At 38.9% G+C, this 121,896-nt stretch overlaps 1 protein-coding gene and 1 long non-coding RNA gene across 4 annotated transcripts; one reads left to right on the top strand and one right to left on the bottom strand.

The window, feature by feature from the left end:
* Positions 1–458: 458 nt before the first annotated feature.
* IRAK1BP1 (interleukin 1 receptor associated kinase 1 binding protein 1) lies at positions 459–49,074 on the bottom strand. 2 transcript variants are annotated; one of them, XR_007518676.1, is made up of 6 exons: positions 48,756–49,074; positions 24,466–24,531; positions 7,194–7,324; positions 6,791–7,083; positions 2,182–2,608; positions 460–2,085 (listed from the first exon to the last, which is right to left on the bottom strand). XR_007518676.1 is itself a non-coding variant. In XM_049896007.1 (5 exons), exons 1-4 carry the CDS (start codon positions 49,068–49,070, stop codon positions 6,813–6,815), a joined length of 783 nt encoding a protein of 260 aa, XP_049751964.1. In that variant the 5' UTR covers positions 49,071–49,074; the 3' UTR covers positions 459–2,608; positions 6,791–6,812. The 2 variants fall into 2 exon arrangements, 1 of the variants encoding a protein (XP_049751964.1); XM_049896007.1 differs by having other exon boundaries at positions 459–2,608.
* A 1-nt stretch (position 49,075) lies between these two features.
* Positions 49,076–79,293, top strand: LOC126082897 (uncharacterized). 2 transcript variants are annotated; one of them, XR_007518677.1, is made up of 6 exons: positions 49,110–49,192; positions 59,038–59,164; positions 59,685–59,736; positions 59,956–60,046; positions 74,285–74,390; positions 75,785–79,293. It is a non-coding gene; the product is annotated as an uncharacterized LOC126082897 (long non-coding RNA). The 2 variants fall into 2 exon arrangements; XR_007518679.1 differs by lacking the exon at positions 59,685–59,736 and having other exon boundaries at positions 49,076–49,192.
* Positions 79,294–121,896: the final 42,603 nt, after the last annotated feature.

The raw sequence follows: 121,896 nt of genomic DNA, 5'->3' as shown, positions 1-121,896 counted from the left end.
AGATCATCAATTCTCTTTCTTAATTTAAATTAAGTATTAAACAACAAAATATTTAAAATGAATGTAATGTTTAAGAGTATTGATATTTTGCGAGTCTGTGAATTCTCAACATTCCTACAGAATGAAACCAATAGTCATTCTTCAATACATGCTGATCTTTGTGGTTTGTAAATAAACTTCCTTAAAGTTTAAGCTGAATGTTAATATTGGTTTCTTTGCAGACCACATGAATCTGTATGACTGCATCTTTGTATCATTTTAGGAATGGGTACAATGAAGATGAAGAGATATATGCTTACTTTGTAGGTATTAAGCTAGTGAGACATTTGATACACTAAAAATAAATTTGTATTTTATTTGATTGGCATTCAATTTTGAATTAATTACATTTCACCCCCTACTCCAAAAGAGAATATATAATACCTTGAACTTTTCATGATTCATTTAACGAAAAATATTTCGCTTTTGTTGCTATTTACTTACTTGGGCTAGAGTTGGTTTATCTGAATCATTACACTAATTCCTTTTAACTGGAATTACAATAAATATGACTGATTTAACACAACGGAAAAGCATAAAAACTTTTTTTTTATATGAGCTGCAAATCTCTTATTGCTATCAAGTACAAACATGATTTTCTAAAATAGGCGTTGGAAGTAAAATTAGTACCAACGGGAAAAATTCAATTTAAGTATCTGTTCTGTGGTTAAGTGTTTGGCCGCTAGCTTAAAAGGTCAGCAGTTTGAATCCACCAGCGGCTCCTTGGAAACCATATGGAGCAGTTCTACTCTGTCCTAAAGGATTGCTATGAGTAAGAATAGACTGGACAGCATTTTTTTTTTTTTTTTAATATAAGTTAACTGCATTTACTAGATGCAGTTTTATGGTGAATGCTGTCAGAATTTCAAAACCAACTTTCCCTGGGCAGTATGTTATGGCCTCTTGGTTGAGGAATGTTTGGCACGGGCAGAAGTGACACTGGGTGGTGACAGAACGTGAATTGGCTCTGAAACAATTTAAGAGGCTAGTTTATGAAATACTATATATTACCACATAACCTAAAACTCCTTTTCTGAGAAATCTAAGCCTAGGAGAAACAAAAGCATGCCTATTGGAGATAAAATATACAAATATAGTTTGAAAATACATTTTGGAATCAATGGCCTGTTTTCCCCTTCCCTGCAATGTACCAGTGTTCAGGAACTTAAACAGCATCCCACTAACTTGGGAATAAAGCATAATATCTAATAGCCAGCTTTTCCTCCCATTAGCCTTTTGTTAGCCAGACAATGGAAAAAAATCATCTTTAAGACAAAACCCTACTCTTGAGCTCATAGTCTGGTGGAGAGAGAGAGAAAAAATAATTAGAATGTAATTAATGTTATCAGTGTAAAATTGATGTATGTATAATATATTGGAACTATTTACCTGTTTTTTTTTTCAACCAAAAATTGTGAAAGTGAAGGAGCAGAAAAATAGGATTTCTATTTTTGAAAGACACTTCCGTTTGAAAAAGAGACACCCCACTACCCCAACTCCCCACATATACCAGTAACATGGTATTTGGAGGACTTTTTTAAATTCAGGGATCAGTAACTTGTTTCAGGATCGTTTAGATCAGAACACTTTCCTGCCACCTAGGCTTTTCATCTCTCGGTGTGGAAACGAATTTTTTTATTCACTGTCTCTGGGGCCCCGGTGGTGTGGTGGTTAAGCATTCAGCTGCTCACCAAAAGGTCTGCAGGTGGAATCCACCAGCCGCTCCTTGGAAACCCTGTGGGGCAGTTTTACTCTGCCCTAAAGGGTTGCTATAAGTCAGAATCAACGGCAACAGGTTTTTGAATATTGTCTCGTTAATTATACTGAACATATGAAACCCTGATAAATCTTAAACTCTATGTAGTAGTAAATCAGTTATGTTTTTGCTTAGCCTTTATTTTTCTGTTATGATAGAACCAACTTACATTTGAAGCCAAAGCCAGCATTTGTTCATTTTCTGTGGAACGGGTGATCATCCACAAGCAGCATGGCTGTCTGGGAGTAACTGTTGATTGAGATATTGAAGCCAGAGCTCCAGAAGATTGGCTGAAACAGAAATAGCCTCCAGATAAACAGGTTATAAAATGGTTTCATTCTTGTAATAAAACAGCACCCATAATCTTCTTGAAGGATTTCTATTACCTCTGCCTGAAAGCAGCTGCTGTGGAGGCAATTCTGGCTCATGACGACCCCATGTGTGTTGAATAGAACTCTGCGCCATAAGGTTTTCAGTGGCTGACTTTTTGGAAGTAGAGTGTGAGGCCTTTCTTCTGAGGAGCCTCTGGGTGGACCTGAATCTCTAGCCTTTTGGTTAGCAGTAGAGCGCATTCACCATTGGACCACTTAGGGAATCCTTGACTCAGATTAAAAACCAAACACCTGTTGCTGTTGAGTTGATTCTGACTCATAGTGACTGTACAGGACAGAGCAGAACTGCCCCGTAGAGTTTCGAAGGCTGTAATATTTACAGGAGCAGCCTGCCACATCTTTCTCTTGCAGAGCAGCTGGTGGGTTCAAACTGCCAACCTTTTGAGTGCTTAACCACTGTACCACTGGGGCTCCTTTGACTCTGATTAAAAAAAAAAAAAAAAAAAAACTTATCAACTATGAATTCCAGTGTTATATACTTGAACGTTTTTAATATAGGCCACATTATGTTTGATTACAAGCTGTCTGGCTGCAAGTATAATATGTGTTAGATATTTATGTGTTATTTTACGTAAACAAATTATATAGTTTTTTCCTGGAATGAATAATAAAGCATATGATTTTGTAACACACATATTAACTCCCACTTTTGACCTTATAATTCATGTTATTTATTTATTTATTTATTTTTTAGGCTATAAGAAGGCTGAAAATAAGTATGAGAGAATTAGGATATCCTCAACCTACACCCCTGAGGACACAGCAATTATTATGGGATTTGAGGTACTGCATCTTAAGTTACAAATTACTTTTCTAGATCTTATTTACGTCTAGGTCAAATAAACAAACAGGAATACAGATAAAAGTAAGGTAAATAGTTACTGTAGAAAATGTAATCTTTAGCATTTTTTTAAATGAATGGAATCCTAAATTTTATCAGTACCATAGAGAAAGCTTATTTTCATACAATTTCCTTATAAAAAGGAGCTTGGGGATATAATAGGTCTGGGGCAAATATCCTATTTAGAATTTTTTTTTTTTGGAACTGGCAAATGTAATTTGCTGAATTCTGCAAAGATTTTCTTTAAAAAAGAGAAGACTCAGAAAAAAGAAGTGCTGTCAGGATTAAGTTTAGGATACATTTATTCTGGCAGGAACTGTGGCACCAACGTTAAGCCCGTTGTCGTCAAGTCAATTCCGACTCAGGGACCCTATAGGACAGAGTAGAAGTGCCCCATAGAGCTAACTGTGGTACAGCTCCCCTGAATAATTTATCGTGAGGCTCCATTATATGCCTTGAGTCAAAAATAAAATTGCCACAAACTCAAAGCTGACATTTTTAATCTTAAATAAACAGGATGTTATAAATAAAAATAATGTTATACATAAACCAGTCAAATTATTGAAGGATTTCTTCCCTTAGCTGCTCAATAAAAGTACAGAACTGCAGATTTAAAAATTTTTTTGAAGCAGTATCTTTTAAAAACCCTGTAAATTCTTAAAAGCATTTGCTAACTTGAAAAATTTTGTTTCCAGGTATTTCATGCTAAGTTGAAAGCCTACTTACCAAATATGATAGAACCAAGTGTATTACACAAAGCCATGGCTAAGAAAAATCTACCCACATAATTAAATAATTGTTGAATTTTTTTTTTTCTTTATAAACTGCTCCAACTCTCTTTTTCTACCCAACTGGATAAAAGAAAGCTAAGACTTGGTGGTATAGTGGTTAAATGCTCGGCTGCTAATCGAAACGGTGGTGGTTTGAACCCACCAGCCTTGGAAACCCTATGGGGGAGTTCTGCTCTGTCCTCTAAAGTCACTATGAGTCAGAATCGACTCAGTGGCAATGGGTTTGGTTTTGATATAATTTATTTTGCTTTTTTTTTTGGGGGGGGGAGCTAAAATTCAACATATTTTACACTTGGTTTCTTAAAATTTTATTTTTAACATAACTTTTAATGGGGGATTTAGAAAAACCACCTTTTACTTAGGTTGAGAATAATCAAAGGATGTAGGTGATATAATGGCTACCATTTACTGAGTGACTACTATGTGTTGAGTGTTCTCATGGCCTTATATTTCTCAACTTCAATCCTTATTGTAACACTGCAAGGTAATTATTAGCCTCATTTTATCAGTGAGAAAACAGAAACTTAAAGCAATTAAGTGCGCAGTTTACACAACTGGTAAATTTGCTCAGCAAATATTCTGAGAGCCTACTATGTGTTGGCTCTGACACTATGCGGGGAGTGCTGCTGTGAATAAAAAAAACAAGATCCTTATTTTCAAGGAGCTTTTACTTTAGAGGCAAAGTCAGAATTTGAACCTAGAAATGTTATATTCCAACACTTTTCTTCCATACACGCTTTCCTCAATGGCACTCCAATAGAGAGAGAAAATTGTTTCAATTCTGATTGGGAGAGTGGATGGGGATGAAAACTACATGGGAGAGCATGTTGTAGCAAAGAAATGTTAGTATGTGAGTATCAACATACAGCACAGAGAAAAACCTTGGGAACAAACTGTATGGTAAAGAACAGAAAGCTTATGCTAAGTAACAGACTTGGCTTATGATCACCTATACAAAGCCAAAACCCAAACCCAGTGCCATCAAGTCGATTCCGACTCGTAGCGACCCTATAGAGAGTATATAATGCAATAGCAGTAACAGGTACTTGCTGTTAAATCTCCAGTAGCCTTAAAGATCAGTATTATCTCAGTGTAAACCCTGGCTGGCCAACAGGGTAGTCACTAGCCACTTACGGCTACTAGTACTTTAAATGGAGTTAGTGCAATGGAGGAACTGAATTTTAAATTTTATTTAATTTAAATTTAAAAACTGACACTTGATCCAGTTACTGGAAATCTTTTAAGCATGTCTGAAACAATTTGAGTATGTGAATCTATGTTTTAAACTGTATAATTTAGGAAATTTAAATACAGACCAAGTATTTCCAATTAAATTTTACATCTGAATTGAGATATGCTGTAAGCTATACATTAGCTTTTGAAGATTTGGTACAAAAAAAAATGTAGAAGATCTCATTACTGATTTTTAAAATATTGATACATGCTGAAATAATAACATCTTGGACATCCTGGGTTAAACTGTTATTAAAATTAATTTCCCATTTCTTTAAAAATTCTTTTTAAGCTCTTTAAATATATGTCAGAAAATTAAAAATTACATGTGTAGCTTGTATTATATTTGTATTGGACAGTGCTAGTATAACCTGAGGAGCCCTGGTGAAGATAATCCAGCCCATATATTATGTCTTTTATTTCTGGCATATAAGTCTTTTCCAGGGATTGCTCTTTTACAAAGTTATTACAGATGAGGTAGTTGGTCTGCACATTAATGGTCTTTGGAGCTAGTAAGAGAAGTGCTCGATGAGTTGGGACAGATAGTCCACTGTGAGTCTTTTGCCCTCCTACATGTCTTGCTAGGTGTGCCTAGAATGCAAGGCTCTGAGATTTTCTTTAGGTCATTTCTGAGGACTGTGTTTGCAGTAAGTAAGCATCCTTGAGGGCTGACATAATGTCTCCCTCTAGAACAAAAAACAGTTCGCTTCTGCTTGTGATAAAAGCAATGAATCCCCCAAGCTCAGTAATCCTAAGCTGTGATGCAAACCCACTGCATGTGTAGCTATAGCTGTAGTCTTATCACGTTGCCTCCACAGGACTTGGGGACAAGGGGAACTGATGCAAATATGCTGATGCTCATGGGGCTTACTGTGCCACGAGTAAGAAAGGTCTTTGTTTCTGACCCAGGAGTCTCATGTTCCTTGCCAAAGCAAAACAAAACAAAACAAAACAAAACAAAAAAACCATTGCCGGTGAGTTGATTCTGACTTAAAAGGACCACAGGAGTTGGATGGTGTTCTCTGCCAGCATCCATGGAACAGGTAACAGGCTAACTGATTAGCTTATAAACCCAAAACCCATTGCTGTAGAGTCAATTCCTACTTATAGTGACCCTATAGGACAGAGCAGAACTGTACCACAGGGTTTCCAAGGAGTGGCTGGTGGATTCAAACTGCCTACACCTTTTGGTAAGCAGCCAAGTTCTTAAACAGTGTGCCACCAGGGCTCTGGTTAGCTTGTAAGTAAGGTAAAATCAAATCTCTTACCAGACAGGATGCACTTAAAATCCTGTATCTATAATCACTGAGGGTTATATAAAATGATTTAAGTTTGATGGGGCATAAGAATTTCCTTTCATATGTTAAAAAAAAAAAAAAACTTGCATTTTTAAAAATGTAACGAATTTGTTAAAGCCTAGTTTTTATTCTTTAAATAATTTTTTAATGAAAAATTTACAATTTTTAATTATAAAAACATGGCTGAGAAAATTTAGCTTAATCTTTGTTAAGAATCATGTTACTTACACATGCACTTGTATGAGTTTCAGTATATACATGTACAAATTATACATTTATTTCCAAAATTAAAAAAGTTCCCAGAGAAGGTTTTGAAAAATAGAAACAAAGTGAACATAAATATTATATTTTTGGAAAAAAACATTTTACATACTATACAACATGTATGTTCAGGACAAAAGCAAACATTACAAAAAGTATAAAACAAATAAGATACAAACACAATGTATTTTGGTTGGCATTTCAGAGATGCTTTTTTTTCTTCTCCTTCCCCTTTACCTCAAAAGTTATAAATACTTTTGAAGCAGCATGTATTGTAGCACTTTTGATTTTTTGTTGTACAGTTAATGAACTTGAGAGTCTTGATGACTGGTGATCATCTATTTGGCCTTCCCATTCTCTTGTTTCTTCTTCTTTGATTAGTAAAGGTTTTCCTATGGTTTGGCCGACAAGGTTACAGACTTCTTGAGCTTTACGCCATGCATTCTCAACAGCAACAAGACAAGCTTTCCGTCTTAGGAATTAAATGCAGAGATTATTAATATGGCAGTTATGAGGCACAGCACTGAATAAATAGTTTTGTTTAAGGAACTGATAATTTAGTTAAAGATGTGCTTAACTTACCGAAGAGTCTCAACAGAGCCTGGTGTATGATAGAACTGGGGTGGACTGATGACAACAGAACTATCTAGCTTTTCAACAAGAAAATTACAAATATTTTGCATTTTTCCAAATTCAGTAAATGTAATGCAGACCTGTAAATGAAATGACACAAAATTATTTTCACGTCTGATGCACTGTTTAAAAATTTCCTCTAAATGTGATTAAAAAATAATAAAGCCAAATTTTATAGTGTGTAATAGATAAAAGCCTACTGACACTTGTAACTAAAATGAAATAAAAATTATTTTTGTTATTAAATTTAGGAATTTTCATTATGAATTTTGAAAGTTATCTGATATGGATCGGAATACTTAAAAATGTCTCTTAAACCAATCAGGTACTTTTCATGAAAGAGAATTGAAGGACTTCCCTTCACTTTATTATTTGGCAAAATTCTAACCCTAATCTCTATGCCATTAGCTTTCTGATAAGCAGTAATAATGTCATATTATACTTCACTGCTGTCTTCGGGGTATGTCTTCCTTTTTTCCAGTAGCTGTTTTCAGACCAATTTACTGAAGCACATTTATTTTACTCATCTTCTCACTCTTCAATATCGCTAAGGATCAAAACTATCTCCTCTTTAAATATGCTGAAGAAGTCCTTGTATTCAGCAATACTTTAAAACTGTAGTCTTCAAACTTTTTGTGGAAGCAGACTAAACACTTTCTTCAAAGTAAATCTTATACCAAAAGTCCAAAACGTAAAGCCCAAAAGACAGGTACTTGAAAGAAAGTGGGGTTGGGAAAAGAAAGAGAGGGGCAAAGTGACCTTCTGAGTCCTCGTCTACAATGCAGAACACTTTGCAAAACACTGTTTTTAACCTAAGCGTTATCCAGTTTCAGACTAGCGTTGTATCTATCTGGTTTCAATACTGAGTAACAATCAAAGCAACAGGGAGAAGAGCAAGAATTCATCACTTCCAATTGCAAAAGACTGGGATAGCCTAAAGCATGTTATTTTCTCTTTTAGCTGAACCATCCTCTTTTTATATTATTCCATTAGTCTTCTTTCAAGAACTAATTTCTTTAAGAGCAGTCCATTCTGCTTCCATTTCATTACTATTAACTTCCTTCCTTAATCTCATATTTGCTTTTGTATTTAACATTCCAAGGAGGTTTGTGATGTTATCAATGATTTCCTTATGCTGTCTCAACTTCCTAATACTTGATCTTTAATACTGCCAACACTTAATTTAAATCTACCCACCCACTCACCACCCTCTTGCCAAATTCCTGCCCTTTTGCTCTCAAGACACTTTTTCATGGTATTTCTTTAGCCAGTTTTTTCTGTTTTCTATAGGCTCCGCTCTTCATCCTCCTGTCCTTTAACCACTGGCATGCAATATTTAGATTTCGATGATCCTTTCTGGAACTCTTCTACAATCATAGTTTATTTTTTAACTTATGGAAAATTTTAAACATATGCAAAAGTTGAATTAATAGTATAAAGAACTCCTAGATGCTATTGCCTAGCTTTAACAATGATCATGGCAATTTTTGTTTTTACTTTATGTACACTACACATACTTTACCTTCTTTTTGGTACAGTGTAGAGTTCTATGAGTTCTGAGAATTGCACAGAGTTAGATAATGACTATAACAAATGTATAGAACTATTCCATCACCCCCAAAATTCCCTCAAGAAGCTCTTTATAGTCATTTCCTCCATCCACTCCCAAACCTTGGCAACCACTGACCTGTTCTCCATGCCATGGATCTGCCTTTTCCAGAATGTCACATAAATGGAATCATATAGTAAGTAGCTTTTTGAGTCTGGTTTATTCAATCAGATTGCTACGAGTCAGAGTTGACTCGACGGCAGTGGGTTAGTATAATACAGAGATTTGTGTCCATGTTGTTGCGTATCTGTTCCTTTATATTGCTGAGTAGTATTCCATTATATACCACAGTTGGAAAAATACTGAGGTGGCTTCCAATTTGGGGCTATTATGCTGCTTTTTCCAAGTTCTTTTTTTTGGCTGTTCAAGGTCTTTTGCATTTTTATATGAATTTTGTAGTCAATTTGTCAAATTCTACAGAAAAAGCGGGCTGGGATTTTGATTGGAATTGCACTGAATCTATAGCTTAGAGGGAACTGACATGTTAATGACATTCTTTCTGAACCATGAACAAGGTATGGGTTGTCCATTTATTTAGGTCTTCTTTAATTTCTTTCAGCAATGTTTTGTAGCTTTCAGCATACAGTCTTTCACATTTTTTATCAGATTTATTCCTAGGCATTTAATATTTTTGGTGCTACTGTAAATGAAATTGTTCTTCTAATTCCAATGTCTAATTTTTCATTGATGGTATATTAGTTGATTTTGGAATGTTTATCTTGTATCTTGCCACCTTGTTAAATTCACTTTATTAATTTTTTTTCACTTCATTAGTTTTAATAGCCTTTTTGTAGGTTCCACTGGATTTTCTACATAGATGGTCTATGAATAAAGACAGTTTTACTTCTTCCTTTCCAATCTGGATGCCTATTGTTTCTTTTTCTTGCCTGTATAGTCTGTTGTTGGAGGAAGCTTTCTCTAAATGTCAGTCAGGTCAAACTGGTTGCTAGTGTTGTTCACGTTTTATAGATTCTTACCGATTTTGTCTACTTGTTTTATTAATTATTGAAAAAGGAGTACTGAAATCAAATAAAACTGTATAGCCACTGCTGTCAAGTCGGTTTCGACTCATAGCGACCCTATACAACAGAGTAGAACTGCCTCATAGAGTTTCCAAGGAGCACCTGGTGGATTTGAACTGCTGACCTTCTGGTTAGTAGCCATAGCACTTAGCCACTATGCCACCAGGGTTTCCATTTTAAACTAAAGCTGTAGACTTATCCATTTCTCCTTGTAGTTTCTCAATTTTTGCTTCGACTATCTTGGAACTCTTTTATTAGGTGTTTTATTAGGTGTTCATGGTTCTTATGTCCTCTTGTAACTAGCCTCATTATCATTATGAACTGATCTTCTTTATCTGCTGTAATATTTTTTGCTCTGAAATCTACTTTATCTGATATTATTATAACCACTCTAGCTTTCTTTTGATTAATGTTGGCATGGTCTATCTTTTTCCATTCTTTTAATCAATTTGTGTCTATAAAGTGTGTTTCTTTCAGGCAGCAAATATTTTTATACAGTTATTTTAATCAAGTATTTAGACCATTTATATTTAATGTGATTATTAATATGGCCAAGTTTAAATCTATTATCTTGCTTTTTATTTTCTATTTGTTTCATCTCTTATTTGTTGACTTTTTCCTCATTTTCTGCCTTCTTTAGGATTGAGGTTTATTATTATTATTATTCCATCTTAGATCTTTCATTGCTTTATTAGTTGTAACTTCTTTTGTTGCTATTTTAGGATTAGCTTTAGAGTTTATAGTACACATTTTTAACTTATCAGTCTACCTTTAAGAGATGTTACACCATTTCACATATACATAAGAACTTTATATTTCTATTTGTACCTTCCTGATCTGCTTGCTATTGCTGTCACATGTTTTACTTTTACATATGCTATAATCCCTACCAGTACATAACTACTTTTTATTTTGACAGCCAATTATCTTTTAAAGAGATTTGTATAATAAGAAAATATTTATATATTTATCCACGTAGTTATTATTTTTGGTGCTCTTCATTTCTTTGTGTTGTTTCACATTTTCCTCTGGTATCATTTTCCTTCTGCCTAGACAACTGTCTTTAATGTTTCTTGCAGTGCAGGTCTATAGGGGATGAATTCTTTCAGCTTTTGTATCTCTAAAAATGTCTTTATTTGGCCTTGTTTTTGAAAGATATTTTTCATGGACATAGAGTTCTAGGTTGATGGTATTTTCTTTTAGTACTTTAAACATGCAGTTCCATAGTTTCCGTGCATGCTTTCTGATGAGTACACTGTTGTCATCCTTATCTTTTTTTCTTCTGTACGTAACATATCTTTTTACACTGGTTCTTTGCAGAGTTATCACTGGCTTTGAGCAATGATTATGATGTGCTTTTGGTATAGTTTTCATATTTCTTGTACTAAGGGTTAGTTAAATTTCTTGGATCAGTGGGTTTATAGTTTGCATCAAGTTTGGAAATTTTTGGACATTATTTCTTAAAATATTTTTCTTTCCTCCTCCTCTCCTCTTTTTTTTGGAGACTCCAACTATATGTATATTAGGCCACTTGAAGTAGTCCCACAGCTTACTGATCCACTTTTAAGTCTTTTCTATGGTTTCATTTTTGGTAACCCTATCACTATGTCTTCATATTCACTAATTGTTTTTTGAATAATGTCTAATTTGTTGTTAATGCTATTCAGTGTACTTTCTTACAGTAAAAATACAAAGAGCACAACATTTGTCAATATTTTTCACATGCACAATTCAATAAAACAGAAGGGCAGTTCAATTTAGGTCTCTTTTATATCTTCCATCTCTCTACTTACTTTTGAACATATGCAATACAGTTATAACTTTTTTTTTTTATCATTTTTATTGTGCTTTAAGTGATAGATTAAATCAAGTCAGTCTCTCACACAAAAACTCATATACACCTTGCTATACCCTCCCAATTACTCTCCCCCTAATGAGACAGCCTGCTCTCTCCCTCCATTCTCTCTTTTCGTGTCCATTTTGCCAGCTTCTAACCCCCTCCACCCTCTCATCTCCCCTCCAGGCAGGAGATGCCAACATAGTCTCAAGTGTCCACCTGATCCAAGAAGCTCACTCCTCACCAGCATCCCTCTCCAACCCATTGTCCAGTCCAATCCATGTCTGAAGAGTGGGCTTCTGGAATGGTTCCTGTCCTGGGCCATGACCACTGGGGTCCTTCTAGTCTCAGTCAGACCATTAAGTCTGGTCTTTTTAGGAGAATTTGGGGTCTGCATTCCACTGCTCTCCTGCTCCCTCAGGGGTTCTCTGTTGTGTTCCCTGTCAGGGCAGTCATCGGTTGTAGCCAGGCACCATCTAGTTCTTCTGGTCTCAGGATGATGTAGTCTCTGGTTCATGTGGCCCTTTCTGTCTCTCGGGCTTGTAATCGCCTTGTCCTTGGTGTTCTTCATTCTCCTTTGATCCAGATGGGTTGAGACCAATTGATGCATCTTAGATGGCTGCTTGCTAGCGTTTAAGACCCCAGACGCCACTCTCCAAAGTGGGATGCAGAATGTTTTCTTAATAGATTATGCCAATTGACTTAGATATCCCCTGAAACCATGGTCCCCAGGCCCCTGCACCTGCTATGCTGGCCTTCGAAGCATTTTTATTCAGGAAACTTGTTTGCTTTTGGTTTAGTCTAGTTGTGCTGACCTCTCCTGTATTGTGTGCTGTCTTTCCCTTCACCTAAAGTAGTTCTTATCCACTATCTAATTAGTGAATGTCCCTCGCCCACCCACCCTCCCTCCCCACCTCGTAACCACAAAAGAATGTTTTCTTCTCAGTTTAAACTATTTCTCAAGTTTTCATAATAGTGGTCTTATACAATATTTGTCCTTTTGCAACTGACTAATTTCACTCAGCATAATGCCTTCCAGGTTCCTCCATGTTATGAAATGTTTCACAGATTCCTCATTGTTCTTTATCGATGCATAGTATTCCATTGTGTGAATACACCATAATTTATCCATTCATCTGTTGATGGGCACCTTGGTTGCTTCCATCTTTTTGGTATTGTAAACAGTGCTGCAATAAACATGGGTGTGCATATATGTGTTCGTGTAAAGTCTCTAATTTCTCTAGGATATATTCCAAGGAGTGAGATTGCTGGATCGTATGGTAGTTCTATTTCTAGCTTTTCAAAAAAAAAAAAAGAAGCGCCAAATCGATTTCCAAAGGGGTTGTACCATTTGACATTCCCAGCAGCACTGTATAAGTGTTCCAATCTCTCCACAGCCTCACCAACATTTATTATTTTGTGTTTTTTGGATGAATGCCAGCCTTGTTGGAGTGAGATGAAATCTCATTGTAGTTTTGATCTGCATTTCTCTACTGGCTAATGATCGTGAACATTTCCTCATATATCTGTTAGCTACCTGAATGTCTTCTTTAGTGAAGTATCTATTCATATCTTTTGCCCATTTTTTACTTGGGTTATTTGTTTTTTTGCAGTTCAGTTTTTGCAGTATCATGTAGATTTTAGAGATCAGGCGCTGATCAGCAATGTCATAGCTAAAAACTTTTTCCCAGGCTGTAGGTAGTCTTTTTACTCTTTTGGTGAAGTCTTTGGATGAGCATAGGTGTTTGATTTTTAGGAGCTCCCAGTTATCTAGTTTTTATTCTACATTCTTTATAATGTTTTGCATACTGTTTATGCCATGTATTAGGGCTCCTAATGTCCCTATTTTTTTCTTCCATGATCTTTATCGTTTTAGATTTTATGTATAGGTCTTTGGTCCATTTTGAGTTAGCTTTTGTGCATGGAGTGAGGTATGGGTTTTGTTTCATTTTTTTGCAGATGGTTATCCAGTCATGCCAGCACCATTTGTTAAAGAGACTGTCTTTTCCCCATTTAACTGTTTTGGGGCCTTTGTCAAATATCAACTGCTCATATGTGGATGGATTTATGTCTGGATTCTCAATTCTGTTCCATTGGTCCATGTGTCTGTTGTTGTACCAGTACCAGGCTGTTTTGACTACTGTGGCAGTATAATAGGTTCTAAAATTGGGTAAAGTAAGGCCTCCCACTTCGTTCTTCTTTTTCAGTAATGCCTTATTTATCCGTGGCCTCTTTCCCTTCCATATGAAGTTGGTGATTTGTTTCTCCATCTCGTTAAAGAATGTCGTTGGGATTTGGATCGCAATTGCATTAAATGTATAGATCGCTTTTGATAGAATAGACATTTTATGAAGTTAAGTCTTCCTATCCATGAGCAAGGTATGTTCCTCCACTTATGTAAGGCTCTTTTGGTTTCTTGCAGAAGTGTAGTGTAGTTTTCTTTGTATAAGTCTTTTACATCTCTGATAAGATTTATTCCTAAGTATTTTATCTTCTTGGGGGCTACTGTAAATGGCATTGATTTGGCGATTTCCTCTTTGATGTTCTTTTTGTTGGTGTAGAAGAATCCAACTGATTTTTGTTTGTTTATCTTGTATCCCTATACTCTGCTGAACTCTTCTATTAGTTTCAGTAGTTTTCTGGAGGATTCCTTAGGGTTTTCTGTGTATAAGATCATGTCATCTGCAAATAGAGATACTTTTACTTCTCCCTTGCCTATCTGGATGCCCTTTATTTTTTTTATCTAGCCTAATTGCTCTGGCTAGGACTTGCAGCACAACGTTGAATAAGAGTGGTGATAAAGGGCATCCTTGTCTGGTTCCTGATCTCAGTGGGAATGTTTTCAGGCTGTCTCCATTTAGGGTGATGTTAGCTGTTGGCTTGTATAAATGCCCTTTATTATGTTGAGGAATTTTCCTTCTATTCCTATTTTGCTGAGAGTTTTTATCATGAATGAGTGTTGAACTTTGTCAAATGCCTTTTCTGCATCGATGGATAAAATCACGTGATTCTTGTCTTTTGTTTTATTTATGTGGTGGATTACATTAATTGTTTTTCTAATGTTGAACCATCCCTGCATACCTAGTATGAATCCCACTTGGTCATGGTGAATTACTTTTTTGATATGTTGTTGAATTCTATTGGCTAGAATTTTGTTGAGGATTTTTGCATCTACATTCACGAGGGTTATAGGTCTATAATTTTCTTTTCTTGTGGTGTCTTTACCTGGTTTTGGTATCAGGGATATGGTGGCTTCATAGAATGAGTTTGGTAGTACTCCGTCCTTTTCTATGCTCTGAAATACCTTTAGTATTAGTGGTGTTAACTGTTCTCTGAAAGTTTGGTAGAACTTTGCAGTGAAGCTGTCCGGACCAGGGCTTTTTTTTTTGTTGGGAGTTTTTTGATTACCTTGTCAATCTCTTCTTTTGTTATAGGTCTGTTTAGTTGTTCTACCTCTGTTTGTGTTAGTTTAGATAGGTCGTGTGTTTCTAGGAATTCATCCATTTCTTCTAGGTTTTCAAATTTGAGTACAGTTTTTCATAGTAATCTGATATAATTCTTTTAATTTCAGTTGGGTCTGTTGTAATATTGCCCATCTCATTTCTTATTCGGGTTATTTGCTTCCTCTCCTGTTTTTCTTTTGTCAGTTTGGCCAGTTATTTATCAATTTTGCTGAGTTTTTAAAAAAACCAGCTTTTGGTCTTGTTAATTCTTTCAATTTTTTTTCTGTTTTCTATTTCATTTAGTTCAGCTCTAATTTTTGTTATTTGTTTTCTTCTGGTGCCTGTGGTGGGTTTCTTTTGTTGCTCTCTTTCTATTTGTTCAAGTTGTAGGGATAATTCTTTGATTTTGGCCCTTTCTTCTTTTTGGATGTGTGTATTTATTGATATAAATTGGCCTCTAAGCACTGCTTTTGCTATGTCCCAAAGGTTCTCATAGGCAGTGTTTTCGTTCTCACTGAATTCTCTGAATTTCTTCATTCCATCCTTAATGTCTTCTATAATCCAGTGTTTTTTGAGCAGGGTATTGTTCAGTTTCCCAGTATTTGATTTCTTTTCCCAGCTTTTCCTGTTATTGATTTCCACTTTTATGGCCTTATGGTCAGAGAAGATGCTTTGTAATATTTCAATGTTTTGGATTCTGCTAAGGCTTGCTTTATGACCTAATATATCATCTATTCTAGAGAATGTTCCATGTGCGCTAGAAAAGAAAGTATACTTGGCTGCTGTTGGGTGGAGTGTTCTGTATATGTCTACGAGGTCAAGTTGGTTGATTGTGGCATTTAGATCTTCCGTATCTTTATTGAGCTTCTTTCTGGATGTCCTGTCCTTCACCGAAAGTGGTGTGTTGAAGTCTCCTACTATTATTGTGGAGCTGTCTATCTCACTTCTCAATGCTGATAGGGTTTGTTTTATGTATCTTGCCACCCTGTCACTGGGTGCATAAATATTTCATATGGTTACATCTTCTTGATGTATTGTCCCCTGAATCATTATATAGTGTCCTTCCTTATCCTTTCTGATGGATTTAACGTTAAAGTCTATTTTGTCAGAAATTAATATTGCCACTCCTGCTCTGTTTTGATTGTTGTTTGCTTGATATATTTTTTTCTACCCTTTGAGTTTTAGTTTGTTTGTGTCTAAGGTGTGTCTCCTGTAGGCAGCATATAGACAGATCTTGTTTTTTAATCCATTCTGCCACTCTCTGTCTCTTTACTGATGCATTTAGTCTATTACATTCATGGTGGTAATTATGGATAGGTGTGAATTTAGTGCTATCATTTTGATGTCTTTTTTTGTGTATTGTTGACAGTTTCTTTTTCCCACTTGATTTTATGTGCTGAGTAGATTTTCTTTATATATTGTCCTTTCCTCATATTTGTTGTTGTTGATTTTGTTCCTGCTGAATCTCTATTTTTCCCTTGTATTTTATTTTGATGTGTAGGATTGTTGGTCTCCTTTGTGGTTACCTTATTATTTACCCCTATTTTTCTAAATTTAAAACTTTAATTTTTTTGTATCACCCTATTTTCCTCTCCACATGGAAGGTGTATGATTACATTTCTTAGTCCCTCTTTATTATTTTAATGTTGTCTTCTTTTATATAATAACATTGCTGTTACTCTGTTTTGGGCTTTTTTTTTCTTTTTTATAATCTTGCTTTGTTTTTTTAGATTTCCCTGTCTGGGTTGACTTCTGGTTGCTCTGCCCAGTGTTCTAGTCTTGGGTTGATACCTGATATTATTGATTTTCTAACCAAAGAACACCCTTTAGTATTTCTTGTAGTTTTGGTTTGGTTTTTACGAATTCCCTCAACTTGTGTTTATCTGGAAATGTCTTAATGTCACCTTCATATTTAAGAGACAGTTTTGCTGGATATATGATTCTTGGCAGGCAATTTTTTTCCTTCAATTTTTAAAATATGTCATCCCATTGTCTTCTTGCCTTCATGGTTTCTGCCGAGTAGTCCAAGCTTATTCTTATTGGCTCTCCTTTGTAGGTGACTTTTCATTTATCCCTCGCTGCTCTTATAATTCTCTTTATCTTTGATTTTGGCAAGCTTGATTATAATATGTCTTGGTGACTTTCTTTTAACATCTACCTTATGTGGAGTTCGATGAGCATCTTGCATAGGTATCTTCTCATCTTTCACAATATCAGGGAAGTTTTCTGCCAACAAATCTTCAACAATTTTCTCTGTATTTTCTGTTATCCCTCCCTGTTCTGGTACTCCAGTCACTCATAGGTTATTTCTCTTGATAAAGTCCCAGATGATTCTTAAGCTTTTTTCATTTTTTAAAATTCTTTATCCGATTTTTCTTCAAATATATCAGTGCCAAGTGATTTTACTTTGAGTTCAGAAATTCTAGCTTCTACTTGCTCAGTTCTGCTCCTCTGACTTTCTACTGGGTTATCTAATTCTGTAGTTTTATTGTTAATCTTCTGAATTTCTGATTGCTGTCTATGGATTTTTCCAGCTTATTAAACTTTTCATTATGTTCCTGAATAATCTTTCTAATTTCTTCAGTTGCTTTATCTGTGTGTTCCTTGGCTTGTTCTGCATCTTGCCTCATTTCCTTCCTGATGTCTTAAAGGGTTCTGTATATTAAACTTTTGTATTCTGCATCTGGTAATTCCAGGAATGCACTTTCATCTAGAAGATCCCTGGGTTCTTTGTTCTGAGAGCCTGTTGAGGTGATCACGGTCTGTTTCTTTATGTGACTTGATACTGACTGTTGTCTCCGAGCCATCTATAAGTTATTGTATTTAGTTTATGCTTGCTTACTGTGTCATAGTTGCTTGCTTTGTTTTGTTTTCGTATACCCCTATGGGTTGCTTGAGTGAGCTAGCTTGATTATTTTCACCTTTGGAGCTCTGGTGTCCTGTCCCTAGCTGGCTAGAGCGGTTATCAGGTATATCAGTCTAGGAGTCTGTTCAGTTTTCTTGTATGAATTCAGCTCAGGTTTCCAGGTAGCTGATCCTCAAGTGTGTGGTACAGGCTCTGCCCTACAGTCTTAGGGGGCAGGGGTGATTGGCGTATATACCGGTATCTGATTGCAGTAGTGGGTCATACTCTGAACAAGGCAGGGGGCTGAGAACCGACCCCCAAGTGTCTCTGAAGAAAACGTGTCTCTGTTCCTTAGAGCGTGCTGGTGGGTGGGTCCTGCAGAGGGACCATGGGCACCCAAAGTTTTTGGTTGTAAGGACTGGGAGGTACCAGTTATCTTTAGACCCCTGTCGCAGGTGGCTGGGAGACCTGAGTGGAGCTACCAGTCCTTAGGTCCCTGATGTGGGCAGGTGAGGACCTTGTTTAATGGGCAAAGCAACGTCAAACATCAGACACCCACCTTTCTACCGCACAGCTGAAATGGTTGGAGTTTGTCAATAAGGGCCTGTTCTCCTGAAATAGGCCCACACAGGTCCATGCAGAAGGGAAACGTGCTCAAGGTCCATAGACGGTTTATGCCTGGACAGGACCCGCTTCTGTCCTGAGCTCCACGGTTAATGGAGCTAGCAAATTATCTTTTCCCCTCAACTGCAAATTTTTTTTTCTTCCCCAAGGCCAGGAGGATGGCTCTAGGTGCTCACCAGGGTCTATCTCAGGCCCAGGGATTCAGCCACTGAAGCCGGCTTGGGGGTGGGGGTGCCGTGGTAAAATATATGCAAGTATGTAGCTTTTGCCGAGAGTGCCATTCTCCTTAGGTTCTGGAGGTGTGAGTGGGCTGTATGGCTGGCTGCTTCTCCCTGAAGAAACTGCAGCCGAACGCTAGTACCAGCGCACCGCCGCCGCTCCGGAAATGGTGCCTGAGGGCTCCCTGCGATTCAGGTCCAGTAACTCCTCTCCACTTCTGAACGGCCTCTTCCTCCCCTTGCCCCTCAGTTTGTTGTCTAAGCTTGCCTTTGATGCTCAGGGCTCCCAGCTTGTAACAAGTATACTCATTTCACTTGTTTTTTTTCGGGTCTTTGTTGTAAAGAGGGTTTGACGGAAGCATCTGTCTATTCTGCCATCTTGGCTTCGCCCCCAGTTATAACTCTTTTGATGTAATTGCTAATTCTAACATCTGTGTCAGTTCTGAGTTTAGATTGATTTTTGTCCTTATTATGGGTTGTATTTTCCTGTTACTTTGAATTCCTGGAAATCTTTGGTTAGCTGCTAGGCACTGTAAGTTTTATCTTGTTGGGTATTTTTGTGTTCTTATAAATATTCTTTAGCTTTGTTTAAGAGATAGTTAAGTTACTTGGAAATTGATCTTTTTGGGTTTGCTTTTAAGATTGGATAGCTGGGACCACAGCAGTGCTAAGTCAAGGGATAATTTCTCTTCATTAATAAGGCAAAACACTTCAGTGATCTCTACCTCATGCCCTGTGAGGTGTGAGATTTTTTAATCTAGCTGTCAAGAATAGGCACCGCTTTTGGCCCTGTACAAGCCCTGGGCGCCGTTCCCTCTAATCTTTTTGGGTGGTTCTTTTTCTAATATTAGGTCATTTCCTCATAATTTTGCTGATCCACATTCAGCTGAGTACTTGAGGAGAACCTTCTGTAGTTTCCTGAAGATCTTTCTCTGGGGTAGCTCTCTCTTCTCTAGCTCTCTTGGTCTCCCAGAACTCAGCTCTATTTCCTCAAGGAGTCAGCTATGCTCTGTCTGGGTTCCCCATCTCTGTCACTACCTGGAAAATCTCTCAACACAGCGAGTTAGGATAACTCTAGGACTTGATTAATTTGTTTCCTGTCTTTTGGGGATCAATGTGCTTTATTGCCTGATGTCCATTGTCTCGAAAACCACTGTTTCATATATTTTGTCCATTTTTTGGTTGTTTCAGGTAGGATGGTAAATCTGGTCCCTGTTACTCTATCTTGGCCAGTACAGAAACCTCGTCTATCTTTTTAAGAGGAGTCTAATAGCATTTTTTTTCTTTATTTTTAAAAACACTGTATGGGCTAAATATGTCTATTGGTCAAAATCAACCTCTTCCTCATCCCCACCCTCCATCGCCTCAAAATGACTATAGGCTTCATGGAGTAAGAAATATAGACAATTCTGAAACTCACCGACTTTCCATACTTTTATTTGCAAACCTTAAACACGGAAGAAATTCTCTTTCGCTGCTACATTTAATCTATTAACAACACCTGAAATGCACTCAGTCAAAAAGAGGAGTCAGAAATACGGAGACTTCTCCTTATGAATCCATTTGGTTTCTGTGCTTAGGACACTTCATCCCTCCTCACCTCCCACTCACAACCTCGCATGCAATGATTGACAGTGTCTCAAAACAATACGTGGAAGTAGGAAGTGGACTTAATTTCAGAGTTCAAAGGGTTTCTCTGCATACAGATTAAAGCGATTGACCAAAATAGCTTCTAAGTGTTAAAAAAAGCAAATTCTTACTATACTATATAAAATCCTTAGTATACTATACAAAAACCAAAACCTGTTGCCGTTAATTCCAATTCATAGCAACCCTACCGGACAGAGTAGAACTACCCCAAGTGGTTTCCAAGGAATGGTTAGTGGATTCGAACTGCTGACCTCTTGGTTAGCAGCCGAGCTCTTAACCACTGCACCACCAGGGCACCTCTATACTGTATCAGTGCACTTGAAAGCATTTTATTTTTAAAAATTAATACAATATCTGTACTAACAGATATTTAAAACAATAGCTTCCACTAGTAAGCTATAATAAACTGTTCACATTCTATTTTTTATCGAATTGACTGCAATAATGGAAAAACTGAATGTTCATAAGAAAAAAATAGGCTGCACGGTGGCTATTTCTTAACAATAATAGAGTAAAACTTTTACTTAAATTTGGGCTAAAGATAACAAGAATCTTCTCAAAACATTCTAATATTTACACAGGTTATCTTTTTTTTTTCTTTAGTACCACTGACCCCCCCCCAAAAAACAAAACAACACACACCAAACCCACTGCTGTCAAGTTGATTGCAATTCACAGTGACCCTAAAGGGCAGAGAATTGCCCAATATGGTTTCCAAGGGAGCAGACTGCCACATCTTTCTCCCAGGGAGTGGCTGGTGGGTTTGAACTGCTGACCTTTCTGTTAGCAGCCAAGCATTTAACCACTGTGCCCCCAGGGATAGGCTTCCAACCTCTTGTAGCTAGGGAATACTCACTGATGTAAAGATATATAAAATATTATTAAATGTAAATATAACTGCATATGGTCAGTGGAGTCCTTGGTGTTGGAAACAGTTAAGTGCTTGGCTACTAGCCAAAAGGTTGGAGGTTCAAACCTTTGAAGAAATGCCTGGTGATCTATTTCCTAAAGGTTAAAACCATGAAAATCCTATGAAGTATAGTTCTACTCTGCAACACACAGGGTAACCATGAGTAGGAACTGACTCAACAGCAACTGGTTTGGCTTAGTTTTGGTTATATGGCCAGCAGCCCTATGATTCAGTGTGTTGTGGTACCAATAAAACCAAGATTCCAGGTGCAATCTCTTAATGGTTTGGTTTGGGAGACAATACAGTTGAGGCACCAATATTGATTTTGCCCTTTTCTCTTTAATGACAGAGCTAACAAGTTTTAGGTGGGTATTGGCACTTCATTTCTGAGTCTCCCTTGCAGCTAAGTGTGGCCAGGAAACTGAGTTCTGGCTAAAGAAATGTAAGCAATAATGGATCAAGTCCTTAAAAAGAATGGCTCTCAGTTCCCCTTGGCTCTTCTCCTTTCGTACTGGTTGAGATGCCAATATGATATGATGGTGGGAGGTGGAGTAGCCACCTAGGATACAGAGATGGAAGCTGTGGTTAAGGATGTACAGCTTATTCTCACGGTTAAAAGACAGACACATTCCTTTATCTTGCTTAAGACACTGTGTTTTTAAGTCTTTTTATTATAGTAGTTTACATTGTTCCCTAATACAGGTGGTTATTGTTACTATATATTAATAGCTATATATTTCAGGTATAATCTGTTAAAATGGGATCCTCCCTGCTATTATTTCAGCTAATCAGCAGTAGCAGTACTATGCAAAAATGTTTCATCTTGGCCCTCACTTGCTGCAGTTTTAAAGTCTACTTTCATACTAGGCGTATAAAAGTCAATTGGAAGCAATTTTTTAAATCCTCAAAAACCATTCTTTTTTTGTAATACAATATTTCTTTTTCCTAAACATTGCCATTACTGCAGATCCCCAACTCAGATATTCTCTTCAAAAGCCAGGCTTATAAAATCCCTCTGAAACTGAGACTGCATGACATCAAAACAGCATGATGAAGTGGAAAGAGTACTGACACAGAAATCACAAAGCCAAGGTTTAATCCAATACCATTCACCCTATACAAAACCATTAATCTATTCTTAAACGAATCACTTAATTCTCAACCTTTAATATTCTTACCTTGAAAACAAGGGGAAGCAGCCGGGTAGGTGGCAGGTGAAAGGATCTCTAAAGTATCTTTCAGGATGAAAATCTCAGGTATTATGTAAAAGGCAATGTTCTACCATCTAATCTTATTCCATACATTTAACTGTCCATGAGGACACTGGAATATGTTAGACATAAAGTTTGACTGCTTGTTACAACTATAGCTACAAATCCATACACCATTCTTTATGTACAGATTGACATACTTTGTACCTTCTGATCCATCAGCCCTCCTGGGCTCCACTGACTGTTGGTGTTGACCTAAAGACAATTATCTATTAGATTGTGTGATTCAAGGGTTGTGCTATTAGGAAGTCCTATACAAAATATAATCAGATCTGCTGTTAAGATATATGAATGAAAAATATATTTAAAAAAATCAAGTAAAGCAGAAGGAAGAGAAGCAGACTTCAGCAAGTCTTTAATTATGTGTCCTAGCAAAACAAGCAGCTTTAATACGTTCTTTCTCTACTGGAAAGATCAGTCCCTAAGAACAACATTCCAATTTTCCATGATGCCTGGCTATGTGGTTGCCAAGACTGTTTCCTTTTCCTCCTAAACCCAAAGTCCTCAAAGGTAATAATAACTACTGGAGAAATGCTATAACGTACTCCCAGCTTCTAATCTCTACAATTTGGATCCTTATAGACTGCTCTTCATCCTGTTTTAGAAGATATTTTTCTGTTCCCATTGCGACAAAATAACTTTTTCCAAATGGATCCCTGAATTTATCATGTGTAATTTAAAAATTCCTTGGGGTAGTTAAATTTTAAGTGGAAAAGTCACAAAACTATAAAAAATAATGGGGCAACAGAGTATAGTGGAAATTACTATCTCAAGAGGTAAGAAGTCATTTTTCTTTCTAATTCTTGTTATGTGGTCTTCCAAAAGTCTGAGACTGAGCAACCTGAGTCTAAGTTCATACCCTTAAAATTAAGAAAAATAATGTATTATCTGCCTGAAGGTAATACAGATAAGCAAATACAGTTAAGTAAAATAAAACCAGGCGACTTCTTGAGGTATTTTACAGCTCTAAAGATAAAGATTTTTCTGACTAGATAAACAAGATTCCACTCAGACCCCACTCTAATTCCTATGACACGAAGGCATCATGGTCTAGGAACATACCCCAATATGTTCGAAATCAGAAACTGGTAACAGTCCTGTAACCTAATCATAACTAGAACATACTCTGGTTTATAAAATTCTGATTCACAAAAGCTTTAAAGTAAGTAAAAAAATACAGCAGTTGTGGGAACTAAATGTTATCACTAATTGAGTGTACTGAAAAGTTTTATTCCTGCAAAGGTTGAATAGGTTTATTTTTAAATGATCCTTAACTTACCACAAAACAATAAAATTGCATTGTGAAACAAAGGATTATTGAAGTGTTTCAATCCTTTATGTTATGACTTTATTAATTTGCTTTTTATCTGAAAAGAAGAAATTTCTATCTTGTAATGTTTCTTGCTCACTAGGATATAATATTGCTCAAATTTTATTCAGGTGGTAATTAAGTGTTGCATCTCCCCTGCTTTTTTTTTTTTTATTATTGTAGTAAAAATTTATATAACAAAAAATTAGCCAATTCAGCATTTTTTACATGTACAATTCGGTGACACTGATTATGTTCTTCGTGTTGTCTCCTACTTTTATTTCACTCCAAAACAATTTCTTAAATAAATCTCAAATTTCTTTGAAAAAGCTTACAGTTATGCAACACTAAAAATAACTTGGGATAGATAATCTTTTATCAATACCATGAAAAGCATTCCTCTTACACATTTCAAGAATAAAAACAGATGACAAATTGTCCCCACAATGTCATGGGGTTTTCAATTATTTGTTAACTACATACCTCTGCTTCCATATGATAAGCATTTTCTACTCTTCTAAAATCCTTTGTCACTGTTATATTTTCTGCCTGAAACAAAGTATAAGAGTATGATTACTTAAAGTTTGCTTACTAAATGCAACTGCTCCGAAACATAAATTAGAAACCTAGCAAAAGTATGCAGAAAGAACTGTTTTGCCTGATGTTTTAAAACTTTAAAAGTGACATCAAATAAATTCAGAAGAAACCTAAAAACATTTTTTGAACTTTCGTAACTGTTACTCCATTCGCAGTAATTTTTATAGTAACTTGTACAGAAAGTATGAACTTAGGATGGTATATGGATATACTCTATGTAGAATGTATGAGGAATTATTTGTACATAATTTCGAATACTACAGCAGTATTAGATTTTTAAAGATATGTTTAACTTATGAATAATGTAACACAAATTTACTGAATATCTATTATCTGTAACTTTGGGCAAGCTGTTCAACTTCTGTTGAGCTTTAGTTTCCACATTTTAATACTCAGATTAATACCATGTACACCACATAAATTGTTTTGTGGATTTAATGAGAAATTGTACATAAAGTACCTGGCCAGATAAGCACTCAGAAAAAGTAGATGCTAGCAAATAAGATATAAATGTTTCCTTTAATACTGGACCCAGGCCAGTTTGTTTTCAGAAAAGTACCACTGATGCTTTTTTGATTTTCTGTGTAAATACAGAGTACATTTTGATTAAAATGTTGAATTTCTTATTTACTTTTCAAAAGGATTTTTTAAAAAATTTACAGAAATGAACTCTTCATCTACACTCATCCTTGGGGTCAGGCAGAACTTATATTGTGCAAGTCTTTATATCTTTCAAAATATATGCTAAAAAAAAATAATGACTAACTATCCCCAGTAATGATTTAATTATAAGTTATTCTGTAGTGGATACAGCTACATCTGTATTTTAAGATATTGACTAATTTATAGAAGTTTGTTATCAAGAAAAATTCCAAAAGCTTTTATTTTCACGGGGATTTTGACTCAAGTTCCAATTTTAGCTCTGATAATATGTCTATCATACTCCAGTGAAAATATGAATTTTGTTTTAAACCATAAAGGCAATACCTGCTCATTGTAGAAAATTTAGAATACAGATAAAATAGAACTGCATATAATGCTTGCAGTTTTTTTCATTTGATCTTCATGAAACTTCTCTGTCATTCAATATTCTTTTATGACATTTAAGCTTATCTTTCATTTCTGGATGTCTCTTTTTGGTTTGTTTTATTCCTACTTTATTTTATAAATACATATAAAACTTCTGATTGAAAATTATTAGAGAAATAGTTTCAGGAAAGATACATGAAAAGTATCTTATTGTTACTTTTCTTTTTTTTTTTTTTAACAGTGTTACTGTTCTTATAAAAAAGATGACAGCTGCCGTTGAGTCAACTCCAACTCACGGCAACCTTATGTAAAACAGAATGAGACGCTAACTGGTCTTGCATCATTCCTCACTGGCCGTCTGCTTCACCAAGCAGTGATTGATTCCTCCTGAGAAGATATCCAAAGCAAGTGAATCAGACAAGGTTCTGTTGTGATCATATGGTTTTCATTCGCTAATTTTTGGAAGCAGATCACTAGGCCTCTCTTCCTAGTCTGTCTCAGTATGGAAGCTCCGCTGAAACGTGTCTACCATGCTGATATCTGAAATACCAGTGATATAGGTTCCTGCATCACAGCAACATGCAGGCTACCACATTATGACAGACAGATGGTGGTTTATAAAAATAAATATGCTAAATAAAATCTAATATTGGAGAAAAAAGTAAAAATGTCCCCAAGATCCATTACTGTTAATATTTCTAGTAAACATTTTAGTAATCATCTTTCAATGCCTATATCTAAATCTGTAGACATTTTTATACATAAATAAAATTATACTTTTCACATACTGTTCTGTAACCTACTCTGTTTTTGAACATCCTTTTTATTTTGGGATAATTTTAGATTAATGCAAAAGTTGCCAAGATTTCCCATACGCCCAAGTTTGAGATTCCTTTAATGTTATCATCTTATATTGTTACTACAGAATGTTTGTCAAAACTAAGAAACCAACATAGGTATATTAACATTGATGAAACTCCAGGCCTTATTTGAGTTTCACCAGTTTCTCATTAATGTCTTTTTTCTATTCTAGGATCCAAGCCATGATACCACATTGCATTAATCTGTCATATCTCCTTAGTCTCCCCTAGTCTGTGAGAGTTGCCTGGTTTCTGATGACCTTGAGGAGCCCTGGTGGTGCACTAGTTAACAGCTTGGCTGCTAACCAAAAGGTCAGCAGTTTGAATCCACCAGTCAGTCCTTGGAAACTCTATGAGGCAGTTCTACTTTGTTCTATAGGGTTGCTATGAGTCAGAATCGACTCAAAAGCAATGGGTTTGGCTTGGTTTGTGGTCATGACCTTGAAAGTTTTGAGGTGTATTGGTCAGGTATTTTGCAGAATATGCTTCAAGGGTCTGTCTGATGTTTTGCACGATTAGACTAGGATTATGGGTTTGAGAGGAGTCCCTTGATGGTGCAAACAGTTAAGCACTTGACTACTAGCCAAAACGTTGGCAGTTTAAACCCACCCAGAGGAGACTTGTAAGACAGGCCTGGTGCTCTGCTTCTAAAAGTTGACAGCCTCGAAAACCCTTTGAAGCAGTTCTACTACACACATGGGGTTGCAGTGAGTTAAAAATAGACAGCAACTTATGGCAACAACATCATGAGTCAGAATCAACTCAACAGCAACTGGTAGTTTTGATTTTGGTATGGATTTGAGAAAGAATACCATAGAGGTTGAAATGTGCTTATCATATCAGGGGGACATGATATTCCCATGCTATTAACACTTGATCATTTGATTAGGATAATGTTTACCAGGTTTCTTCACTGCAAAGTTACTATTTTTCCCCTTCCATACTCTATTCATTGGAGGCAAGTCACTAAGTTCAGTCCAAACCCACTCAATAAATACTATGTTCTTTTTTTGTTGTTGCTCAAATTGTAGCTTTGGCCATTGGGATTTCTTTCAGGTTGGCCTGTGTATCCCTTTGACGTATCCTCATCCTTTTATTTGTTGAGCATTTCCTTACTATTTGGTACTATGAGATATTCTAGGCTCATCTTGTATTTTTCCTGCCCCTGCCCCAGAATCATCCATTTTTCCATGAAGCCCAAGTTCCTTTTATTGGAGAATGGTATTTAAAACCAAGATCTAGGTATTGAGTGCTTGTTGCTATTTAGGTGTCATTTCTTCTAGGCCTTCTTAGTGGACAGAGCTATGTAATATGTGTATATATAATAACTCATATATATATATCTATAATTGTTTCTATTGATCCATACAGTAATCTAAACATGAGTTCATGCTAATGCTTCTCATTCTAATTCAGAACCTGAGAGTCCATTCTACACTTCCCTTATTGCTTATCTGTAACCTCCCTCTTCAATAGTAAAAAACCCAGCTTCCACCATCCACCATCCATTGACTTAGTATACACATAAAGTATACTAGCACGGGCAGTTCCCGTTCTTAAATCTGTCTTTAAGTCAAACTGGTACTTAAGTCGGGACAGTAAAGTATGATTCATGTCTAACATTAGTCAATGTTTATTTTAGTGTATAGTATATAGTGTACCTATCTATGGATAAACAGTTCCAGATACACTAAAACACCTTTAACATAAAACTGTAATAATAATAATGTTTTGATGCGTGTTGCAAAGTAGCACCTGTTCTTATGAAAAATTGTTGCTGTTGTTGTTAGGTGCCATCAAGTTGGTTCCAACTCATAGTGACCCTCTGTACCACAGAACGAAACACTGCCCAGTCCTGCGCCATCCTCACAATCTTTATGCTTGAGCCCATTGTTGCAGCCACTGTGTCAATCCATCTTGTTGAGGGTCTTCCTCTTTTCCACTGACCCTGTACTTTACACCAAGCATGATGTCCTTCTCCAGGAACTGATCCCTCCTGACAATATGTCCAAAGTACATAAGACGCAGTCGCACCATCCTTGTTTCTAAGGAGCATTCTGGTTATATTTCTTCCAAGACAGACTTGTTAGTTCCTTTGGCAGTCCATGGTGTATTTAATATTCTTCACCAGCACCACAATTCAAAGACGTCAATTCTTCTTCGGCCTTCGTTTTTCACTGTCCATCTTTCACATGCATACGATATGACTGAAAATACCATAGCTTGGGTCAGGCGCACCTTAGTCTTTGGTGACATCTTTGCTTTTCAGCACTTTAAAGAAGTCCTTTGGAGATTTGAGGTGTAATCCATACTGAAGGCTGTGGTCTTTGATCTTCATCAGTAAGTGCTTCAAGTCTTCTTCTGTTTCAACAAGCAAGGTTGTGTCATCTGCATAACGCAAGCTGTTAGTGAGTCTTCCTCTAATCCTGATGCCCCATTCTTCTTCATATAGTCCAGCTTCTTTCCTGACTTTAAACCACTCAGCATCCCTTTGTTCTGTCTGAGCAACTGCCTCTTGATCTATGTACAGGTTCCTCATGAGCAAAATTAAGTGTTCTGGAATTCTCACTCTCTGCAATGTCATCCATAATTTGTTATGATTCACACAGTCGAATGCCTTTGCATAGTCAATAAAACACAGGTAAACATCCTTCTGGTATTCTCTGCTTTCAGCCAGGACCCATCTGACATCAGCAATGATATCCCTGGTTCCACATCCTCTTCTGAATCTGGCCCGAATTTCTGGCAGTTCCCTGTCTATATACTGCTGCAGCTATTTTTGAATGACTGTCAGCAAAATTTTGCTTGTGTGTGATATTAATGATATTGTTTGATAATTTCTGCATTCGGCTGGATCACTTTTCTTGGGAATAGGCATAAACATGAGCACTTCCAGTGCTGCATCCGTTTCTTGAAACAGCACAAGTGATATTCCATCAACTCCTAGAGCCTTGTTTTTTGCCAATGCCTTCAGTGCAGCTTGGACTTCATCCTTCAGTACCATCGGTTCCTGAACCATTATATGTACCTCAAAAATCAATAGGCTTTACAGGGTTCATAACTATGGGTTATACGAAAGTTACGCATTTCTAAGCATGGGACTGCCTGTATACATACAAAGTATACTGGTATAAAGTATACAACCGTAGTATACATATAGTCTCAGAACTGCTAACCTGTACCCCATGAGAAACAAATTTACTAACTATAGTAGAGTGTTCATGTACATTTCCTTTAGTTTTTAACCTTAGAGCTTCCAGTCAAAGTGGCATTTTCCAGAGTTACTTATATCACTCGTTTTCTCCTACCTCCTTCAGTGTAGTTATGACAAACATTTGTAATACAGTTAGATTCAATTACCACAATCTAAATTCTATCCTGGGATCCTCTGATACCTTTGAGATGCCCCCACCTCCCCTTTTTTTTAGTTATAGTAAAGTATATTCTGTGAATTACACTTCTACAGGCTTTGATAAATGCAGTCATATATCCACCACCTCAGTACCATACAGAATAGTTCCATCACCTTTGAAGTTCTCCTGTGCATCCCGGTCATAGTCAACCACTCCCTGCTACAACAAGTAATTTTGCTGTCCCTAGAGTTATGCCTTTTCCAGGATGTCACATGAATGGAATCATAAAATATATTGTCTTTTGGGCCTGGCTTCTTTCTTTTTCATCCATGTTGTTATGTGAATCAGTAGCTTGTACGTTTTTATCGCTAAATAATATTCCATCATATAGATGTGCCACAGTTTGCTTATCCATCCTCCTGTTGAAAGACATTGTAGTTGCTTCCAGTTTTCATTACTACATTCCCACACAGGTCACCGTCCGAATGTAAATTTTTAATTCATTTAAGTGCAAGGGTGGGTTCTATGGTAAGTCTTTTTAAGGGTCACAATGAGTCACATTCAACTCAATAGCAGTGGGTTTGGTTTGGTTTATGGTAAGTCAATGTTTAACTTTTTTTTTTTTTTAATAACTTTTATTAAGCTTCAAGTGAACGTTTACAAATCCAATCAGTCTGTCACATATAAGTTTACATACATCTCACTCCCTACTCCCACTTGCTCTCCCCCTCTTGAGTCAGCCCTTTCAGTCTCTCCTTTCTTGACAATTTTGCCGGCTTCCCTCTCTCTCTATCCTCCCATCCCCTCTCCAGACAAGAGTTGCCAACACAATCTCAAGTGTCCACCTGATATAATTAGCTCACTCTTCATCAGCGTCTCTCTCCCACCCGCTGACCAGTCCCTTTCATGTCTGATGAGTTGTCTTCAGGGATGGTTCCTGTCCTGTGCCAACAGAAGGTCTGGGGACCATGGCCGCCGGGATTCCTCAAGTCTCAGTCAGACCATTAAGTTTGGTCTTTTTATGAGAATTTGGGGTCTGTATCCCACTGATCTCCTGCTCCGTCAGGGGTCCTCTGCTGTGCTCCCTGTCAGGGCAGTCATCGATTGTGGCCGGGCAACAACTAGTTCTTCTGGTCTCAGGATGATGTAGGTCTCTGGTTCATGTGGCCCTTTCTGTCTCTTGGGCTCTTAGTTGTCTTGTGGCCTTGGTGTTCTTCATTTTCCTTTGCTCCAGGTGGGTTGAGACCAATTGATGCATCTTAGGTGGCCGCTTATTAGCATTTAAGACCCCAGACGCCACATTTCAAAGTGGGATGCAGAATGATTTCATAATAGAATTATTTTGCCAATTGACTTAGAAGTCCCCGCAAACCATGTTCCCCAGACCCCCGCGCTTGCTCCGCTGACCTTTGAAGCATTCATTTTATCCCGGAAACTTCTTTGCTTTTGGTCCAGTCCAATTGAGCTGACCTTCCATGTACTGAGTGTTGTCTTTCCCTTCACCTAAAGCAGTTCTTATCTACTGATTAATCAATTAAAAAACCCTCTCCCACCCTCCCCCCTTCGTAACCACAAAAGTATGTGTTCTTCTCAGGTTTACTATTTCTCAAGATCTTATAATAGTGGTCTTATACAATATTTGTCCTTTTGCCTCTGACTGATTTCGCTCAGCATAATGCCTTCCAGGTTCCTCCATGTTATGAAATGTTTCAGAGATTCGTCACTGTTCTTTATCGATGCGTAGTATTCCATTGTGTGAATATACCACAATTTATTTACCCATTCATCCGTTGATGGACACCTTGGTTGCTTCCAACTTTTTGTTATTGTAAACAGAGCTGCAAGAAACATGGGTGTGCATATATCTGTTTGTATGAAGACTCTTGTATCTCTAGGGTATATTCCCAGGAGTGGGATTTCTGGGTTGTATGGTAGTTCTATTTCTAACTGTTTAAGATAACACCAGATAGATTTCCAAAGTGGTTGTACCATTTTACATTCCCACCAGCAGTGTATGAGAGTTCCAATCTCTCCGCAGCCTCTCCAACATTTATTATTTTGTGTTTTTTGGATTAATGCCAGCCTTGCTGGTGTGAGATGGAATCTTATCGTAGTTTTAATTTGCATTTCTCTAATGGCTAATGATCGAGAGCATTTTCTCATGTATCTGTTGGCTGCCTGAATATCTTCTTTAGTGAAATGTGTGTTCATGTCCTTTGCCCACTTCTTGATTGGGTTGTTTGTCTTTTTGTGGTTGAGTTTTGATAGAATCATGTAGATTTTAGAGATCAGGCGCTGGTCGGAGATGTCATAGCTGAAAATTCTTTCCCAATCTGTAGGTGGTCTTTTTACTCTTTTGGAGAAGTCTTTAGATGAGCATAGGTGTTTGATTTTTAGGAGTTCCCAGTTATCGGGTTTCTCTTCATCATTTTTGGTAATGTTTTGTATTCTGTTTATACCTTGTATTAGGGCTCCTAGGGTTGTCCCAATTTTTTCTTCCATGATCTTTATCGTTTTAGTCTTTATGTTTAGGTCTTTGATCCACTTGGAGTTAGTTTTTGTGCATGGTGTGAGGTATGGGTCCTGTTTCATTTTTTTGCAAATGGGTATGCAGTTATGCCAGCACCATTTGTTAAAAAGGCTATCTTTTCCCCAATTAATTGACACTGGTCCTTTGTCAAATATCAGCTGCTCATACGTGGATGGATCTATGTCTGGGTTCTCAATTCTGTTCCATTGGTCTATGTGCCTGTTGTTGTACCAGTACCAGGCTGTTTTGACTACTGTGGCTGTATAATAGGTTCTGAAGTCAGGTAAAGTGAGGCCTCCCACTTTCTTCTTCTTTTTCAGTAGTGCTTTGCTTATCCGGGGCTTTTTTGCCTTCCATATGAAATTGGTGATTTGTTTCTCTATCCCCTTAAAATATGACATTGGAATTTGGATCGGAAGTGCGTTAAATGTATAGATGGCTTTTGGTAGAATAGACATTTTTACTATGTTAAGTCTTCCTATCCATGAGCAAGGTATATTTTTCCACTTAAGTATGTCCTTTTGAATTTCTTGTAGTAGAGCTTTGTAGTTTTCTTTGTATAGGTCTTTTACATCCTTGGTAAGATTTATTCCTAAGTATCTTATCTTCTTGGGGGCTACTGTGAATGGTATTGATTTGGTTATTTCCTCTTCGATGTTCTTTTTGTTGATGTAGAGGAATTCAAGTGATTTTTGTATGTTTATTTTATAACCTGAGACTCTGGCCAAACTCTTCTATTAGTTTCAGTAGTTTTCTGGAGGATTCCTTAGGGTTTTCTGTGTATATAATCGTGTCATCTGCAAATAGTGATACCTTTACTTCTTCCTTGCCAATCCGGATACCTTTTATTTCTTTGTCTAGCCTAATTGCCCTGGCTAGGACTTCTAGCACAATGTTGAATAAAAGCGGTGATAAAGGGCATCCTTGTCTGGTTCCCGTTCTCAAGGGAAATGCTTTCAGGTTCTCTCCATTTAGAGTGATATTGGCTGTTGGCTTTGCATAGATGCCCTTTATTATGTTGAGGAATTTTCCTTCAATTCCTATTTTGGCAAGAGTTTTTATCATAAATGGGTGTTGGACTTTGTCAAATGCCTTTTCTGCATCAATTGATAAGATCATGTGGTTTTTGTCTTTTGTTTTATTTATGTGATGGATTACATTAATGGTTTTTCTGATATTAAACCAGCCTTGCATACCTGGTATAAATCCCACTTGATCAGGGTGAATTATTTTTTGGATGTCTTGTTGGATTCTATTGGCTAGAATTTTGTGGAGGATTTTTGCATCTATGTTCATGAGGGATATAGGTCTATAATTTTCTTTTTTTGTAATGTCTTTACCTGGTTTTGGTATCAGGGAGATGGTGGCTTCATAGAATGAGTTGGGTAGTATTCCGTCATTTTCTATGCTTTGGAATACCTTCAGAAGTAGTGATGTTAACTCTTCTCTGAAAGTTTGGTAGAACTCTGCAGTGAAGCTGTCCGGGCCAGGGCTTTTTTTTGTTGGGAGTTTTTTGATTACCGTTTCAATCTCTTTTTTTGTTATGGGTCTATTTAGTTGTTCTACTTCTGAATGTGTTAGTTTAGGTAGGTAGTGTTTTTCCAGGAATTCATCCATTTCTTCTAGGTTTTCAAATTTGTTAGAGTACAATTTTTCATAATAATCTGAAATGATTCTTTTAATTTCATTTGGTTCTGTTGTGATGTGGTCCTTCTCGTTTCTTATTCGGGTTATTTGTTTCCTTTCCTGTATTTCTTTAGTCAGTCTAGCCAATGGTTTATCAATTTTGTTAATTTTTTCAAAGAACCAGCTTTTGGCTTTGTTAATTCTTTCAATTGTTTTTCTGTTCTCTAATTCATTTAGTTCAGCTCTAATTTTTATTATTTGTTTTCTTCTGGTGCCTGATGGATTCTTTTGTTGCTTACTTTCTATTTGTTCAAGTTGTAGGGACAGTTCTCTGATTTTGGCTCTTCTTTTTGTATGTGTGCATTTATTGATATAAATTGGCCTCTGAGCACTGCTTTTGCTGTGTCCCAGAGGTTTTGATAGGAAGTATTTTCATTCTCGTTGCTTTCTATGAATTTCCTTATTCCCTCCTTGATGTCTTCTATAACCCAGTCTTTTTTCAGGAGGCTATTGTGTATTTTCCAAGTATTTGGTTTCTTTTCCCTAGTTTTTCTGTTATTGATCTCTAGTTTTATTGCCTTGTGGTCTGAGAAGATGCTTTGTAATATTTCGATGTTTTGGACTCTGCAAAGGTTTGTTTTCTGACCTAATATGTGGTCTATTCTAGAGAATGTTCCATGTGCGCTAGAAAAAAAAGTATATTTTGCAGCAGTTGGGTGGAGAGTTCTGTATAAGTCAATGAGGTCAAGTTGGTTGATTGTTGTAATTAGATCTTCCGTGTCTCTATTGAGCTTCTTACTGGATGTCCTGTCCTTCTCCGAAAGTGGTGTGTTGAAGTCTCCTACTATATATGTGGAGGTATCTGTCTCACTTTTCAATTCTGTTAAAATTTGATTTATGTATCTTGCAGCCCTGTCATTGGGTGCATAAATATTTAATATGGTTATGTCTTCCTGATCAATTGTCCCTTTTATCATTATATAGTGTCCTTCTTTATGCTTTGTGGTGGATTTAAGTCTAAAGTCTATTTTGTCAGAAATTAATATTGCTACTCCTCTTCTTTTTTGCTTATTGTTTGCTTGATATACTTTTTTCCATCCTTTGAGTTTTAGTTTGTTTGTGTCTCTAAGTCTAAGGTGTGTCTCTTGTAGGCAGCATATAGATGGATCGTGTTTCTTTATCCAGTCTGTGACTCTCTGTCTCTTTATTGGTGCATTTAGTCCATTTACATTCAGGGTAATTATAGATAAATAAGTTTTTAGTGCTGTCATCTTGATGCCTTTTTATGTGTGTTGTTGACAATTTCATTTTTCCTCATACTTTTTTGTGCTGAGGCGTTTTTCCTAGTAAATTGTGAGATCCTCATTTTCATAGTGTTTGACTTTATGTTAGTTGAGTCGTTACGTTTTTCTTGGCTTTTACCTTGAGTTATAGAGTTGTTATACCTTTTTGTGGTTACCTTATTATTTACCCCTATTTTTCTAAGTAAAAACCTAACTTGTATTGTTCTATATCGCCTTGTATCACTCTCCATATGGCAGTTCAATGCCTCCTGTATTTAGTCCCTCTTTTTGATTATTTTGAACTTTTACCTATTGACTTCCATGATTCCCTGTTATGTGTATTTTTTTTTTTATTTAATCTTAATTTGTTTTTGTGATTTCCCTATTTGAGTTGATATCATGACGTTCTGTTTTGTGACCTTGTGTTGTGCTGATATCTGATATTATTGGTTCTCTGACCAAACAATATCCTTTAGTATTTCTTGTAGCTTTGGTTTGGTTTTTGCAAATTCTCTAAACTTGTGTTTGTCTGTAAATATCTTAATTTCGCCTTCATATTTCAGAGAGAGTTTTGCTGGATATATGATCCTTGGCTGGCAGTTTTTCTCCTTCAGTGTTCTGTATATGTCGTCCCATTCCCTTCTTGCCTGCATGGTTTCTGTTCAGTAGTCTGAACTTATTCTTATTGATTCTCCCTTGAAGGAAACCTTTCTTTTCTCTCTGGCTGCTTTTAAAATTTTCTGTTTATCTTTGGTTTTGGCGAGTTTGATGATAACATGTCTTGGTGTTTTTCTTTTTGGATCAATCTTAAATGGGGTTCGATGAGCGTCTTGGATAGATATCCTTTCGTCTTTCATGATGTCAGGGAAGTTTTCTGTCAGGAGTTCTTCAACTATTTTCTCTGTGTTTTCTGTCCCCCCTCCCTGTTCTGGGACTCCAACCACCCGCAGGTTATCCTTCTTGATAGAGTCCCACATAATTCTTAGGGTTTCTTCATTTTTTTTAATTCTTTTATCTGATTTTTTTTCAGCTATGTTGGTGTTGATTCCCTGGTCCTCCAGATGTCCCAGTCTGCATTCTAATTGCTCGAGTCTGCTCCTCTGACTTCCTATTGCATTGTCTAATTCTGTAATTTTATTGTCAATCTTTTGGATTTCTACATGTTGTCTCTCTATGGATTCTTGCAACTTATTAATTTTTCCACTATGTTCTTGAATAATCTTTTTGAGTTCTTCAACAGTTTTATCGGTGTGTTCCTTGGCTTTTTCTGCAGTTATCCTAATTTCACTTGTGATATCTTTAAGCATTCTGTAAATTAGTTTTTTATATTCTGTATCTGATAATTCCAGGATTGTATCTTCATTTGGGAAAGATTTTGATTTTGTTTGGGGGGTTGGAGAAGCTGTCATGGTCTGCTTCTTTAAGTGGTTTGATATGGATTGTTGTCTCCGAGCCATCACTGGGAAACTAGTTTTTCCAGAAAATCCGCTAAAAAAAATGCAGTCAGACCCCTATCAGAGTTCTCACTCTGGCTCAGGCTATTCGGATGTTAATGAAGCCGCCTGGGGAGGGTGGGGGAGGGAACAGAGAGATAGGAGAGTAGCACCTCAGAATATAGCCAGAGTTGCTTGTCTTGCTTGGAATGACTATTATATCTGAGATTCCCGTGGGCGCGTCGCCTATGTGTGCTGGCTGTGTGGAGATTGCCCCCGGCGGTCTGTCCCGCTGCAGTCACGGTCAGATCCTCCGCTTCCAGCCCCACGCCCAACGTCAAGGCTCCCCTACTGGGACAGTGCACTCTCGACTCCAAAATCAGTCGCTGCCTCCCGGGGACTTCTCGTCCCTCCAGCCGCGTGCCCGTGCCGCCCCCGCGAACCAGGTAGGCCCCCTCCCGGGGTTAGTTCAGATGGGTGGAGCAGCTCCCCGTGCTTGTGCCGTGACCGAGTGTCCCGGCTGGGACGCTGTTCTCCCCGCTCCAATACCAGTCGCTGCCTCCCGGGGACTTCTCCTACCGGCTGCGTCCCATGCCGCCCGCGCGACCCGGCTGGGCCCCTTCCCGGGGTTAGTTCAGGGGGGTGGAGCAGCTCTCCGTGTTCATGCCGTACCTGCGTCCAGTCCAAATCCCGGCGAGACGGTTCCCCAGCTGGGACGCTGCTCTTCCTGCTCCAAGACCAGTCACTGCCTCCCGGGGACTTCTCCTACCGGCTGCGTCCCACGCCGCCCGCGGAACCGGCTGGTCTCCCTCCCGGGGTTAGTTCAGGGGGGTGAAGCAGCTCTCTGTGCTCGTCCCGTACCTGACTGGTACGCTGGCTCCAGGCTCTGGAAACAATCGCTGCTTCCCCGTATTAGTTCGTTCTCCATCTCTAAATCTGTGTTTGTTGTTCAGGGTTTGTAGATTGTTATGTATGTGACCAATTCACTTGTTTTTCCGTGTCTTTGTTGTAAGAGGGATCCGAGGTAGCATCTGCCTAGTCCACCATCTTGGCTCCCAATGTTTAACTTTTTAAGAGACTGCAAAACTGTTTCCCAAAGTGGCTGTAGTATTTTTCAGTCTTGTTTTGCAATGAATGAGAATTTGTTGTTCTTCATCCTCACCAGCATTTGCACTGTCAGTTTTTTGTTTTTCAAATTTTAGCCATTCCAAAACGTGCATAAACAGCCCTGGTGGGGAAATGGTTAAGCAATTTGCTCTCATAAAGATTACAGTCTAGAAAACTCTATGGGGCAGTTCCACTCCCATGGGGTCACTATGAGATGAAAATCAACATGATGGTACCTAATAACAAGAACAGGAGCGTGTGGTTGTTATTAGGTGCTGTTCAGTCAGCTCTGACTCATACCAACCCTATGTACAACAGAATGAAACACCGTCCAGTCCTGCCCCATCTTCACAATCTTTGTTATGCTTGAGCCCACTGTTGCAGCCACTGCATTAATCCATCTTATTGAGGGTCTTCCTCTTTTTCACTGACAGTCTATTTTACCAAGCATGATGTCCTTCTCCATGGACTCATCCTCCTGATAACATGTCCAAAGTATGTGAGACGAAGTCCTGCCAACCTTGCTTCTAAGGAGCATTCTGGCTGTACTTCTTCCCAGACACATTTGATCAGGTTATAGTATATTCAATAATCTTCACCAGCACCATAATTCAAAGAAATCAATTCTTCGGTTTTCTTTATTCATTGTCCAGCTTTTGTATGTGTAGGAGGCAGTCAAAAATACTGTGGCTTGGGTCAGGCATACCTTAGTCCTTCAAGTAACATCTTTGCTTTTTAACACTTTGAAGAGGTTTTTTGCAGATTTGCCCAATGCAATGCATCATTTGATTTCTTGACTGCTGTTTCTGTGGGTGCCGATTGTGGATCCAAGTAAAATGAAATCCTTTACAACTTCAGTATTTTCTCTGTTTATCATGATGTGGCTTATTGGTCCAGTTGTGAGGATTTTTGTTTTATGTTGAGGTGTAATCCATACTGAAAACTGTAGTCTTTGATCTTCATCAGTAAGTGCTTCAAGTCATCTTCACATTCAGCAAGCAAGGTTGTGTCATCTGCATATCGCAGGCTGTTAATGAGTCTTCCTCCAATTCTGAGGCCCTGTTCTTCTTCATATCTTCCAGCTTCTCAGATTATCTGCTCAGCATACAGACTGAATAGGTATGGTGAAAGAATACAACCTTGATGCATACTTTTCCAGATTTTACACCATGAAGTATCCCATTTTTCTGTTAGAATAACTGCCTCTTAGTCTGTGTACAGGTTCCTCATGAGCACAATTAAGTATTCTGGAATTCCCGTTCATTGCAATGTTGCCCATAATTTGTTATGATCTACACAGTCAAACCTTCCAACCTGGGGGGCTCATCTTCCAGCACTATATCAGACAATGTTCCGCTGCTATTCATAAGGTTTTCACTGGCTAATGCTTTTGAAAAGTAGACTGCTGGGTCCTTCTTCCCAGTCTGTCTTAGTCTGGAAGCTCAGCTGAAACCTGTCCTCCATGGGTGACCCTGCTGGTATGTGAATACCGGTGGCATGGCTGCCAGCATCACAGCAACAAGCAAGCTCCCACAGTACGACAAACTGACAGACACGTTGAATCTAGGAAATTTGGAAATCATCAAAAATGAAATGGAATGCATAAACATTGATATCCTAGGCATTAGTGAGCTGAAATGCACTGGTATTGGCCATTTTTGAATCGGACAATCATATAGTCTGCTATGCTGGGAATGACAACTTGAAGAGGAATGGTGTTACATTCATCGTCAAAAAGAATGTCTCAAGATCTATCCTGAAGTACAATCCTGTCAGTGATAGGATAATATCCATACGCGTACAAGGAAGACCAGTTAATACAACTATTATTCAAATCTATGCATCAACCACTAGGGCCAAAGATGAAGAAACAGAAGATTTTTATCAGCTGCTGCAGTCTGAAATCGATTGAACATGCAATCAAGATGCATTGATAATTACTGGTGATTGGAATGCTAAAGTTGGAAACAAAGAAGAAGGATCAGTAGTTGGAAAATATGGCCTTGGTGACAGAAACAAAGCCAAAGATCAAATGATAGAATTTTGCAAGACCAGTGACTTCTTCATTGCAAATACCTTCTTTCACCAACATAAACAGCGACTATACACATGGGCCTCGCCAGATGGAACACACAGAAATCAAATTGACTATATCTGTGGAAAGAGACGATGGAAAAGCTCAATATCATCAGTTAGAACAAGGCCAAGGGCCGACTGGGGAATAGACCATCAAATGCTTATATGCAAGTTCAAGCTGAAACTGAAGAAAATCAGAGCAAGTCCACGAGAGCCAAAATACGACCTTGAGTATATCCCACTTGAATTTAGAGACCATCTCAAGAATAGATTTGATGCATTGAACACTAGAGACCGAAGACCAGACGAGTTGTGGAATGACATCAAGGACATCAACCATGAAGAAAGCAAGAGGGCACTGAAAAGACAGGAAAGAAAGAAAAGACCAAGATGGATGTCAGAGGAGACTCTGAAACTTGCTCTTGAGCGTCGAGCAGCTAAAGCAAAAGGAAGAATTGGTGAAGTAAAAGAACTGAACAGAAGATTTCAAAGGACATCTCGAGAAGACAAAATATTATAATGACATGTGCAAAGAGCTGGAGATGGAAAACCGAAAGGGAAGAACACGCTCGGTGTTTCTCAAGCTGAAAGAACTGAAGAAAAAATTCAAGTCTCGAGTTCCACTAGTGAAGGATTCCATGGGGAAAATATTAAATGATGCAGGAAGCATCAAAAGAAGATGGAAGGAATACACAGAGTCATTATACCTAAAGAATTAGTTGATGTTCAACCATTTCAAGAGGTGGCATATCATCAGAAGCCGATGGTACTGAAGGAAGAAGTTCATGCTGCTCTGAAGGCATTGGCGAAAAACAAGGCCCCAGGAATTGATGGAATATCAATCGAGAGGTTTCAACAAACAGATGCATCATTGGAGGTGCTCACTCATCTATGCCAAGAAATATGGAAGACAGCTTCCTGGCAAACTGACTGGAAGATATCCATATTTATGCCTATTCCCAAGAAAGGTGATCCAACCGGATGTGGAAATTATCAAACAATATGATTAATATCACATGCAAGTAAAATTTTGCTGAAGATCATTCAAAAATGGCTGCAGCAGTATATCGATAGGGAATTGACAGAAATTCAGGCCAGTTTCAGAAGAGGATGTGGAACTAGGGATATCACTGCTGATGTCAGATGGATCCTGGCTGCAAGCAGAGAATACCAGAAGGATGTTTACCTGTGTTTTATTGGCTACGCAAAGGCATTCGACTGTGTGGATCATAACAACCTATGGATAACACTGCGAAGAATGGGAATTCCAGAACACTTAATTGTGCTCATGAGGAACCTTTACCTGGATCAAGAGGCAGTTGTTCAGACAGAACAAGGGGATACCGATTGGTTTAAAGTCAGGAAAGGCGTGCGTCAGGGTTGTATTCTTTCACCATACCTATTTATCTGTATGCTGAACAAATAATACGAGAAGCTGGACTATATGAAGAACAGGGCATCAGGATTGGAGGAAGACTCATTAACAACCTGCGTTATGCAGATGACACAACCTTGCTTGCTGAAAGTGAAGAGGACTTGAAGCACTTACTAATGAAGATCAAAGACCACAGCCTTCAGTATGGATTACACCTCAACATAAAGAAAACAAAAATCCTCACAACTGGACCAATGAGCAACATCATGATAAACGGAGAAAAGATTGAAGTTGTCAAGGATTTCATTTTACTTGGATCCACGAGCAACAGCCACAGAAGCAGCAGTCAAGAAATCAAAAGATGCATTGCATTGGGCAAATCTGCTGCAAAGGACCTCTTCAAAGTGTTGAAGAGCAAAGATGTCACCCTGAAGACTAAGGTGTGCCTGACCCAAGCCATGGTATTTTCAATCGCATCATATGCATGTGAAAGCTGGACAATGAATAAGGAAGACCGAAGAAGAGTTGATACCTTTGAATTGTGGTGTTGGGGAAGAATATTGAATATACCATGGACTGCCAAAAGAACAAACAAATCTGTCTTGGAAGAAGTACAGCCAGAATGCTCCTTAGAAGCAAGGATGGCGAGACTGCGACTTACATACTTTGGACATGTTGTCAGGAGGGATCAGTCCCTGGAGAAGGACATCATAGTTGGCAGAGTACAGGGTCAGCAGAAAAGAGGAAGTCCCTCGACGAGGTGGATTGACACAGTGGCTACAACAATGAGCTCAAGCATAACAACGATTGTAAGGATGGTGCAGGACTGGGCAGTGTTCCGTTCTGTTGTGCATAGGGTCCCTATGGTCGGAACCGACTCGACAGGACCTAACAACAACATCAGGAATTAATGCCGAAAAACATTAAGAACATGTATAAAGATCTAGCTACAAGGATATTCATTTTGTCATTATTTTAAATAATGAAAAACTGTAACCAACTGAATATAACTGTGTTTCTGTCATTCCCTATCTCAGTTTGAGTCCCTCCAGAAGCAGACTCCCAAAAAAAGATTTGAGTATACACAGTAGCTAATTTTGCAGGTGATCTAAGAAACACCAGTAGAGGAGTGGGAAAGGAAACAAAGCCATTTAAGGGTGTATTATCAAGTAGTTACCACAGTAGGCAAATGGAGCTTAATCCAGCTGAGTAATGTTGAAAACTAGTGTGGAACACATGCCTCAGAGTTGTATCTCCCAAACGGTGAGGAAGCTGGGATCTTTTTTCTACCTTACTCTCCTCAATCATTAGTTGAAGACTGCTTGGGTCAGGCAAGGCTGTGTTAATTCCCCAGCACTACTAGCTGGTCCACTGGCAGGCAAAGTAGACTTGCAGGCAGCTAAAACTTTCAGGCAAGGAATTCATAAATGATGACAGATGGAAGCTGGGTTTGCATGCACAGAAATGTAATGTGCCAGGAGGATTTGAGAGGACTGTCAAAAGCATCTCCACCATGCGTCTGTCAGTTTGTCGTACCATGGTGGCTTATGTGTTGCTGTGATACCGGAAGCTTTGCACTGGTTTTTCAAATACCAGCAGGGTCACCCTTGGGGAACTGGTTTCAATGGAGCGTCCAGACTAAGACGTAGGACCTGGCAGTCTACTTCTGAAAAAATTGACCAGTGAAAACCTTATGAATAACTGCAGAGTATTGTCTGATACAGTGTTGGAAGATTAGCTCCTCAGGTTGGAAGACACTCAAAATATGACTGGGGAAGAGCTGCCTCCTCAAAGTAGAGTCGACCTTAATGATGTGGATGGAATCAAGCTTTCGGGACCTTCATCTGCTGATGTGGCACTACTCAAAATGACAAGAAACAGCTGCAAACACCATTAATAATCAGGATATGGAATGTACGAAGTATGAATCTAGGAAAATTGAAAATTGTCAAAAATGAAATGGAACACATAAAGATCGATACCTAGGCATTAGTGAGCTGAAATGGACTGGTACTGGCCATTTTGAATCAGACAATCATATGGTCTACTATACAAGGAATGACAAAGTGAAGAGGAATGGTGTCGTGTTCATCATCAAAAAAAACATTTTAAGATCTATTCTGAAGTACAACACTGTCAGTGATAGGATAATGTCCATACTCCCACAAAGACCAGTTAATATGACTTTATTATTCAAATTTACACACCAACCACTAATGTCAAAGATGAGGGAAGTGAAGATATTTACCAACTTCTGCAACCTGAAATTGATCAAACATGCAATTTCAGGTGACTGGAATGCCAGAATTGGAAACAAAAAAGGATCTATGGTTGGAAAATATGGCCTCGGTGATAGAAATGACACTGCAGATTGCGTGATGGAATTTTGCAAGACCAAAGACTTCTTCATTGCAAATATCTTTTTTCAACAACATAAACGGCAACTATACACGTGAACATCACCAGATGAGAAACACAGAAATCAAACCAACTATATGTGTGGAAAAAGACAATGGAAGTGCTCAAGTTCCATCAGACAGAACAAAGCCAGGGGCCGACTATGGAAAAGACCATCAATTGCTCATATGCAAGTTCAAGCTGAAGCTGAAAAAGATTAGAACAAGTCCGTGAGAGCCAAAGTACGACCCTGAGTATATCCCATCTGAATTTGGAGACCATCTCAAGAATAGATTTGGTGTGTCGAACACTAATGACCAAAGACCAGAGGAGTTGTGAGAAGATATCAAAGACACCATATATGTAGAAAGCAAAATATCATTAAAAAGACAGGAAAGAAAGAAAAGACCCAAATGGATATCAGAACAGACTTTGGAAGTTGCTCTTAAATGTACAGTGACCAAAGTGAAGGGATGAAATGATGAAGTAAAAGAGCTGAACAGATGATTTCAAAGGGCTGCTCAAGAAGACAAAAGTAAAATATTATAATGAAATGTACAAAGACCTGGAGTTAGAAAAACAAAAGGGAAGAACACATTTGGCATTTCTCAAGTTGAAAGAACTGAAGAAAAATTCAAGCCTTGAGTTGTAATTTTGAAGAATTCTACAAGGAAAATGTTGAATGATGAGGGAAGCATCAAAAGCAGATGGAAGGAATACACAGAGTCACAGTACCAAAAAGAACTGGTCAACGTTCAGGAGGTAGCATATGACCAAGAACTGACAGTACTGAAGGAAGAAGTCCAAGCTGCACTGAAGGTGATGGCAAAAGTAAAACAATAATCCAGGAACTGGCAGAATACCAACTGAGATGTTTCAACAAACGAATGAAGCACTGGAGGTGCTCACTCATCTATGCCAAGAAATGTGGAAGACAGCTACCTGGCCAATTGACTGGAAGAGATCCATATCTGTGCCCATTCCAAAGACAGATGATCAAAAAGAATGTGAAATTTTGCTGAAGATCATCCAAAAGTGGTTGTAGCAGTGTATCAACAGGTAACTGCCAGATATTCAAGCTGCATTCAGAAGAGGATGTGGAATGAGGGATATCATTGCTGATGTCAGATGGATCTTGGCTGAGAGCAGACAATACCGGAAAGATGTTTACCTGTGTCTTATGGACTATGCAAAAGCATTCCACTGTGTGAATCATAACAAATTATGAATAACACTGCGAAGAATGGGAATTACAGAACACTTAATTGTGCTTGTGAGGAGCCTATACACAGACGAAGAGGCAGTCGCCTAAACAGTGCAAGAGGATACTGTGCAGTTTAAAATCAAGAAAGGTGTGCGTCAGGATTGTATTCTTTCACCAAACTTATTCGGTCTGTATGCTGAGCAAATAATCTGAGAAGCTCGACCACGTGAAGAAGAATGTGGGATCAGGATTGGTGGAAGACTCATTAACAACCTGCAATACGCGGATGATACAACCTTGCTTGCTGAAAATGAAGAGGACTTGGCACCCTTACTGATGAAGACCAAAGACTACAGTCTTGAATATGGATTACACCTCAACATAAAGAAAACAAAAATCCTCACAACTGTACTAATAAGCAACATCACGATATACAGAGAAAAGACTGAAGCTGTCAAGGATTTCATTTTACTTGGATCCACAATCAACGCCAATGAGAAAAGCAGTCAGGAAATCAAACGACATATTGCATTGGGCAAATCTGCTGCAAAAGACATCTTTAAAGTGTTAAAAACCAAAGATGTCACTTTGAGGACTAAGGTGTGCCTGACTGAAGGCATGATATTTCCAGTGGTCTCCTACACATGCAAAAGCTGGACACTGAATGAGGAAAACCAAAGAATTGATGCCTCTGAATTATGGCATTGGCAAAGAACAGTGAATACGTCATGGACTTCCAGAAGAATGAACCAATCTGTCTTGGAAGAAATATAGCCAGAGTGCTCCTTAGAAGCAAGGATGGTGAGATTCATCTCGTATACTTGGAACATGTTATCAGGAGGGACCAGACCCTGGAGAAGGACATCATACTTGGTTAAATGGAGGGTCAACCAAAAAAGGAAGACCCTCGACGAGATGGACTGATGCAGTGGCTGCAACAATGGGCTCAAACACAGCAATGGTTGTGAGAATGCGGCAGGATCGGGCAGTGTTTTGTTCTGTTGTATACAGGGTCACTATGAGCTGGAACTGACTTGATGCACCAAACGACAATAATATCAGCAGCATCTGCAACATCCCTCTACCTAAAATCTCAATCACCCACTGCCAAGAAAATAAAGGATCAACATACTGCAGTTAGTTGTTAAGCACATGGGTTTTGAGGTCAAAGATCTTGATTGGGGTCTAAAACTCTGCCACTTCCTACCTGTGTAGGGGAAAAACTATCTGCCAGTAATCACTCTTGTCCTGAAAATTCTCATCTGTAAAATGGCAATTAAAGCTTCTATCTCATACGGTAGGAATAGTATTAAATGAGGTAACATTTGTCAAAGGCTTAGCAATAGTACGCAGTTTTTATCGGGGGGAAAAAATGATGAACAGGCAAATATTGGCACTTACAGTCTAAGGGGGAGCACACAAATCAGAAAACAAAATAATTAGATCTGCTGAGTGCTATTTAAAAATGAACAGAGTGATGTGATAGGAAATGATTAATAAACATTTATTGGTTGAGTGAGTGAAACTGAGTCTTAGAGAAATACTGCTTAAAATGTTAAAACATGTTTTCCATGAAAACAGCATTAAGAATGGCTATATGCTCACACAAGCTCATAAAACCATAAGATCTATAATATAGCTGAACCAATAGTTCATTTAGTGCTTCATTCATTTTTTCCCTTTTATACATTCGAGAACCATTTTCTGAGTACACATTGAGACGTGTATGATACGTAACTTATGAATGCAAACAAAAGACAAATCTCTGCTCTGGAAAGATTTAGAATAAGGAGGAACAAGTAAATCAATAATTATAATACAAGGTAATAAGTATTGCTGAAAGCGGAGAGTTGAGTGTGGTATGGAGTTATGTTAGGAAAGGATTCCCAAGGAGGCAAGCTTGGGCTGGCTCTTAAAGGAAAAAAATAAGATGGGAGAGAGATGACAGGAAATGAGGAACTGAGGATGGAGAGTTAGGCTCAACTTATTAAGCAGAGGAGTTTAGACCTTAGCCTAAAGGCTTTGAGGAGCCTTCGAGGAGGGGAATGATGGAATAAACCTTACAAGTCAAGATTCCAAAGTTTAAAAGATAATAAGGACTTTGTGGAAACCCCTTATAATTTATCCTGAAAGGTAATATAAATAATATTTTGCATTACCTACTGAACAAAGTATCTATATGACTGCTTTCCTCCATTAGCACAGATAATTAAGACATTACTTTCTTTCCTATGTCCTGCCTTGAATACTGAATTTGGATGCAATTACAGAAGGCTGGAGTTAGTAATCCATCTTGCTTTACATATCTGAAGTTAGAGCCGTGTGAGCTCAGTATACATTTTATGTAAATAATTTAAGAACTAGTTATATTACCCAAACAGGACCGAAACAGCGGCAGTTTTCTAAGGAAATATTTTGCTGCATATTTTATTCAAATCATTTACAGTTAGCACTTGCATTCTCCTAAACTGTGAAATCTAGAAAAATCCTTTCCAAAATGATTTTTTAATAACTTATATTTGTAAATGCAGTACAAATATATTTGCTCCTTAAAATAAAAATTTGCTTTTTTGGGTTGTAGCATTTCTAGCAATAAACCACAAGTAAGAATATCTGCACTTTTTATGAACTCACTGTTATCCGGGTTAAATGACAACCTGTGGCCTATAGGGTCCTACTCCGTAAAATGAGGAAACTGAGATGGTTGACCTCTATAGTTCCTAATTTTCTTTTACTGTAATTATCTGGAGCCTAGCATGGTGGTGTAGTGGTTAAGTGCTACAGCTGCTAACCAAAGGGTCGGCAGTTCGAATCCGACAGGCGCTCCTTGGAAACTCTATGGGGGCAGTTCTGCTCTGTCCTATAGGATCGCTATGAGTCGGAATCGACTCAACAGCACTGGGTTTTTTTTTTTTAGCATAGCAGGAAGCAACCTAGATTTTGGTCTCAGGAATACATGAGCTCAGACCATTACTTCTTCAAGTCGGAGAAATGGAGATATTAAAACTTGCCTAATAAAAAACAAAATAAATAAAAGCTTTATGTAAAATAAATAAGGTTAGTTCACTTTTTTCCTTCTTTCCTTAGATAAAGTCTTAATATTTATTTAGTGACTTGTGTCATGGACATCCCTGGTAAGCAAGTACAGGTACTTCATACATGTGGCATCTTGGCGCGCGCGCGCGCACACACACACACACAAAGTCAAAACTAAAAAAGTTGGAGAATTTTTTTTGAAATCTTTGTAAAACGAAACCAGATATTATTTTTCCCCACTAACATGGGCTTTGGAAAACAAAACAAACACACTGAAGAACCAACCATGGAAGGCAAAGCTTTACATGGCCGACCTTTCTCTTCACTTTTCAATTCCTGGTACAGAATAAGAACAAAAAACGCTTACTGTTTAGCACGTTACCAAGGCAAACATTTTCATCTAAAGTTTCAAGTTCAACATTTTATGGTTAAAAACAAAGCTTTACGTGGCCGACCTTTCTCTTCACTTTCCAATTCCTGGTACAGAATAAAAACAAAAAACGCTTACTGTTTAGCACGTGACCAAGGCAAGCATTTTCATCCAACGTTTCAAGTTCAACATTTTATGGTTAAAAACAAAACCACTCGCAGAAAATATCTCCAAAGAAAAACTCATCCAAATTTGCAATCTTTTATTTTACCAGTTCCCTGCGGCCCATAATTTCTCCCATTTTTTTTTGTTAGAAGAGACACTGGTCAAAAGTTCACTCTGCCAGGTCGTGGGGCTCTGAAATATCGATGCCAAAATGCGTCTCCGACACTAAGACCACCTTACGCTCACCCCAGATCCAGGGGCCCGTCGGGACTACCCTCGGCCTCGCCCTTTGTGCGGCCCGGTTCGAAGTTCCTTCCTGGCGACGCTCTTACCTGCAGGCCGTGCTGCTGGAGGCTCTGCGTGATGTAGTCCAGGCGACGATTAACGCTCTTCTTGGCCTCGGCCACTGCCTCCTTGGTGCTGCTCACCTGTACAACTACCTGCGCCCGATCAGGGCCCGCAGACACCTCCGCGGTGCCGCTTACGTGCACCTCGCGGGTCGTAGTTTGGGACTGTGGTGAGGGAAGGGGACGGGGGAGGCTAGGCAGCGTCCCTCTGTCCGAGACCAGGCTGTTCTCTTGGCCCCGGTCAGCCCAGGGAACCAGTTCCACGAACACCCGCGACGGAGGGGCCTGCTGCAGTGACATAGCGAGGGCAGCCGAGTTTCCATAGCTACCCCAGGCCGACGGCGGCCGAGGGGGCCAATTATGCCCGGCGCTAAGGATGCCGGGATGGGCTTTGAGACCCGGCAGCTTCTACAGGGACCGAGGTACGGGTGTGGGGCAGTTTTGCGGCTTCTCCCGTACAGGTGTTGGCCGAGCGAGTTTTTAATACGTCTACCTCACCGCCCTCAAAAATCTAAGCGGGCTGTCTCTGCAGCCTCCCTGTTAGTGAGCTCCGCCCCTAAACGCACACGCCTCCTAAGAAGTTTGGGGAGGGGAGCTGGGGTAGGATCGCGGTGGGATTGCGTCCTTATTTCTTTGTTGCAGGTCTGTAATTACTCTCAGCCTTGTCTTCTCTGCACGAGTCTTGGTGGCGTAGTGGTTAAAGAGTTCGATGGTTAAAACGCTGGGCTGCTAACCCAAAGCTTGGGGGTTCGAACCTACCGGCAGCTCACGGGAGAAACAAGTGGCGGTCTGCTTCTGTAAAGATTTGCAACCCTGTGGGCAGGTTTTACTCTGCCCGTACAGGGTTGTTATGAGTCCGAATCTACTCAAGCAACGTATTTTTTTTTTTTTTTTGGCCACGGTGGCTATGAGTTGGAATCCACAGCAGGGCAGCGAGGTAGGTTTGGGTTTGTCATCTCAGATTTTACCAATCCCGTCTGAAGGATTACTGCAGGCACTAAAACCAAATATCTTTTTGAGGCCCCACAGCGCCAGTGATTTAGTTAAGCTACATTTTATGTTTCTCGAGAGGGTTCTGTTGTGATGAACTACTTTTTGCCACTTTGGTATTGGGCAGTTCATGATTACCCTGAATCTCTGTTTCTTCCTCTAGAAAGCAATGCTGATAATACCAACTTTCACATTTGCTATGTGTTTGTAAGGTGCCCCTTACATGTACAGTGCTTGGCATACGGAGGCCACAGTAGAAAATAATAAAAAAATTATTAGTAATAATTGTTAGAGATAATAGTTAAAACTTTGGCGGGATTTTCAGTTTTCTCTGAAATCCCTGGGAATGGTCTCGGTCTTGAACTTAGACAAGACAAACTCAAATGGTGTCAAAGCACATTCAACATGGATATTGCTGAACCTGTGCAACTTACATGTTTTCTATACCCTTTTCTTGAGAGAACCTCCATAATACAAATCTCAAGTTCCCCTCTTCCACCCACCTCCTCAAATTAAGTGGGTTTTCTCCATAACACTAAGTAGTGATTTTCATATAAATAGCTCTCCCATTCTATCTCCGATTGCAACCAGAATTTTATCAAGAGAATTGAGCAAAAAAGTGAAAATTTTTAAATAAATGAATTGTTACGGACTGAATTGTGTCCTCCAAAAATATGTGCTGGAAATTCTAACCCACATACCTGTGTTTGGAGCCTTGGTGGTACGGTGGTTAAGTGCTCAGGCTGGTAACCAGAAGGTCATGGTCTAAATCTACCAGGTGCTTTGTGGAAACCCTATGGGGGCAGTTCTACTCTCTTCCAATGGGTCAATGTGAGTTGGAATCAGCTTGAAGGCAATGGGTTTTTGGTGTACATCTGTGGTTATAATCCCATTTGGGAGTGAGTTTTCTTTGTTATATTAATGAGGCAATGTTAGGGTAGGGTGTGTCTTGAATCTATTTTGAGGTATAAAAGGAGCAAGTTGAGTAAGCAAGCAAGCAGAAATGGTAGATGGCACACCATATGAGATCTCAAAGGAACCAAGAAACAGAAGCTGAAAAGAGACAAGGAACTTCCCTCAGAGTCAACAGAGATAGAAAGCCTTCCACTAGAGCCAGTGACCTGAATTCAGACTTCTAGCCTCCTAAACAGTGAAAAAATCAATTTCTGTTTGTTAAAGCCACCCACTTGTGGTATTTTTGATAGTACTAGATAACTAAGCAGTACTAGATAACTAAGACACAGAAAACAGTAAGAACTACTTTCTTGGAAAGGAGATTGGCAATCCTCATATAATTTCTTCACTATAGTTTTTCTTTTTGATAAGTAAGATAATTGAATTAAATCAGGTCTCCCCCACTCTTTCATTTGCCTCTACTTTGTTTCCCTTGAGTGGATTCCGACTCATAGCGACCCTATAGGACAGAGTAGAACTGCCCCATGGGGTGTCCAAGGAGCAGCTGGTGGATTTGAACTGCCATCCTTTTGGTTCACAGCTAAGCTCTTAACCACTGCACCACCAGGGTTTCTCATTTGGCTCATAGCTGCTTTAAAGTCATCAATTATTATTAGCTAAAAACATTTATATGATGGTATTTAATTTAAAAACTAACATTAAAAACTTTTCTCCATAATTTCTATAAGTCAAGACCCTCAAAAGAATGTTTCTCAGACTTGATGGAAAATTCTTTTTCCTTAGTGGCAGATGTGGAATAATATATCCTACAAAATGAATGACTGAATTCATTTAAGGTAAAATACAACTGGAATTTTAAGTGCATAGTAGTATTTACAATATGATAAAAGATTTCAGATTAGTGGGAAAGTGAATAAATGGTACAGGGATAATTGGCTAACTAACTGGAAAAAAATTGATCTGTAGCTTACATCATACACTGGAAATAAATTTCAGACAAGACCAAGGCAGGTGGGGGGGGGGGCGGGGCAGGGGGAAGAAATGGAAGAAAATATAAGTGAATATAAATATCACTTTGGGGGTGATAAGGCATTTCTAGGCATAATTTCAAATGCAATAACTATAAAGGCAAGATTTGAAAAAGTTGACTACATTAAAAATTTTCAGTGTATAAAACAAAACTAAAAAAAAGGTGGAAGGCAAATAAGTTGGGAAAAATATCTGTGATATATATTATGTATGGTGACACAAGTGGCTAAGCTCTGGTCTATTAACTGAAAGGTTAGTGATTCCTATCCACCCAGAGGTACCTTGGAAGTGAGGCCTGGTGACCTGCTTCCAAAAGATCACAGCCATGAAATTCCTGTGGTACAGTTCTACACACATGGGGTTGCCATGGGTCAGGATCAACTCAACTGCAACCAGCAACAACAACAACATGTATAAAAGGCTAACAGCCATAGATTTAGAGATCTCTTACCATAAGAAGGGAGCCCTGGTGGTGCTGTGTGGTTAACAGCTTGGCTGCTAACCAAAAGGTTGGCAGTTCGAATCCAGAAGCCAGTCCTTGGAAACACCGTCCTGTAGGGTCGCTATGAGTCGGAATCAACTTGACAGCAACAGGCAACCATATGAAAACAAACATCTGAAAAGATAAACGAATAATGAATACAAAGAGGTAGACCAATGAAGCAGATACTAATGGTCTATAGACAAAAAAAAAAGTTTATCCTCACTGATGGTTAAAAGAAATTCCAATTTAAAACACTGAAATATCCATTTTTAACTATAAATTTGGTTCATGATAAAGGCAGTGGGAATGGAGAAGGAGTAGATAAGAGTAATTTTGAAAGAAGAATGAAATAGATGTTGGCGACACTATATAAAAAAAGAGCAGGATAGTCCGTACCTGACTTAGGAGGTTTTTTAGCCTGGAAAACTGGGAATGATGAATGAGCATAATAGAGTACATCTATGTGTTCAGCTCACAATGACCCACTTTGCTGACCCACAGTCAAGGCTGAGCTCCTAGAAACTGTTTTGAATAAGTCAACTCTGTACACAATTTAACAAAAAAAATTTTATTGTGCTTTAAGTGAAAGTTTACAAATCGTCAGTCTCACAGAAAAACTTATACGTACCTTGCTATATACTCCTATTGCTCTCCCGGAGACAGCACACTCCTTCCCTCCACTCTATCTTTTTGTGTCCATTCTGCCACTTTTTGATCCCCTCTGCCCTCTCATCTCCCCTCCGATTAGGAGATGCCAACACAGTCTCGTCTGTCTACTTGATCCAAGAAGCTCATTCTTCACCAGTATCATTTTATATCCCATTGTCCAGTCCAATCCCTGTCTGAAGAGTTGGCCTTGGGAATGGTTCTTGTCTTGGGCTAACAGAAGGTTTGGGGGAAACAATGACCACCAGGGTCCTCCTAGTCTCAGTGAGACCATTAAGTCTTTTCTATGAGAATTTGGGGTCTGCATCCCGTTGCTCTCCTGCTCCCTCAGGGGTTCTCTGTTGTGGTCCCTGTCAGGGCAGACATCTGTTGTAGCCAGGCACCATCTAGTTCTTCTGGTCTCAGGCTGGTGTAGTCTCTGGTTTATGTAGCCCTTTCTGTCTCTTAGGCTCATAATTACCTAGTGTCTTCGGTGTTCTTCACTCTCCTTTGCTCCAGGTGGGTTGAGACATGTGCACTAGAAAAGAAAGTATACTTGACTGCTGTTGGGTGGAGTGTTCTATGAGGTCAAGTTGGTTGATCGTGACATTTAGATCTTCTGTGTCTTTATTGAGCTTCTCTCTGGATGTCCTGTCCTTCACTGAAAGTAGTGTGTTGAAGTCTCCTACTATTATTGAAGTCTCCACCGCACAGCTGAAACAGTTGTAGTCTCCCAACAATTTCCTATTCTCCTGAAATTGGCCCACACATGTCCATGCAGAGGGGAAAGGTATTCAAAGTACATGGACCATTTATGCCTGGACAGGAGCTGCTTCTGTCCTGAGCTCCCCAGGTTAGTGGAGCTGGCAAATTATCTTTTCCCCCAATTGCGAATTTATTACTTCTCCAAGGCCAGGAAGATGGCTCCAGGTGCTTAACAGTGCCTAAGCCTCTGAAGCCGGCTAGGGGGCAAGGGGCACAGTAAAATATACACAAATATTTAGTTTTTGCCAAGAGTGCCGTTTTCTCTGGTTCCAGTGGTGTGAGTAGGCTGTGTGGCTGGCTGCTTCTCCCTGTGGAAACTGTGGCCGAATGCTACTACTGGCCCACCACAGCCACTCCCAGGAATGGTGCCTGAGGGCTTCCACTGTTTCAGGGCTGGCAGCTCTTCTCCATTTCTGAACTGTCTCTTCTTCCCCCGCCACTCAAGTCTGTTTTCTAACTTTGCCTTTGATGTTCAGGGCTCCTAGTTTGTCATAAATATAATTGTTTCACTTGTTTTTTTGAGTCTTTGTTGTAAGAGGGTTCGCAGAAAGCATCTGGCTATTCCAGCATCTTGGCCCTGCCTCCCCGTACACAATTTGATTGGACCTATAATATGCACGTGATTCAAACTAGGCCAGTTAGAGTTTTAAAAAATTCAGTCTCTCTGGCATCCGAACTATGATGTGTGTGTGTGTATACACCCATATACAGTAAAACCTGTGAAACCCAAACATGTGTAAGAAGCAAACCTGTAGGGAAGGAAAACTAAAATATTTTCTACCAGAGAGCGATAGAAAAGTGGCAAGACTGCACCCTGCCAAAGGTGAAAAATTTGCAAAACTCAGAAAAACAAGGCAGTCTTTTCAAGTTCCGGCTCTCACAGATTTCACTGTATATATTTCCTTGGGAGGTATAGATTAGCCATTTTCCACATAACAGTTCTACTGGAGAAGCAGAAAAAAATCAGTGCTTAGAGAAAAGGAGCGAGTATGAGGCAGAGACAGAGCTAGAGCGAGAGAATGAGAGACATATGAAGCCATATACTGAGAGAGGAACAGAGATGAGATGAATTAAGTGTCCAAATGCCTTTCCATTCTGTTTCTAGAACTTTTCTTAGGCCTAGTTTCATTCCTGCCCTGGGGTTCTACAGAACATTCCTGTATCCTTATCATTCCGTACCATACCAATTGCTGTTGAGTTGATTCTAACTCATGGCAACCCTATGTATGTCAGAGTAGGACTGTGCTCCATAGTTTTTTTTTTTTAATTAAATTGTGCTTTATTGAGATATAATTTACATACCATAAAATCCCCCATTTTAAAGTGTACAATTTCGTGTTTTTTTTGTGCATTAACAAAGTTGTGCAACCATCACCAATATGTGATTACAGAACATTATCTCAAAAAGAAACTCCATATCCATTAGCACTCACTCCCCGTTTCTCCCTATTCCTGGTTCCTGTCAACCACTAATCTACTTTCTATTTTTATGAATTTACCTATTCTGGAAATTTCATATAAAAGTTGTTGTCGTTAGGTGCTGTTGAGTCAGTTCCAACTCATAGCGACCCCATGTACAATAGAAGAAAACACTATCTGGTCCTGCGCCATCCTCACAATCATTGCGGTGTTTGAGCTTATTGTTGCAGCCACTCTGTCAATCCATTTCCTTGAGGATCTTTCTCTTTTTCATTGATCCTCTACTTTACCAAGCATAATGTCCTTTTCCAGGGACTGGTCCCTCCTGATAACATGTCCAAAGTATGTGAGATGTAATCTCACCATCCTTGCTGATCCTGATCATGCTTGGTTTTTTACATATACCATTTACATTTTTTGATGGATTTCTGCTGGGCTGCCTATCTGACTTGGAGTGTCTGAGAGAACCCCAGTTATGATGTGCAATTCTGAACTTAACAAACAAACATAAAAGGTACCAGAAGAGAATGGAGTACTATATTCCAAATGCAGAAGGAAAAATAAATCAACCAAGAAGTGTGTATTTAGTTAAACTGTCCCTCAAGAATGAGGGGAATATGGAGATATTTTTAGACAAAGATGTAACAAAGTTTACTACCTGTAGATACTTACTAAAATGTTATCATAGGACATAACTCTGGAATATTAGTAAACCCCAAAGGAAAGCATGGCATAGAAAAAAAAAAAGTACTAATCACTGAAATTTAATTTAATTCCTTATTGAAAAGTGATTTCTTGCTTGTGTGTGTGTGTGTGTTTTCAAATGGAACTAAAAAATTCTAAACAATTATAACAAAACAGAGACATCCATCCGTTGCATTCAGTTCAAGCCTGTTAAGGTCCTTGTCTTGTTCAAAAAGAAGCTAAAGATATTAGATTACTTTAGACTTTTTTTTATGATACTTTATAGTTAATTACCTGTGGTAAACATAATGTTGTTGTTAGGTGCCATCGAGTCACTTCCGACTCACAGCGAACATCTGTACAACAGAACGAAAACCTGCCTGGTCCTGCTCCATACCCACAATTGTTATGCTTGAGCCCATTGTTGCAGCCACTGTATCAATCCATCTCGTAGAGGGTCTTCCTCTTTTTCGTTGACTCTGTACTGTACCAAGCATGATGTCCTCCAGGGACTGATCTCTCCCGACAGCATATCCAAAGTATGTAAGACACTATCTTGCCATGCTTGCTTCTAAGGAGCATTCTACTTGTACTTCTTCCAAGATGGATTTGTTCGTTCTTTTGGCAGTCCATGACATATTCAATATTCTCCGCCAACATCACAATTCAAAGGCGTCAATTCTTCTTCTGTCTTCCTTATTCATTTTTTAGCTTTCTCATGCCTATGATGCTATTGAAAATACCATCACTTGGGTCCAGCACATATTAGTCTTCAAGGTGACATCTTTGCTTTTCAGCACTTTAAAGAGGTCTTTTGTAGCAGATTTGCCCAAAGCAATGCATTTTTTGATTTGTTGACTACTGCTTCCATGGGTGTTGATTGTGAATCCAAGTGAAATGAAATCCTTGACAACTTCAGTCTTTTCTCCATTTATCAAGATGTTGCTTATTGGTCCAGTTGTGAGGATTTTTGTTTTAAGTTGAGGTGCAATCCATACTGAAGGCTGTGGTCTTTGATCTTCATCAGTAAGTGCTTCAAATCCTCTTCACGTTCAGCAAGCAAAGTTGTGTCATCTGCATAACACAGGTTAACGAGTCTTCCACCAATCCTGATGCCACATTCTTCTTCATATTGTCCAGCTTCTCAGAGTATTTGCTCAGCAAACAGATTGAATAAGTATGGTGAAAGGATACAACCCTGACACACACCTTTCCTGATCTTAAACCCCTCAGCATCCCCTTCTTCTGTCCAAACAACTGCCTCTTGATCTATATACAGGCTCTTTTTGAGCACAATTAAGTGTTCTGTAATTCCCATTCTTTGCAATGTTACCCATAATTTGTTATGATCTACACAGTTGAATGCCTTTGCAAACACAGGTAAACATCTTTCTGGTGTTCTCTGCTTTCAGCCAAGATCCATCTGACATCAGCAATGATAATCTCTGGTTCCATGTCCTCTTCTGAATCTGGCCTGAACTTCTGGCAGTTCCCTTTTGATATACTGCTACAGCCACTTTTGAATGATCTTCAGCAAAATTTTGCCTACGTGTGATATTAATGGTATTGCTCTATCATTTCTGCTTTCAGTTGGATCACCTTTCTTGGGAATAGGCATAAATATGGGCCTCTTCTAGTCGGTTGGCCAGGTACTGTCTTCCACATTTCTTGGCATAGATGCGTGAGCACTTCCAGTGCTGCCTCAGTTTGTTGAAACATCTCAATTGATATTCCATCAATTCCGGGAGCCTCGTTTTTCACCAATGCCTTCGGGGCAGCTTGGACTTCTTCCTTCGGTACCATTGGTTCCTGATCATATTCTACCTCTTGACATGGTTGAACATCGATCAATTCTTTTTGGTATCATGACTCTGTATTCTTTCCATCTTCTTTTGATGCTTCCTGTGTTGTTTAATATTTTCCCCATGGAGTCCCTTACTATGCAACTTGAGGCTTGAATTTTTTTTTCAGTTCATTCAGCCTTAGAAATGCCAAGCCTGTTCTTCCCTTTTGGTTTTCTATCTCCAGGTCTTTGCATATGTCATTATAATACCTTACTTTGTCTTCTCTAGCCATGCTTTGCATTCTTCAGTTCTTTTACTTCATCATTTCTTCCTTTTACTTTAGCTACTCGATGTTCGAGAGCAAGTTTCACAGTTTCTTCTGACATCCATTTTGGTATTTTTTTTCTTTCCTGTCTTTTTAATGACCTCTTGCTTTCTTCATGCATGATGTCCTTGATGTTATTCCACAACTCATTTGGTCTTTGGTCATTAGTGTTTGATACACCAAATCTATTCCTGAGATGGTCTCTAAATTCAGGTGGTATATACTCAATGTCATACTTTGGCTCTCATGGACTTGTTCTAGTTTCCTTTAGTTTCAGCTTGAACTTGCATATGAGTAATTGATGTCCTGTTCCGCAGTTGGCCTCTGGCCTTGTTCTGACTGATGATATTGAGCTTTTCCATTGTCTCTTTCCACAGATATAGTTGATTTGATTCCTGTGTATTCCATCTGGCGAGGTACATGTGTACTCACCGTTTATGTTGTTACGAAAAGGTATTTGCAATGAAGAAGTTGTTGGGCTTGCAAAATTCTAGAATGCGATCTTGGGGATGGTTTCTATCACCAAGGCCGTATTTTCCAACTATCAGTCCTTCTTTGTTTCTAAGTTTTGTACTGCAATCACTGGTAATTATCAGTGCATCCTGATTGCATGTTCCATCAATTTCAGACTGCAGAAGGTGGTAAAAATCTTCAATTTCTTCATCTTTGGCCTCAGTGGTTTGTGTGTAAATTTGAATAATAGTCATATTAACTGGCTTTCCTTGTAGGTCTATGGATATTATCCTATCACTGACAGCATTGTACTTCAGGGTAGATCTGGAAATGTCCTTTTTGGTGATGAATGCAATGCCATTCCTCTTCAAGTTGTCATTTCCAGCATAGTAGACCATGTGATTGCCCAATTCAAAATGGCCAATACCAGTCCATTTCAGCTCACTAATGCCTAGGATATCGATGTTTATGTATTCCATTTCATTTTTGATGATTTCCAGTTTTCCTAGATTCATACTTCATACATTCCATGTTCTGATTATTCCTGGATGTTTGCAGCTGTTTCTTCTCATTTTGAGTCGTGCCAGATCAGCAAATGAAAGCCCCCAAAACTTGACTCCATCCATGTCATTGAGGTCGACTCTACTTTGAGGAGGCGGCTCTTCCCCAGTCGTCTTTTGAGGGCCTTCTGACCTGGGGAGCTCATCTTCTGGCCCTATATCAGACAGTGTTCCACTGCTATTCATAAGGTTTTCAATGGCTAATTGTTTTCAGAAGTAGACCACCGGATCTTTCTTCCGAGTCTGTCTTAGCCTGGAAGCTCAGCTGAGACCTGTCTGCCATGGGTGATCCTGCTGGTATCTGAACACGGGTGACATAGCTTCCAGCATCACAGCAACAGGTAAGCCCCCACCGTATGATAAACTGACAGACGTGTGGGGTAAACATAATAGTAAATAAAAAAAATCAAAAGAGGCAAAAAAGAAAGCTGAAAGAGGCAGAAGGAAGATTAAGATAGCATGACATTGTGGAGCTGAAAGATGTGAAATTTTCAAAATGGGAAGGGTGATCAGTAATGTCACATGACATAGATCAAGAAATTTGAAGATGGAGATATGCCTATTGAGTATGGTATTTAGAAAATTATTAGTGACTTTTGCAAGAATTGCTTCACTGTGCACTGGATGATGAAGGGTTAAGGCATGAGTGAGTGACTGGGAGGAGGGGAAAGATAAGCATTTGTTAATACTAATGTCTGAAGTGAGTTTTTTTTTTTAAAGAAAAAATAATTGAATTCAGGCCTTTCAAAAATGAAGTGATTTACTATCCTACCTTATCTCACAAACACCCCAGACACTGGAAATAGCTCTCTTTTTTGTTTTTTCTCATTATTTCCAGGACTATTTTTTGCTTTCTTTCAGGCTGCCAGATGTTTATCTTCTGGTACCTTCAAAGACACAGGTCGAACAGGAAGTGAGTATAAAGCATGCTGTGTGGACTATGGGGACTTCTCCCAGTCAGGTTTATTTACTTGTCTCCCCTGTCCAATTTACACAGAGTTTCAGAGTCTAATGATTATATCATCACCTCGAAAATTACAAATTAGTCCAGAGAAAGTACTATCAAGTATATCTCTGCTGTCTGAGGGAAAATAAATGTGTCTGCCTACCCGTTATATCATCTTGCCACTAGGCTGGGGTGTCCTATATTTTGCTGCCGGATTTGATATCACCTGACTCTATGTGCATGCTTGACTGACCTCTTGGACACATCAATATTTCAGGTAAGCTTTTTGTTTAAATCTTTTCTTGCTTAACTCATTTTCTTCCCAATCCTTTTTACAAATTTCTTTTTTTTTTTTTTAGTAGTATCTGGTTTATTATTCTTGATTTTCAAGTGTTTAGCTACATAATGAAACTACTTAACATTTTAATTACTTATGCAAAGCCCTGAATGCCTCATTTAATTAGAGGCAAAGTAATATTTTATAAATGAAACTACCATAGTAATAGTAACAGTTATTAATTGTAATTATACCTTAGCTGATTACACTGTTTATATCCAAGAGAATAAGAAATGTGTGATAGCTTGTTTGTGAGTTTAAGCTGGGAAACTCTCATTTGAGTAAAGACGGCTTCTTGATATTAGCTCTTTTTGAAAGCAGTGGCTTAGAGGTAGCTTTGCCCAGAGATATTTTAACCTCCAAATTATTTAGTTCCACATTCTAGTAGGCCCAAGCTAGTAGTACGTTTGTAACTGAACGCCACTCGGGTTCTTGTCCTGTCTTATTAGTCGATTGAAATAAGACTAACACTGATTGCAATGGAAACATGAAGTGGCAAGTTTACTGTCTGCGCATACAAGGAGTGCATGGGGTCTAGTGACCTTAAGGCCACATACTCACTGACTAAGGGGGCTGGGGAGCTTTTTGTTTCCAATGGCGTCAGGGGGTTGGGTTTGGTACCCGGAATTTTCTGGCTTTAGCCCTCCCAGGCCTATATTTGGGGTCGGGAGGGGGGGTCAGCTGAAGGATGTGATTTCAATCTGTGCATGCTTCAAGGTGTAACTAGGGCTAGTCAGTAGAGGAAGCCACTACCTACTGCGACTTCCTGCTCAAAACCAGCTAGTGGTTAGGAAGACAAAGAGCGGGGAAGGGGTGTTGATTGGGGTTTTCAATATGGCTGAGCAGCCTGTTTCATATTTAAGGTACATAAATGATTTGGCAAGGAAATCGTATCTCATTTCTTGAGTTTATAAAGCAATAATGGTAAAGTTTGTACTGTAACATCCTGGTGAAATTTTAGCAGATAAGAGAGAGCTGACTACATAAACTGTTTCTTTGCTCCCAAATATCATACTTGTTGTTGTTAGGTGCCGTCGAGTCGGTTCCGACTCATAGCGATCCTATGCACAACAGAAAGAAACACTGTCCGGTCTTGCTCCATCCTTACAATCGTTGTTATGCTTGAGCTCATTGTTGCAGCCACTGTGTCAATCCACCTCGTTGAGGGTCTTCCTCTTTTCCGCTGACCCTGTACTCTGCCAAGCATGATGTCCTTCTCCAGGGACTCATCCCTTCTGACAACATGTCCAAAGTATGTAAGACGCAGTTTCGCCATCCTTGCCTCTAAGGAGCATTCTGGCCGCACTTCTTCCAAGACAGATTTGTTCATTCTTTTGGCAGTCCATGGTATATTCAATATTCTTTGCCAATACCACAATTCAAAAGTGTCAACTCTTCTTCGGTCTTCCTTATTCATTGTCCAGCTTTCACATGCATGTGATTGAAAATACCATGGCTTGGGCTAGGTGCACCTTAGTCTTCAGGGTGACATCTTTGCTCTTTGACACTTTGAAGAGGTCCTTTGCAGCAGATTTGGCCAGTGCAGTGCGTCTTTTGATTTCTTGACTGCTGCTTCCATGGGTGTTGATTGTGGATCCAAGTAAAATGAAATCCTTGACAACTTCAATCTTTTCTCCATTTATCATGATGTTGCTCATTGGTCCAGTTGTGAGGATTTTTGTTTTCTTTATGTTGAGGTGTAATCCATACTGAAGGCTGTGGTCTTTGATCTTCATTAGTAAGTGCTTCAAGTCCTCTTCACTTTCAGCAAGCAAGGTTGTGTCATCTGCATAACGCAGGTTGTTAATGAGTCTTCCTCCAATCCTGATGCCCTGTTCTTCTTCATATAGTCCAGCTTCTCATATTATTTGCTTAGCATACAGATTAAATAGGTATGGTGAAAGAATACAACCCTGACGCATGCCTTTCCTAACTTTAAACCAATCAGTATCCCCTTGTTCTGTCTGAACAACTGCCTCTTGATCCATGTAAAGGTTCCTCATGAGCATAATTAAGTGTTCTGGAATTCCCATTTTTTGCAGTGTTATCCATAGTTAGTTATGATCCGCACAGTCGAATGCCTTTGCATAGCCAATAAAACACAGGTAAACATCCTTCTGGTATTCTCTGCTTTCAGCCAGGATCCATCTGACATCAGCAATGATATCCCTGGTTCTACGTCCTCTTCTGAAACCAGCCTGAATTTCTGGCAGTTCCCTGTCGATATTCTGCTCCAGCCACTTTTGAATGATCTTCAGCAGAATTTTGCTTGTGTGTGATATTAATGATATTGTTCTATAATTTCCACATTCGGTTGGATCAGCTTTCTTGGGAATAGGCATAAATATGGATCTCTTCCAGTCAGTTGGCCAGGAAGCTGTCTTCCATATTTCTTGGCATAGACGAGTGAGCACCTCCAGCGCTGCATCTGTTTGTTGAAACATCTCAATTTATACTCTATCAATTCCTGGAGCCTTGTTTTTCTCCAGTGCCTTCAGAGCAGCTTGGACTTCTTCCTTCAGTACCATTGGTTCCTGATCATATGCCACCTCTTGAAATGGTTGAATATTGACTAATTCTTTTCAGTATAATGACTCTGTATATTCCTTCCATCTTCTTTTGATGCTTCCTTTGTCATTTAATATTTCCCCCATGGAATCCTTCACTAGTGGAACTCGAGACTTGAATTTTTTCTTCAGTTCTTTCAGCTTGAGAAACACCGAGCGTGTTCTTCCCTTTTGGTTTTCCATCTCCAGCTCTTTGCACATGTCATTATAAGACTTTTTTTTGTCTTCTCGAGAGGCCCTTTGAAATCTTCTGTTCAGTTCTTTTACTTCGCCAGTTCTTCCTTTTGCTTTAGCTGCTGAACACTCAAGAGCAAGTTTCAGAGTCTCCTCTGACATCCATCTTGGTCTTTTCTTTCTTTCCTGTCTTTTCAGTGCCCTCTTGCTTTCTTCATGGATGATGTCCTTGATGTCATTCCACAACTCGTCTGGTCTTCGGTCTCTAGTGTTCAATGCGTCAAATCTGTTCTTCAGACGGTCTCTAAATTCAGGTGGGATATACTCAAGGTCATATTTTGGCTCTCGTGGACTTGCTCTGATTTCCTTCAGTTTCAGCTTGAACTTGCATATGAGCAATTGATGGTCTGTTCCACAGTCGGCCCCTGGCCTTGTTCTGACTGATGATATTGAGCTTTTCCATCGTCTCTTTCCACAGATATAGTCAATTTGATTTCTGTGTGTTCCATCTGGCATGGTCCATGTGTATAGTTGCTGTTTATGTTGGTGAAAGAAGGTATTTGCAAAGAAGAAGTCGTTGGTCTTGCAAAATTCTATCATTCGATCTCTGGCATTGTTCCTATCACCAAGGCCATATTTGCCAACTACTGATCCTTCTTCTTCATTTCCAACTTTCTCATTCCAATCACCAGTAAATTATCAATGCATCTTGATTGCATGTTTGATCAATTTCAGACTGTAGCATCTGATAAAAATCTTCTATTTCTTCATCTTTGGCCCGAATAATAGTTGTATTAACTGGTCTTCCTTGTAGGCATATGGATATTATCCTATCACTGACAGCGTTGTACTTCAGGATAGATTTTGAAACATTCTTTTTGACAGTGAATGCAACACCATTTCTCTTTGAGTTGTCATTCCCAACATAGTAGACTATATGATTGTCTGATTCAAAATGGCCAATACCAGTCCATTTCACCTCACTAATGCCTAGGATATCGATGTTTATGTGTTCCATTTTATTTTTGATGGTTTCCAATTTTCCTAGATTCATACTTCGTACATTCCAGGTTCCGATTATTAATGGATGTTTGCAGCTGTTTCTTCTCATTTTGAATTGCGCCACATCAGCAAACGAAGGTCCGGAAAGCTTTACTCCATCCACGTCATTAAGGTCGACTCTACTTTGAGGAGGCAGCTCTTCCCCAGTCATCTTTTGAGTGCCTTCCAACCTGCGAGGCTCATCTTCCAGCACTATATCAGACAATGTTCCGCCACTATTCATAAGGTTTTCACTGGCGAATGCTTTTCAGAAGTAGACTGCCGGGTCCTTCTTCCTAGTCTGTCTTAGCCTGGAAGCTCAGCTGAAACCTGTCCTCCATGGGTGACCCTGCTGGTACGTGAATACCGGTGGCGTAGCTTCCAGCATCACAGCAACACACAAGCTCCCACAGTACGACAAACTGACAGACACGTGGGGGAAATATTATACTAGACATTTTAAAAGAATTACTGTAACTATAATTCTCTGAGCAGGTAGGAAGAAATGAAATCCTGGCTAAATTGTCAATAATTGGATATCTAACAGGGCAAGCAAGGTAGATATTGAGCAAATTATGAGAGAAAAAAGAGTGATACGTAAAAAATTCAGAAAGTAAAAGAAAACAAAATTTGGAAGGTAGAAGAAGCACAGTTTTATTTTTATTTTATAGTCAAACAACCTAGAATCCAGAAAGTTTTCTAAGTCATGTGCACAGGTTACAGAGTGAGGCAGTGGACTGCTTCTTCTTCTGTGCCATACTGCCTCCCAGTGATCAATGATTATTTGCATGACATACAGGGCCTGACAACACTCTTTCTCAAAACAAATGAAGAAACATAAAATCTACTTCACCTCTAATGAACTCAAACCCACTGCTCTCGAGTTGATTCCAACTCAGAGTGACCCTATAGGACAGAGTAGAACTGCCCCATAGGGTTTCCAAGGAATGCCTGCTGGATTCTAACCACTGACCTTTATGGTTAGCTGCTGAACTCTAAACTCTAGCCTCCCTTAATTTCTATAGCACTCAGTTTTTCTCGTTCTTCCTTCTCTCTGGTCACTTTTTTTTTTTTTAATTTTATTTATTTTGTTGTTGTTGTTGAGAATATCCACAACAAAAGCACCAATTCAACGATTTCTACATATACAATTCAGTGACATTGCTTACGTTCTTTGAGTTGGTCAACCATTCTCACCTTCCTTTTCTGAGTTGTTCCTCCCCCCATTAACAGCACTCTCTGCCCCTTAAGGTTCATATCAATCTTTTGAATTGCTGTTTTCAGTTTGATCCCATATAGATAGTTCTTAAAAGAGCACAGTGCTCAAGGCAGGCAGTTTTTACTAGTTAAGCTGAACTATGTTTGGTTTAAGAATATTTCAGGGGATATTTTTGGTTTAAGGTTTGAATATTATCTCAGGGCAATAGTTTCAGGGGTTCACCCAGCTTCCATGGCTCCAGAAGGTCTGGAGTCCATGGGAATTTGAAATTTTGTTCTGCATATTCCCCCTTTTGGTCAGAATTCTTCTATAGCATTTGATCAAAATGTTTGGTAATGGTAGCGAGGCACTATTTAGTTCTTCTGGTCTCATGGCAAAGGAAGCAGTTTTTCACAGAGGCGATTAGACACACATTCCATTTCCTTTTCCTATTCCTGACTCATTCCTCTGTTATTCTAGGCAAATGGAGACCAATTATTGTGCCTTGGATGGCCGCCTGCAAGCTTTTAAGACCTCCTACTGTATGTTTCGGAAACCCTGGTGGCGTAGTGGTTAAGTGCAATGGCTGCTAACCAAAGAGGTTGGCAGTTCGAATCCACCAGGTGCTCCTTGGAAACTCTATGGGGCAGTTCTACTCTGTCCTACAGGGTCGCTATGAGTCGAAATCGACTCCACAGCAGTGGGTTGGTTGGTTGGTTGATACTGTATGTTTCATTGACTTCTTTTTCTCCTTTCCTCTGTCCTTAGCATACTTTTCCACCTACATTTATAGCTATTTTCATGGATTCAGTTTTTACCCTTACTGACTCAGTTTTCTTAATTGTAAAGTAAGACAATTAGAATAACTTCTTTTAAATTCTAAAGACTGAGTAAAAAATAATACAGAATGATGGATGTTATACAAATCTTTTAAAAAAATATCTAGCATTGTATTGGAAACCCTGGTGGCATAGTAGCTATGGCTGCTAACCAAAAGGTAGAAAACCCAAAAGGTAGGCAGTTCAAATCCACCAGGCACTCCTTGGAAACTCAGTGGGGCAGTTCTACTCTGTCCTATAGAGTTGCTATGAGTCAGAACCAACTCCACCGCAACGGGGTTTTGGTTTAGCATTGTGCTGTAAAAAGACAAAGGAATTTAGAGTAAAATGACCTGTATAGTCAAAATATATGAACTGGAATTTATTTATTTATTTTTTTAAGGCTCAGTTGCATCATTTTAAAAATGGAGAATATATATACAGTCATGAGCTGCATAGTATCTGTTAGGGCAACCTCCGGCCGCATATGTTTGTGGTCTCCTAAGGTTTTTTTTTTTTAAGGGAAAGCAGCTCTACTTTTATTATTTCCTCCCATTTTAAAGACCCCAAGCCCCCAGAGTGAAGGAGCAGCGGGGCTCCAGGACGCATCCCAATCTCAGCAGGGCATCCTCCTCCCCCTCCTCCTTCTTCTTCCCCTTCTGGCTTCAACCACCCACCCAGCGGCCTTGCAGCCATTCACTTCCGGCACAGGACAGCCTGTGCAGCTCCTCCATTCCCGTCGCTGGCTCTGACAGGAGCACCAGCCCGCTTGGGGTGCTCACAGGCTCCTGGGTTCAGGCAGCGGAGGCTGCACAGGATCAGCAAGTGCCCCCAAGAATAGGGCGGGGGCAGCCAGGGCCGCCACTGCCAGCCATGCTCCCAGCACCTGCACACCCCCTCCCCACCCATTCCCGGGCCACCTTTCCTGTGTCCCCATGTGGTTCCTGCCCTGAGCCCAGACATGCACAAAGTCCCAGTCCAGCTGCCTGGCGCAGTCCCCGCCTGGCCCACAGTCTCACACCCTGCAAGGCAGGCCTCCTGTATCCAGTGGATCCACCTCTCAGGCTTTGTGGGAAGCTGTGGTGCTGGCCGGGGCTGCGGATTGGGCTGCTCCCATTCCTCAGGCGGGCAGACAATGGGTGGGGCTGAGCGCATAAACTGGGGACTGGCTGTACCTAATACGGTGTTCACACAACTTCCAAATCACTTAATGGCCTATTTCGCGGAATGTATCATGAACGTTAAGTGACACATGGCTGTGTGTATATTTTTTTTATACATAAATGCATAAACGCACAGTAATGCTTGTCAAAGCCAGAGCCTTTGTAAGGCGGAAACCTGTCAGAGAAGGAAAACACAAATATTTTCCACTAAATAGAGAGCAATGGGAAACTGGTGACTGTACCATCAGAGGTGGAAAACTTGCCAGACTGGGAAAAACAAGGCAGTCCCTTCAAGTTCTGGCTCTCACAGGCCTCACTATGTATGTGCAACCAGTTGCCACTGAATCAATTCCAGCTCTGTTTATTGGAGTAGAATTATGTTTTATGGAGTTTTCAATGGCTGATTTTTCGGAAGTAGAATGCCAGGCATTTTTCTGAGGTGCCTCTGGGTAGACTCGAACCTCCAACCTTTAGGTTAGAAGTCGAGCTCGTTAACTGTTTGCAACACCCAGGGACTTTTTCTCTCTCACACTGTTAATGATATTAACTAGAGTTCTACTTATTGAGCTGTTGCCATTAGGAAAATGCCCTGATGACTTGGGAGTTTAGAAGATGAGTACTTGAGGGCCTGACCTAGAATGAGACTGTAATCTGAAGAGAGAGCCAAATAGTCTGCACAAAGAAATGAACAGAAATGTGAGAGGAGGAAGATCAGGAAGAGGGACAAGGGAGGATGGTTTTAGAGAAAAGGCCATGTAATATAGATCTGTATCCTGTGGAGAGATATAGAAAAAATACCTGATGGCATATTGGACAAGAAGTTTAAAGACCATAAAACCAAAAAACCAAACTTGCTGCCATCGAGTCAATTCCACTCACAGCAACCCTATAGGACAGAGTAGAACTGTCCCATAGGGTTTTCAAGGAGTGGCTGGTGGACTTGAACTGCCGACCTTTTGGTTAGCAGGTAAGCTCTTAACCACTGTGCCACCAGGGGTCCTTAAAGACCATAGGTATCAACTTTATAATATTTAGTCGTTGGTATTTTGGCAGTATAACAACCTGCCTCATTGCACTGTCTGCATTGCTTATGGGGAAGTCAACGAAAGGAGCTCAGTATAGAACAAAGAGAAGTAAGCAGCTGCAAGAGGTGAGACATGAGCGAGATCAAGAGTTCAGCAGAAGTAGGAGCCCAAGTTGACCACGAGAATGCTGCTATTGTTGTTAAGTCCCGCTGAGTCACTTCTGACTCAAAGTGACATTGTGAACAACAGAAAGAAACACTGCCTAGTCCTGTGCCATCCTTAAAATTGTTGCTATGTTTGAGCCCGTTATTGCAGCCACTGTGTCAATCTATCTCGTCAAGGGTCTTTCTCTTTTTCGCTGACCTTCTACTAAGCATGATGTCCTTCTGCAGGGACTGGTCCCTCCTGTTCACATGCCCAAGGAGCACTCTGGCTGTATTTCTTCCAAGACAGGACTTGTTCATTCTTTGGCAGTCCATGGTATATTCAGTATTCTTTGCCAACCCCATAGTTCAAAGCCATCAATTCTTCTTTCTTCTTTATTTATTGTCCGGCTTTTGCATGCATATGAGGCGACTGAAAACACCATGGCTTGGGTCAGGCACATGTTAGTCCTTAAAGAGACACCTTTGCTTTTCAACACTTTAAAAAGGTATTTTGCAGCAGATTTGCCCAATGCAATATGTCCTTTGATTTCTTGACTGCTGCTTCCATGGACGTTGATTGTGGATCCAAGTAAAATGAAATCCTTGACAATGTCAGCCTTTTCTCCATTTATCATGATGTTGCTTATTGGTTCAGTTGAGAGGATTTTTGTTTCCTTTGTGTTGTGGTGTAATCCATATCGAAGGCTGTAGTCTCTGATTTTCATGATTAAGTGCTTCAAGTCTTCTTCCGTTTAGCAAGCAAGATTGTGTCCTTTGCATATCACAGGTTGTTAATGAGTCTTTGACCAATGCTGATGTCACATTCTTCTCCATATAGTCCAGTTTCTCGGATTATTTGCTCAGCATACAGATTAAATAAGTACGGTGAAAGGATGCAATCTGACACACACCTTTCCTGATTTTAAACCCTGTGGTATCCCCTTGCACTGCTCGAACGATTGTCTCTTGGTCAGTACAGGTTCCTCATGAGCACAATTAAAGTGTTCTGAAATTCCCATTCTTCTCAGTGTTATCAATAATTTGTTATGATCCACATGGTTGAATGCTTTTGCTTGGTCAATAAAACATAGACAAACATCTTTCTGGTATTCTCTGCTTTCAGCCAAGATCCATCTGACATCAGCAATGACATCTGTTGTTCCATGTCCTCTTCTGAATCTAGCTTGAATTTCTGGTTGTTCCCTGTTGATGTACTGCCACAACTGCTTTTGAATGATCTTCAGCGAAATTTTACTTGTGTGTGATATTAATGATATTGTTCAATAATTTCTGCATTCTGTGGGATCACTCTTCTTTGGAATGGGCACAAATATGGATCTCTTCCAGTCAATTGGTCAGGTAGCTGTCTACCAAATTTCTTGGCACAGACAGGGGAGCACCTCCAGTGCTGCATCTGTTTGTTGAAACATCTCAATTGGTATTCCATCAATGCTTGGATTCTTGTTTTACTTTCGCCTTTGTCTTCAGTGCAGCTTGGACTTCTTCCTTCAGTACCATCGGTTCCTGATCATATGCTACCCCCTGAAATTGTTGAATGTCGACCGATTCTTTTTGGTGCAGCGACTCTGTATTTCTGTGCAAGTCCCCAGAATTCAGAGCAAAGAAATTTCGCACAGAATTATATCTCAGAGAGGATGAGAGTTCAGTTGACAGATCAGGTGACTGGATTATATAATTCATTAGGATGATTATGGGAATATTCGAAGGCATATAGCACAGTGCTGGACACATGGTAGTTAAAACTTAAATTCAGCACCCAACTTTCAATGGTCTTATATAATCCTGCATTACATTTGGTGCTGAGACAACCTTTGCTTTGAAGAATATCTTTGAGTAAGATAGTAGGGAAGTTGTGATGGAACAAAACCCTTACATGGTACCTAACAGAGCATGGTGGAAAACTTCTTACCTGAAAAAGTCACCCACGGTGACAGTGCTTGTTGAGAGTAAAAGGTTAACTCAAGTCATGTTCCTTTGAGGATGGAGTTAAGACATGTAATCTTTTTTTAGATTTGTAGAAATCATGCTTAACTCATGTTAAGCTTAGAAAGTGTTATGCTTTGATAGAACAGTAAAAGATTGTCCCAAGGAAGCTTAAAGTTGGATAAATAAGATTCTAAGAATGGCAATAGAACTGAAAAAGAAAACTCTTCTCTCAGAAACAGTAATGAATTCAGTAGCATCAGGAATACTGACTAATAAGATATGGAAGTGGTTGAAGTGCTCCTGAGATGCAATGAATACATAAATATTAAAAAAAAAAAAACCACATAGCAAATGATTAGCATACTTGGCTCTGTCCTTTTTTATAACCATAGTCATCATCCTTCTAAGCAAATTTCCTCTCTGTTTGCTTTCAGAATTTCCTGTGTGAACCAATGGCCACTAAAAGAAATTTGGTCATTAGCATCAGCACTTTAGAGCCTAACATGGCCTTACATATCAAATTAAAATTTAAAATCTGGGAACTTCAAGGTTTCCAAAGAGTTGTTCCAGCCTTTTTTAACCTAACTAATCTTTTTTTTTTTTTTAATGTGCTTTATATGGAGGTTTACAAGACAAATTAGTTTCTCATTAGACAATTAATACACATTTTTTTTGACATTGGTTGCCAAGCCCATGAAGTGTCAACACTCTCCGCTTTTCCACCTGGGGTTCCCCATTTCCATTCATCAAGCTTTCCTGTCCCCTCCTTTATTCTTGTCATTGCTCCTGGGCCGGTGTGCCCATTTAGTCTCCTGTACATGGTTGAGCTACATGTTTTCTTATTTGTTTTATGGGCCTGCCTAATCTTTGGCTGAAGGGTGAATCTCAGGAATGACTTCAGTACTGAGTTAAAAGGTGGCCCGGGAGCCATATTCTCAGGGTTTCTTCAGTCTCTGTCAGGCCAATAAGTCTGGTCTTTGTTTTGTGAGTTAGAATTTTGTTTTACATTTTTCTCCAGCTCTGTCCAAGACCTTCTATTGTGATCCCTGTCAGAGTAGTTGGTGGTGGTAGCTGGGCACCATCTAGTTGTGCTGGACTCAGTCTGGTGGAGGCTGTGGTAGTTCCGATCCATTAGTCCTTTGGACTAATGTTTCCCCGTGTCTTTGGTTTTCTTCATTTTCCCTTGTTCCAGATGGGATGGGACCAGTGGAGTATCTTAGTTGGCCACTGTCTTAGTTATCTAGTGCTGCTGTAACAGAAATACCACAAATGGATGGCTTTAACAAACAGAAATTTATTCTCTCAATCTTTCCCTGGACTAGGAGCTTCTCCAAGCAGGAACTCTGAGTCCAAAGGATGCACTCTGCTCCCGGCACTGCTTTCTTGGTAGTATGAGATCTCCTTCTCCCTCTGCTTGCTTCTCTCTTTTTTATCCCAAGAGACACAATCCATTACACAATCTTTTATATCCCAGCTCAAGACAATCCAATCCCACAAATTGAGTCCTACCTCATCAACACAACTGCTGCCCATTAACATCATACCATTAACATCATAAGCATCATTAACATCATAAACTATTGCCGTTGAGTCAATTCCGACTCAGAGCAACCCTACAGGACAGAGTAGAGCTGTCCCATAGAGTTTCCAAGGAGCACCTGGTGGATTCAAACTGCTGACCTTTTGGTTAGCAGCCGTAGCTCTTAGCCACTACGCTACCAGGTTTTCCATTAATATCATAGAGGCAGGATTCACAACACATAGGAAAATGACATCAGATGACAAAATGGTGGACAATCACACAATACTGGGAATCATGGCCCAGCCAAATTGATACACACATTTTTGGGGGACACAATTCAATCCATGACAGCCACTTTTTCAGACCCCAGAGACTACTCACCAAAGTAGGATGTAGAACATTTTTTTTTTTTTTTTTTAATAAACTATGTTATGCTATTTGAGCTAGATGTTCCCTGAGACCATGGTCCCAGCTCTCAGCCCAGTAATTCAGTCCCTCAGGGAGTTTGGATGTGTCTATGGAGCTTCCATGACCTTACCTTGGTCAAATTGTGCTGACTTCCCCAGTTACCACTTATCCATCATCTAGTTAGTGTTTTTCCCTCCCCATTCCTTCCCTCCCTCTTAACCATCAAAGATTGTTTCTTTTTGTGTATAAACCTTTTGATAAGTTTTTATAATAGTGGTCTCATACAATATTTGTCCTACGTGATTGACTTATTTCACTCAACATAATACCCTCCAGATTCATCCATGTTCTGAGATGTTTCCAAGATTCATCATTTTTCTTTATCGTTGCATTGTATTCCATTGTGTGTATGTACCATAGTTTGTTTATCCATTCATCTGTTGATGGGCACTTAGGTTGTTTCTATCTTTTTGCAGTGAACATGGGTGTGTATATTTCTATTCGTGCGACAGCTTTTATTTCTCTAGGATATACTCGTAGGAGTGGGTTTCCTGGATGGTATGGTATTTCTATTTCTAGCTTTTAAGGAGGTGCCGTATTGTTTTCCAAAATGGTTGTACCAGTTTGCATTCCCACCAGCAGTGGATAAGAGTTCCAATCTCCCCACAGCCTCTCCAACATTTATTGTTTTCTGTTTTTTTGATTCATGCTGGTAGTGTCAGAATGAGATAGCATCTCATTGTAGTGTTGATTTGTGTTTTTCTAATGGCTAATGGTCACGAGCATTTCCTCATGTGTCTGTTAGCCACCTAAATGTCTTTCTTTGGTGAAGTGTCTGTTCATATCCTTTGTGCAGTTTTTAATTGATTATCCTTTTGTTGTAGAGGCGTTGGGTTTTTCTGATAGATTTTAGAGGTTAGACCTTTATTGGCTGTGGCATAACCAAAAATAAGGGATTCTTCCAAATTTATTCTATGAAGCCAGCATAACCCTGCTACTAAAACCAGGTAAAGACACCACAAAATAAGAAAATTACAGACCACTATCTGTCATGAATATAGATGTAAAAATTCTCAACAAAATTGTAGCCAGTAGAATTCAGCATCGTATAAAAAAATTAAATACCCTGATCAAGTGGGATTCATACGAGGCATGCAAAGATGGTTCAACATTAGAAAATCAATCAGTGTAATCCACACATAAATAAAACAAAAGAATCACATGAGCATCTCAATTGAAGCAGAAAAGGCATTCAATAAAGTCCAACACCACCATTCTTGGTAAAAGCTCTAAATAAAAATAGGAATAGAAGGGAAATTCCTCTATATAATAAAAGGCATGTATACAAAACCAACAGCCAACATCATTCTCAATGGACTGAGGGTGAAAACATTCCCCCTGAGAACAGGAACAAGAAAAGGATGGCCTTTATTACTTCTACTTACTAATCTTTTAAAAAAAAAAAAAATTATCATGTTTTTGATGAAAGTTTACATAACAAATTAGGTTCTCATTTAACAATTTCTGTACATAAAAATTGTTCAGTGATGTTGGTTACATTTTTCACAATATGTCAGCATTCTCATTATTTTCATTCTGATTGTTCTGTTTCCCTTAATCTAGCTTTCCTGTCCCCCCTTACCTTCTTATGTTTGGTCTAGGGAAAATGTTTACTGTTTGGTTTCACTTAGATGATTATTTAGAGGAGTTCAGTAGTCATGAGTGATACTACTTATTTTGTGGGCCAATTTGGCTTTTGGCTGGAAAGGTAATCTCTGGGAGTGGTTTCAGTTCCAAGTTTAAAGGGTATCCCAGGGCAATAATCTCAGGGCTTCATCCAGTTTCTACTGGTCCTACCTAACTCATCTTTTGACGTGTTTTGATTTATGTCTCATTTATAGCCAAATTAGCTTAATGATTTTCACATGTACTATAAGAATTTTATCTACACTTCATAGTCAACCCACTAGTCATCTGCCTAGGAAGGAAACTTTATACTTTTATCTTAATCACTTTGCATTCTGTCTTTTCCTTAAGTGTAATTAATTTTTGGTTGTTCAGAAATACCAGAGAATTAAATAATCCTGAATATTTGAACAATGTGTACCACTTCTTTGCTTGGCCCATTAAAATCTCCCATGTGCTGCCTTCTTTTGTTTTTTCCATCAGCTGGCTGACTTGAAAGGACTCCAGAGACCTATGAGAGATGACAGCTACAAGATAGAAGGAGCCTAGAGCTGAGCCCACTGCCACTCCATTGCAATTGCCATCAGATGTAAAAAAACAAGAAGTAACATTTATTTTGTTAAGCCACTGAAAATTGGGGGATGTTTGTTTCAATAGTTAGCCTATCTTGACTAATATATCTCAGAGGATAGTTAAGAAGGTCACTCAAAGAAACTTTGTAAAGTGACTGATACAAACGAGGTGTTCAGTAAATGGCAGTTATCATCATCCTTCACACATATAACCATGTAAGCATTCAGACATTGCAGGTGCCAAGGATTCCGCAAATGACAAGACTCCATAGGGTCTGAGCAGGCAGAACTGGTTTCTTGTTGTTACTATTACGATTAGATCCATTTCCACAACTTCCCAGGTTCCTTAGTGGTGTGGTGGTTAATTCCTTTAGTTGTAGTGCAGTGTAATGGATCACTTTTGTGTGGCCTTTCTAGCCATGGTCTTGTAACTCCCACCCAAGTGATTTGGCAGGACTGTGCGGATACGGTAATTGCAGCCCACCAAGGGGATTGGTTAGTTTTGCCATCCTGCTGGGCTTGAAATTATCTACCCCAGAGGTGGGAAAGGGAGAATCCCACCACCTCCAGGGAAGAACAGCCAGGAGCCAGCGCGTCTTTTGGACATGGGATCCCTGCTCTGGGAGGCATCTGGGGCCAGAAGGCTGAGAGAGAGAGAGCTCGAGAGGCAGTGGCAGAGAAGTGGCAGTGAAGCAGCAGCAGAGACCTGGCAGCAGAGATGGTGTGGTGGGCTTCCTGGCCCATGGAGAGAGAAAGCTGAGTGCCTTTGGGCAGAGACTGAGGGCCAGGGAGAGGCGTGCCTGTGAGCATGGCTGGGAAGAGGTTGTCCTGATGGAAGAACTGTATCCTTGAGTGTTCCTAAGCCTGAATTGTAACCTGTTATTTCCCTAATAAACCTGGTAATTAGAGTATGGTCTGTGAGTTCTGTGTGGCCATTGCAATGAATTATTGAACCCAGCAGAGAAGTAGAGAGTGCTGTGGAGATACAGTTGATGTCAGAATTGGTACAGATGTTAGAGAGAGGAGGCATGTCTGACTCCTGCCTCATAGGAATCAGCCTTGGGCTATTGATCTTGATTCTCCTTCTCCCTTACAAAGTTAGGGGAGATCAGGTACTGCTCCCAGGCCATTTTTACATATAGATTTTAAGATAATATATTTGATCCCTTTCTTGGCCTGTGTGATGGCTAATATTATGTGTCAACTTGGCTAGGCTATGATTCTCAGTGGTTTGGTAGACACTGGACTGCTTTTTCATAATGTAATATACTGTAATCACCATCCATGATGTGATCTGATGTGGTCAGCCAATCAGTTGAAATGGGTGGTTCCTTGGGGGCGTGGCCTGCTTCCAGTACATAAATGGATATTTTGGCAAAACTTGCTCTTGCTGTCTCTCTCAACCCTGCAGCCTTTCCGTCATGTGACCTCCAGTTCTTGGGTTGTAAGACTGCAGAAGTCTCCAGGCTGCTGCTGCCTGATCGACAGGGTTTGGATTTTCCAGCGGCTGCAATCCCGTGAGCCATCAGAGGTCTCCGGCCTGCCATCATACCCATGGATTTGGGACTTGCCAGCCTTCACAGTTGCATGAACCATCTCTTTGAAGTAAATCTCTATATATTTATAGGTATGCTTCACTGGTTTTGCTCCTCTAGAGAACCCAGACTAAGACATTGTAACATATGATACCACTAAATCAAGTGTCTTATACCTATAATTGTGTGCCATTCAGGACCTAGGAGAGAGAGTAGACCAGCACTGTTCAGCAGAAATATAATGTGAGCCCCATATATAAAGATTTCTAGTAGGTATGTTTAAAAAAAAAAAAACCTAAAAAGAAATAAGTGAAATAAATTTTAATAATATATTACTTAACCTGGATTTTGGGTTTAACATATCTAAAATATTATTATTTCAACATGTAAGCAATATTATTTGCACAATTTTGTACTGACTCTTTGAAATTCGGTGTGTATTTTACACTGACAGTATATCTCAATCTGAACTAGCCTTATCTCAAGTACTCAGTAGCCAGATTTGGATAGTGGCTATTATATTGGACATCTCAGGAATAGACAAATCAGAGAAAACCTATCACCATCTCTGGAAACAAACAAACAAACAAAACCTCAAAGTCATGTGCCAGTGATATTGAACCAGTTGCCAATGAGTCAATTCCATGTATGTAGGGATTTCAATGGCTGATTTTTTGGAATTAGATTGCCAGGCTTTTCTTCTGAGGCTCCTCTAGGTGGATTCTGAACCTCTAATTGTTTGGTTAGCAGCCGAGCATGTTAACCACTTGTATCATACTGGGGCTCCCACTGATGCTGAGTTAATCACATTTTCTTTGCGTCTGGGGAAAAGCACTATTCTTATTGTTGTGGTAAAATAGCCATGAGAGGGCAAACATCCCCATCACCAATCCTGGCCCAGAAGATGAACATTTTAAGTATGAGGTGTTATTTATCTGGAGATTCAAATATCAGAACTTCTATGGTGCTTGAATATAGAAAACTCTTAGTGGAATCGTTGATGGAAGCGATCGATGTCCACATAATTATGTGTTCAATATTAATACATTTATTAAAAATATTTATAGCTCTTGCAGGAAAACTAACAATCTGAGCTCATATGATAAAGAAACCATGAACCTGAAATACAGTGACCCCCAAATCTCTCTAAGAAAGCAATACAAAGTTTATTTTTCTTAAGGAAGAACTAATAACTGTCGATCTCAGTTTTCAAAGTAAATTTAATTTCTTTGTATGAACTGTAGACTTGGAAATCCATTACTGTATATTGAAATGCACATTTATCCTTGTTTTGATAAAAACGTAGAACTCAGCTACTTTCCAGTGTACAAAACAAAGCACAGAGGTTAGTTCAAAAACACTGGATTTATCATAGTAAACAGCATTTGAATAGTATGGTTACTTTAAAGATGACAGGCAGTCAGACTGCTGGGAAGGAAATAATATGTTGCAAGTTTGAAAGAAAATGGATTATTCAAGATGTCATTTCATGAAAAGAAAATAATGTCTTTGATATTCAAAGTACCAAAAGAGAATTTAACACACTGTGCTAGAGAAACCAGAGATACATTTGATGCTTAGAAGAGATAGGATTTTAAGAAAAAAAAACAAAAAACAAAAAACCTCGTTTTCTTCTTCTGTCATAGAAATGAGATTGGATATATTAGGCAAGTCGGAGGAAATTCAGGTAAAAAGCAGCATATACAAATCAAAGGATATAAGCAAAAAAATAATAAAGCTAACCACACACAGCTCGTTAAAATTACAGATAAGTTGCTTCCTTTTACTGGGCTTGTCTGTCTTAAAATCTGCTCTATGAGGGACAGGTTACATAGATCCATTACAAAAGACTTTCCTCCTTTCCAAAACTATTGAAAAAAAAACGGATGGTGGGCTCCATATCTTGCCAGTATATCTGTTCTCTCAGTTCCACAGGTATGATGCTATTTATTTGCTCTGATAGAATTAGTGATTCCATTTTTGTAAAGAACAACCCGGCTTCCCTCATAAAAGGACTATTAAGTCACAAGAGTAGAGTTCATTAGAATTTTATTAGTTTTCTTCTTAATAATTAGTTGGCCTGGACTCTTTGGCTGATACTTTTCCCGAAGGAGAGCACGTTTAACTGTGGATATAATCTACTACTGATCACTTGCTACATTCCTTATCACTTTGGGGAGAATTTTTTTAGAAACCACAGAAGGTCATTTTTGTCTGAGGCCTGCATTTCTTAATGTGTCAAAATCACCTGGGCTTGATTCTTTACGATGTGAATTCTAGCCCTCATTCCAGATCTTCTCAATCAGTTTAGCTGGGGATGGGGCCCAACATTCTGCCCTTTGAATAAGCTTCCTGGGTGATCTGTGCCCTGAAGTGATAACTGTCTTAGGAAAACAAGGTGATAATTTCCAGTAGAGGTAAATGAAGAATGTGGCCACTTATTTATTTTTTTGATTTGCACCTTAATAACTTGAGACTCTTCCAGATTATCTACAGTCATTGATCGTTTTCTCACCCTACCCCTTCCCCACCATACTCAGCTTGATCTTAATGCAGATGGCGTGGCTTTATAGTCACAGGCCAGGGGCGAATGCCTTATAAAGTACTGGTCTTGCTGTATCATTTCTTCCAGAAGAAAGGTGAGCTTCAGATTTATTCAAAAGCAAAGCCATCAATTTTTGGGAGATGTTTTCTGGCCTTTAACTTGCTTAGAGCTATCAACCTATTTAGCACGTTGACTTACTAGGTTACCTAGAGTACATTTACATTGTTTCATTCTTGGAAAATTTCCTCAGAAATTACACTTATTAAAATTAGATATTCTATGGTCACTATAGGAGTCTCCGGGTGGTGCAGGTGGTTAGGCGCTGGGCTGCTAATCAAAAAGTTAGCAGTTCAAACCCACCCAGAAGCACCTCAGAAGTAAGGCCTGGTGATCTGCCTCCAAAAGGCCTTGAACACTGTTTGGGGTGCAGTTCTACCATGAGTCGGATTTGACTCTATGGCAACTAATAACAACAACATGGTTGTTAATATATTATTGATATTTTTAAGGTCAAGGTAGGGATTAGTTAATTCTGGCCTTAAGTCATTTCCTGATTATAATTATTAAAGCCTTGCTTTATATCATTTTTTTTTTATCATAGACTTATATTCTGTTAAATTTGGTTAGATTATTCTCATTGTGTGTGTGAAAAGGTTAGGTAAACAAAGTTTGGGGTCAGAAAGTTTTTTTAATTAAATTTTTTTTTTTTTTTTTTCAGTAATTAAGCTTAGGCTTTAAGTACCGTGGCTATAGTGCCTGATGGATTGAATTGCCTCACCTTTTAGGTAGACTTATAATACTTTCTCTAGAAAGAAAAGTTTAACTTTTATAAGAAAATTTTAGCATAAATTGTTTGAACTCAGCCAAATGAAAAATTCAGTATTTTAATTCATGTTTTTATATTGTACTTCATTGTTTTAGCTTATAAAGAATAAAGATACATGAAAAAGGAATATAATTTCTCATTTCTCAGAAATCTATTTTTCATACCAGATAAGTACCATTCTTACCATTCTTAGTAGGGAATAAATACTGTTTCACCTTAGAAAATCTTCAAATGCTGCTTGGTGTGGCTCTTCCACTTGGACTTGCTGTAGGTCTTTTAGAAGTTAGAGCTATTTTGATCCCTTGCCATTAGGAGCAGCACACTGTGCAGACAGTCTTTACAGACAGCGTGGGGAGGTGGGGGGGGGGGTGGGGGGGGGAGCAGTGAGAAACATTGATTTCTAGAGAGAAGATATACCAGTGGAACTGTTCCTTAGCTGTTGTCATTGTTTGCCACAACTCTTCAAAGTTTAGGTTTAGATTCAGTACATTTATTAATATAGCATGAAACATGCAATCATGCCTTTTGCTACTAATCGTAGACATAAAAATTGTACATTTTTGGACTGTAATGTTATGGTCAATGTGAAAAAGAATGGTTTCATTATGTAGTATGGTCTACGGACTCCCTAGACTGTTCCAGAGCCGTATGACATATTATTATTACTAAATTTTTTGGCACCTAAATTTTGATGCTCCCCATGGTATTTAAAACTAATTTAATCGTAACGTTCCCCTTTAATGAAGCAAAAGAAACTGAACTGATTAAGTTAAAGTGCGTAATGTTTATGCCACTGGAACAATTGTTTTTTAAATTCCTTCATTTAATAGAAAAGTTAAAAATGGCTTTCTAAAAGAGTAATTTGTGCACTGAGTATGGAAAGGCATATAAAGCCAAAACTAAATCCATTGCCATTGAGTCAATTCTGACTCATAGCAACCCTATAGGACAGGGAAGAACTGTCCCATAGGGTGTCCAAGGCTGTAAATCTTTTTGGAAGCAGACTGCCGCATCTTCCTCCCATGGAACCACTGATGGGTATGGATTGCTGACCTTTTGGCTGGCAGCTGAGCGCTTAACCACTCTGCCACCAGGGCTTCTCAGAAAGGCACATATACTGTATTAAAAGTGAGGATAATGCATATTTTTATACCTTTGTTATCCTAATAAGCTAGTACCAGTTGTCATCGAGTTGACTCCTAATAGCACTTCTGTATTGACTGGTTCATATATGGAAAACATGATAATTTCTACTCTGTCGTAGTGACTAGAGAAACTTCTTTGGATAGTCTAGTGCTCTGAGAGATCTTAAACTAATAGTGTTGCCTTACGCTATTTTTTCCAGTTACTCGCTGCTTGTTCTGTAGAAGGATTATAGTTCTCAGCTCCAGCCTTGGCCACGTGATTTATTTTTGACTAATTGTAAGTGACATATGTAATGTCTAAACAGAAGCTTTGTTGTTGTTAGTTGCCATCAAGTCAATTCTGACTTATAATGACCCCATGTGTGCAGAGTAGGACTGCTGCATAGAATTTTCAAGGCTGCTGCAATGTTTTGGAAGCAGATTGTCAAGCTGGTCTTCCAAGGCATCTCTGGGTGAGTTTGAACCTCCAACCTTTTGGCTGGTAATCAAACACTTACTGGTTTGCGCCACCTAGAGACTACTAGCAGAAGCTTTACTTAGCATCAATTGTTCAACCATTGCTCTTTTCTCTCTGCCACAAGAATGGTATGTCACAGATAGAGGCTATTCCTTCAGCTTGGATTTCAGAATGAAGAAGACATTGAACATAGTCTGAGCCAACCTGCAGTCAACATGTGATGCTAACCAGAAGTAAGGATTTATTGTTGTAAACTGTGTTGGGGTTGATTTTTATTGCAGCAGAAACTAGCCAACACTGAATTCTTAAACTGCAATTATAACCTTTGTTGAAGGAAAAAAATGAAGAGGCTCTAGGTGGTTGTACAACTAAACTTTACCCCATCAACCTCCATTTTAGCCTACAATTGCTTGGATCAACCTACTCATATTTTTCGCTCTTGAGAATTTGAACTAAGAGGCATGGAATGTTGTATTCAGTTATGGTGAACTCCAGCCAAAAGTTTCTTGTAGGGCAAGGTTTAGAGCTGGCTCCACAGCAAGCTAAAGTTAATGAGGAGACAAAAGGTATGAGTGAGCAGAGCAAGCTGGGATGGGAGAATTAACACTTACTGAGAGCTTTCTTTGGGCCAAACATTACTCTAAATTGCTCTAAGCACACACAATGCATCATCTCCTTTAATCCTCATATCTATGCTACGATAAACACTGAAAAGATTATGGTGCTCTGCTGCCACTTGCCCAATGCAAGCATACCCACCCATTGCCGTCAGTTGATTCCAACTCATAGCGATCCTATAGGACAGAGTAGAACTGCCCGATAGAGTTTCCAAGGAGCTCCTGGCGGATTCAAACTGCCGACCTCTTGGTTAGCAGCCGTAGCACTTAATCACTACGCCGCCAGGGTTTCCAGTGCAAGCGTAACTGAAAGAGAATTTCAAATAACACCTAAAATCACAACTTTGGTGCTTTTTTATATCATTTTTTTTTTCCAAAAATGTTTTATCTTGATGATACAGCTTTGCTGGGGCACTGAGCACATCCTGTCTTTTGGGTAACGTATCACTGCTTATGAGGTAAGTACTATCACTATGCTGCTTTAAAAATGAAGAAATTGAAGCTTCAAGTGTTTAAACAGCTTGTCTATGGTTATATAGGTAGTATGGGGTTGGAACTGAGATTCTAACTCAGATCTATTAGATATGGAAATCAATGTACTTTGTCAGACAAAAAGAGATAAGAGGCGAGGCTGCTACTGAGAGACAGAAAGAAGGATCTCCGTTCCTAATTTCCCAGTTTCTAGCTCCCATGTGACCTGACTATACTAAAGTGCCACCCTTATATGTAGACTTGGGGGTGTTACCACAATTTTGCAAGTTAGAGCCACCTGGTGCAAATAGCCAATTCTTGAGACAGGGGTGAGGTGGGTAGCAAGAGCTTTATCAGATATACCGGTATATGGAGACAGAGGGGAATGATCTCCTCCTAAAGTCGTCTGTCTCACCAGACTACTGATCAGCTCGGGTTTTTAAGAGAAAAGGGGCCATAAGTTTTAGGGACTAGTGGAATGTGCATTCTCTTTCTTTTGTTTAGTTTCGGTGGTCATATCTCAAACATGTTGATCTTTTCCTGCCATTATCCCATCAGCTGGGTGGGTGGGGTGGCTGGTGCCATCTTTCTTCTTATTTGACAGGCTTAGATCAATATCGCTTGCTTTTTACAGTCTTAGAGGAAACATTGGTTAACACTTAACCATGTGGGAGCTAACATCAGGATCTTATTTGGAAGCAGGGATGGAAGGAAAAAAAAATTGGCTCAGGTACTCTTCAAGATGTGGCTGAGCAGCCTGTTTCAGGGGGGTGGGTGTGGAGCAGTCAAGGAAAATGTCCTCATCCATTACCCTTTAGTGTTACTTTCCATCAGAGGTGTCCTAAAGCAGTACTTGACGAGGTTTACTAGGTTCATTAGGTTTTAGTGAAATGACCTGATTAGTTTTTGCCAAAGATCTCTTTCTCATGAGGCCACAGATATGAGCCCAGGTAGCTAGCCAGAGGTGCATTAAATGACAGAATGTCTAAAATTTCATCTATGGCAACTAAGACTTTGTTACTTGATCAAGTTAATTGCATCTGATACTTTTCCCCCTTAGGATAAGTCCTGTCTTCTGTGGTTCTTCAATCCCTCATGTAAAAATTTTTGTCTGCTCTAATGACTCTATTTCCCCAACTTGCCTATATATTTCTGAGCCCAGCTAGTAGTGTTAAGAGCATTGACTCTGGAATCAGATTTCTCTCAGCATCATCATTTGCAAGCCATGCGACTTTGGGTAAATTACATTTATAACCCTCAATTTGACAGAACTACCACGTAAGACAGGGAGCCCTGGTGGTACAGTGGTTAAGCACTTGGCTGCTAACTGAAGGGTCAGTGGTACGAATCCACCAAGTGCTCCATGGACGAAAGATGTGGCAGTTTGCTTTCATAAAAATTTACAGTCTTGGAAACCCTATGGAGCACTTCTACCCTGTGTTATACGGTCACTGAGTTGGATCGAAATGACAGTAATGGGTTTGGCTTTGGTTTTATCACATAGGACTGTTGGGAAGATTAGGTGAGTCAATATATGTAAGTTCCTGGCACAGGCTGAGTGATGAATGAATATTGGCTGCTTTGTTGTCTACATACAGTGCTTAGTGTATTTATGAACTGATGGAGCCCTTGAAATTAACTCTGAGGCCCACAGATTCTGACCCAATAGTTTAGAAAGCCCACAGTCTTAATTCATCAAAATGGATTAAGGCTTTAAGAGAATTTTGATTTTTTTAGAAAAGGAGTTGGAACATTGAAAGTTTTCCTTAAAGGCCCCAAACCACCTTTCTCTACTTAGAGATTTCGTGTTGCATTTGCATGTTGAGGACACTCGCACTAAGGTGTTAACTCTAGCCTATGAATCCTTTCTTCTCTGTTCTTTAAAGGCTCTGTCTCTTGTTGAAGAAGAAACTTTAGGCAATATCAAGTGGAGACTTTTTTTGAAGAAAGAGACATTCTTGTCTCTGAAACCATACTATTCTAATGTTAAGTTTACTACTTCATCTGCTTGTGTTATATTAGGATTCTGTGGGGCCTCAGAGAGAGAGAACAGTGAAATTCTTGGGCCTGTCCCATTCCTCTTCTGGCCCTACTCCTTGAACTTGGGCAAATCATCACCCTCTTTCTATGTCAAATGTTGTACCTGCCTTCTATTCCATGCATGTTTAGCCTTCATATTTTGATAGCTCTGTAGCATGACTGAAGGAGTCCTGGTGGTGCAGTGGCTAATACACTCGACTGCTAACTGAAATGCTGGTGTTCGGAAACCATCAGTGTCTCTGCAGGAGAAAGATGTGACAGTCTGCTTCTGTAAAGTATTACAGCCTTGGAAACCCTATGAGGTCATTATGAATCCAAATGGACTCGAAGGCAGTGGAATTTTTAGTGGGTAGCATGATCGGAGCCCTGTTTGTGTAGTGGTTCAGGAGCTTGGCTGCTAACCCAAAGGCATACGGTTTACCAGCAGCTCCACGGAAGAAAGACGTGGCAATTTGCTTCCGTAAAGATTTTGAGACCCTATGGGGAAGTTCTGCTCTGTCCTTTAGGGTCACTGTGAGTTGGAATTGACTCAATGGCAAAGGGTTAATGGGTGTGTGTTATTGTCTTAGCAAGAAGTATTATATATCACTCTGATTGAATTTTGTCCAGTTTTTAATGTGGCTTTATTGCTGTTTGTGGGAGAATTTTTAAATTTATGTCACTTTGTAACTTTGTTGATTAATTTTTATAGTTTTATTATTTAATGGAGCAAGACATGGCTATTGTTCAGAATCTATTCCTATATGTTAATTGTGCTACTTATTTTTCTATATAAAGGAAATTATTTAAAGAACTTGGAGGTGAGTAGGTGGGACAATTGTTACTATTTTCCATTTCCTCTTATTTATTCTGAAGTGCTCAGTGCAATGTGACCTTTTCTCAGTTAGACTTTCCTTTTTGGGTATTTATATTTTGAAGGTGGAAGCTACTACTTCCCACCATTTCTTCCATTCATCATTGTTGCTAAAGAAGTTAAACAACTATCAAGCAACTGAGGAATCTTTGTATGATTGTTGGTAAATAATAACTACAATAATGATCACTTAGATGTTGAAGAACTGATTGAGCACATTCATATTTTTAGATATTGTATTGTGAATAATATAATAAGGGAAATAATTTGGGGAAAAGCTTTTTCCTTGTAGAATAAAAGACCTAGAGGGAGTTGCACATCTTCTCCAGTCTCCTCCTTCAGGCAATTGTCTAAAATGTATTAATTAGCTTTTCAATTTTTATTTTTTGATACTCTCTTACTATCAATATAGATCATCCAGCAATGTACAAAGAAGAAAGTGAAATTCACCCATATTTCTGTCATAGTTGACTATTAATGGGCCTCTAGAAATGGAAATTAGTTTCTGACCTGATAGCTTATTTCAGGACTTATTACCTTGAAAGTCATAGATTCTTCCTTTTGTGCATTATTCCTGTTTTAATTTTGATCTTTTTTCCTCTTTGAGAGCAGTAACTTAATTTAAAACACCTTAAATTCTTTGAAACAAAAATGTAAATATAGCACTCATGTATCTTCTATGCAAAATGGAGGAAATCCATTGAATTTTTGATCAACAATGCTGATATTCTGTCCACTGGACAAATTTTAACATCTCTTGGATTGATTCAGTTTCTCTAAAACTCATTTAGGTTTGTGTGATTATAAATGGACACAAGTTTGCAGCCATAGAAAGACAAGTCAATAATATTCTACTAATTAGTTGTGTTTCTCCCTCAACCCTGCAGATCTTTCAAAATTCAGCTGAAAATTCATCCCCTTTAGGTCACCTTTTTTAGCTGTTACCCTCATCTGTTCTACTACATTCATCTTCTGAGGATGTTTTAGAGACCCCTCTGGGCCAGGGAGTTCATCTTGCAATTTTCGATTATGTGACCTCTGCCCTATATCCTTAGCTCTCTAAAATTCAGTTGGTTTTATATTGATTTGTTCTTGTAAATGACTCTTTTTTCTTAGCCCTTTCATTTGTTTTCTCTGAATGACATGTAAGTTCATTTTAGGGTCATGGGAGGGAAAGAGAAGTGGCAAGTCATGTCTTCTCTTTCTTGTTCTCCTTCCCTAACTCACCAGGACCTGGCATGGGTTCTGTTCATGATTCTTACTAAAGTTGAAAGAGCTTGACAAAGACCAGATTTAGAAAAGACAAGTAATCATTCTTTGTTTAACAAATTCATTTCCAAAAAACGTGTAATATGTGGAAAATGCCCCAGATGATATCCTAAAGACCTACTTACCACTTTTCAAAAAGAATTAAAAATTTTTGTTGTTTCTCATTCTAAATCTTATATTTTTATATCTACCTGTCCTTTTTCATAATGACTGTTCTTGCCTTAATAGTTGCTATTCTTTTGGCTATATCTTTCAACACTTTAAACACCCCATTATAGGGTCCCTTTGAGATTGTTCTATAATTTGAGGATATTTTCTCCTATTTGTTGTGCCACTCATGGCATTTCTTTTTATACTTTTTCATATTTGCCAGTAAGTTCCTCTTTTGCAGCAATTATTTTCCATATGGCCTGGGTAATGAAGTTGTCCCTTTGGGAGAGGTTTCATAGTTATCTGTTCCAGAGACCTACAGGGTTAACCTGTTCTAGATCTTGGTTTCCATTAGTTTCTGTGCATAGGATTTCTATTTGGGTGAGTCATATGAGAACTCAGGCTACATATCTGCGTGCAATGCAGGCCAACTGCTCTGATTTCTTAAAAGAAAAAAAAAAAAAGACTCTGGTTTGTCTAAGGACTGGGGCAAACTGCCCATATATATGTGTGCCTTTGCATTGGTGGGAGATATTCTCCTGGTTATACTGCCCCTTCCCATCTCCCAGATAAGCGTTTTACCTGTGCACTGGGCCTGGCATCTCCACTTTTGCCTACTGATTACATTCATTCTAGTTACCTCTGTAGGGTTTGGACTTCAGCTCCCAACCATTATTATTTGTTCTTTTTTTCGTCTGTGGCACCTGAAAATATCCTTTACTTGCTTCAGGCTTGGCAATTTTTTTTTTCCTTCCTAATATTTGATGTAGTGTTGCTATATGTTTGGAAGAGAGGGAGGCTCTCTGCTTCAGCTTAGTCCACCATCTGGACCCAAAGTCTTAGCTATAGATCAGTGTTAATTTCATTCCTTGTTGCAGACATTGTTAGTTTCTTCCCAATATCCATTCCTCATTTGTATCTTGCTAATTCTGTTCACAGTGGACTGTGCTGAAATAAATACTCACTTTCCCAGCTTCCCCTGCTGCTAGAAATGGCCAAGTGACATAGTTCTGACTAGTGACACTAACAAGGATAATAAGGGGATAAATGAGTCTGGTGCTTTCCTTTTCACTTTGTTCAAATCTTGACACCGACTTGATGTTTGGGGCTATCGCAACAATTTTGTAGGTATGAAGTTACAAGTATGAGGACAAATGTCAGTGTGCTAAGGATGATGGAATGGAAGGCTAGAAAGAACCCTGATAACTGATTATATTGTTGAAAAAGAGAACCAAAAAAACATACTTCTGCTTCTGGAGACAAATAAACCACTATTTGTTTAAGCCCTCAGTAGTTGCCTTTTTTCATTACTTGTAGGTGAGCACATTCCTAATTGATACATTTCTTTAATAATCAGGGTGTCAGTATTTGTTATGGATTGAATTGTGTCCCCCCAAAATATGTGTCAACTTGACTAGGCCATGATTCCTAGTATTGTGTGATTGTCAACCATTTTGTCATCTGATGTGATTTTCCTGTGTTGTAAACGCTATAGCTATAATGTTAATGAGACAGGATTAGAGGTAGTTATGTTAATGAGGCAGGAGTCAATCTACAAGATTAGGTTGTGTCTTAAATCAATCTCTTTTGAGATATAAAAGAGAGAATCAAGCAGAGACACATAGGGATCTTGAACCACCAAGAAAGCAGTGCTGGAAGCAGAGCTCATCATTTGGACCTGAGGTTCCTGCTGGAGAAGCTCCTAAACCAAGAGAAGACTGATGATAAGCACCTTCCTCCAGAAATGACAGAGAAAGAAAGACTTCCCTTAGAGCTGGCACTCTGAATTTGGACTTCTAGTCTCCTAGACTGTGACAGAATAAATTTCTCTTTGTTAAAGCCCTGCACTTGTGGTATTTCTGTTACAGAGCACTAGATAACTAAGGCAGAATTTGGTACTGGGAATGGGGGTGCTGCTCTAACAGATACCTAAAATGCAGAAGCTGTTTTGAAACTGTGAGTGGATAGAAGCTGGAAGAGTTTTAAGTTTGGCTTGGAGAGACTCTCGGTGGAATTATGGACATTAAATACAATTCTGATGACGACTCAGAAGGAAGCCTGGAAAGCTGTTACACTGGAGTTGGCGCAGATGGTGAGAAGCAGCAGCAGAGAAACTGCAGCAACAGAGAACTGGCAGCAGCAGAACTAGGAAACCAGGGCAAGATGGCACTGAAGCTGACCTACGGAGTGAGAGAGCTTTGTGCAGGAGGATTCCTGGCAGAGTGGGGTGCCTCCGGGAACTTACTGGTGGAGCTAAAAAGCTTTGGAACACTTGCCCCAGCGGGGCAGATGTGGGTGGCAAGGCCTGAGAGGCCCAGAGGCCAAGAAACTAGGAAGCATCCAAAGTGATCTACAGATACAGTGTGATCCCAACCCAAATTCCAATGACATTTTTTGACAAGATGGAGAAACCAATCACCAACTTTATATGGAAAGGGCAGAGACCCCAGATAAACAAAGCATTACTGAAGAAGAAGAACAAAGCGGGAGGCCTCACACTACCTGATTTTAGAACCTATTATACTGCAATGGTAGTCAAAACAGCCTGGTACTGGTACAAGAACAGACATGTAGACCAATGGAACAGAATTGAAAACCCAGACATAAATCCATGCACCTATGAGGAGTTGATATTTGACAAAGGCCCAAAACCCATTAAATGGGGAAAAGACAGTCTCTTTAACAAATGGTGCTGGCATAACTGGATATCCATTGGTAAAAAAATGAAACAGGACCCATACCTCACACCATATACAAAAGTAACTTAGAATGGATCAAAGAGCTAAATATAAAACCTAAAACAATAAAGATCACACACACAAAAAAAGGGTCAATGCTAGGAGCCCTAATACATGGCATAAATAGTATACAAACCATAACTAACAATGTATTAACACCAGAAGAGAATCTAAAAATCAAACACTTATCTTCATCAAAAGACTTCACCAAAAGAGTAAAAAGAGAAACTACAGACTGGGAAAAAGTTTTTGGCTACAACATATCTGTTCAGGGTCTAATCTCTAAAATCTGCAAGATTCTGCAAGACCTTGACAACAAAAAGACAAATAATCCAATTAAAAAGAGAGCAAATGATATGAATAAACACTTCACCAAAGAAGACATTCAGGTGGCTAACAGACGTATGAGGAAATGCTCACGATCATTAGCCATTACAAAAATGCAAATCAAAACTAAAATGAGATACCACCTCGCCCCAACAAAGCTGGCACTAACCCAAAAATTACCAAATAACAAATGTTGGAGAGGTCGTGGAGAGATTGGAACTCATATGTACTGCTGGTGGGAATGTAAAATGACACAACTACTTTGGAAAATGATTTACCGCTTCCTTAGAAAGCTTAAAATAGAAATACTATACAATCCAGCAATCCCACTCGTAGGAATGTATCTGAGAAAAATCAGAGCGGTCACATGAATATACATATGCACACCCACGTTCATTGCAGCACTACTCACAATAGCAAAAAGATGGAAACAACCTAAATCCCATCAACAGATAAGCAGATAAACAAATTATGGTACATACACATAATGGAATACTATGCAATAATAAAGAAAAATGATGAATCCATGAAACATCTCACAACATGGATGAATCTGGAGGGCATTATGCTGAATGAAATAAGTCAATCACAAAACAACAAATATTGTATAAGACCACTATTATAAGAACTCAAGAAAAGGTGTAAACACAGAAAAAAAGCATTCTTTGATGGTTATGGGGGCAGAGAGGGATGGGGAGGGGAAATCACTATTTAATAGGCAAGGATCAACTTTGATGAAGGGGAGGACAACACACAATACAGGGGAAGTCAGCACGACTGGACCAAAGCAAAAGCAAAGACGTTTCCTGGACAGATCCAAACATTTTGAGGACAGAGTAGCTGGGGCTGGGGCCTAGGGACCATAGTTTTGGGGGACATCTAGGTCAACTGGCCTCACACAGTTGATTAAGAAAATGTTCTACATCAGACTTTGGTGAGTGTTGTCTGGAGTCTTAAAAGCTTGTGAGGGGCCATCTAAGATACATCAATCGGTCCCATCTCATTCGTAGCAAAGGAGAGTGGAGAAAAGCAAAGGCACAAAGAAAATACTAGCTTAAAGGACCAAAGGACCAAAAGAACCACAGACTCCACCAATCTGAGACCAGAAGAACTGGATGGTGCCCAGCTACCACCAATGACTGCCCTGACAGGGAACACAACAGAGTCCTGGACAGAGCAGGAGAAAAATGTAGAACAGAACTCAAACTCATGTAAAGAGCCCATACTTAATGGTCTGGCAAAGACTTGCAGGAGCCCCCAAAACTATGGCCCGCAGATGTAAACCCAGAACTGAAACAATTCCTGAAGCCCACATATCAGACAAAGATTAGACGGGACCACAAAACAAAAAATTATACTCGTGAGGAAGGTGCTTCTTAGTTCAATCAGATATATGAGACCAAACGGGCAGATCTTGGCCAAAAGCAGGATGAGAAGGCAGTAAGGGATAGGAACCGGTTGAATGGTCACAGGAAACCTGGGGTGGAAACGGAGAGTGTGCTATCACGTTGTGGGAATTGCAAATAATGTCACACAACAATATGTGTATAAATTTTGAATGAGAAATTAACTCAAGCTGTAAACTTTCACCTAAAACACAATTAAAAAAAAAAAAAGCTGTACTTAGTTTCTGTTTTATCATTATAAATTTTAAACTACAGCTCTTGCATTACTCAGGCAATTGAATAACACAGTGCTACATAGCATTTAACATTACAATAAACTAATCACAAGAGACAATAAATTTGATTAGAGTAGAAAACTTAAGAAATCAATTGGGAAGGAAGTATAATTTGTCCAACGGCCAAACTTTCTTTAATTCTAATGCAAATTGAGTAGGAATGAAATAATAGATATTTACTTTTTATGTGAGAAATGTGGGTTTGATACATCACTTCCAGAAAGGGCACTTGGTTTCCCTTATCGTATATTTCTTCTTTTGTATCGTGCAGTGACAAGACATTACATAAGATGGCAGTAGTAGATTACGAATCTGCCCTCTCAGAGTGACACTTTCCAGAGACCGAGCCAGTGAGGTATAAAAACACGATTATATAATAGCTATCTTGTATATATTATTGTCCTTCATTTTCCACCCTCTTTTTCAATGGACGGAAGAAAACTTCTAATTTTAAATTTATGTACATTTCCAAAGGAATCATGTACAATGTTATGTTTTTGTTCATTTTTCTCTGCCTAGCTCCCTAAAAACTAAAATTTTGCTTATTTTTCTGGTATGACTGCTTATTTTAATAGAGTAAGCCAAGATTTCTTAGAATAGTTTAGCATCTTAAGAAGATAAGAATTTTATTGTCTGCTATAAACTCCCTAAAAGGAGTATATTTCCAGAGATTAACTCTTCCATTTTTAATATTTCCAAGGATTATTGGTTTGGATTGTTTCTTAGAGTATGTCATTATTTTAAATCTTAGAAAATTGATATGAGACGAACTAGATTTTCCAGGAAGTGGTTAGATACAAGAGATTGACAGGAAGCTTTATGTTCTTTGCTGCTTCCAAAAAGAATGAACGCATAGCATCTAATCGCTTTGCATTAGAAGCCCACAAGTGAAGATGGCCCATAAGCAATGAAGAAGGGAATTTTCTGATATTAAGTTTGTATTAATCATTTCTGAAGCAACTGCTTTATTCTTTAATATCAGTACATAAGCATTAGGGAACCATCTGAACATGGATGACTGGACACACCTGTCAGCTAAACCAGAAAACATAGAATCCATACATAATCTATCTAGAATCCTTACATGGATTTGTTATTATTCCTGGAAGGGTGAGGTCCATAAACTAATGAATAAATTACCACAGGAAAACACTTTATTGCTGACAAATGGGACCTTGTTCAAATATTACTCCTCTTATATTAAGAAAACTGCATTTTAATTCTCCCACGTTAACTTTCCAGAATACTGAGGGGCATGACATTTTTTCTAAGTACATGAACACTGAGGATTTGGGATTTTCTTTTTTTAATCCTGTTCTCTTGGGATAAGGTCCTTGGGCAAATGATTTGCTCTCAACTATTAACGGAAAGGTTGTCAGTTTCAATCCACCCAGCAGTACTGCGAAATAAGAGCCTGGTAATCTATTTCTCAAAACTCAGCCAAAAACACTCTATGAAGCACAGTTCTACTCTGTAGCACATGGGGTCACTATGAATTGGAATCAACTCGATGGCAACAGGATTGCTTTGATTTTTTTTCCTCTTGGGATAAAGTAAGTGGTATAGCTTTTCTTTCATACCATGCATATAAAGCCAATATAAAGTGTTGACCCAAAATGCAATTAAACGTTTGAAGTTACAGGTATATTACAAATCTGTTATGTAACTAAATTTTGGTACCTGAAAATTGGTAGATCTTAGAACATGTCATTTATCAAGTGTTATAAACCATAACTTAAGAGGAATTGTAGGACATGATTGCTATTATTTTAAATCGGAGTTATGAAATTTTATTCTTATTGTTTTCTGACCATTCAAACCTTATATGTAATTCATTTTAAACTGCAATACAGTTTACTTCTACTCCCATCTAGTATATGTTGACGTTTATTATTTCAAGCGTGTGTTAATACTTTTTGATCTTTTGTCTTCCTAGTCACTTTATTTTTCTTTAAACATTTCGTAATTTTACAAAAAAATTATTTTAATTTGATCATATTGTATTAATACTTTGCTGAACTTTGCTAAAGAGTTTGCAATAAAAAATTTTTGGGATATGAAATTTGAAAATTTTTACTTTTTTTTTTCTTGATTTAAGAAAATGTATTGTTGTATAAAGTATTTAAATCAATCACCAGAGGAGAGCAAATGACACAATGGTCTTTCGTTCACATCAGCCAGATTCAATTACTATCAAGACTTTGCCACACTTGCTTCTTCTCTCCCCTTTGTGTTTCTTTCTAAAGCTTTTAAAAGCAGATCCCATATATCACACTGTTTCACCCTTCCACACTCCTATACGCATCTCTAAAAGCTATGGAGATTTTCTTAGTCAAGCACAGTGTCATCATCCCACCTTGGGAACGTCTTTCATGATCCCGACGTCTTTAAAGAGTCCGGTCTGGTTATTTTTGGGTTCGTTGATGTTTCCTCATGATTTGACTTAGGTTATACAGTTTTGGGAAGAATTGCACTGAAGTAATGGTGTGTTCTTTTTAAAAAAATTTTTTTTATTGCACTTTGGATGAAGGTTTACAGAGCAAACTAGTTTCTCATTAAACAGTTAATACACATTGTTTTGTGACATTGGTTGCCAACCGATGACATGTCAACACTCTCCACTTCTTGACCTTGGGTGCCCTGTTGCCAGCTTTTCTGTTGCCTCCTGCCTTCTTGTCCTTGCCCTGGGCTGGTGTGCCCATTTAGTCTCTTTTTGTTTTATGGTCCTGTCTAATCTTTGGCTGAAGGGTGAACCTCAGGAGTGTCTTCAATACTGAGTTAAAAGGGTGTTCAGGGGCCATACTCTCAGGGTTTCACCAATCTCTGTCAGGTCAATAAGTTTTTTTTTTTTTTTTTTTTTTTGTGAGTTAGAATTTTACTGTACATTTTTCTCCAGCTCTGTCCAGGACCCTCTATTGTGATCCGTGTTAGGGCAGTCGGGGTAGCCGGATACCACCTAGCTGTGCTGGACTCAGTCTGGTGGGTGCTGTGGTAGTTGTGGTCCATTAGTCCTTTGGACTAATCTTTTTCTTGTATCTCTGGTTTTCTTCATTTTCTCTTGCTCCAGACAGGTGGAGACCAGTGGAGTATCTTAGATGGCCGCTCACAAGCTTTTAAGACCCCAGACACTACCCACCAAAGTAGAATGTAGAACATTTTCTTTAAAAATTGTGTTATGCCAATCAGGCTAGATATTCCCTGAGACTATGGTAGCCACAGCCCTCAGCTCAGTAATTCAGTTCCTCAGAGGGGTTGGATGTGTCTCTGGAGCTTCCATGACCTTGCCTTGGACAAGTTGTGCTGGCTTCCCCAGTACTGTGTACTGTCTTATCCTTCACCAAAGTTACCACTTATCTATTGTCTTGTTAGTGTTTTTCTGTACCCACCTCTCCCCTCCCTTGTAACCATCAAAGATTATTTCTTTTTGTGTGTAAACCTGTTCATGAATTTTTATAGTAGTGATCTCATACAGTATCTGTCCTTTTGTGATTGATTTATTTCACTCAGCATAATGCCCTCCAGATTCATACATGTTGTGAGATGCTTCAAAGATTCATCACTGTACTTTATTGTTGTGTAGTACCCCATTGTGTGTATGTACCATAGTTTGTTTATTCATTCATCTGTTGATGGGCACCTGAGTTGTTTCCATCTTTTTGCAACTGTGAACAATGCTGCAATGAACATGGGTGTGCATATGTGTGTTTGTGTGACGGCTCTTATTTCTCTAGGATATATTCCTAGGAGTGGGCTTGCTAGATCATATGATATTTCTAGTTCTGGCTTTTTAAGGAAGTACCATATTGTTTTCCAAAATGGTTGTATGATTTTGCATTCCCATCAGTAGTGCATAAGAGTTCCAATCTCCCCTGCAGCCTCTCCAGCATTCATTATTTTCTGTTTTTTTTTACTCTTGCCAGTAATGTTGGGGTGAGATGGTATCTCATTGTGGTTTCGATTTGCATTTCTTTTATGGCTGGTGACCGGGAACATTTCCTCATGTATCTGTTAGCCACTTAAATGTCTTCTTTGGTGAAGTATCTGTTCATATCCTTTGCCCAATTTTTAATTGGATTATTTGTCTTTTTGTTGCAGAGGTGTTAGGTTTTTCTGTAGATTGTAGAGGTTAGAACTTTGTTGGATTTGTCATAGGCAAAATTTTTTCCCACTCTATAGGTTCCCATTTTACTCTTTTGGTCTTTTGATGAACATAAGTGTTTAGTTTTTAGAAGATCCCAGTTATGTAGCTTGTCTTCTGGTGCTTGTGTTTTGTTAGTTATGGTTTGTATCCGTGTATTAAGGCCTCTATTGTTAACCCTGTTTTTTCTCCTATGATCTTTATAGTTTTTGGTTTATATTTAGGTCTCTGATCTATTTTGAATTGGTTTTTGTATATGGTGTTAAGTATGGGTCCTGTTTCATTTTTTTTGCAGGTGGACATCTAGTTTTGCCAGCACCGTTTGTTAAAACAACTGTTTTTTCCCCATTTGATTGGCTTTGGGCTTTTGTTGAAGGTCAGGTGACCGTAGATGGCTGGATCTACATCTCAGTTCTCAGTTCTGTTCCTTTGGTCAATGTGTCCGTCATTGTACCAGTACCACACTGCTTTGATTACCGTAGCTGTGCGGTAGGTTCTGAGTTTAGGTAGTGCGTGTCCTCCTACTTTCTTCTTCGGTATGCTTTACTTATCTGGGGCCTCTTCCCTTTCCACATAAAGTTTATGGTTAGTTTTTCTATCTCTTTAAAGAATGCTGTTGGTATTTGGATCAGGATTGCATTGTATTTGTACATTGCTTTAGGTAGAATTGACATTTTCACAATGTTGAGTCTACCTATCCATGAGCATGTTATGTTTTTCCATTTATGTAGATCTTTTAGTTTCTTACAGTAGTGTTTTGTAGTTTTTTTTGTATATGTCTTTTACATCCCTGGTTAGATTTATTCGTAAGTATTTTATTTTTTTAGGGGCTATTATAGATGGTATTGTTTTCCTGATTTCCTTTTCATAGTTCTCTTTATTGGTGTATAGAAATCCAATTGATTTTTTATGGTTATGTTGTATCCTTCTACTCTGCTGAGGAGTTTTTTACTTCTTAAAAGAAACTGCGTTCTATTTATGGTTGGTCCTACCTTCACAGTTTTTATATTCAGATCACTACTTTTTTTTATTGAGCATACCCACTGTGTTGATATACCAATTCTTACCCATGCAACCTTAGTGAGCAACACGGTTCCACTTATGTTTTCCCAACAAGTTTCCACAAATGAATATCCTTCAGTATCACTTATAGTTCTTATCTGGGTATCTTTTCATAGTAGAATTATCTATCATCTGCTGCCATTTATTTCAGGGCCAGAAATTGTTTCCACAAATTCTGAATGAATTTTCTGTTGTATAGATAGCTATCTGCAGGACTCAGCTTATCAATTAAGCTAGGTACTAAATACTGCATGAACTCCAGAGCTCCTATTCAGTTCTTGTCAGTGACTAGTGACCTTTTAGCAAGGAACACAGTTGAGCAATAAAGTGCCATATTTGGGAAATGGTGTGGTGGCAGTGTGTGTGTCTTCCCAGGAAGTTGTCCCATTTGCTAATTGTTCAATTGATAGAATTCTCAGGGAGTAACACAAAAACTCCTCTTCTTCTTTGGAACACCTCTGCCCCAGGCCGCAGTATCATCATTGTCATGAACTCCAGTTTCAGGGAAGGTGATTTAACCCCCACTTTAGTCCTTGTGGAAACCCTGGTGGTGTAGTAAAGTGCTACGGCTGCTAACCAAAGGTCGGCAGTTCAAATCTGCCAGGCACTCCTTGGAAACTCTATGGGGCAGTTCTACTCTGTCCTATAGGGTCGCTATGAGTCGGAATTGACTTGATGGCACTGGGTTTGGTTTGGTTTTTGGTTTAGTCTTTGTGCCTTTCCTTGCATATAAACTTGGTCAAAACAACAGCAACAACAACATCAACAACAACAACATCAACAATAACAACAATAGAAGAGTCAAGAGATGTGATGGAAATTCAGACAAAAACACAAAACCAAAGAACGGAACTCTGCATATCAGTAGGGATACAAATTTTCTCTTATTGAAGGAGGATTCTATGAAAACATGTGGGGAATAGTTTCTTATTAATTCCCATTTCAATCCAAAAAAAAAAAAAAAGAAAATAACTAGTTTTTTTTTTTTAAACGATAAAAGTCATCACGCAGAGAAAGAAATATGAGAATCCAACTACTTAAAGGAAAAACAGTCTGCGACCTCATTGAGCTGTCTTCAGTATAAGCCCTTATGTTGCATATGGGAAAAGATGGTCTGAGTAGTTTTCTGACCATTAGTAGAAGTTTTGATGATGATAATGATGCAGCTGCTGATACAGGGCTACAATTTTTTGAGCATCTGAAACCCAATATTCATTATTCCAATCCCCTTATCTGCCCTGCAAGGTAGAGAGTATCTCCATTTTACAAAGAAGTAAGCCAAAGAAGAATTGATGCTTTTGAATTATGGACTTCCAGAAGCATAAACAAATCTATTTTGGAAGAAATACAGGCAGAATCCTCCTTGGAAGTGAGGATGGTGAGACTTTGTCTCATGTACTTTGGACATGTTATCAGGAGGGACCAGCCCTTGGAGAAGGGCATTGTGTTTGTAAAGTGGAGGTCAGTGAAAAAGAGGAAGACTCTCATTGAGGTGGATTGACACAGTGGCTGCAACGGTGGGCTCAAACACAGCAACCATTGTGAGGATGGCATAGGACTGGGCAGTGCTTCATTCTGTTGTACATTGGATATGAGTCAGAACTGACTAGATGGCACCTAACAACTACAAGAACAACAAACTGTGATTCAGGAGGTTAAGTAACTTATCCAAAGTCATACAGCTACTCAGTGGAGGAACTGAAAGGTGAACCTAGGACTGCAGTCTCCAAAGATTGTGACTTTTGTGCTACAGCAGGAGTCATATAAATTTTGTTTGGAAAGAATGTTTAAAGAAAGGATCAGTTTCTGAATGAGTTAATATTTTTAATTCTTCAGTACTTGTGGAAAATTATACTGTCTTGTTTTTCTCCTTTTAAGAATAAGGGAGTAATGTGTCCAAATGAGTATAAGTGACCTTTCTAAGCATCTGACTATATAATATTTTTTGAGATAAAATTCAAAACTATATTCCTTAAAGAGTTACAGTGAAGAATTTACTTGATTAAAAAAAAACAAAACAAAACAAAACAAAACTATCCCATTCATTGGTAACTAATCCAAATTTTAGTCATATGCTCCAGAGTGATTCTACAGTCTTTTTATGTGTCATGGTAAGACATTCAGACTCAAAGTTAGTGATTTATGGATAACAACAAAAATGATATCTCTATCGCCAAGAAAAAATAATCACTTTCCAAATATTGAAAACATTATGCACAAGAACCAGTTTCTGTATTTAGAAAAACTAGTCTGATACTCACTACCTCTCTGATCTTGGACAAAAACTCAATCTCTCTAAGCCTCAGTTCTCTGGTCTAGTAATAATATGAGGATTGGATGAAGTAATAAAAGTAAAAGCACTGAGCGCAGCGCCTACCGCCAAGTAAGTAAATGTTAGTTTTGATGATTACGTTATTCAAAGGTACATCCCAAACGACCTGGTTACAGAGAGTACAAGCAGAGGCATATTCCACAGGGGGAAATATAAAAAGTAGCTTTTGGGACACACCTTGAACTTCAGACAATAACAGGAACTGGAAATATCCGGTTTAAAATGTGTGAGTATAGGTGCCAGAGTTGATAAGAAAGTATTTGGTCCTTCGCACTCACTACGATAGATTCCACAATTGCAGAACAGCAGCACGTCACAGAGAAACCAGTGTCACACCAAATCAAATGAACGGTGTGGTAGATTTGGGCAATATATCCTGTGTTAGTATTAAATGGCAAACTAAGCCATGGTCAGTATGCATTTTAATCCTACAGGCGCTCTAGGCTCTTAAACATCAAAGCTGAGTTCCATTCCCATTAGTTGTTGATACAGAATGCTCAGATTCATGGGGTTCTTGCCTTGTCAGTCAGAAAATGCTAAAGGAACAGCATGATCTTAGTGCTGATCTCAGCATGAGAAAATCACTGATATTGGACAGTTTCAGCAAACTCATTATTCTTTCATCTTTCTAGTCTTAAAAAAAAACAACTTATACAACTGCAAAAAAACTAAAAACCAGTTTGTCAAGGTCTAAAGCTCAAACTCAGTCAACGCTATCAACGCTGAAAATACGTGAAATGATTAGTGTGGCATTTCCTCAGAGTTTGCCTGGGAAGTAAGTAACGCTAGGATGCCCCATCTGAAATGGGCAAGGATAAGCTTGTGGTTTGAGGAAATGGCACTTTGGGTATTAAATGCTAAATCCCTGACATGCATCTTGAAGTGCAGAAAATTCCTCAGGTCTTTGGTACTATGAGGAATTGGGGATATCTCTCTTTCTACAGTGGCTTCCTGGGTAAGTGTGATTGTTAAGGTTGTATCTCAGCTTGTCTGGGCCATGATTCTCGGTGGCTTGGCAGTTATGATGTAGTTTGGCAGTCGTATAATGATGTGCTCACTTCCATGATGAGATCTGATATAATGTGATCACCTCTGTGATGGAATCTGCTGCAAATAGCCAATTAGTTGAAAGAGGATGTGGCCTGCATTCAATATAAGTGGACTTTCTGGCAAGGCTTTTGGGCTTTTGCTCACTCTGGATCTTGCAGCTGGCTCCTGTTCATCTGACCTCTGGCAGCCAAGCACATTGACCACTGGCACCACCCAGGGACTTAACCCAAATATCAAGTATTATTTTTAAAAAAGCAACCTGCCAATCTTGGGATTCGTTAGCTTCCACAGTCTGTGAGCCAGTGGCCTGCCAGTTTACCTGCCAGTCTTGGGATTTATTGGCTTCTGTAGCCTGCGAGCCAGAGGCCTGTTGTCTGACCTGCCAATCTTGGGTTCCCCAGCCCCTGCAGCTATGTGAGTCAGGAGAAGCCTCCAGCCTGACCCACGGACTTGGGGCTTTCCAGCCTCTACAACTATGTGAGCCATTTCCTTGATATAAATCTTTCTGTCTACATATAGATGCTTCACTACTTTTGCTTCTCTACGGAACCCAATATATGACACAGATTAAGACACTGAGAATATCTCAATTTGCCTATGAGAAAGACTCAAATTAGCAACAATGTTAGGAGCCATTTTTATTGAGATCAGAGGAGTCCTTTGTGGAGACATGAGTCCTTTTTTATTAAGTTTATGATTATTTTCTTATACTAAAATTTCTACCTCTGTTGGGCCACCAATTTGAGTTTCACTGAAGGAAAAACCAATGAAATCAGTAGACTTTAATTAAATTCATGTTTCGGTAGTTGGCCTCGAAGGAAGAAGAGGTGTTTCCAGGCACAGAAAGCAGACTGAAGAACAATCTGAAGGTGTAAAAGCACCGTGTGTGCTTGGGAAATGGCAAATAGTCTGGTTTGGGAATAATGTCCTGGCTGGGGTATTGGAGGGAGGCCAGTAAAAGAGGAAAGATGGACTTCTAGATCTCTAGAACAAAAGCATCTTCCAAACAAAAGGCACCTCCAACTTAAAGGGCTTCTCAGTTGTCTGCGCTTTTGCTGTTCTTTTTCCTTACAACTTCTTCCTATAAATTCTATGTTCTTGGTAACTGAATTGCTGTGGTGACCCTGGCCTTGAGTGGCAGTATTGGCTAACAGTAATCTTACAAGAAGAAGCCTTAAAAACCTATATTATTGTTATTATTTTATAATTATTTCATTTTACACAATGGACTGTGCTCACATTTACCCTCTACCAGAACTGGGCTTCTGCTCTTCTCTGCCTGTCCTATCCCTTACTCACCTTCCCAGCTCTGGTTTAAATGCTGTTTCTTTTGTGAAGCCTCCATTGTCGTTAGGGGCTGTTGAGTCAATTTTGACTCATAGCTACCCCATATGACAGAGTAGAGCTGCCTCCTAGTATTTTCTAGGCTGTAATCTTTATGGGAGCAGATTGCCAGGTCTTTCACTAACAGCTGCTAGGTGAGTTCAAACTGCCAACCTTTTGGTTAGCAGCTGAGTGCTTAACCGTTGCACCACTAGGGCTCCTCCAGGCTCCATTATAATCCTATAAATCATGCCCACACCTACCTTGCTGTTCCTATATTTTTCTTTTACTCTTTTACCTGAGACTGTCTTGATCCAGTGCTACCTTTGACCCTCAGATTCTGATTTCTTCTGGCTTGGCTCCTGATGCTCTTCTGTTTGTTCATTTCTTTCTGATGGTTTATATTTGATGGAGTCTCTCTCCTGGCTTTCTGGCATCAGGACCAGATTCTGCTCCCACTCTACCTGTGCCTTTCCCAGGGTTCTAGCCACATCAGTTTTGCAAAACTAATTAATCCCATAACTTCCTAATGACGCTCCTGCATCCTGTCTTGTGGTATAATCTTGCTTTTTTTCTTTTTAGTTCTCTTTCTCTCCCTCTTCCTCCCTTCTTTTCTCATGGCTAGACAATAAGTTCCTCAAGGGCAGGACATAATTTATCTTCCTACTTAACAGTCTTACATATAAAAACATTAAAAAAAATTTGTTGATTTGAAGTTTGTTCAAGAGTTGACATTTTGATTTCGTGATTTATCTAGTAACTCAAAGTACTGCGTTTCTTTTGCTTTTTCTTTCTCACTCCCCATTAAAATACTGTGTGCAACTCTAAAATTAAAAAAAAGAAATGGAATTGTTCCTTTGCCTTCATTCTTGATGCCTGGATGGCACATCCACAGAGATTACTTTCTTTTTTTTTAAATAACTTTTATTAAGCTTCAAGTGAACGTTTACAAATCCAATCAGTCTGTCACATATAAGTTTACATACATCTCACTCCCTACTCCCACTTGCTCTCCCCCTCTTGAGTCAGCCCTTTCAGTCTCTCCTTTCTTGACAATTTTGCCGGCTTCCCTCTCTCTCTATCCTCCCATCCCCTCTCCAGACAAGAGTTGCCAACACAATCTCAAGTGTCCACCTGATATAATTAGCTCACTCTTCATCAGCGTCTCTCTCCCACCCGCTGACCAGTCCCTTTCATGTCTGATGAGTTGTCTTCGGGGATGGTTCCTGTCCTGTGCCAACAGAAGGTCTGGGGACCATGGCCGCCGGGATTCCTCAAGTCTCAGTCAGACCATTAAGTTTGGTCTTTTTATGAGAATTTGGGGTCTGTATCCCACTGATCTCCTGCTCCGTCAGGGGTCCTCTGCTGTGCTCCCTGTCAGGGCAGTCATCGATTGTGGCCGGGCACCAACTAGTTCTTCTGGTCTCAGGATGATGTAGGTCTCTGGTTCATGTGGCCCTTTCTGTCTCTTGGGCTCTTAGTTGTCGTGTGGCCTTGGTGTTCTTCATTTTCCTTTGCTCCAGGTGGGTTGAGACCAATTGCTGCATCTTAGATGGCCGCTTATTAGCATTTAAGACCCCAGACGCCACATTTCAAAGTGGGATGCAGAATGATTTCATAATAGAATTATTTTGCCAATTGACTTAGAAGTCCCCGCAAACCATGTTCCCCAGACCCCCGTGCTTGCTCCGCTGACCTTTGAAGCATTCATTTTATCCCGGAAACTTCTTTGCTTTTGGTCCAGTCCAATTGAGCTGACCTTCCATGTATTGAGTGTTGTCTTTCCCTTCACCTAAAGCAGTTCTTATCTACTGATTAATCAATAAAAAAACCCTCTCCCACCCTCCCCCCTTCGTAACCACAAAAGTATGTGTTCTTCTCAGGTTTACTATTTCTCAAGATCTTATAATAGTGGTCTTATACAATATTTGTCCTTTTGCTTCTGACTCATTTCACTCAGCATAATGCCTTCCAGGTTCCTCCATGTTATGAAATGTTTCACAGATTCGTCACTGTTCTTTATCGATGCGTAGTATTCCATTGTGTGAATATACCACAATTTATTTACCCATTCATCTGTTGATGGACACCTTGGTTGCTTCCAACTTTTTGTTATTGTAAACAGAGCTGCAATAAACATGGGTGTGCATATATCTGTTTGTATGAAGGCTCTTGTATCTCTAGGGTATATTCCCAGGAGTGGGATTTCTGGGTTGTATGGTAGTTCTATTTCTAACTGTTTAAGATAACGCCAGATAGATTTCCAAAGTGGTTGTACCATTTGACATTCCCACCAGCAGTGTATGAGAGTTCCAATCTCTCCGCAGCCTCTCCGACATTTATTATTTTGTGTTTTTTGGATTAATGCCAGCCTTGCTGGTGTGAGATGGAATCTCATCGTAGTTTTAATTTGCATTTCTCTAATGGCTAATGATCGAGAGCATTTTCTCATGTATCTGTTGGCTGCCTGAATATCTTCTTTAGTGAAATGTGTGTTCATATCCTTTGCCCACTTCTTGATTGGGTTGTTTGTCTTTTTGTGGTTGAGTTTTGACAGAATCATGTAGATTTGAGAGATCAGGCGCTGGTCGGAGATGTCATAGCTGAAAATTCTTTCCCAGTCTGTAGGTGGTCTTTTTACTCTTTTGGAGAAGTCTTTAGATGAGCATAGGTGTTTGATTTTTAGGAGCTCCCAGTTATCGGGTTTCTCTTCATCATTTTTGGTAATGTTTTGTATTCTGTTTATACCTTGTATTAGGGCTCCTAGGGTTGTCCCAATTTTTTCTTCCATGATCTTTATCGTTTTAGTCTTTATGTTTAGGTCTTTGATCCACTTGGAGTTAGTTTTTGTGCATGGTGTAAGGTATGGGTCCTATTTCATTTTTTTGCAAATGGATATCCAGTTATGCCAGCACCATTTGTTAAAAAGGCCATCTTTTCCCCATTTAATTCACACTGGTCCTTTGTCAAATATCAGCTGCTCATACGTGGATGGATCTATGTCTGGGTTCTCAATTCTGTTCCATTGGTCTATGTGCCTGTTGTTGTACCAGTACCAGGCTGTTTTGACTACTGTGGCTGTATAATAGGTTCTGAAGTCAGGTAAAGTGAGGCCTCCCACTTTCTTCTTCTTTTTCAGTAGTGCTTTGCTTATCCGGGGCTTCTTTCCCTTCCATATGAAATTGGTGATTTGTTTCTCTGTCCCCTTAAAATATGACATTGGAATTTGGATCGGAAGTGCATTAAATGTATAGATGGCTTTTGGTAGAATAGACATTTTTACTATGTTAAGTCTTCCTATCCATGAGCAAGGTATGTTTTTCCACTTAAGTATGTCCTTTTGAATTTCTTGTAGTAGAGCTTTGTAGTTTTCTTTGTATAGGTCTTTTACATCCTTGGTAAGATTTATTCCTAAGTATCTTATCTTCTTGGGGGCTACTGTGAATGGTATTGATTTGGTGATTTCCTCTTCGATGTTCTTTTTGTTGATGTAGAGGAATCCAAGTGATTTTTGTATGTTTATTTTATGACTTGAGACTCTGCCAAACTCTTCTATTAGTTTCAGTAGTTTTCTGGAGGATTCCTTAGGGTTTTCTGTGTATATAATCATGTCATCTGCAAATAGTGATAACTTTACTTCTTCCTTGCCAATCCGGATACCTTTTATTTCTTTGTCTAGCCTAATTGCCCTGGCTAAGACTTCCAACATGATGTTGAATAAGAGCGGTGATAAAGGGCATCCTTGTCTGGTTCCCGTTCTCAAGGGAAATGCTTTCAGGTTCTCTCCATTTACAGTGATATTGGCTGTTGGCCTTGCATAGATGCCCTTTATTATGTTGAGGAATTTTCCTTCAATTCCTATTTTGGTAAGAGTTTTTATCATAAATGGGTGTTGGACTTTGTCAAATGCCTTTTCTGCATCAATTGATAAGATCATGTGGTTTTTGTCTTTTGTTTTATTTATGTGATGGATTACATTAATGGTTTTCTGATATTAAACCAGCCTTGCATACCTGGTATAAATCCCACTTGATCAGGGTGAATTATTTTTTTGATGTGTTGTTAGATTCTATTGGCTAGAATTTTGTTGAGGATTTTTGCATCAATGTTCATGAGGGATATAGGTCTATAATTTTCTTTTTTTGTAATGTCCTTACCTGGTTTTGGTATCAGGGAGATGGTGGCTTCATAGAATGAGTTGGGTAGTATTCCGTCATTTTCTATGCTTTGGAATACCTTCAGAAGTAGTGGTGTTAACTCTTCTCTGAAAGTTTGGTAGAACTCTGCAGTGAAGCCGTCCGGGCCAGGGCTTTTTTTTGTTGGGAGTTTTTTGATTACCGTTTCAATCTCTTTTTTTGTTATGGGTCTATTTAGTTGTTCTACTTCTGAATGTGTTAGTTTAGGTAGGTAGTGTTTTTCCAGGAATTCATCCATTTCTTCTAGGTTTTCAAATTTGTTAGAGTACAATTTTTCATAATAATCTGAAATGATTCTTTTAATTTCATTTGGTTCTGTTGTGATGTGGTCCTTCTCGTTTCTTATTCGGGTTATTTGTTTCTTTTCCTGTATTTCTTTAGTCAGTCTAGCCAATGGTTTATCAATTTTGTTAATTTTTTCAAAGAACCAGCTTTTGGCTTTGTTAATTCTTTCAATTAGTTCAGCTCTAATTTTTATTATTTGTTTTCTTCTGGTGCCTGATGGATTCTTTTGTTGCTCAGTTTCTATTTGTTCAAGTTGTCGGGACAGTTCTCTGATTTTGGCTCTTTCTTCTTTTTGTATGTGTGCATTTATCGATATAAATTGGCCTCTGAGCACTGCTTTTGCTGTGTCCCAGAGGTTTTGATAGGAAGTATTTTCATTCTCGTTGCATTCTATGAATTTCCTTATTCCCTCCTTGATGTCTTCTATAACCCAGTCTTTTTTCAGGAGGGTATTGTTTATTTTCCAAGTATTTGATTTCTTTTCCCTAGTTTTTCTGTTATTGATCTCTAGTTTTATTGCCTTGTGGTCTGAGAAGATGCTTTGTAATATTTCGATGTTTTGGACTCTGCAAAGGTTTGTTTTCTGACCTAATATGTGGTCTATTCTAGAGAATGTTCCATGTGCGCTAGAAAAAAAAGTATACTTTGCAGCAGTTGGGTGGACAGTTCTGTATAAGTCAATGAGGTCAAGTTGGTTGATTGTTGTAAGTAGGTCTTCCGTGTCTCTATTGAGGTTCTTACTGGATGTCCTGTCCTTCTCCGAAAGTGGTGTGTTGAAGTCTCCTACTATAATTGTGGAGGTATCTATCTCACTTTTCAATTCTGTTAAAATTTGATTTATGTATCTTGCAGCCCTGTCATTGGGTGCATAAATATTTAATATGGTTATGTCTTCCTGATCAATTGTCCCTTTTATCATTATATAGTGTCCTTCTTTATCCTTTGTGGTGGATTTAAGTCTAAAGTCTATTTTGTCAGAAATTAATATTGCTACTCCTCTTCTTTTTTGCTTATTGTTTGCTTGATATATTTTTTTCCATCCTTTGAGTTTTAGTTTGTTTGTGTCTCTAAGTCTAAGGTGTGTCTCTTGTAGGCAGCATATAGATGGATCGTGTTTCTTTATCCAGTCTGTGACTCTCTGTCTCTTTATTGGTGCATTTAGTCCATTTACATTCAGGGTAATTATAGATAAATAAGTTTTTAGTGCTGTCATTTTGATGCCTTTTTATGTGTGTTTTTGACAATTTCATTTTTCCACATACTTTTTTGTGCTGAGGCGTTTTTCCTAGTAAATTGTGAGATCCTCATTTTCATAGTGTTTGACTTTATGTTAGTTGAGTCGTTACGTTTTTCTTGGCTTTTATCTTGAGTTATAGAGTTGTTATACCTTTTTGTGGTTACCTTATTATTTACCCCTATTTTTCTAAGTAAAAACCTAACTTGTATTGTTCTATATCGCCTTGTATCACTCTCCATATGGCAGTTCAATGCCTCCTGTATTTAGTCCCTCTTTTTGATTATTGTGATCTTTTACCTATTGACTTCCATGATTCCCTGTTATGTGTATTTTTTTTTTTTTATTTAATCTTAATTTGTTTTTGTGACTTCCCTATTTGAGTTGATATCAGGACGTTCTGTTTTGTGACCTTCTGTTGTGCTGATATCTGATATTATTGGTTCTTTGACCAAACAATATCGTTTAGTATTTCTTGTAGCTTTGGTTTGGTTTTTGCAAATTCTCTAAACTTGTGTTTGTCTGTAAATATCTTAATTTCGCCTTCATATTTCAGAGAGAGTTTTGCTGGATATATGATCCTTGGCTGGCAGTTTTTCTCCTTCAGTGCTCTGTATATGTCGTCCCATTCCCTTCTTGCCTGCATGGTTTCTGCTGAGTAGTCTGAACTTATTCTTATTGATTCTCCCTTGAAGGAAACCTTTCTTTTCTCCCTGGCTGCTTTTAAAATTTTCTGTTTATCTTTGGTTTTGGTGAGTTTGATGATAATATGTCTTGGTGTTTTTCTTTTTGGATCAATCTTAAATGGGGTTCGATGAGCGTCTTGGATAGATATCCTTTCGTCTTTCATGATGTCAGGGAAGTTTTCTGTCAGGAGTTCTTCAACTATTTTCTCTGTGTTTTCTGTCCCCCCTCCCTGTTCTGGGACTCCAATCATCCGCAGGTTATCCTTCTTGATAGAGTCCCACATAATTCTTAGGGTTTCTTCATTTTTTTGAATTCTTTTATCTGATTTTTTTTCAGCTATGTTGGTGTTGATTCCCTGGTCCTCCACATGTCCCAGTCTGCATTCTAATTGCTCGAGTCTGCTCCTCTGACTTCCTTTTGCGTTGTCTAATTCTGTAATTTTATTGTTGATCTTTTGGATTTCTACATGTTGTCTCTCTATGGATTCTTGCAACTTATTAATTTTTCCACTATGTTCTTGAATAATCTTTTTGAGTTCTTCAACAGTTTTATCAGTGTGTTCCTTGGCTTTTTATGCAGTTTGCCTTATTTCATTTGTGATTTCTTGAAGCATTCTGTAAATTAATTTTTTATATTCTGTATCTGATAATTCCAGGATTGTATCTTCATTTGGGAAAGATTTTGATTCTTTTGTTTGGGGGGTTGGAGAAGCTGTCATGGTCTGCTTCTTTAAGTGGTTTGATATGGATTGTTGTCTCCTAGCCATCACTGGGAAACTAGTTTTTCCAGAAAATCTGCTAAAAAAAAATGCAGTCAGACCCCTATCAGAGTTCTCCCTCTGGCTCAGGCTATTCGGATGTTAATGAAGCCGCCTGGGGAGGGTGGGGGAGGGAACAGAGAGATAGGAGAGTAGCACCTCAGAATATAGCCAGAGTTGCTTGTCTTGCTTGGAATGACTATTATATCTGAGATTCCCATGGGGCGCGTCGCCTATGTGTGCTGGCTGTGTGGAGATTGCCCCCGGGGGGTCTGGCCCGCTGGAGTCATGGTCAGATCCTCCGCTTCCAGCCCCACGCCCAACTTCAAGGCTCCCCTACTGGGACAGTGCACTCTCGACTCCAAAATCAGTCGCTGCCTCCCGGGGACTTCTCGTCCCTCCAGCCGCGTGGCCGTGCCACTGCCGCGAACCAGCTGGGCCCCCTCCCGGGGTTAGTTCAGATGGGTGGAGCAGCTCCTCGTGCTTGTGTCGTGACCGAGTGTCCCGGCTGGGACGCTGTTCTCCCCGCTCCAATACCAGTCGCTGCCTCCCGAGGACTTCTCCTATCGGCTGCGTCCCACGCCGCCCGCGCGACCCAGCTGGGCCCCTTCCCGGGGTTAGTTCAGGGGGCTGGAGCAGCTCTCCGTATTTATACCGTACCTGTGTCCAGTCCAAATCCCGGCGAGACGGTTCCCCAGCTGGGACGCTGCTCTTCCTGCTCCAAGACCAGTCACTGCCTCCCGGGGACTTCTCCTACCGGCTGCGTCCCACGCCGCCCGCGGAACCGGCTGGTCTCCCTCCCGGGGTTAGTTCAGGGGGGTGGAGCAGCTCTCTGTGCTTGAGCCGTACCTGACTGGTACGCTGGCTCCAGGCTCTGGAAACAATCGCTGCTTCCCCATATTAGTTCGTTCTCCGTCTCTAAATCTGTGTTTGTTGTTCAGGGTTCGTAGATTGTTATGTATGTGATCGATTCACTTGTTTTTCCGTGTCTTTGTTGTAAGAGGGATCCGAGGTAGCGTCTGCCTAGTCCGCCATCTTGGCTCTGCCCAGAGATTACTTTCTATGTGATCATTTCCCCAGAGCCCTGAGGATGTTGTAGGAATTAAATGGGTTAATTCATCAAAGCAGTCAACAAAGTGTCTGGCACAGAGTAAGACTCACTAGCGGGTACTAGTGTTTTTAGTAATTAAAAGGGCCACAAATGTTACAGTTCTGTGCTTAGATGTGTAAACTCAAGGTAAATAACATCAAAAGGGAATGTTCAATTTTCATGAGTCGTTATGTAATACTTAATATTTTGTTCTTGCCAGAGAACACTGCTTATTTATTCTCTTCACCCCTATGGCCCGCGCTGGATTTCTCCGTATAACTTTTCATTCAAATTCTGTTTAAACATCAGATCCTCTGAGAAGCCCTTACTCAGCTTCCCAGTTCCAACCAGTCATGCTCAAAATGTCATTAGTATGTTATTTTATAAACCTTGGTCTCACTGTGTTGCAATAATTTGCATACCTAGCCACTGCTGGCTTCTGAGGCAGGAGTCACCCCTTGTCCATCTTTGGCCATCAATAACTGTTAGTTGTCTGAACTGTCATGTCTGATTTTTGACCACTCGGGAAGGCTGATAGCTCCTGCTGTAGCATATCCCTCATGATCAGTTTTTGGTGCTCAGAAAATATGAGCCAATTTAGACATTAGCATAAGGAACACTTGATAGTGCATCTCTGTTGGGAATCCTAGAAAATCCTAGGATTTTCTCAGCCGTATGTAAATAGAATCTAATTTGCTATTTATCTTAAATACCTTATTTCTGTTCTTACAATTCTGAAAAGCAAGCAGTGAATGGATGTGTAAAATTATAGATATTATTTTCTTGACAGATTAAATTGATGGAGTGCCATTTTTCTATCTACAAGCTGTGACTAACTTTACGTTCTCAAGTAACATAAACGTGACACAAGGACTCTGGAACTACGGACTTGAAAAATTGTTGATTGCAAACACATGTCAGTAAAAAAAATGTGAGCAAATATCCTAATATAGATACAATAATTTCTTCAAATATTAATTTAATTTAATGATACTTACTAGAGCTTACCATGTTCAAGGCATTTTGTAAGAACTTTATAAATTTTGACTAATTTTCCTCATGATAACTTGTGAAGTAGGAATTGTTATTATCCCCATTTCACATATAAAGAAACCGAGGCCTGGAGAAATTAAATAACTTGCTCCAGTTTAGATAGGTGGTAAGTAGCAGAGCTAGGATTCCTACCCAGGCCGTGTCACTCTGCAAGTGTGCTATCAATCAACGCACAAAGCTGCCTCTATAATAAATAAAAAAAAAAGTAAGTATAATAAATAGTTCTAATATAGTCTTACACAAAATAAACGTTAAAAATAAGGCAAAGGGAAACTGAACAGTATTTGAAAATGGCTGGCTAATTGTAAGGACTTCACGTTATCATTGGTTAACATCTCAAGGAAGAATATAGGCGTGAGATGGTTCTAATTAACGATTATGAATGTAAATCAATATTTCAAATTGTCATCTTGATAATTTTGGGTCTTTGACCAACTTTTTGTCTGATCTAATAGACCATCTTTGTTTTTATTTCAAAATATGGTCAATGGAGAACTTATACCAGGGGTAGAAGTTCCCAGGCTGCCATTTTCTTGTTCACTTATGTTTGCATCATTAGTATTATCTTCAAGGTGTGATGTCTTTGCAGGAATATTTGAAAGCAGTCTGTTCTTTTTGTGAATGTTAGCTTAGTTAAAACTTGACAATATAATTTCCAAATCCTCTTTAACTGCCTCTGAAAAACTGCTATAGCATGTAACCTACTGGTAGCAGAGAATAAATGTATGTGGCACCACTGCCTACCCTTCTGCACCTGCAACTCCCACACTTTCTTAGGATATTTTTTTCACTGTATGAGATGTGGGGTTGCTGATACACTTTCTGAGCAAGGATGTCTCCTATTTTAATTTTAACTTTTAGAAAAAATAAATAAAATAGAAATTCTGATATTTTTCTTTCCATACTTCCAAAAGATTTTCTTGGGCATCTCCTGGGGTGTGCATATCCTCCTTCATGTTAGAAATCCCTGAAATGCAGATGGAGAAGTCACCTGAATATAAAGAGTCAATTATGGAAACACAACTATGGTTTGGAGAGGTAAAGGAGGTCTTGCAGACGTGAAACTCAATAGAGTTGAAACAGAGATGTGGCCTACACATAAAGATAGATATTGTTGACATACTAAAAAATGAGAAAAATTTAAGTTGAAGTAGCTCTTTCCGTGAAAAATCTGTTTTTCTTTTCTCGTCAGCCAGTTGCTTCATGATTATGTTAAATCCTTAATCTTTTGGGTGAGGGCTATAGGCACATTGTGGAGTTAACAAAATGGGACACACCCAATTGCATCTTTACACTACGGGGCCAGGACCACTGTGCATTCCATGAGCTAATGAGCTGTGAAATATTATTCTTCTGCTAATTTAACTCAGGGAGGCAACTGGGAATCTGTCTGAAAAACTGTGAGAGAGATAGAGTGCTTGGCTCACAAATTAGTTCACTGAAGTACATGAGATTTTTCTTTGCAAAAAAAAAGCTGTCAAAAATGTTGTATGCAAAGAACCATTGCACATTTTAAATAAACCATTTCCAGTATATTTTGTTACTTAGTCACAATTTAAGTCCTTAAAGAAGAGACCATGTTTATAAAGTAATTAAATGATAATTTCCCTATAAATTGCATGGTTGTTATAGTCTTTTCCCTGCCTAGCCAACCTGAGTCAGAAATCTCTTTCACAAAAAACCAAAACCAAACCCGTTGCTGTCGAGTGGATTTCTGACTCACAATGACCCAACAGCACAGAGTAGAACTGCCCCATAGGGTTTCCAAGCCTGTAATCTTTATGGAAGCAGACTGCCACATCTTTCTCCCACAGAACTGCTAGTGGGTTCAAACCACTGAGCTTTTGGTTAGCAGCCAAGTGCTTAACCATTGTACAACCAGGACTCCTACTCGCTTTCAGTTTGATGTTTTCCACTTCTGACTTAAGACTTTATTTATACTGTTGTTGTTAGATACATAGAGACCCTGTGTACAACAGAACGAAACACTACCTTGTCCTGTGCCATCCGCACAAGCATTATGCTTGAGCCCATTATTACAGCCGCTGTCTTTTTTTGAGAGTTAGGAAATTCAGCTCAGAGCAATTAATAGGTCTGTCTATGTCCAAGTATATACATATTTGCATATATGTGTGGATAAATCAAGTCCTAAATCACAGGAAAGGTTAAAACTCTTTTTCGTTTGTTTAGATCTAAATAAAATAGGTAAATAACAATTTTAAGGAAAACGCTACCTTAAATACGATGTGTTCTTATCATCTCTGTAATGCAAAGATACTTTTATTATTTTTTTTTTATTGTACTTTAGATGAAGGTTTACAGAACAGACTAGCTTCTCATCAAACAGTTAGTATACATATTGTTTTATGACATTGGTTAACAACCCCGTGACATGTCAACACTCTCCCTTCTTGACCTTGGGTTCCCTATTACCAGCTTTGCTCTCCCCTCCTGCCTTCTCGTCCTTGCCCCTGGGCAGATGTGCGGCTTTAGACTTGTTTTGTTTTATGGGCCTGTCTAATCTTTGGCTGAAAGGTGAACCTCGGAGTGATTTCATTACTGAGCTAAAAGGGTGTCCTGGGGCCATACTCTCAGGGTCTATCCAGTCTCCGTCAGGCCAGTAAGTCTGGTCATTTTTGGGTGTTAGAATTTTGTTTTACAGTTTTCTCCAGCTCTGTTCGGAACCCTGTATTGTGATCCCTGTCAGAGCAGTCAGTAGTGGTACCCGGGCACCATCTAGCTGTGCTGGACTCAGTCTGGTGGAGGCTGTGGTAGATGTGGTCCATTAGTCCTTTAGACTAATCTTTCCCTTGTATCTTTAGTTTTCTTCATTCTCCCTTATTCCTGAAGGGGTGAGGCCAGTGGAGTATTTTAGATGGCTGCTCACAGGCTTTTAAGACCCCAGATACTACTTTCCTAAGTAGAATGTAGAACATTTCCTTTATAAACTATGTGTTGCCAATTTAGCTAGCTGTTGCCTGAGCCCTCAGTCCAGCAATTCAGTCCCTCAGGGAGTTTGGACGTGTCTCTGGAGCTTAGGGTTGCTATGAGTCGGAATTGACTCGGCGGCACTGGGTTTATGGAGCTTCCATGACCTTGCCTTGTACAAGTTGTGCTGGCTTCCCCGGTACTGTGTACTGTCTTACCTTTCACCAAAGTTACCACTTATCTATTGTCTATTTAGTGTTTTCCCATCCCCACTGCTCCCCTCCCTTGTAACCATCAAAGATTGTCTCACAAAGATATTTTTGATAGATGTTGGTCAATGCAGAATGAGTGGCATAATTGAATAAATTATATTTACAAATTAGACTATATTTGTAAAATGGATTCATTCTTCATTTTTACTAAATTTAGATTTTCAAGCAAAGAATATGCTGTTGTGTGCCCTTTAGTTGATTCTGACCCAGAGTGACCCTATAGGAGAGAGTAGAGCTGCACATAGGGTTTCCTAGGCTATAATCTCTGCAGGAGCAGATAGCCAGGTCTTTTCTCTAGTGGAGTGGCTGGTGAGTTTGAACGCCAATTGGGTTAGCAGCCTAGTGCACAACAATTGCACCACCAGGGCTCCTTTTTAGCAAAGAGTATAAGGCACAAATATTCCTTGAAATCATAGAGTTTAAAGCTCTTCTTATTCTCATTTGTTTCTCAAAGCAGTTCATGAATGTGAAAATCAAATAACATAATAAAGAAAAACTGCCTCTTCTTCCCCAGTCCCATTTCCCAGAGGCAACTTTTTTTTTTTTTTAGCTATTTCTTCTGTTATTTTCCTCCAGTTGATTTCCCATCAAGGTAAGATTCCCTGAACTGCCATCTTAGATTGCTGCTCCACACACAAACTGTAATAAATTAAATTTTTGGGTAATTTAGTGTTCAGTTTTTGCTTTATTATGATTGTGAGAATATTATTTACCATAAAACTAAGTGGTAGTTTATAGTAGTTTTTTCATAAAATTTTTTTCTTCAGAGTTAATAATGTCCTTTTTCCCCCCATTTCTTTTAGTTTTTTAATGTATCTATAATTTTTAAAAGGCTTTTATCCGATGCTTATCAATATTCATTTCCAAGTGTGCAGACATTTCAGATAGGCTCTTAATTTCGTAAGTTTTTAGAGTCTTTCCTCCCAGAGCCTTCCATACTCTGTTTTTCATCTGGACCAGTTTTTCCCTTGGCCTGTTGACCTTCTGCCATCTTCTCGGGACCTCCCTTTGCATCCTTCTTCTCTGTTGGCTCTACTGCTTCTTAGACTCTGTGTCTTCATCTCTTTTTTGGTTTATGTCATCTTTTTCTGAGATATACCCTCCTTTAGTTTCCTAGGAAACTAGGAAGACAACTTTTTTGATTTATCGCATATCTAAAACTTTAATTACTTTTCTCTCACATTTGATGAATACTTTGGCTGGATATTGTAGTTTACGCTGAAAATGTTTTATTAAGCATTTTGAAAGCATTGAATCATGTCATTATGATTATAGTCCTTTGTGACCTATTTTTACTCTGGAAGATTTTGGATTCTTTATCCCTGGTACTCTGCAATGTCATCAAAATGATAGGTGAAGCAAATAGGTCTTTTTTTTTTTTTTTTTTTTCATTGTACTGGGTATTCAGTGGGACTACTTACTTTGGAAACTCAGGTCTTTGAGTCCTTATACATTTCCTTATGCAATTCTTTTTTGTTGAATATCTCTGCTTCAGTTGTTTCTATTCCTGTTATTCAGATGTTGGACCTGATGGGTTGATCCTGTATGTTTCTTTTCTTAAATACTTCCCAAATTTTTGCTTAAACATTAAATTTTCTGAAAGATTTCTTCCACTTTATCTTCTGGTTTTTTACTTGGATTCCCTTCTCCCTCCACCCCCCACTCTCATATTTTCAATTTCCAAGTATTCTTTCTTATTCTTGGATCATTCCTTTTCATACTGTTTTTATGGATGTAATAGTTTCTTTTATCTTTCTGATAATATTAGTAATAAATTTTTCTTTTTAAATTTTCTATATGATTCCTCCAGGTTTCTTTATTTCTGTCTGTTTTGATCTCTCTTTCATTGTAGAGGCTTTCCTTAAATGCGTAGTGACCCTTTGCTGTCTGTTGGCATTTAAGAGTGCAGCACCAAGAAGATGATTGGGGTGGGTGGAGCTGAGTGATTGAGTGGTATTCTGGGATTTTCACGGTGGGATCCTTAAATGTCAATATTTGTAGGCCTTTGCTTTGAGTTGATAAGCTTCTTCAGAGAACATACTCCAATGTGATGCTTGTGACATACTAGCCTGGCTGCATTTAGATAGGAGAAGACAACTCAGGGAGTCTCATCTTTGCTTTTTGCTGTGGTTGAAATCCCCAAATCTGGAGACTTTCTGCTTCATATTTTTCAAAGAATTAACCTCTGCCAGGGTAGTCATGGAGTGGAGGTGGGAATGGGGTGTTTTCCTGGCTAAGCAAGGTAAGGAAGGGCCTAGTATACAGTCTGTAAACCAGTATCTGTATTCAGCCTGCATATAATTCCTACCTTCTGAAGTATCAGTTGTCTTGAAGTCCTTAGTGTCATAGGGATCCTTCAGGTGAATACACTCACCATCTCTCATAAGCAGCCATCTCTGCAGAGACTTCAGGTTGTAGCTTCTCCTTCCCTGTTAGGCCAGTTACCTTCATCCATGTGCTTTCTACATCCAGTATATCTGTTGAACTCTCACCTACTGATTAGTCTTCTGCTGTTCTCCTTGTCCTTGTAGTATTTGCCTTTTTTATTCCTTTGCCTTCTTTTTTGTGGTATCCCAGGAGGCAGGGAAGATAGTTATTTCATCGTGTTTAATTAGACATTGACTCTTTTTAAAGACTTTGAAGTACTCCCCTTTCACTGTTACTTCTTAGAGCCAAAGTTACTGCTATTCTTAGGCTATAAGCTCCCTCTTAGTGGCCTCAACAAGAAAATTGTTTATCCTATTTTTAAATTCCCTAAGGGCTTTGTAGGAAACCCTGGTGACATAGTGGTTAAGTGGTATGACTGCCAACCAAGAGGTCGGCAGTTCAGATCCGCCAGGTGCTCCTAGGAAACTCTATGGGGCAGTCCTACTCTGTCCTATAGCGTCGCTATGAGTCGGAATTGACTCGACAGCAGTGGTTTTTTTTTAAGGGCTTTGTAGCTTGGTAGTGTACACGCAGTATAATCTTAAGCTCTTCCGAAGTCAGTAATCCAATTATGTAAGGTATACCTATTAAGAGCTCTGTGTGTGCTATGTGTACTGAGAAATACTGGTGTACTGCAAATGGGTATGGCTGTGCTAGATATTGATCCTCTCAGTCCTTGGGCAGTTGCACTCGTTCTAGGCCTGTAACTTTATGCGTCCTGTCCATTTATCCTGGTGTGCCATATAAATGATGTCTATCATTTTCTATGTAAAGTATGGTATGGAAAAGGTTGGAAGAGCTGCTATAAAGCTATGTGGCAATTTTCATTTTAGGATTTGACACTTATTCAATCTATTTTATTATGAAATAGGGTTTATTCTTTGGTTAAAACATTACTAAAAGTGAAGAAAACAAATTATTAATGGAAAATAGTATAAAATTAAATAGATTTAGGGGTGGGTGAGTAACTAGATGAATTTAACATTTTTTTCCCACTTATCCTATAGTCTTTTGTTTATCAGTAGTAGAAACTTACCTCAAGTTGTTGTTACTTGCCATCAAGTCAATTCTGACTCATGACTACCCCAAATGTGCAGAGTAGAACTACAATTCATAGGGTTTTCACGACTGTGACCTTTCAAAAGCAGATTGCCAGGCCTTACTTCTGAGGCACCTTTGGCTGGGTTTGAACCATCAGTCTTTTTGTTAGTAGCCCAGGGCTTAACCATTTGCACCTCTCAGGGACTATTTTAAGGAATCAGGCTATGTCTTAAATCTAAAGGCAGAAAGTGCTAAGAGGCTTTATGGACTGGATCCAGGAACTAGAAAGGGGGCAAATGAGATTTGCCTTCTCTTCTTCCAGGTCATGTTGTCATTTGTCTTTGCTCTTCTCTGTGTATCTATCTCGCTCATCTTTCTTTTCCATAATCCTAGTTCAAAAGCCCAGCAGATACTGAACCATCTTTCAGCCTCAAGTCCTAGTTCCCAAGACAGAAACTAATTGGCCCACCTTAAACAAGGTTCTAGCCAATGGTGCCATTCCAAACAATGGCTATAGCTTCTTTGAAGAAACTAATCAACCAAAGTTAAGTAGTATGAACTTGGCTGTGGCATCCACCCCTTTCTGAGGGAGAAAGGAGGTTCTTAAAGAAAAAAATATGAATTAGGCAGATACTCCAAACATGTTCACTACAAACGTGAAGGTAATTATCTTTGCTTTATGCTACCTAGGGCATTTCATCACTACATATTTTCTATCACAGACATCTTACATCTTGAGAAATTATCAGAACTGCAAAATATTTCTTTTGGGAAAAATGATTTTTTTAGGGGAGAGCATATTAAAGTGAATTGTTTTAAAATATGGGTAACCAAGCTGGGTGTAAAAATGATGTGGTGGGGCATCTGATCTCCTCTGACTTTACAATGGGGGAGGAGAATCATTACCAGCATGAACAGCCCAAGGCTGATTCCTACGAAGCCGAGGTCAGGCAAGCCTCCTCTCTCCAACCATCTTACCAATTCTGACACTAGCCATCCCTGCCATGGGACTCTCTCCTTCTCTGCTATGTTCAATAATTCATTGCTATGGCCACACAGAACTCACAGACAATACTAACGATTTTGGGGTTCATTAGAGAAGTAACGGTACTACTCAGGACCAGGAATGACTACAGTTCTTTGATGAGGACAGCTTCTTCTTAGCTGTGCCCACAGGCGGGCCTCTTGGCCTTGCCTCTGCCCTGCTCAGGCAAGTGTTACAAAGCTTGTAGCTCCATGGGTCAGCAAATACCACCATAGCTGTTCCGTGCCCGTCTCCTAGTTTCTGCTGTCTCACACTGCTATTCTTGCTATTGTTGCGCCATATTATCTCTCACTGCTTTCCGTGCTACAGTACCCTCTTTTGTGTGTCTCCTTTTAAGCCTAGCAGGATAGTAAAACTGACTAATCCCCTCGTTAGAATTCCCATGGTCCCACCCCCAAAAGGGTGCCATGCACCTTATTTGCATTAGTAGAAAGCTGTCTAATCCCCTTGGTGGGCCATAAACACCTTATTTGCATAGTTTCACCCAATCATTTGGTGGGAGTTACAAGACCATGGTGAGAAAGGCCGCATAAAAACAATCCATTGCACTGCACTGGGTGAAACATTGTTTGGTTAAGTTGAAGTGTGGCAATATAATAAGGAAACTGATCATCTTTGTGTGTCTTGTACAGGGCTCTGAAGGCAGTGGGCTAAACAGATTTGAGAAGAGTAAGATGAGAGACAGGGGTGCCATTAAGCGTAATTGTCCATGACAAAATAATGAAGACCTGAAATAAAACAAATGAGTAGGGAATGGAGAAGAGGAGACTGAAAGAAGTGTATTAAAAAGGTGAACTGCTAGAAGATGTGTTATCGGTTTGAGGAGTAAGGGAAATGTTGAAAGCAAGAAGATGGCAGGTTTTTAAGTGGATGGTGGTGCCATTTGCTTAGATGGAGAAGTCAGGAGGGGAGGGGTTACATTTTGAAGGAGGTGATCAGCTTGGTTTTAGACATGCTGAGTTGTAGATTCCTGAAGAACATTTATCGCAGGTAGAAGAACCAAGTGGATATAAAAATACATTAATTTATAGCTAAAGAAAAATATTCCTACCGGGAATATAGACTTAGAATCAGAATTACATGTATTTTTATATCTAAGGATAGTTGCTAATGAAGAGATATAGAGAGAGGTTAAGAATGCTTGGAATATGTTCTTTTCTAAGTGCCCTTCATTTAAAAAACAATTATAGACTTAAAAAAAAACTTTTTATTTTAAAATAATTGTAGATTCACAGGAAGTGGCAAAAACAGTACAACGAGGTTTGTATACCCGTTGCTCATTTTTCTCCAATGGTTACATTTTATATAAGGATAGTATAATATCAAAACCAAGAAATTGGCATTGGTACAGTCTGTGTACCATTGTGTCACATATAGAGATCCATATAACCACCACTGCAATCAAGGTATTGAACTAACTATTCCATCACCACAAAGATCTTCCTCATACTGCCCCTTGACAGTCATATCTACCCTTCCCACACCATCCCTAATCCCTGGCAATTACTACTCTGTTTTCCATCTCTATACCTGTGTCATTTTGAGAACATTATATTAATGGAATCTTACACAGTCAGCGCATGAGCTAGCAATATACCGTCTCTTCCACAGCTTTTTTTTTTCTTTTTTGGAGGGGCATTTCATTCATATATTTCATAGATGTCTATTGCACATCTAAGTTCTGGGGTTACAGAGAAATCAGAAATGGAACTTTCCCTAAAATAACTTAGATATTTTCTATATATTTTTTTAAAGCTTGATGATTATTTTAACTAAATTTCATCTGAAATAAATGCTAAATGGTGGTGGCATTATTGGGGGCAGGTAGGTGAGAGAGAGCTGAAAGTTCTAGCTGTGTGGCTTGCCTCTACCAATAATGTCATACTAACCTCATACTCTGGTATATTTTTGCATTCATTAGTAAAAATGGCCATAAATATATGTGAGACATGTTACTCCAAAGAACAGTACTGTTAATAGTAATAATATCCATCAGCTTTAGAGCACTTTATTGAATGAGATCATTAGAACAACATTGTTAGAAAAGACTCCTTTTAGAGTCTTAAAGTCTACAAGCACAAGGGCTGGCTCATTGCATCCTTACTGCCAATCTGTGAGTGGAGTTTTATTGTAAGTTCACAGATAAGAAATCTAAAGCTCAGGGAGGTCAAGTGATTAGACACAAGCACGTCCCATGACAATTCAAACCTCCATGTAAAATAATGATTTTCATTAATGTGTTTAAATCAATATGTAGTTCACTATAACACAATTCCAGGGCAAAGAAGAGCTTGAAATTCAATGTAATAGATTTAGTTCATGAGGTGATGCTGTTGAGAGCCATGGTTTAGGTTCTGCTGTGCTTTTCACTGCTTTCAGCAAAAGGAGTTGACTAGGTGCCTTCATCAGAATCTCACACTTTAGGCCTGTTAGACCAATTATCTGGACCTTGGATATAGCAAAAGAGATCACTGGGTGTGCTTTTCATGAAGTGTGGGCTTGTACTGTTTCTTAACCATATATATACATACACATATATATAAAACTATATATAATATGTGACTTTATTTAACTTTATATATGTAGCAAAATATTATACTGACAACCCCATAGAAGCAAAGGTAAACATGTAGATTTTTGAGATGCAAGTAATTTCTATTTGTTGGAAAGGTGAACCCCAAAGGTTATGGTGTAGGAAATCTTATCCTAACTTTCCCTTACGGAATTGCTTATGAATACCAAGTTCAAATACCAAGCTCGAGTTTTAACATCTTACTGGTTCTCTCATTAAATAATGAATTAAAAAATCGTTAACACTTTATCTTATGTTTGCATGAGAATCATGATTTTACCTTATGAAAATTATTTTTTAACAGGTTGTTCCATTACAATTATACTTAGGTCTCTAAACAGTAAATTTCCTGAGGGCATAGTTTATGCCTTTGTTCAATAGTCTTTACTTTGTATTATTTTACATTTTCCTGATTCTTTATCAAAGTAAAAAAACCCAGATCCTTGCCTTCGAGTCAATTCCACTAATAATAACCCTATACGACAGAGTAGAACTGCCCTGTAGGGTTTCCAAGGACTGGCTGGTAGACTGGAACTGCGGACCTTTTGTTTAGCAGCCACAGCACTTAACAACTGTGCTACCAGGGCTCTGGTCCTTTTATCCATCAATCTCTAAATATCACTATATTTCTCAATGACTTAAATGTCAGTTTCTACTCTGAAAATGTAAGCTTCCTCAGCACCTGCCCTTGAATATTCAGCACTATTGGTGAAGAGAAAGGCTTATTTGGCATGCTAAGTGAAAGAGTTGATAAAGAAAATTTAAAAAAAGAAAAAAAATTTTTTGTTTTATTTCCCAATTGACTTTCCACCAATGCATGCAGCAAAATGTAGGGATGACATATGCCAAAAAAAACTCTCCCGTACCTTTTTACATAGGGTTGCTATGAGGCAGGATCCACTCAATGGCAACGAGTTTTTTTTTTTTTTTGGTTTTACACAGACCAACCACAAAGTCGGCTTTTCATAATTTTATATTTGATAATTAGTTTGTTCATCCATAATAAGAAATTAACAATGTTTAGATATAGTGTGTTGTTGTTGTTAGGTGCCATCAAGTTGATATTTGACCCATAGTGAGTAGAATTGCCCCATGGAGTTTTCTGGGTTGTAATCTCTATATGGAGCCCTGGTGGCACAGTGGTTAAGTGCTCAGCTGCTAACCAAAAGATCAGTGGTTCAAACCCACCAGCCACTTGGGAGAAAAATGTGGTCATCTGCTTCCATAAAGATTACAGCCTTGGAAATCCTCTGGGGCACTTGCTATGAGTTAGCAGTGGGTTTGGGTTTTGGATGGCAGTTATATATTTAAAGTTATTTCTTCTTCTACCTTGCAGCCCTCCTTTGATACCCACCTCTACAACCACCCCCCCACCCC

This window comes from Elephas maximus, chromosome 1 (assembly GCF_024166365.1).
Source record: "Elephas maximus indicus isolate mEleMax1 chromosome 1, mEleMax1 primary haplotype, whole genome shotgun sequence".
Lineage (NCBI taxonomy): Eukaryota > Metazoa > Chordata > Mammalia > Proboscidea > Elephantidae > Elephas > Elephas maximus.
This window is presented reverse-complemented; position numbering and strand designations above follow the sequence as displayed.

Coding starts and splice junctions, on each gene's coding strand:
- IRAK1BP1 (XM_049896007.1), bottom strand. CDS start 49,070: ATGTCACTGCAGCAGGCCCCTCCGTCGCGGGTGTTCGTGGAACTGGTT. Junction 24,532..48,755: donor TCCAGCAGCACGGCCTGCAG/GTAAGAGCGTCG, acceptor ACTTTGTTTCAG/GCAGAAAATATAACAGTGAC. Junction 7,325..24,465: donor CTTATCATATGGAAGCAGAG/GTATGTAGTTAA, acceptor TTTCATTTACAG/GTCTGCATTACATTTACTGA.